We start from the raw sequence: 123,091 nt of genomic DNA, 5'->3' as shown, positions 1-123,091 counted from the left end.
CATTTCCACAGTGAAGAAAAGGTGCTGTCCTTTATGCAGTTTCAAAAATGACTCGACTTGTGGGAAGTGCTGTAGAAAGCTTAATAAGCTGTTTGAATACTGAATGCTGCACATGTAAGACTCTTTGATGAACTGAGTTTGAATAATGCAGCATTTATAATACAGCATTTGTAACATTGTAAATGTCTTGACGTTCATTTCAGATTCATTTGATGCATCCTAGGTAAATAAAAGTCTCAAGTTCTTTAAACAAACAAACCAAAAAATGTCTTAGCATTTCCTAACCTTTTAACGGTAGTGTAGTTGAATGATGGGATGCAGGTAGTTTATGGAGAAGCTGCATTTAAATAGAAATAGAATAGAATAGAATTCGGAATAGAAACCCATTAGTCTCAAAGTCCAATGCAGTCTATTCTTCCTGCTCCTCATACCCCCATTCTCCGTCTGATCTCAGCATTCATCTCTATTTTCTTGATATGCTTCACTGGGAGACAAGCTAGAGTAAGAGGGGTTCAAGGCTGAGGTAGATGGGGAGCAGCAAAGCAGTCTTTATCTAAGGGTGAGGAGGGGTTTAAGCACCATGGAGTACATCACATTATATTTTAAGCTCTGAGTCCTTCTCATGGCATCTCCAAAATCAGCAACTCAAGCGGCTGCAGACTAGGGGCAAGACCTACCCCCAACAGGGCTTTCCTCTTGAGATGATCCTAACTGCTGTTGTCCAGTACATGTTGCAGGTCTGTGTTAGTTCTTGCCACATAGTAAAAAATCATGCCATTACAAGATTGTTTAACACAAAGTGGAGGGGGATGTTGGTAAAAACACAACTGAGACAAAGTAAAACCTTCAACCAATATTGATTTTGCACAAATTCAGATTTCGTTTGAGTGGCACACCATGGTGCAGGTATTTAAGAAATTTTTAACAAAATATTTGTCTTATTTGCAGTTGGGACTGTTGATATCATTACGAGCATCGGTTGTTGCATTTTGCATATGAAGTCACATCAGTTCATTGAATGTATGGTGAGTTTATGCTGAGAAATTGTGTGAATAATTGTGCTACACATCTTGCCTCGGAAACATAGAGGTAGTCATTTTCATGACTGCGTACCTATAGATGTGTTACGGTTAACTTTGTGCTGTACCACTGCGCTCTAATGTGGGAGATGGCAGATAAGAACATGTTGGGCCTGAGTAAAATGCAGCATGCAGGGCTTTTCCTCGAGACAAATGATCAATGAAAACAACGAAAGAAAATTTCACCTGGGTCTAATGACCACAAAAAGCTGCAGAAAATGACCAATTATGAAATTAATGTAACAGAGTCTGAAGAATGTTCATGTGCTAATCACTATTGATAAATCTATCTCACTCTCTCTAAAAGGTTCAATGAAAACGGAAATATCAAGAGAGGACGTGTCTGTAAAAAAGGAAAGGTAAGAAGAGATTTGCATGCCAAATTAGATGCCTGTGGGATAGTGGTGTATTTAACTGTTGTTAGTCTTTTCTGCTGCACAGTCATAGAATGATTATTGGTACCTTCAGGTGAACTGAGAGATAAAATAATAAATCGGTTAAATCCACTCGTTTGTAGAAGGAATATGATGTGGGTGAATAAATGCTTAATGGCTGTACCCTGTATCCATATAAATATAGAATTTACAAATTAACTATTTAATTCATCAATTAACTCTGATTGCTGACCACATGTACAAAGAGGGGAATTCAAAATTTGTCAGAAAAAGATGGTCTTCAAAATTACATCTTGTGCTGTACAAAATGTTTCTTTTTTTTTTCCTTTTTTTTTTTTTTTATTTAAATTTTTTGGCTTGAAGTTTTTCCTTTTCATCTGCGTGTCCAGAGTAGCACCCAATCTCTTGTACATATGCATTGATTCATTATATTTTCTTAAAGCTAGAAATATGTTCCCCATTTTAGATAAAATATGAAAGTCTGAACATAATATCGCTGTTGCAAGCATAATCATGACTATCATCATAATTGTCATCAAAGCATTATTAAATAACAGTAGTAATATGTGTAAGTGGTTACTTTCCCAGAGTTGTTGGTTTATGTAAAGCTGATCTTTTCTTCTTTTTATTGGTTTTAAATTTTCATGGTTTTTAAATAGGTGTATGTTGAATATGTTCTCTTCTTGAAGTGTATTCCAGTCTTTTTCTATATTACAAAGAGCTGAACTATAGCAGCATCCTGACTGAGTTTAGAGACACAGGCCTGAGGACAAGGAGAGAGGGATGGAGGAGAAGATAAAGGAGGGAGGATGCTGTCTCCTCACGGAAACCGCTGGACACCGAATCGAGGGTCCTTCGTATCACGGATCTCAATCTAAAATAGACAATAAAGAGGGAGAAAAAAGAGAAAATTATACAAAGAGCAGTCCATATACTTAATCAGAACTGACTATGATTAAAAAAAATATATATAGTTCACCGACAATGAAAATTTTGTCATCATTAATTTACCCTGATGTCTTTTCAAGACTGTATGACTTCTTTCTTCCATGGAACATAAGACAACGTTTGATAAATATCTCAAAGCAGTTTAGTTACCTACTTTCTTCAAAATGTCTTCTTTTGTGTTGCACAGATGAAAGTCAGTCATACAGGTTTAAAATCATTTGAAGGTGAGTAAATAATGACAGAACTGTCATTTTTGGTGAACTATTTTTTGGTGAATTGTCAGACAAACCTACATACAAAATATAAAAGGATTCATCAAATAACTTTTGAGTGAAATTATGCCTTATCCTTCCATAAGAAAAAAAAATCAAGTTTGTTACATGTATACATAATTAAACAAACATTACTTTGGTAAAGATCACAACCCAACATAACAATTCAACCTCTGGAAATACTACAGCATAAAAGTAATAAGCAGTTATTAGTCAGTACTACACTCAGTAATTAATATGCATTTTTGTTTTTCGCCATATTAATTTATAGTTGTTCAGTTGTCTGGGGACATTGAAGCAAAGGAGGAATCAGGGGACAGATAACAGGAGTAGTATAGCATAGCCTGGATCAGCACAGATTGACAAAGGAAGGGAAAGGTTTCATTCAGACAAATAACACATCCTCCTACCTCCTAACCCACTTTGGTCCCTCTTTATTGTCTGGATTTTGAAGAACGTGAAAACCAACTATCAAACCATAACCAAAGAGACACTAAATTGTTTTGAATAAACAATGCATCTATAGCTACTTAAGAACTATTTAAGAATCATGATTTGTCTCATGAGAAATATTTGACCCTACATACATTTTTGCAAAACAAAAATGTTACTATACTGCAAGTAGACATGAATGCAGGTTCTAGTTGAACTGACCACTAGTGGCCACTAAAAACTATGATTTGTACTTCCATTTAGACAAATGAAGATTAGAGGGAGAGATTTTCGTAAATAGCAGCTTATGGTGTAGTTCATCTCACAAATCTGTCACAGAGCCTCATAACCCTTGGAATGTAATGCATGTGTTGCATGAAAATGAGCAGCCTGAGGAGAAAATATTTTGTTGTAGACTATATTTTAGAACTACATTTTTTTTGTACCTCTACGGGTAGAGCATTAATGAATCTCAGGGAACATGCAAAATAATAGAATGACAGAATGAACCTTGCATTGTAACAAATGTATTGTAAGTGGTTTAAATGCATGGGACATTTCTGTAGCCCTTTAAGGATTAATTTTGGTTTTAAAATTAATTTAGTTTTCAATACTGTAGCACCTTATTTAATGACATGATCATTTTTCTTATTTTACGATAGCCTCATCTATATTGGAGAAAATAAGTATTACAGTAAACATTTCCCTGTTGAAAAACCCAGCAAATTCTGGTTAGGTTTTGAAGCATGGCTGCTGGTTTGAGCTGGTTTAAGTTGGTCATGTGCTGGTCCTAATCTGGTTCTGAGCAGGAGCTAGTTGCTTAGGACCAGCACATGAAGGACCAGCTTAAACCAGCACACGACCAGCTAAGGACCAGCTCAAACCAGCAGCCATGCTTCAAAACATACCCAACCAGCATATGCTGGTTTTTTCAACAGGGTTTAGGAAGAAATTGCAGCTAATTGCAGTTATTTTCCACAGTACAATCTTCAAACAATATTGTTTAAAACAGTATTGCAAAATCATGTGGTGAAAAGCATGTGGTGTGTACAGATGGCATATTTGACCTACGTAATGATATTAATCTCCAATCACTGTTGATCTTAACGGTTTTGGGAAAGCACTAAACTGTTCAGTGAAGGAAGGTATGAAAGAAACAGTTTTCCCTTTCTAATCCTCTAGGAATACCAATTTTCTTGTTCTGTCTCCATTAAATCACTGATCTTGAGCTCTTAGGCTGTCATATTTAGCTTGCAGAACATCTAAATGAGTAAGCCCAGGGCTTTAACCTTAAATGGGGAGAGATTTTTAAAGTATAGAAAAAGTCAAACAAATCTCTGCCTTAAACTCAACAAGATATATTTTCAGATAACGGACAGTGGAATTACTAGGATTCCATCCTGGGGTGAGAATTTGTATATGTTGGATGCAGTAAAATTTGCTTTGGTGTATGTCAGTGCATGTATATGCGTTATTGCTCTATAACAGAATCTGCTGCTGATGAATGTTATGTTTGAATGAGCAATCCACTAGCAGATGGATGGTTAGTTCACAGTCTTTTTTTTTTATTTTTTATTATGCAAGTAAAGAATGTGACAATGTTTACATGTACCAAATACAGAACCCCATAGATCAAACATATAAGAGAAGAAAAAACAAAACACTAAGTAAAGAAGGTGACAATATTTACATGTGCCAAAATGCAGAAACACAGACAAATAAACATATATACTGATGGCCAACATGACAAGTCCGTTCTGATTAACTCCTGTATTTGCATTCATATGTCTGTGAGCATACGTGTGTGTGTGTGTGTGTGTGCGCGCATGTGTCTGTCATTGTGTCTAGGGTTGGGGAAGGAAGCATACAACTGAAATAGCATCATAAAAGATTGATAACAGACATAAGTAGTGTAAAAAATAAATAAATAAATAAAATAAAAATAAATAAAGACTAATAATAATAGTAATAATAAAGACAACAAATGTTATTAACAACAATAATAACCACAATAATATTAATCATAATGATAATAATAATAATGATTTCATCAAAACTGGGAGAGGGTGGAGGACAATGAAGAGGGCAAGTAAAAATAATAATATTAATAATATTAGTTTTGAATTAAATAATTGGGGGGGTTAATCGGCTACCCCAATTAAATAATTGGGGTAGCCGATCCCCTCGTGGCTACGACATATCAGAACTTAACGCCCCAGCCCATGTCACGGGCCAGGGCCCAATGCAACCCCCACCCCTCCATCTCCCCTCTCCCCAAACATCAGCCATCCCCGGCCACTACCTACATGCCAAACATATATATATATATATATATTTTTTTTTAATGTGTAGATGTGTATATGTCTCAGCTAGTTTGTGATGCATTAAAAAAGTGAGACATGTAGTGCAGCCCAGGTCAGGGACCCGGCCCACCCACACGGCCCACTTGCCCTGTATGTAAATTCATTTATTTTAATTTTTTTGTGTATTTATTTATATATATATTATTTTTTTATCATTTTCCCATCGCCTCCGTATATATATACACATGCACAGGTTCGTAACAGGTGTGCATGTATTTCAGCTGATATGTGATGCATTAAAAAAAAGTGAGGCATGCAAGTCAGAACCAACCTGGGCAAGTGGCAGTGGAAGCGATAGCTCAGGGAGACGGCGGGGAGACACAAGCCCCACCTCACAGCCACCCACCCACAGCCACCCACAGACCTGGATGTCATAGTCTACTGGGGACCAGAGGCCAAACAAAAAAGATGATGAAGAAGAAGAAGAGGAGAAAAAATTAAAAAATAAATCTTATCGATGTTATATCGATGTTGTCCTCCACCCCTTCCCAAAACTCAAAGATTAATATTCAAATTAAGTTCAAATAGTAGTTTAGGGGGGGATGTGTTGTTGTGATTGGTCTCAGACAAAGAAGGTCAACAGATTTATGACTGCTGGAGGGTAATGAGAGCTGATCAGAAGGGGTGTAATTCTACTGTATTATGAGATGGACTGGATAGATTTTCCATTGAGATATAATCAATTAGTAGGTTTTTCCAGGATGCAATATGTATGAATTTTCTTGATTTCCAGTTCATGAGGATAGTTTTCTTGGCAATAGCTAGCGCTACCAGGAGTAACTGACTGTTTGTATTGTCTAAATTGATATGTGTTGTCTGATTTTAATATTATTCTGTATATTTTGAAGAGTAGTTTTTTTGAGGACGATATATTAATTAACTCTGAGATTAAAGGTGAACGTTCTAGATTAACACTTTGAATGTTGATTTTTGATTGGATAGATGATTTGATTTGTAGATATTCCAAAAAACTATTACTCCCGATGCCGTATTCCTGGACCAAATATGAAAATGAGGCCAGATTATTTCTATGAAAGATGTGTTGGAGTTGTGTTATGCCCTTTTCTGCCCATGTGTGTAAATTAAGTGTTTTTTTATTAACTGTATAATCTGGATTATTTCAAATGGAGGTGTATTTAGATGGTACAAGAGGAGTGTTTGTGATTTGGTGAAATTTCCACCAGGCTTTCAGAGCTGCTGTCTGACTATAGAATGGTAAATCTGAAATTAGAATATCCTTACAAATTGTTTGCTCAATATCTAGCCATATGTTTTCTGATGAGTTTGGGTGAATCCATTTGTATATCTGTTGAAGCTGATTAGCCAGAGAGTAGTGGTAGAAATGAGGTGCTTCCAATCCTCCTTGTGTTTTTGGTTTCTGTAAAGTAGCTAGTTTAATTCTTGGGGTCTTATTTTTCCAGTAAAATTTGATAATAATTGAGTCTAAATATTTAAACCAGGTGAGGGTGGGTTGTGTTGGGATCATTGAGAATAAATAGTTTAGTTTAGGGAGTATAGTCATTTTGATTACTGATATTCTGCCCATAATGGATAATGGTAAATTCATCCAGCGTTGAAGATCATCATTTATTGTTTTGGGTAATGGGGTGAAATTAAGACTATCCACCTCTGACAGCCTGGGGGAAATATTAATGCCTAAATATGTGATGTGATTGGTGCATAGAGGGATAGGTGATGTCTGGGATGTCACATCCAAGCTATTGTGATTTAATGGAAGATTTACTCCAGTTGACTGAGTATTCAGAAATGTTCGAAAATGAATCAATAAGTTTAATTGTTTCTTGTAATGATGATGAGGGATCTTGTAAATATAGTAATATGTCATCCGCGTAAAGACTGATTTTGTGCTGTATGTTTAATGTTTGAACTCCTTTAATGTAGCTGTTTTGGCGGATGGCTGCTGCTAACGGTTCGATAAAAATTATGAATAATGGGGGAGAGAGTGGGCATTCTTGTCTAGTCCCACGGTGCAGTGTGAAGCTATGTGATGTTAGTCCATTAGTGATGACAGTGGCTGAAAGTGATGTATATAGAATTTTAACTCCTCAAAACCAAACCTTTCTAATGTGGAAAACAGGAATTTCCAGTTGACCCTGTCAAAAGATTTTTCCGCATCCAGAGTGACTATGATGGCTTTTGCTTTCTGAATTGAAAAATAGTACATTAAGTTGAATAGTCTGCGTGTATTGGTGGATGCTAGTCTACCTTTAATGAAACCGGTTTGATCTGGGTGTATTATAGATGGTGTGACCTTTTCTATTCTATGGGATAATACTTTGGCCATGATTTTAATGTCAGCATTGATCAGAGAAATGGGACGGTAGCTTGATGGTAATTTTGGATCTTTATTGGGTTTGAGAAGAAGTGAAATTGTGGCAGTATTCATATTAGCTGGGAGTTTTAATTTTTGTTGTGACTGACTTAACATTCTGATGAAGAGTGGTGATAGAGTGGACCAAAAGTGTTTGTAGAACTCAGCGGGGAATCCATCAGGACCTGGTGCTTTATTATTAGGCATGTGTTGTAGTGCTGTAAGAAGTTCGGGTTGTTGTGTTTCTAGGCTATTTCTTTGGTGTTCATTCAGTTGTGGTAGATTGATACTGTTAAGAAATGTGTTGATGTCATTTTGATTTGGGTCTTTTTCTGATGAGTATAATTTGCAATAGAAATTTAGAAGATTTTGGTTAATTTCTTCCGGTGAGTTGGTAGATTTTCCTTCTTGGTCTGTAATAACTGAAATTGTTGCTTTTTCCTTTTGTTTGATTTGATTTGCCAAGTATTTACCAGATTTATTATTATGATGAAATTCTTCTTGTCTGAGCCTATGAATCAGGAACTGAGTATGTTTATTGATTATTGCATTTAATTTAAATTTATATTCTCTTAATTTATTTTGTGTTTCTTCTGTTGGGTTATTTATATTGATATCTTGAAGTTGTTTAAAGTTCTGCTCCAATTCTGTTTCTTGTTCTTTTTCCTTCTTTTTTTTTTGTAAACGGAGTATGAGATAATTTTTCCCTCGTAGTACTGCTTTTCCTGTTTCCCACAGAAGAGAGGGAGACAATCCAGGGGTGTCATTCATTTCTAGAAAGAATGCCCACTCTCTTTTAAAATAGTTGTCAAAATCTGGGTCTTTCAAGAGAGATATGTTAAAACGCCATCTGGTAGCAAGTTTATGAGGTTCACTTCTATTCCATTTCAATGTTACTGGAGCATGGTCGCTAATGACAATTGGATGAACCTTTGATTCGGAAATGTTTGATATGATAGAATTACTGGTGAGAAAGAAATCAATGCGGGAATATGAGTGATGGACTGGTGAGAAAAACGAGTATTCTTTAGCGTTTGGGTGTTGTAATCGCCAGCCATCGCCAGCCAACTGTTTTATGGTTTCTGCAAATTGCCAAATGCGTTTATTTCTTAAACCAGATCTATCTATTGATGGGTTGAGAACTGTATTAAAATCACCTGCTATTATGACTGGACAATTAAAAAGATTTGAAATAGAGGAAAATAAGTTTTGAAAAAAATATGGGTCGTCTGTGTTTGGGCCGTATAGATTACCAATTGTAACTGGGCTATTATCGATTGAAATATTTATAATAATAAAACATCCCTCGGGGTCTATAACAGTGGTATTATGAATAAATTAGATTTTTTTACTTATTAAAATGCAAACTCCTCTTTGTTTTGAATTATATTGAGCTGAGAATAAATGACTGTACTTTGATGATTTAATTTTATCTTGATCTGCGTCTGATAGATGTGTTTCTTGCAAAAGGCATATGTTCGCTTGTAGTTTATTTAAATGGTTCAAGACTTTGACCTTCTTTGCACGAGAACCAATTCCACGAACATTCCAGGTTAGAAAATTGATAGAAGACATGTTATGGAAAGGAAATGAATATTACTGTATGAATGTATGAGTGCCGTGCATGTATAGGTGTGAGTGTATATATTTATGGACTTATGACTGTACGTACATGTGTGTGCATAACATGTTAATGTTGTTGGCAGACGAACAAAACTGAAGAAACACAAATGACAGTGTGTATGAAGCAAAACAGCAACAACAACAGCAGCAACAACAGCAATACAAGGAACATTAAATACTGACATAGTGTGAAACAATGATAAACAATGCGCGAGACCAAGGAGCAACATGAGAGCTAATTTCATGACTTAAAATGTGGTATAGAGAGAGAGAGAGGAACTGGGGAGCAAGGTAAAGGTGATCTATTTTTAAATTCATGAACAACAGTTACTTATTCGGAATTGAGAGTGAAGAGTTCAGAAGAGCCAGGGGGTAATGTCTTTATCACGGTATAACTGTCCATTTATGTAAAGTTTGTCCACAGAGATAGTTGCCTTTTTTCCTTCATTCATCATTTTTTTCGGATTGGGAAAAGATGTTTTCGACGCTCGAGAATGTCCTTTGGATATTGATCGTTGAGTCCGTAGTTTGTGCCTTTGAGTTGTCTGCCTTGCCTCTGAACCAGTTTTTTTTGTTTATAATGTTCGAATTTTGCGATGATTGGACGTGGGCGATTGCTGTTGTTTTGGGATCTGATCCGATGCACGCGGTGGAAAGTGATATCCTGTACAATTTCAGATGGTAATTTGAGCTGTTTTATCATGAAGTCCTTAACTGATTTTTCGGGGTCATCTGGGGTTTGTTCCGGAATGCCTGTGAAGACTAGGCTGTCCCTCATGCTTCGCGATTGTAAGTCCAGAATGCTCTCTTTCATGGTTTTGTTTTGTGTGACAATGGAGGTGAGTTGAGCGGTAAGAGAGTGAACGGAGTCCTTTAAAAAATTATTTTCTTTGGTGAGAGTGTCTATCTGTTCTTGACTGAATTCTAAGCTGTGCCGTAGTTCTTGAATGTCCTTGTGTATTACTTCTATTAGCGCGATCCTTGCATCCAGTCCAGAAAGTTTGTTTTCAATGGAGAGTAGAATGTCGCTTACCTCTGTGCAGCATGGCGGTTTAGGTGATGTGGATGGTGTTGTACCTGTGCTGGATAGTGAGTCTGGACGGGGTCTTGGACGGAGTTTGGAGTGAGATTGCCTTTACTTTTTTTGTTGTCGTCTGGTTTGTCCTTGTTCATGGTGCTGTAGAGTCTGTTGTAATGCGTGTCGATGTATTCCTCAAGGTAATCCAGGTTGCAAAGCGTTATAGTCCAGTTTTGAAACGGAAGAAAAAAATGCAAAACAAGAGAGAAGAAAAAGAGATAGAGAAAAAATATAAATAAATAAATGAATGAAGTTGTTTAAGGTTGTAGTCTAGCAGCGGGGAGCCACCATCTTAGATCATGCACCTGATCTCGCCCGAGCTCTCGCGCTACGCAGCCATCACCTCTCTACGCACCCAAAAGGTGTCAAGATGTTTTTCATGAAAAATTATAACATACAGATAAAGGCAAAAAAGAATGTCCAAAAGTGGAGAGATGGAGAGCTCTCTAAACCTGGATCTTGATGTCCCACAAAAATAAGCAAGGCCAAACCAAATCCTTGGGCAGGATGACAGCAGGAAAAGGAAAGCCATCAGATATTCTCAGCAGTAAGAACGGGAAAACTGGAAGCAAACATTGAACAGTGCCCGTCTGGTCTGATGGTAGTTCAAACACTTGGTTACTTGGATTATTCTAGGCTTTTGTAGCAATTCACACTGATTGCTCCATCCAGTCCTAATTCCTCCAAAGTCAACTTAACAGCCAACAGTTTCTGATTTCCAATGTATTAGTTTCTCTATCCTGTGGACAGGCAGAGATTCACTTTGCTGTCACTGTACAGTGTTGAAAGAGGACTGCTCGCAATTAACTGAACACCAGTATCTGGGAAAGTAAATTTGTATGGTCACCGAATGCTCTCTAAACAGAGCTATGCCAGACAACTAAGGGGGTGGGGGCACCTGACTGTGGTTCCAGACAAATCTTGATAAGACGCTGGCAAACCAAGTATAGTATGTTGAATTCATTTTAACACTTGGGCAGGATGATAAACCCCAAGAGTGGCACCACAAGGATATATAAGGGCCACTGTTCTACAGAGTTTAGCTCTAACCCCAATTAAACACATCCAAAGCAGCTTCAGACTCACTAGAATCTTCCAGGCAGGATGGATGGAGCAGGATAGGACACGCCTGGATTAGGCCGAGTTGTTTTTTCCCATGACTCTACACTCTGGCAGAGATAAAGAGGCAACCACGAGGCAAAGATGTGCAAGAACTGAAGATGAATGTAATAAAAAGAAATTTCCTTTCAGTGGTTACTGGAAAGGACAGCATTCCCTGGAGTGGTTGCCAAGGACAGGCCCCCAGCACTATTACTAGTAATAAATATTTGATATTCCTCCCTCCCTTATCAGACACACCCAATTCAGGTCTTGCTAATGAGCTGATGAGCAGAAAGCAGTGTTGCTCACAGCAATAGAACCGCAGCTACTGACAAGCATCAGCTTTTACTGGACATGCTGCTAAATAAAGACTCAGCTTACCAGAACACAAACAAAGTCAATTACAGTGTTGGATCTCATCCTTTATTTCCAACAACCGTCCATGCGGACTCCAATATGGTAATCAATTGTAATTAATTACCAATATGGTCCAATATGTTATAGTGCCATATTCAACTCCCCTAGTGAAGGAGAAAAAGTAAATGTGCTTCCCTGCCATAGACTGAACAATAATACTTTTTCATCTCCCTTGAGAATTCAGCAAACAACTGACAGCAAGGGGGTGTGGATTTCTCATACTACCACTCCCCAGCAGTAAGCTGCATAATGATGTTAGTGGTCTTTGCCTTGTTGGATGTAAAGTTAGAGGGTTGGAAAGCTGGAAGATGCAAACACTGGAAGAAGAATCAGGGGCAGCTGTTAGGATAACCAGCATATGTGGGGGGTTCAAGATCTAATGAGAAAGAACACAGGGCTTCAAAGAAGACAGGGCTTATACCAAGGTTACCCTGATCAAGCTTAAGGGGCTGGATTTGGGAAGGCTGAGAAATGTTTTTCCCAAAAGTACACTTGCTGACCCAGATCTAATCACCTTCAGATGATTCCATGCTGGCTAGATTGTAACGGTGTGTTTGAATGTGGAATCACTAGCAGATGGTCAGTTCACAGGCTTTAATGAAATATTATCCAGAAAAAGACAAACAGAAAGTCACTGGCAGATAAACAGAGCTGGCAATGGGCATCTGCTAGGCAGCAATGCAGGCAAACAAACATGAACTCGGCAAAGAAAAAAGTCAAAGAACAGGTGAAGAATTCAGGAACTGACAAAGCACTCAACAGATAACAGAATAGGAATGCCAAGACATGTGGAACAAGACAGATACGGGTGATTCCACAGACGACAAATTGCCTGCAAGGCTGGGAGTCCATGTGGAAAAAGAAATGCAAACTGATACAATAATCCCCCACCCCGACCATTATTATTAGACTACTTAATGCAGTGTTTTTCAGCTCTGGTTCTGGGGATTCACCCTCTGCGCATGCTGTATGTCTTCCTTATTTAACACAGCTGATTCACATCATTGGCTCATTAGGAGAGAGCTCCGTGAAGTGAACTAAACGCGTCAGATAAGAGACATATAAAATGGGCAGTTTGGTAGGACGCCAGGGGCCTCATTTTTAAAATGTTGTGTAGAAACTCTCCTACATTTGATCTTACAATCATTTCCCAAATGTGTGTAGGTGTGATTCAAAGAACAACTGTATGCACAAAAACATTCATATGCCCCTATTTCAGGTATGAAATTTATAAATTGCAAATGATCTTGAAATTGTGTCTAGCTGAATGGTTTCCGCCTTGTAAACACCACCTAATTAATGTGATTAACATGGTGAGCAACAAGAATTGTTTAAATTTCCAAATACCTGCAGTACTCAGACACCGAAAACTGTGTATGTCTGCTTAGACCCTGACATGACAATAAGCACTTTTCCACGTGAAAGACCATTTTTATAAATCTGAATTTTGGCATGTATTTCCTGTACAGACATTCTAAGATCAAATCTGTGTTTACACACATACCCCAGACCTGGATTTGAGAACCACTTCCCTAATGAATGCTATATCCTTTTTCTGTTCTGAAAGTACTGTCAAGTTGTTGTTGTTGTTTTTAGTGAATGACAAACATTTTATGACTACATCAAAGTATCCCACAAACATATATAGTCATTTATTGGACTGGGCCTCTATGGAAGTTCACTGTCTTGCTGTTTTAATAATAGCACTTTCTGATGACTCATGTTGAAGAATCAGCCAATTTGACAAAAATTAGATTACACACATGACTCATAATAAATCATTGTGGGTTTTGGGAGTGGATGCAATTTACTGTAGTCTAAAGATGGATCACACAATACAATGCATATGACATTTTTAACATTTTTTTAACTGGCAATGCGTTAAACCTGCACCCCTTATTATGCACCTTTCTTAAATTTAGTATATTACCAGAGGTCACATGTTTTAAACTAAAAATGTCGCTCAGGATCAGTTTCTAATCAGAACTCTTACATGAGAAGGCAGGTGTAGATACTAGAAATGTTATTATGTCTCTGGGCCATATCATCTCTTTGTAAAAAAAGATACAAGAATGAGTTTACAATAATTCCTTAGGCTGGAAGTATGAGGCTGTGCTTTAATTGGGAAAGGATTGTAGAACTCAGTGGCGTAACTAGGAATGTATAGGAATTAGTGCCCAACTATTTTATGGGATTCCCACCATAAAGGTTGCATTTTAAAAATGAAGCCTGGGGTAAATAATTATTTGATCACAATTATAATGAATTACAATTGATTAATTATTATGCCATTAAACTCTGGCAACTATCCCATGGCTTTCTTTCTTTCTTGCTTACTTTAAATTGTACAATTAGGCTTTTTTAAATATAAAATTACATTTTAGAGGTGGAATTCTTAATGAACCAACGTTCATACTGCACAATCTAGAATCAGAAAGAGTAAAACAGTAAAATCATAAACTTTATTGACCCTTCCCTGTTTCCATATGCATATGCATAATCTAAAATAAAAATTGGAGGTAGCCACCATAGATGGGATACTCAAAGTAAAATACAGATGCTCTGATGCATATGTTACATTACGTTCATAATATTGAGACCAGTGGTGTAATTGGGGCCATATGCTTACTTTTTTCCAGGGCAGTTAGTATACAATGAATTTTAATGATCAAGATTTGCTTATATCTTTGATATACCCATTTGTTTTGCTGCTTCAGAAGTACACAAACAACTGTCATGTTCTAGTATGTTTCTAGAAGTGCAATGGTTTATCAGGGCATGATAATTCACAAAACAACATTGTCCATCTTAGAAATGATTAAATGAATCATTTGTTTTAGTCTGTTATATCGTCCAAATGCTTGCCTTTTGAGCACTGCTTTCCATTCTCTGGGGCATAATTTTCAGAAATTCTTAAGCATTTTACGATGTGGTGAACTGGTTGCAAATTTGTATGAATGTATTGTCATCTCATTTAAATATTTTTGTGCAATCTGCTCCCTGATAGGTTTAGGGGAGAACACCCATGGTGATGTTTTCCCTACAAAAACAAGATCATGCAAATTCACATAAAATTGCACACTCTTACATACTTACGAATTCACTTGAGGTGGGGTTGACCATTGACAGGACAGAAACTGCACGTATTTTATATATATCAAGCATCGCTCTGTATTCTTTTTTTACATTCAATGTAATTAACTACCAAACCTTGCAAATATTTATGTGTGTTCTATAGTAAAACTACAGTGGACAGGGAGTGAGTGACTTGAGTCAAAATGTGTGATTAAGTCAAACTTCAGTGAAATTTGTATGCACCATGCAGCTCTTTCAAGAACAACTGGGTCATTCTTGTTTGGTAGTAATCAATCAATCAAAATGTAAACTATATTTGAAGAAGAGAAACAACTTTTCTGTAAACAGATTTTCTGTAAATGCTCTTGTCACTACTTGAATTTTTTTGTACAGAATTGGATAAAAGCACTCAGAAGAGGAGTGTGTGCAGGGCCAGTAGAGTTCTGTTCAGTGACAAATGCAATGTATTTTCAATTAAAGAGCAAGAGAAATTAAACACTGAATATTATGTGAAGTTTTTTTTCCAATCTTTACACCCCTAGTATTAAATGTTGACTTAAAGAGACTGCATGGTAGTACATCTTTTAGGACTACACCCAGTGGCGGATGCAGAACGTGACAGATGGGTGGGCCTGGATTAAGTCGAGGTGGGCCTGAATCTATGGGTGTTCCGAAATCAAGGCTGGGTTTCCCGATAACGTTGTCTCTTAGCGCGCTACGAAGACTCTTAAGGTATAACTTATAAAGCTATACCATTTCTAGGCGTGTTCCCCGAACAATACATTAGGAAGCTGCTTACGTGCGACTCTACCAGGTGCTGTCCGTGGTGATAGTGCTGAATTGGTTGATATCGATTCGACGGCTCGATTCGAATTATTCTCTCATGCACGGGCTGCTTCACTGTGTTATGCGAGAAAGCGGTGTTCTTTATAAAATAATCACTTCAGAAATAGTTGAAATTGCATGTATTAGGATAGCCTAGCCTACATATTTTAAAATTGTATCATATTGCTGCCACAATAACTATTTCAATTTTTTACGTGCTTTCTTCTCGTTCACATTTTTTGTTTGTTGTGGTGAAGCTGCGATGAAATATTGTTCTTGTAAATACTTTCCAGCATTTCAGTAAAAAAAAAAAAAGTGTAGCCTAAATAAGAAGGTTTCGGGAAACGCTGAAACCTTGAGTCCTCTGACGTTACTAGGTGCTGTAGCCATTAAAGAATACGTATTTAGGTTCATATATATGTTCAATATTATAATATATGTTTTTATTTATTTAATCTATTTTGGTTATGAAATGTGAACACTGAACAGCATTATAAGAGGCGCAATATGACATGGTCAGACATGATTATGACCACTTCATAGGTTTGTTTTGTAGAAAGACTTTCTTTAAAGTGAATTTCGTTTTGTATAAATTGTATCTTAATTTTAGTACATTTTTCATCAACCAATTGCCTGGATTTAATGAATAAGAAGCAAATATACCAGACAATATAATCATGGAGGCGCCCGCGCGGTCACTTGCACTGCACATTAACTGGAGCGCGTCTCATCCTAACTTAACGAAACTCAGTGTATGCCTCACACAGACATGAGGGATACATCAAATGCACAAAGCTTGAAATGTCTTTAAACGAAATAATTCAAAACGAAAAAAAATTAAGGTTATAACATGGTGTTATTCAAAATACGTTTTCCACTTGTCTAGTTCAGGGTGCTTGCAAGAAAAGTTCTCAAAGTGATCATAGCTGAAAGCTGCTCGGGAATACTTTTCTCATTAGAACCATACTGTAACACAATGAAACATTCAAACTGCTTTATAATGGTAAAAAAAATAGTTTATTAGCCTACTTATTTTGTAATTTAAATTTAATCTACTGTCAAAACTGAGCTAAATACATAAGCCTATATAACATAGGCTATGGCTATGGAGCCAGGAACATATCATTCACAAAAAGGCAACATTGTGATAGTGCATAGGGAAGATCAATTAGAGAGCACATAGCTCTAACAAAATAACAAAAAAACAACCACAACATAACACTCTATTCAGTGAACATTTAAAGTAATGACATGTTAACTGAACGAATATTTATCCACAGATTGGTCCTCCAAATAATTATTAATCTCAATAGGAGGTTTTTTTAAAAAATGAGAGAGAGTAACTTGTTTGGCCATACTAAGAAAAATCAAGATACCGTAAACTTCTAGCGAACGTTATAACCATTGGTTGTTCGCGTCATAGATGGTTTGCGCCAGATTACAATAGAGCCTGCTACGTTGATGTTGCATTGACCAATGAAAACACGTCTCCAACACACTTAAATTTGAAAGTTATCAGGCTTGCTTATAATTTTACTGTTTTTAACATAACATGTTATAGATGAAATACACCACATAAAGTAGTATCCATGTTTAACAATACAGAGTAGTATTTTATTTCTGATTGGGCGGGCCAGCTGTCAATGTGGGCGGGCCCAGGCCCGTCCAGGCCCGCCCACAGCTCCGCGCCTGACTACACCACTGATCAGAACCTTTTTTCAGATCATTCTAATATCAGAGTAGGATTGAATGTGAATGTAAAACAACGCGAAAGGGCTTGGTTGTTGTGGGCCCAACTGTGACTACTCTACCTGAACTGGAAATAGTTACGCCACTGCCAAGGAAATTACACACAAAAAGACACAACAAGGGAGTGTTAATCATTAATTCATTAGCATTAGAGCCGACAGGATCAGAAAATATTCCAAGTGTGAAGCTCCTGGGTAATATCAGATTAGAGCTACATGCTATGATTGCATGCATAGTTTTTCAGGGAGTGATAAGAAACAGTGAAGTTAAACTGTACTGAAGTTAAGAGCTTACTCCATCCATTCGAAGAGAAGACCCTACACGTAGAGGTTGCTGTGGAGGAAAACTGCTGTTAATAACATTCTGATAACACTGCAACTGTTCATACACATTTGACTGTATGCACCAATGTACCAACTATGCCTAATATAGAGTTGTTAACTGTACATGGAATAGTTGTTGTTTTTTTGAATGCCTCTTTCTCCAAAGTTATTGTATAGAAAAGTCCAACTTTGATTAGCATGGAAAATATTTGCTCAGGTCTTTTATCAGAGTTCAGTTTAAAATATTTATCAATGATCTTGCACACGATAGGCTCAAAAGGCGCTATATTCATGTAGTACAAATAGCAGACCAGATATTTGCTTCCATGCTCGCCAACATAGCTTTTGACACATGCATTTTTTCATGCAGTCTTTTACCTGCTTTGAATAATAAATGTCTTGTTATGCTTTGTGTTTTTAATGTCTACCCATGAATGACATTTATAAATAAGTATATGTCTGCGAAAATGGGGATTTTATAAGGTAAGCTAATTGCTAACGATGACAACAGAAAATACATATAGTCAGGGAAATACTACAGGAATAATGTTTGTGCCACAACAACTTTACACGACCACACAAGCACAAAAGTCACAGCAGCGGAACGACTTACCCTGGATACTGCCAAATCTGTGAAGACAGAATAGAAGTGATTGTTTAGTAAGGTGTGTGCTGTGTAAAGAGTTTAGATTAGAACACTAGGTTCTGTGTTCTTGATTTTGCTGTCCTGCTCCTCATTCTTGTCATGCTAACTGTGCCATCAACCAACCTGTTCATTCATTATCAAGTGCAGTCCAAAACTGTCACTATCTTTTGTATTGTCCTGATGTTATATTGGTTAATTGTATGCAAGTGCAGGTAGTTTTGTTCTGAGTTTAAAACTCCTGCATTGGCCTTTAGTAAAGCAGTGATACAGATTTTTTATGGAACATTTTACTGAGCCCATCAAAGCAGACCTTCAATGGTTAAATTGAGCCTAGACAATGTAGGACAGAGTTCCACAACATTTGATGCAAAGCTAGTGGAAAATGGAAGTTTGTTTGTCAGTGCATTGCATTTTGTATTTGCTTGCTCCATTTCAGATTAATCCACTGCATATATTCTGGCTCCATATAGCAAGCACACTCCCTCAAAAATGCCTTATTCATTATAAGAATTATCCTCTTATGATCAGTGGTGGACAACCATAGATTACATCAAGCAACACAGCTCTCAGGTGCATAGTCCACATCTCTATCACACATAAATGGACTGCTCTCCATTGTGAAAAGACAAAATAAAAATAAATACACTGCCATTCCTATGTATACTGACAGTTCCAATGGTTTGAAAGCTGTAGGCTAATATTTGTAATATCCAATTGTACATACGGTGTTAATCTCATTTCCACTGGCTATCCTGCGTAATGTTAAGATTTTGTGTCCTTCACCATGGGCATATCTTACTCTGATCATGATGTCAATTGTACAGTATGTTCACAGGTGGATCTCACTTTAATACACCTTATAAGTCTTTCTAACATTAGACCAACAGAATGCATGTGGTGGAACCTGCCAAAGAATGAATTTTAATGAATGAGATTTAATGAACGTTTTATTTTGGGGGGTCAAATAAGATGGTGGAGTACAGTAGAGCTAATTTAAGCCAGAGAGAACACTTGGAAGGTGGGGGAGATTTGGCAACCTCCCACAAGGTTTGTATTGATTTTTCAGAACCTATGCCCCAGATTTCACAGATGCTGTGCACACAAACGCACACATTTTTCTTCTTTCTGTCGTCATCGCTTATGTACCTTCTTTCCAAATTAATTAGCAGAGAGCAAGGTTGATGGAGAACATGTATGTGCCATGACAGCTGTGGAGTGCCAAGCTGCTGGGTAGAAAGCAGCAGATCCTCTTATCTTCCTGGAATCTGACATGTAACCATGACAACTTCCCCAGTTGATTTGGAATGCTATAAAGGAATTGGGGGTGTTTTCTTCAGATTTTTCTCTCTTTTTTTCTTGCCAATTATTGATTGTTGTAAAAGCATTCACAGGATGAGGAAACAAACAGACAAACAGACCCTTCCTGCGCTAATGCCGCTAAAAGTAGTTCATTTCCATTGTAATAATAACACTCTCTTCTGTCCATATGGCAGTAAATGTTTGAGATATGCGGTTGCTACATCCATCTCACCTGTCATTGCTTACTCATGTGTGGATTATAGGGCTACCAATCTTCCGTATGCCGACATACTCCCAGTTGGAAGGACTAAACTTGCATATGTTGCATGAACAAGCAGATGCTTTTCCATTTGAAAGAGTTACACCTGAAATATACCCTGAAGACTTGATTGCAGTGCATCTTGAACTTACACTTGATCTTTTAATGATTGAATAGTTATGATGGCCAAGTGTAAATATCCCCAGTCACTCAAGCTTCCTTACACATCATATCCGTCACCAAAACAGATCTAACAAAATGATGGCATCCCAAAAAAATCCACAGCAACACTGCGATTGTTTTGTCATATCAAACAATACCCAGTTCATTAATTGATTAAAAATCTGTAGGCCACCACTCACCTTTATTTTCAGCCTTGATTTCATCATGCATAAAGTCGTTCTGGCGGTTTCCGAGGACAAAAGCAAGAAAGGACAGGATGAGAGCATCTAGGATGCCGATGATGGCCAGTATGTAAGCCCAGCGCACTGAACAGTTTCCCAGTGTGTATTTTCCTGTCTCCTCTCCACACATATCCCGGATGACCTCTGCATCCCAGCCATCTGGGAAAATCAAACAGCCCAGCACCAGGCACACAGCTGCCAAGAGACAAAGTTGAGAGACTGAGACAAAGGATTGTATCACAAAAAAAAGAAAATTTAAATATTAATTAATTAATTAAAAAGAAACAGTGGTCAGAGTAGATGTGTAAAATACACAAACACTAGTTACATATAAATTAAGACAAATTAATAAATTAACCATATATCTAAACAGTACCATATAGAAAAGTTGGTCACCTTTTATTTTACAGTGCTCCTGTGGCTGTACATCTACACAGCAGTAAGTAATAAGTAACTTAAGAAATACTGTGCTATTATGTTCCATATTTACATTTTTACTGTGTAATTATTTTGTGCAGTTTTTTGTATTTCATACTTAATACTAATTAATAATGGAACACTAAACACAGGCACTGCAAAATATAGTGTTACAAGGTTCTAGCAGAACTGTATCTGCTAGATGAAGAGTGAGAGAAACAAAGAACATAAACAGCAAGTCTATATATATATATATATATATTTTTTTTTTTTAAATATATATATATATATATATATATATAATTTTTTTTTTGCTGAAAAAATATTTATTTATTTCTTTAGTCCCAAAGAGCAGAGCAAAGTGGAAAACCACTGACATGGCATAAGGTCCACTTTAAAACCTCCCTAAATAATTAGGAAGGCATTAAAGTTATACCTGTAAGAAACAATCTAAAAAGAGATGTGCAAAATTTCATCAAGGCTTTTCTCATTTATAAAGGGTGAGGTAAGCTATAGTAACAAATTGGAATATATACAAATTTTAAAACTAAGGTGAGAGATTAGAAAAAAATAAAATAAATAATAATATATATATATATAATAATAATAATAATATATAAATTTTTTTGTTGCATTTATTTATTTCTAATCTCTCACCTTTCCAGTCAAACAAGTGCTACCCTGTGTATCACACAACCAGTGCTTTTTTGGTCATGCTCTCCTTCGTAACATTTTTGCATAAGGGAAAAAAACATGGACATCATTTATATTCATACGTTAACCTTTTTCCAAAGTGAATTCAAAATCAGCATATTTAATATATATGAGCTAACAATATTAACATTTTTAAAAAGAAAAAAGTCTGTAATAGCTTAATTGTAAAAATATATATAATTATATACATATTTAATAAAATACAAACGTTTTACAAATAATATAAAAACATATATCAAAATAAATGACTAAATATATTAATTTAGAGTCTAAAATTCACTTAGAAACAAATTTTTGTAATTGTTAAAAACAAACAAACATAACAAAAAAATAACAAAAGTAAGTTACCAAGGCAGTCACTCATTCCACCTACTTCACCTATTCCAGACATATGACCTTTTCACCCTTCATTTTTTTGTATACATATTTTTAGTTTTAGCACCTGGCACATAAGATTACTGGTCCGCTGGAAGAAGTCCTAGTGCTCTCAGAGAATTTCACCCCTGGAACTAGTTATGGGAAGAGCACTCATGTTGTTTTCCATTTCCATTCAATCATACTCATAATTACAAGACCTCAAAAAAGTCTCTCTATTACATACAACTTCATGAAGTACCATGTGCATCATATTTTTCTTACCCTCCATATCTATCTACCTTTAGTTCTCGTATATTCATTGTATCATTTATGCATATTCAAATTTGGCACAACAACAATGCAGACGATGACCAATTATGCACAGTTATTACTCCTCCTTTTTCCTTATATGGTGATGAGCGTGATGCATTTCCACACAAATGGAAAATTTGTGGGTGTATTGTAAACTGAACAGGCAGAGCAGAGAGGCAGAATTTCTATAAATAATCACTTAAATTGTTGGCCTGTTCTTCACACAAAAGAATTTCACAGCTTCGCAATGCAGAGCACAAAGTACCAGGGATTCATGATAAAACTGAATTTATGGTAGAATTAATTTATCCAAAAAATTTGTTTCATGAGCCCTAGGGTTTTGTGAAATTGATTCAAAGATCACTTAAGAAGAGACAGCAAAGACACTGAACTTCAAGACTGTAAACACAAAATTACAGTGTTCTTACAAAGATTTATTTTTGTAAGCTGTGGGGCTGGTAGTGCTTTTGCACTGGGGCCCATACAATCCTAGTTACACCATTGTTACAAAAGTTGCTTTAATGAGTCTAAATAGACTAGAATTCCCAGGTTGTTCCCAAAATATGGGTTTGTACAGATGCAGAGCAGGAATTCAGGATTATTTTGGTGACTGGGCACTTTGACAACTATTTTTAGAAGATGGCAAAGGTTTTAAGTGGTGTCAGATTCATTTTTGTTAATTAATCTGTACTAGTTTAAAAAGTCATGTATTGAGAATATCTTATTTTCTTAATTTAATGCTAGCTTTTTAGCAAAATGGGCTTTATGTATTATGTTGTAAATTAATTTGTTTTATGCATGTTAAAATTGTAATTTAATGTAACTTATTGTCAATAAATGTTATTTAATAACTACATTAAACTGACAAATTCTATCAGTGGCAGTAATTTTTATGGGATAGATCATGTAGAAATAGATCCTTGAAATGCAGCTTAAGTTTTAGTGTGCCTCTCTATACGATTTTAACTGTGCCCTTCAGGCCACTCCATTAAAATTTTCTTGGAGGTTTGCATGTGTTGTGAGGATTTGCAGCGTTTCTCAATTTGCATGTGTTGTGAGGATTTGCAGCGTTTCTTAATTTGCATGTGTTGTGAGCATTTGCAGCGTTTCTTAATTTGCATATTCTGAGGATTTGCAGCACATGTGCTGTCAAAATGATGAAGATGTTTTCTTGATTTGCTGGTGTTTTTTTCTATTTGCATGTGTTTTCTGAAGTTGCAGCGCGTTGAGCTCTCTCGGCCACCGTAGTAATCCTTGTTTTTTTAGTAATTGCATAGTTAAAATACACCATATTCACTGTGTGTGAAAAAGACTTATGTGTGAATAAGACATTTTTGTCTAAATATTATTCAGCTTTACTGTATGTGAATATAATATATGAGCACTTCAAGTAACTAATAACTCATGGTGTGCATGCCCACTTGAAAACCAGACAGAGCGGTGCCGTTAATTTGTGTCTTGCTCTACAAAAAGCTAATAAAGTGTCAGATTTCATGTCTGGAATATTCCTGTAGTATTATAACCCAAAGCTTACATAATTACCCAGGCACATTCTCATCTCTTTATTTATTAATAATGTGTGTATGTTTAGACCAGGTTTACATACACACAAAAAATATTTTTTTGATGCTGTTCAAAGCAGCCACAGGTATGACAGACAACACTCTACCAACACTCCAAGAAGGAATCACCCCAGTATGCAGGACTTTCCAGTCAACAGTGAGCAAAAAAGGGAGCAATACCCATTGTCTTGCAGATTTTAGTTGTAATTATTTAGCTAGTCTTGAAACGTTAATTATATTAACCTGTTAATTCCTTTCTTTTTTATTATATTTACATTCCTCTGGGTTTTTAGTCTAAAAGTGTGCTTATCGGATAAAAAACTTATGGATTATCATATTTTTACTTCAAATATCTTTCGAGAGCAGTATTTATTTATTTATACCTAAAAATGGGGTGATGTGAGCATTATGGAACGCTAAACTCTCACATTTAACTTTTGTTAACTTCTGTACTCATAATGTTTTATTCATTCACAATGCCGGAATGTGCCACCGCACAGACTCCTAGGGAGTAATAAAACTTATGTGGTTCCAGGAAATGCCTAATATGGACAAAGACATCCAGCTATAGTTGCAGCTGATTAAGATGTAGAAAGAGACATTTTGAATAGTGTTGTACTGTTGTATCTGTGTTCATCAATCCATCTTGGGTATTTTCATAAGGATAATAAATATTTATAATGCAGCGTCAATCAACATATGCTTTATCACTGCATACAATACTATAAAATGATAGAATTTCTGCCTCATTCTGTGATAAGAAGCCACATCAGTTAACAGATGGAAGTTAGCATGATATTAATATTATAATATTACAGCATATTAATACTATATTAAGCTAACATGGAAAGTCAAGAACAGAGGCAGAATTTTAGGATCATCTCAGGCAAGAAATGTGATCACAGAACTTGCTGAGTTCAAGCTACTACTTTACATACAAGGGCAGTAAACTGACAAGACAGAACAGTGGTAAAGAGACCAGTGAACAACTGGTATGGATATTTTGATGGCCGATATAAATCAAATTTAGTTCTGTATGACATTACACTGTTTCATTTTAAGACAGTACAGTACAATTTCTATTTATTTTGCATGATATTTAGCAAACTAATTAGAAATAAATACTTTGAAAAAACTCTATTACAGCAATGACAACATCCATTCTCTAAGAAAAGCTTGTAGTAGAGCAGAACGAAAAAGGACAAATTGCAAATCACCTATGAAAATGCTTAGAAGCGCTCTTGTTGCTTTTCAGAATTCAGTTAAATCTGCTAAATCTAAATATTTTAAAACTTTAATTGCAAAAAGTCATCACAACTCTAAAGCTTTATTTTCTGTTATTAACTCTGTTTTAAATCCTTGTGTAAATGTGATTTCAAATCCCTCAGTGTAATTATGTGAAGGTTTCTCAAAGTTTTTTGTTGATAAGGTCACTACTTTGAGATCTGCAGTCATCGTCTGATGTATCGTCTGTATCTTGTTGTTCTTCAGCCACATGGAGCATTTTTGAAACCCTCTTTTTTCTCCCATGATGTTCTCCCTCCACATATTTTGAAACAATTTTTTGATTTGGTTGGACTCAGACTGATGTCTTTTCTGAATAAATGTTTAAGTTCAGGGACTATTCCTCATAGCATTAAAGAGGCTGCTGTTACTCCTCTTCTCAAGAAACCTTCACTTGATGTTTGTGATTTAAATTATTTGCAACCCAATTCTACTCTTCCTTTTTTTAGGGGTCTTTAATGATATACTGTCAGCGACTGACACTGGCGTCTCTGTGATCCTAGTACTTTTAGACCTAACCTTGGCTTTTTATACAGTTGATCATAAAATGCTCTTATCCTGATTAGAATGTTATGTGGGCATCCAAGGAACTGTCCTTAATTGGTTTAAATCTTATTTAACGAATAGACATTTTTCTGTAGGATTGGGTAACTTTTCTTCATCGCCGTCTCAATTTTCTTGTGGCGTTTCACAGGGTGCAATTCTCACACTGTTCTCTTCTCCCTGCATTTACTGCCTTTGGGCTCCATTTTCAGAAAGCATGGTGTATCATTTCACTGCGGTGCACATGATACCCAAATTTATCCACCCCTGAGACACAATAAACATAGTGCTCTGAAATCTCTTTTTGTTTACCTAGATGAAATGAAAACTTAGTTTTCTTTCTATTTCTTTCTATTCTATTTCGGGGGTGGAAACGGTGGGATGGGGGGGGGACCAGGTCCGTGTGCTGGGGGGCGACCTGGGGCCTGAGGCAGTGCCTGCGGGGTGGAGACCCAGGGCAGAACCAGTGGCCACCACAGCGGTGTGTGTGGAGCTGCCACCTTGGAGCAGGTAATGGCTGGCTCCACCGCTTCGGGGGGCACATCAGCGGACACTGCCGTCTCGAGAGAACTTTGAGTGGACACTGCCTCGGGAGGCTCGTGAGCCTGCACCGCCGCTTCGGGAAAACCTAAAGCGAGCTCCGCGGCCTCGGAGGCAACATCAGCGGACTCCGCCGCTTTGAAAAGGCCTGAAGCGAGCTCCGCTGCCTCGGAGACAACATCAGCGGACTCCGCCGCTTTGAAAAGGCCTGAAGTGAGCTCCGCTGCCTCGGAGGGAACATCAGCGGGCTCCGTTGCTTTGGAAGCCTTGTGAGCGAGCACCGCCGCTTCGGGGTGAGCGGGCATCCCCGTCTCGGGAGCTTTGTGAGCGGATACCGCTGCCTCAGGGGAACTGTGAGCGGACACTGCCACTTCGGGATGATCGTGAGGGGGCACCGCCGCCATGGGAGGATCGTGAGCGAGCCCCGCAGCCTTGGGAGCATTGTGAGCGAACACCGCTGCCTCGGGAGGATCGTGAGCAAGCACCGCAGCCTCGGGAGCGTTGTGAGCGAACACCACTGCCTTGGGAGGATCGTGAGCGGGCACCGCCGCTTCGGAAGCCTTGTGAGTGAGCACCACTGCTTCGGGAGGATCGTGAGTGGGCACCGCCGCTTCGGAAGCCTTGTGAGCAAGCACCGCCACTTCGGGAGGATCATGAGTGGGCTTCCCCGTCTCGGGAGCTTTGTGAGCGGATACCGCTGCCTCAGGGGAACTGTGAGCGGACACTGCCGCTTCGAGAGGATTGTGAGCAGGCACCGCCGCCATGGGAGGATCGTGAGCGAGCACCGCAGCCTTGGGAGCGCTGCGAGCGAACACCACTGCCTCGGGAGGATCGTGAGCGGGCACCGCCGCTTCGGAAGCCTTGTGAGTGAGCACCACTGCTTCGGGAGGATCGTGAGTGGGCACCGCCGCTTCGGAAGCCTTGTGAGCGAGTGACCGCCGAGCTCCTCCAACGAAGTCCCTGGCATACTCCTCAATGCTCCAATCTCCCTGGCGGATGTTGAGCAACCTCCCTGCTGGACCCATGTCTGCTGGGTGAATTCTGTCACGGAAACACTAAGAGGAGCGCCGTGGAAAGACGAAGTCAGGGTCCAAATGCAGGTAAGGCTCTCTTTTAATTCAAAACAAAAAGCCAACACGGTAAAAAACAAAGCAGTAAAGGAATGGGATACGAGATGGCAACACAGTGCATGTATCCCAGACCAGAGCAAACACTACAATAATACCATTACATATACACCAAATAACAATTAATTCACCCAGGCAGAGTGGTGAGAGAGGGGAGACTATATAGTCTGTGGCAATGAGGAACAGCTGAGGGTGTAATAATGAGTGTCAGGTGAATGATATGCGGCAGGTGTGTGCAGTTAGGGGAGTGGAGTCCGGGAGGACGGGAGATGGTGACCTCTAGTGGCGAAATGAAGAACTGCAGCCCGGACTCGTGACACGGGCTATTTTCACACAGGCATGAAGGGAATCATTCAGTTTAATGGCTCATCATCGGAGGTATTTAACATCAAGAGTCACTACTAAGAGTCAAACAGGTCTGCATTCTTGCCCCAACACTGGTGAAACTCCATAATAATAAGATAGAAAGCTCTATAGTTAATGTACCTTGGCTCTATTATAACAAACAGCCTCAGCATGGATACTGTGATCAACAAGAGAACAAATTCATTGTTGACCAAACAACAGGCTGAAAAAGCATGTCTGCAAAAATGGTATACAGACAGTTCGCACCAAGGTAAGAGTTTATATAACCTGTGTTCTAAGTACCTTGATTACCATGATGTATGGCTATAAATCCTGGACCCTATATTCGAGAAAAGGGCTAAAAAGACTAAACATTTTTAAAATGCACCGTTTGCAATGCATTCTTGGCATTAAGTGGACTGTCCGAGTTACAAACAAAGAGGTCATGGACTGTGCTGATATTCCAAGCTTGTTCAAGCTTGTTTGACAGCATTGACCTGGTTGGCTTGGATTTGTCTACCGAATGAAAAATGAGAGAATCCCAGAGAACCTTCTCTATGGACAAATGGTCATTGGAAAGAGAGCCCAAGGAAGTCCTCACCTATGCTTCAAAGATATCTGTAAGTGGGTGTGACGAGTTGGCTGCCTCCCCCTTATTATAATCACCACCACCGTCCCTTATTCGCCGCCCTTCACCAGGCTCCCGATGGGAGTGGGTGTGTGAGAGAGGAGGGGTGCTGAAACAACCAGGGCTGGCGGCGTGTGATGAGGCACACCTGAACCTGTCGTTTGCTCTTCCCGCCACACTGGTGGAGAATGCGGGCAAGGCGGAGCTTAGACTGTGCAGTTGGGAAACACCCGATGACGTCATCCCCTCTCGCTCGCAGAAGTTTGTGGAAACCCGCTCTGGGACAGAGGAACGACGGAGATGGCCTCCCAGCCACCAAAGGGGTAAGTGACGTTTCTTCTATTGTCATTTACCCTGTGGTTGGTTGAGGCTGTTGACTGATACCTGGTTTCTCTGTCCCGGTTCCAGCGGGGTGCGAGAGGGAGAGTTGCACGGAGAGGAATCCCTGCCCCGCCCACTCCAACCACTGGAGCCTGGTTGAGGAAGGTAGCACTCCTGTGTGGGAGGCGGCCTGATGACGGGATGTTGCTTGGGGGGGGGGGGTGACGAGTTGGCTGCCTCCCTCTTATTTTCATCACCACCCCGTCCCTTATTCTCTGCCCTTCACCAGGCTCCCGACGGGAGTGGGTGTGTGAGAGAGGAGGGGCGCTGAAACAGCCAGGGCTGGCGGCATGTGATGAGACGCACCTGAACTGAATAGAGCCTCATCACCGCCCCTGTTTAAATGCCGAGCGTGCCTCTCCTCGAGAGACCGGTCTCTTCCTCGTGCATGCACGCGGGTGTCCTCGTGGGTCCAGGAAGGGAGCATTGAGGAATCAAGTGCCGCCGAATACACAAGCTGCCAGACCCGTGGTCCGGACGAGTACTGCACCCGCAAGACGGCTGACGGGCCAGGATGCCGGGCCGCATAACCCCTGGAAGCGCCGCGGGCCAAAAGAGGATGAAGTCACTAAACGAAGCCACCGCCCCTCGTGCCCCAGACCCGAGAGGGAAGCGTGTGCGGCCGTCGGACTCCGCCCCTTACCTGGACCCTTCCTTTCAGAACACTGCCCTCCTTCACAAACCCCGCAGCATGACGAGGACACCAGATCCCCTGTTTATTTTGGACACTTTAACCACTCTTGGACACTTTATTTTATTATTTGTTTAATAAAATCCTCTCCGAGGCCTGATGCCACACCCACTGTGTCTGTCGTTTGCTCTTCCCGTCACACGGGATAGGCAGGTCCATTGTTAGGGGGTTAAAGGGGACCTATTATGCTCCTTTTTATAAGATGTAAAATAAGTCTCTGATATCCCCGAGTGTGTGTATGTGAAGTTTTAGCTCAAAATACCCAACAGATATTTTTTATAGTTTGTTAAAATTGCCACTTTTAGGGCACAAAATGCTCTGATATTGAGTATGTTACTTTAATGCAAATGAGCTGTTGGTCCCGGAGAAGAGGGTGGAGTTTTAGCAGTGCTAGCCTTTGCAAATAAACATTCCACAATTAAACAAGCCTGTTATCTTTACAGAAAACGTACTCCGTTTCAAAGTCAGTCTTTTGATTGTACTGTGCATAATAAATTCGTGCTTATGAATTACACAGACGGGAGCACAGTGGGATAAAAATAACAACATAGCTGGTCTCATGGTGCATGGCATGCTATCACAAACTTTATAAGTCCCACTCGTGAGCTCAACAAACTCAAGCGATCGACTCACATTGCTTTCATATGCAACTTTTAACCACCACATTCCTATTCACGATCATTCATGAAGACAGCACCAGTGAAAAAAAGCAGAGACAATGGTAGCTTTAGCTACATTAGCCTTACAGAGTTCCAAGAAGCTCTTTCAGAAGGGAAACAATTTCATTTGGAAAACAAACTCTTGACACTTACTTTGTCTGGAGCTGACGTTCGCGCACAAAGTGTTGGTATTGATCCCTAGACGCTTTGGAGACTTTACTGATTTAGTTCTGGGACATTTCCTTAGACAATGAAACTTAACCACAGTGTCCTCAGCGGCTCAGATGAGGAGAGATTATGGAGACTCTTATGTTCATTAGTGCATCCCAAAACACAACACCTGAAAAGCCTCTTTGGCGCTGACATTGTATATGTCACAAATCTGGTCCATGCTCTCCCGGTCAACCACCACTAGAGGTCACCCGTTCACCACATTGACTTCACTCACAACACACTGGACTCCATTTCCCACAATCCATTGCACTGACGACACACACACCTGTTCACTATCTCGCCCACACCTGATCACAATTTCACAATCACCATCACTCATTATTTAAGTCTGGGACTTGCTCTTGCTCACTGCCGAGTATTGTTAGCCTAGTCTGCATACAAAGCGTTTCCTTAGTAGTCTTGTCTGGTTTATCTTGCCGTGTCTGACCCTGCTCGTGTTTTTGGATTATTCTCTCTGCCTTGCCCTGTCTGGATTTGGTACGCCGATCATCGACCCACGGTTGCTCCACGGATTGCTCTGTCTTGCCTCTGCCATACCTGTTTGCTGTCTCTCGACCCTGCCTGTATGACCACGTCTTTTAATAAAGCTTCGCAAATGGATCCGCACGTCTCACGTCTCGTCACTCCCGTAACAGTATATCTCCAGCAGCTACAGCAAGTAATCAGTAATGGCAGAGGCGGACCATAGCTTAGTGTCTATGCGTATAGGGCAGCGTCACAAATGGGCGGGACTTTTTCCCCTCGGTGACGTGAAAAGACGGATAATCTGAAACAGCTCGTTCTGAGAGACTGTTTATAATTTTTTTAGATTATGATAAAATGAGTTGGTGGATTTTTACCATTATAGGCTGTTTGTTTTCACACACTGCTGCCACACAACTGTGTTCTAACACATTATAAAAGTGATAAAAATCACAAAAAAGTGATTTTGCATAATAGGTCCCCTTTAAAGGTGGTGAAGATTATTGCAATAGAGAAAAAACAACATTTATATTTGAATCCCCTCAGAACTTCAAGAGAGGGGAACTCCACTATAGAACATGATTTCATCATAGGGAGACTGCACTGCTGTGTCCAGATATCTCAATTATTCTTTGTTGGTAAACACCATATAAGAATCTAAAAGATTTCTGAAAATGTTCAATTTAACCACAAGAAACTCTATAATTTTCTATATTATTTCCAGATGATCTTAGTTATCCTTCAATATTCCTATAAAAGCACAGCCCTCAGGCAAGAAAGGTTGGCATCTATGTCCATAGCAAGGTTTTGGAAATCACTTCACTGTAGGCCAAAACTGGTGCTGATTTAATGAATTTTAGCTCTAGTTTAGCTTACTTTTAGTTTTACACTTGGAGTCTTGGTGTCTTAGTACACATTTTTTATCTGACACAGACATTTCAGGTCTTAGAGTCTCTACTAATAAGCTGACGAGTTGAATTAGGTGTGTTTGATTAATGAGACATTCTGATATATGCTTTTCTGATATATTTGTAGATATGTCGTGGAAAAGCAGCAAGGCCGCCAAAAAAGGGGGACAACTGAACCTTTAGATGTGGCTCACAGAGGGCCAAACTGTAGTTTTATACCTCTGGCTACAAAAACAAGCTCAAGTTGAATGAACAATCAAGGCGAATAAACAATGGCCTCCTAAGAGCTGATTTCCATCCTGGATTAAACTCTTGTATAGTAGGAACATTAAAGGGGCTAGATTCATGTTGTTGAAACAATTTATTAAAAAAAAAAAAAACCTTTTAAAATAATTTTTAATAAAACTTATCAATAATATTTTCCTTTTCTCTAAAAATAATCTAAATAGTACAATTCTAGCCCATTTCCTGCTCTGATATCTTATCATGAACAACCTTTACTTAAGAGAGAAACAAAAGTGAATACAAACATTTATTTGTCACTTCAGAAAGTTTTTCCCAGAATAGAGAAAGTGACCAACAGTCATCCAGTAGGACACAATTAACAAGCTAGACCCAAAGTTTTGGTAAGTAAATATACATAAACAGATAAACATACAAGTGTAGTCCATGCTGAACTGGTGAAACCAGGTGGGAAGAAGAAACAAACTTTATGCAACTATAATGAGATCATTAAGATGGCAATTGCAACTTTTAATTAAACTCAGGACTCAACTAACTGAATTACTGACAAAGGCACAAAGTAAAAAGGAATGCATTTTCTGGTAGACAGTGAAGAAGGTGTGGGTGAGATTAAACTCATTTTAACCCATTACACGGATGCTGTCTAATTATTATTTATTTGTTATCTTTATTGCTTTTAACTCTACATGACAAAAAGAAGTAGTTATAACGACACAAACTTTCACATTTTCACATATAATCGTATTTGCCTGTTAATTGTTGCATGTGAATGTATACATTTTAATGTATTAAATTTTAGTAAACTCATAGATATGAAATAAAGATTAAAATATTTGTTGGAAGCGGTGGCGACGTACAAGTTGTGCTAATGTGGTGTAGTTCATTTATAAATTTTAGCTTTTACGTCTGCTGATTGTATTTTGGCTTCAAAATTCATCAACATTGTATTCACCTGATGAGCTCTTGATTAACAAAATGTGTAAGAATCATAAAACTTCCTGGAAAAATACAAAAGCCAATGGAAAAATCCTATTGGCTTGCAGTCAAGGAAACCAAGGTAATGCTAACTTCGAGGTTGGTGTACAAAATTATGTAAGATTACTAGATTCGCTTCCCTTGATAAAAATCAGGGCTTTGAGGGTCTATCCATATCAACTTTCCTCGCCCATTTGATGAAGTGGAATGGCTGATTAGGGAAGTTTGTGAGTATACTGTATGTATAAAGTGGAATAAAACAACGCCCTGGGTTGATGTTGAATGAGGGGTTTTATTAGTGAGACATACAAATGTGCAGGGCTTGGGGTACTCAGAATTGGGAAACACTCATTTTGAAGGCATGTTATTACAAATCATTACTAATCTGAGGGAATTTGAGTTCATTTCACTGTTTATTATCTGTAATGTTGCAAAGATACAATTTTTTCAGGCCATACAAGTTATATCATGTAGTATCACAAGTGATAACTTTCTAAAAGCTACAAAAAGGAGGGAGGAGGAGCAGGAGGAGCCAGGTGGGACCCAGACCACAGCCATGAAGGTGGCTTATGGTGGAGCCGATAGAGGGAAGAGCCATGGTGGAGGAAGGGCTGACGCCGGCGGAGCAGGTGGAGAGCCGACAAGCCAGGGTGACGGGGTGGATCCGGAGGGCCAAGGCTGAGCAGATGACTCAGGCGAGGCACAGGCAGGGATCTAGAAGACTGCAGTGGAGCCAGAGCGACAGAGGATCAAGGTGGAGCAAGAGGGAGGGAGGAGCCCAATGGAGCCAGAGGGACGAGTCCCGAGGTGGAGGTAGGGGGATGACCGACCAAGGCGGAGCCAGAGGAAAGAGTGAGCCCGGTGGAGCTGGTGGAGTGACGGACCATGGTGGAGATGAGGGAGCTAGGAGCCATGGTGGAGCCGATGGGTCGATGGGCTGAGGCGAAGTCTGGGACTCAGAGGCTGGAGGCAGAGACAAGGGATCCTCCAGTCACAACGCCTGACAGGAAGCAGCGGAGGCAGACATAAGGAAGAGCTGATGATAGGAGGAGGCGGGAAAGAGAGGCTGGGAAATCATGATTGACAGCAGATTCTGGGATGGTGTGTGCTGCCCACACACACACCAGATCGCGACTACCAACACTGGGAGCGTGGCGGACAGGGTAACGACCTCCGTGGTCGCCACAGGACAGGCAGACAGTTTGGGGCAGACTGGCAGTTCAGGGACAGACGTAACAATAACGGGAGAAGCAATGGTGGTGTGTGCGGCCCTCACACACAAATTGGCAACACCCATTACAGGGAGTGCCACGGACAGGGAAAGACCTCTGTGGTCGTGACGGGACAAACAGACAGTTCAGGACAGACAGACAGTTCATAAACGGCCTCCTTGGCCATCAAAGGACATTCAGAGAGTTCCAAAAAAGTTGGGAGAAGAATTGGCATGTCCACATATACATCCATAATTTCCAATGAGTTCAGCCTTTGCTCACCTTCAGCGGTGGTGCAGTGGGCAGTGTGCAGTGGTCTCCGTGCCCTCACACTCCACTGTGACATCCTCCTCAGCGGACTTCGTTGCTGGCTCTCGCACCTGGTTAGATTATCCATGAGTCTCTGGCTCTGTGGCAATCCTTAGCTCTATCGCTCCAATCAATGATGGCTCGTCAGTCGCGGTGGGCTTTGGCTCTCTGTCTGTGGCGGGCTCTAGCGTGTGCTCTGTGCAGCGGGGTCAAGCATGGCTGGGCTCTGGGTCAGGAGTGGGGCCAGTGAGTTCCTCATCAGCATAGAAGGCAGCCAGTGACGAATTGTTACTCACTAGCACCCACTCCACAAAGATGACGAGGCTCTCTCGAGGACCGTCCCCGGACAACTGAGCTCATGTTTCGGTGTTCAGTCCAACACAGTAGAATGTGTTGAGGCAGTCGTCTGGGTAGTGTGTTAAATTAACGAGGTCCACAAAGTCCATTGTGTGGTCCTCTAGAGAGAAATCCCCCTACTCCATCAGGAGGATGAGGACAGCAGGATCGTCCATGACAAAAATAAAAGAAAAACTTCCAAAAACAAAAAACAAACACGGGGAAATACACCGTTTATACCTTTGGTAGGTCAGGTGTTTCTGGTGTGCGGTGTTTCTGAACACGCACGAAGATGAAGGTTAACAGTCTTTAATTAATCCACATAAAGGTATATAAAACACAAGGGAGGCTGGGGACACACGTATATAACAGACGAGATCCAACCAAGGCTGCGTTTACACTGGCACAAAAAATCCAATCTTTTGCTCACATCTGATACAGATCGGAATTTGTTGCACACGTATAAACACAAAAACCCGTGCGAGATCTGATTTTTCCACTTCCAAATGTGGATTTTAATCGGATACACATCCGATATCTGGACAGCCGACCTACGTCTAAACACTCATATCCGATTCTCCACAGAACTCCCAGTGCGAGGGTGACACGTTTGCTCATAACGATTTTTAATGGCGTTTTAATGCCTGCGTGCATTTTATTGAGATGGAAACTTTATATAGGTAAGAAATTGCACATTCAGGAGCTGGTTTTCAACCCCTGCCCCCGTGAATTTTGAAAATACAACAGCTAAACGCTACATTATATCTCTCAGCAATGAGGTGATAACTTTTTGTAATTAAACTGACAATATTGTTCGCAATGCTTCACATTCACTCGAGATAATTAACACAAAACAGGTGATGAGAATGATTGATAGTTAACTAATGACAGGAAAAATATATGTGCAAAAGGGAAACTAGACAGAAAGCAAACCGTGACAGACATCGCCCCCCTCCCGGAAGGTGCATCCCGCACCGTAACAGTCACATCGGGGAGGGGGGGGCGCCCTGGAGGCTGGGGCAAGGCCAGGACAGGGAGGAGACAAGGGAAGCCTCCAGGGCGGGTCAGGAGACTCGGGAGGCCATGGGCGGATCAGGGATCTTGGAGGGCCATGGCGGATCAGGGAGCTCTGTGGCCTTGGCCTTTGGCCTGGAGAGCACTTGCATTTCTCTGGCGGGCTTGTCACATTCTCAGGTGGCGGAGTAGGGTTGGCCGCGAATGGCGGCAGGCTTGGGTTGGCTGCGAACGGCAGCGGCCTTGAAGTCCCCGCAAACGGCGGGCTTGCCACATTCTTAGGTGGCGGAGTAGGGTTGGCCGCGAACGGCGGAACCATCTTCGCCGCGGGCGGAACCATCATCGCCTCGGACGGCGGTTGGCTGGAGCGAGCTGCGGTCGGCGTTTAGGTTCCGGATCGGGGCAGGACACTCTCCAGACACCGGAGGATCCCTTCCCTCCAGCTGAGTCCAGTGGTGTCTGGGAGGGATGGACGATGCTACACTGAACTCCTTGTTCTGGATCGGGGCAAATTAGCCCACTCCATAATTCGGTTTCGGTCCTGTCTTCTGTTACGGATTGTGCATCAATACAATATTCCATGAACTAACGTTCAGACAGGACAAAGATACAAATCAAACTGAGTGCTTATAAAGGAACAGGAACCAGGAGTAAACGAGATAATTAACACAAAACAGGTGATGAGAATGATTGATAATTAACTAATGACAGGAAAAAACAAATATGGGCAAAAGGGAAACTAGACAGAAACCAAACCGTGACATTATTATTATTATTAGCACATTAAAGCATATTAACTGTAGTTTGACATTACATTTTAATAAATTTAACTAACCTTGACAGTGAATGAGAGGATGCGCTGCAGTTGTCATGGTAACTCTACTCTCTCTCAACTGCCACCAGGAATTCGGAAAATGCAGCTGGACTGTCTAGTACAAACTCATTATAACACATTAAAGTAATTATATACACATGTAAATAGAAACAGACATACATAAATACATAACAAAATATATACAAATAATTTAATATTTTTATGACGCAAACTCTACACAGCAGGGTGGTCACATACAGTCCCCTCCATAAGTATTGGAACAGTAAAGACAAAATTGCTCTGGTGGCTGTGGAGTCAAGACATTTGCAAATATAATTAAAAGATGAATATGAGACAAAACTACAGAATGTCACATTTTATTATTAGCCGTTTCAACACATACATGTGTTACCAAATAAAAAGAACAACACTTTTAGAGCTCATCCCACTCATTGATGTGAGCATAACTATTGGGACAGTTGAACATAAGAAGAATCAGAATCAGAATCAGAAAGAGCTTTATTGCCAAGTGTGTTTGCACACACAAGGAATTTGTCTTGGTGTTATGAGCTTCCAGTACAGAAAGTACAAACATAGTGCAGACAACATATAATTAAGGTGATAAAGAACACTAATGAAGAGAATATACAATAATTAAGGATAACAATAGTAATAAAAATAAAAATATACAGAAAAGAGACATGACCATAGACAGAACTGTGAATGTGCATGTGTCCTATGTACAGATGAAGGTTTGATGAGTTATTTACAGATGTACAGTACCGGGGTGTGTTATGTGTTGTTCAGGTGGGATACGGCCTGGGGGAAAAAACTGTTCTTGTGTCTGGCTGTTCTGGTGCTCAGTGATCTGTAGCGCCGGCCAGAGGGCAACAGTACAAAGAGAGAGTGAGCTGGGTGTGAGGGGTCCAGAGTGACTTTCTTAGCCCTTTTCCTCACTCTGGAGGTGTAAAGTTCTTGGAGGCTGGGCAGAGGGGCACCGATAATCCTCTCAGCAGTCCTAACTGTCCGTTGTAGTCTTCTGATGTCTGTTTTGGTAGCTGAACCAAACCAAACAGTTATAGAAGAACATAGGACAGACTCGATGATTGCAGAGTAGAACTGTTTCAGCAGCTCCTGAGGCAGGTTGAACTTCCTTAGCTGGCGGAGGAAATACAGCCTCTGCTGGGCCTTTTTCGCAATAGAGTCAATGTGATTGTCCCACTTCAGGTCCTGGGAGATGGTGGTGCCCAGGAATCTGAATGACTCTACTGAAGTCACAGTGCTGTTCATGATGGTGAGTGGGGGGAGAGCAGGGGGGTTTCTCCTGAAGTCCACTATCATCTCCACAGTTTTGAGCGTGTTCAGCTCCAGGTTGTTAAGGCTGCACCAGACAGCCAGCTGCTCAACCTCCTGTCTGTAAGCAGACTCGTCACCGTCCTTGATGAGGCCTATGACTGTAGTGTCGTCCGCAAACTTCAGGAGCTTGACAGAGGGGTCCTTTGATGTGCAGTCATTCGTGTAGAGCGAGAAGAGCAGTGGGGAGAGAACGCAACCCTGAGGGGCGCCAGTGCTGATGGTGAGAGTCCTGGATGTGAGTTTGCCCAGCCTCACTAGCTGCTGCCTGTCTGTCAGGAAGCTGGTGATCCACTGACAGATGGAGGAGGGCACAGAGAGCTGTCTCAGTTTGTCTGAGAGAAGGTCAGGTATGATGGTATTGAAGGCCGAGCTGAAGTCCACAAATAAGATCCTTGCATAATTCCCAGGTTTGTCGAGGTGTTGCAGGATGTAATGCAGTCCCATATTGACAGCGTCATCCACAGACCTGTTTGCTCTGTAGGCAAACTGAAGAGGATCCAGCAAGGGTCTAGTGATGTCCTTCAGGTAGGCCAGGACCAGTCTCTCAAGTGACTTCATGACCACAGACGTGAGTGCGACAGGTCTGTAGTCATTAAGTCCAGTGATTTTGGGCTTTTTGGGGACGGGAATGATGGTGGAGCGTTTGAAGCAGCGGGGAACTTCACACAGCTCCAGAGATCTGTTGAAGATTTGTGTAAAGATGGGGGCCAATTGGTCAGCACAGACTTTTAGACAGGCAGGTGAAATACCGTCTGGTCCTGAAGCTTTCCTAGGTTTCTGTTTTCTGAAGACCCGGTTCACATCCTCTACACAGACTTTAAACGCAGGTAGAATGGTGGGGGAGGGAGTAAGGGGGGTTGCAGGGGGGGAAGGTGAATGTGTGAAGTGCAGATCAGAGCGGGTGTTGGGTGTCAGTCTGGCCTTTTCAAATCTGCAGTAGAACACATTGAGATCGTCAGCCAGTTGTTGATTCTCCACAGACTGTGGGGGTGGTGTCTTGTACATGGTGATGTTCCTCAGACCAGTCCATACCGACGCCGGATCGTTGGCTGAAAGTTCTTTTTTCAACTTCTCAGAGTAGTTCTTTTTAGCCACTCTGATCTCCTTTGTTAGTCTGTTCCTGGCCTGGTTATACAAGATTTTATCCCCACTTCTGTAAGCGTCCTCTTTGGCCTGACGAAGTTGTTTGAGTTTCCCAGTAAACCACGGTTTATCATTATTGAATGATAAGAATGTCCTGGTGGGGATGCATATATCCTCACAGAAACTGATATATGATGTTACAGTCTCTGTGAGTTCATCCAGATCGGTGGCAGCGGCTTCAAAAACACTCCAATCAGTGAGGTCAAAACAAGCTTTTAAATCTTGCTCTGCTTCATTAGTCCATCTCTTAACAGTTCTTAATACAGGCTTCGAAGATTTGAGTTTTTGCCTATAGGTCGGTATGAGATGAACCAAACAGTGATCAGAGAGCCCCAGAGCTGCCCGTGGGACAGAGTGATATGCATCTTTAATTATTGTGTAACAATGATCCAATATATTACTGTCTCTGGTGGGACATGTAACGTGCTGTCTGTATTTTGGCAGTTCGCGGGAGAGATTTGCTTTATTAAAATCTCCAAGAATGATTAAAAAAGAGTCCGGGTACCTTTGCTCTGTTTCAGATATTTGTTCAGCCAGCTGCTGCATCGCGGCGCTCACGCACGCGTCCGGAGGCACGTACACATTCACGAGAATGAAGGAGGAAAACTCTCGGGGTGAATAGAACGGCTTACAGTTTATGAAGAAGGCCTCCAAATTAGGAGAACACATCTTCTTCAGAGTTGTTACATCTGAACACCAACCTTCATTTATGTAGAAACATAGTCCACCACCTCTCGTTTTCCCCGTTAGCTCCGTGATGCGGTCTGATCTGAACAGCTGATATCCCGGCAAATGAAGCATGTTATCCGGGATGTTTTCACTCAGCCAGGTTTCAGTGAAGCACAATGCAGCAGAGTTATAGTGGTATCGTATTCAGTGAAGCACAAGGCAGATATAAAAGATTAAAAACTATTATTTAGTTGCAGATCCTTTGCGCACAATCACAGCAGTCAGTCTGTGACCCATAGACAACACCAGACTCTTGGTCTCATTCTTTGAAATACTTCTCCCAGCCTTTAATGCAGCCAATTCCAATTGTTGCTTGTTTTGGGGAGTTTCTGCCCTTACTCTCCTCTTCAGCTGGTGAAATTCATGTTCAATTGGATTTAAATCTGGAGATTGACTTGGGCAATCTAAGACTTTCCATTTCTTTGCCCTTATACATTCCTTGACTGAACTGTCAGGGTGTTTTGGGTCATTGTCCTGATGCAATATGAAGCACTTCCCAATGAATCTGGTGGCATTTTCTTGAATATTGGTAAGCAACAGAGGTGGGTAGTAACGAGTTACATTTACTTCGTTACATTTACTTGAGTACATTTTTTGGGTAACTATTACTTTTAGAGTATATTTTAAAATGGGTACTTTTACTCTTACTCAAGTATATTTTTAGAGAAAAAACGGTACTTTTACTTCGTTACTGTGGGCGACTCTCCTCTCGTTACTGTATCTTAATGCAATACAAGTTAAAAATCATTCGGTTTATTCCAAACGCGCCGTCTACTTTTCTCTGTGCAATGAACGATGCCCATTCGCGAATGATTCATTCTTTTGAGTCGATTCTGTTTAAAGGCTTTATCAAACCAGTTGGCAAACCAGTGAATCGGTTTGCGAATCAGTTTGAATGATTCGTTCAGTTCCCTGCCGCACGCGCTGAGTCTCTGAAGCGGTTCTCACTCAGATAACAGAGAGTTTAAGAACATCAAGAGCGATGAAGACGTGGCTTTGGATCTACAGTCAGTTGAAAGCAAATCTGCAAAGGCTTGTTTGCTAGAGCTATATAAAGATATTTTTTAGATGAACACCGCGTGTGCTGTCTACTGTTCCACAGGTAGGCTATAGGCCACGATACCACTATGACATTACCAGTTTGTTGTACATGTACCTTACATTAAATACAATGTATAATTTATACATTAAATAAGCTGTCACAGAGTATGAAATGAACACCCGCGGAACCCGCGTTAGCTCTGCACAGCGGCGCGCGGCCTGTTCCAGACACAATTAATATTCATATTTTTACAATATTTACGCTTGCAAAAAATAAGCTACATTTGTTTACATTTGTTTACATTTTGCAGAACAGAAGATCCGTCAATATGCATTTGTTTCGTTATGTTCCGAGCAGTCATGTGAGAGGCGTTTTCAGAGGTTTCAGTGTCAGAGGTTATAGGATAATAAATAATTAATTTACTTTAAAATATAATTTAATTCAGTGATGCAAATCAGAATTTTCATCAGCTGTTACTCCAGTTTTCGGAGTCATATGATCCTTCAGAAATCATTATAATATATCGATTTATTACCAGTGTTGGAAACAGTTTTGCTGCTTAATATTTTTTGGAACCTGTGACATTTTATTCAGTATTCTTTGATGAATAGAAAGCTAAAAAGAGCAGCACTGATAATAAATCAACATGATTTCTGAAGGATTATGTGACTCTGAAGACTGGGGTAAAGGCTGATGAAAATTCTGATTTGCATCACTGAAATAAATTACATAAAAAAAAAAAAAAATAAAAAAAAATACAGTGTGTGTGTGTGTGTGTATACACATACACATTACATAAATGTAATCTATATATCTAAATAAAAATAGACTATATTCAGTACCTATATGATCCAAAGTAACTAGTAACTAACTACTTGAGTAGTTTTTTTATCCGATACTTTTTTACTCTTACTCAAGTAACTATTCAGACTATTACTTTTACTTTTACTTGAGTAAATATTTCTAGAAGTACTTTTACTTTTACTTGAGTACAGTTTTTGGGTACTCTACCCACCTCTGGTAAGCAAGATGGTTTTGTACCTTTCCAAATTCATTCTGCTATTGTCATCATATATTAAGTCATCAGTAAAGTTGAGAGGCCTGTTCCAGAGGCAGCCATACATGCCCATGCCATGACAACACCTCCACCATGCTTTACAGATGAGGCTGTATGCTTGGGATCATTTGTAGTTCCCTTTTTTTCTCCACATTTTTGCTTTCCCATCACTTAGATAAAGGTTCATCTTTGTCTCATCGGTCCATAAACACAGTTCCAAAACACTTCTGGCTCACCTTTGTGCTTTTTTGCAAACTAATCTTGCCTTTCTATTTTTGGTGCTGGTCAGAGGTTTGCATCTTGCTGTGTAGCATCTGCAATTCTGTGTCAAAGTCTACTCAGGACAGTAGATTGTCAGAGCATCACGCCAGCTTTCTGGAAGTTGTTGGTGATTTTACAGACACGTCTTTTAGGGTTCATTTTCACAGCTTTTATGATTTGTCTGTCATCAACTACTGTTGTTTTCTCAGCCGATTAGGCAGTTGTTGGTTGCTGGTGTCGCTGGTGGTTTCCAAACTCTTGAATTCTCCATGATTTCTTTTAGCATCCAAATTGCTTGCTTTTCTCTCAAAGTAAGCTCCCTCATCTTCATCCTGGTTTGTGTGTGTCATCATCGATTGCAGGATTCAGAATGCAGAAGTAATGGATATAACTGACACGACACATTCCCTGCTTAAAAATATCTGAAGAATTAATGCAACAGGGCACAGCTGATCACTTAGAAATACCTGTGAGGCAACTTTTCCAATACTTATGCTCACATCAGATAGGGGGATGAACCTCTAAAAGTGCTGATTTTCTTAGCTGGTAAAACATCTATGAGTTGAATCACCCAATAATAAAATGTGACATTCTGTAGTTTTGTCTCATATTCATCTTTTAATCATATTTGTAAATGTCTTGACTCCACAGCCAACAGAGCAATTTTGTCTTTACTGTTCCAATACTTTTGGAGGGCACTGTATATATATATATATATATATATATATATAATAAAAAATCTAAGCTTTAATTGAAATAATTTTCTCTAATACACAATGGTCACAATTATTGGTACCCTTAGAAATTCATATGAATTATGTTTTTTAGCACACCAGGGTGACTAGGAACATGAAATTATCCAACCATGACTTTTCTATTTCACAGGAGTATAAATATGAGGTAATACAAAGGCCAAATTCCCTTAATCATTCGTCACAATGAGAAAAACCAAATAATATATTTTTCTGATGTGCAGCAAAAGATTGTTAAGCTTCACAAATGAAAAAGTGGCTGTAAGAAAATAGCTAAAGCATTGAAAATCCCCATTTCCACCATCAGGGCAATAATTAAGAATTTCCAATCATCAGAAAATAGTACAAATTCTGCCTGGAAGAGGACATGTGTCTATATTGTCTTAATGCAAGGCAAGGAGAAGTGTTTGAGTGGCCAAGGACTCTCCAAGGAACACAGCTGGAGAATTGCTGAAAATAGTTGAGTCTTAGGGTTGGAAAGCCTCAACATTTTTTTAAAACAGCACCTACATCATAAGTTGTTTGGGAGAGTCCGCTCACCGCATGGACTCTTGCACTACACTACTGTTGCACTTCACCATTGGACTACAGTTCCCATCATCCATTGCACTGAAGACATACACAGCTGATTTCACTGATCACACAATCACACACGCTTTATAAGCCTTGGACTTCCTTTCTGTCATCGCCGAGTATTGTTTAGTGTATTTCCTAGCGATAGCTACTCTATGAAGCCCACTCAGTTGTTAGTCTTTGATTATGTGTTTGATACCTGCCCGTTTTTCCTGGATTAACCCTTTGCCTTGCCGTTCGGACTTTGTTTGCCCCTTGTTTGGATTATTGCTGTGTATTATCTCTCTTTGCCTTGCCCCTGTTGGATATTGTTCACCGATCTAAGACCCACGCTTGCCCTAGGACTACTCTTTGTCTTGCCATACCTGTATATATTCCTATTTGCCAATGTTTGACCCATGCTTGTTTCCGACCACTCCTTTTAATAAAGCCTTGCAAATGGATCCAAAATGGCTCTGGCAAATGGCTCAGAATTACCAGACTGTATGTTAATAGACTTTTTCTGTGATGGCCTTAACCAGCCTTTAAAATCAAAAGTGATTCATAAGGGCCCTCGTTCGTCACTGAGTCATTTTCTGGATTATGTTCTGTGGACTGTTGGTTCAGCATTCACTGTGGGTGTCGCAGAGGAACTCACTGCACTCACTAGTGTGATAACAGCCGTTCACAAAATGGCGGCCACAACAACACCCCGTCATGTCATTGCTGCCAGTCATGAGTCCAGTCAAGTCACAGCTGACGTTAAAGAGCCAAGTCAAGTCACAGTTGATCTTCGTGAGTCAAGCCAAGCCACAGTTGATCTTCGTGAGTCAAGCCAGGCCACCAGATCACAGTTGATCGCAGTTCAAGCCAAATCGCAGTTGATCTTCGTGAGTCAAGCCAAGTCACCGTTGATTGTTATGAGCTAAGTCAAGTCACCGTTGAGCGTCATGAATCAAGCCACCTCACAGCTGATCTGCCAGGGTCTCGTCACATCTCAGCTGATCATCACGAGTCAAGTCATGTCCCTGCTGGTCTTCCAGAGTCTCTTCATGTCTCAGCTCATCATCCAGAGTCACACCACGTCACAGCTGGTCATCCAGAGTCACACCACGTCACAGCTGGTCATCCAGAGTCAAGCCCAGTCACGGTTAATCTTCACGAGGCAAGTCACGTCTCCTCCGACCTTCCAGAGTCTCTTCACGTCTCTGCTGACCACCCAGAACCACGTCACGTTATAGCTGATCATCCAGAGTCTTGTGACATCCTGTCCGTCACACCCAGATATTCAAGGTCAGTGCTTCGACTTCCCAGTCTGGTTTCCAGTGTGAGGGATGCACCGCTAGTGTCTGCATGCGCAGCTGGTATCCCCAAAACAACTCACTCTAGCCCTCCTGTTACTGAACTGATTCCCTTGTCTGAAGTGCTTCCCACGATGGGGATCGCTTTTTGGTGTGTTTGGGCTGCATATACCACCACAGAACTCCCAGAGGCAGCGGCGACCACTATGATGTCTCCAGAGGTAGCAGCTGATGCTGCAGAACCTCCGGAGGTAGTGGCACTAGTTGCTGCGTTCCCCGAAGTGATAGTGCCTGCTGCAGTTTCTCCAGAGGTGGCAGCTGATGCTGCAGATCCTCCTGAAGCGGTGGTACTCTCTTCAGTTCCTTGCATGGTGGTGGCACCCAGTAATGCCCTCACAGCCTGTCATGACATGGTCGAAGGCACCATTCCTGAAGTCTCTGCATTATTTGAAATTTCTGATGGTACTACTGTAGAACCTTTAGATGTGGCGACATACGCTGCAGAACCTCCAGAGGTGTCAGTGGTATCCATTTATCAGCTCTCAGCCTGTCCTGTCACAGCCATGGAAACCAATAATGAACCTTCCTTAGCTCCTATCACGGCCTATGAACTGTTGTTCTGCCCTGAACCGGCCGAGTTGGCTGGTTATGAACTCTCATCCTGTTCAGAGCCAGTCATGGAGGCCAACCATGGACTATTGCCCTGTCCTGATCCAGCCAAGGAGGCTGTCTCTGAACTCTTAGCCTTGTCTGTCACACCCAAGGATGTGGGCTGTGAAATTCCTGACTGTTTTGCTGCGCCTATAGGGGCCATTTGTGAATCCTCATCCCTGCCTGTTACGGCCATGGAAGCTGTAAATTAGGTTTCTGTAAGCCTTGTTATCCCCGTCATGAACCCTGGAACAAAAAGACCATTCAATGTCTGCCCCGCTAAGCCTGTCACTGACAAAATAACCACTCAGGAACAATCTGTCTGTTCTGTTTCTTCTAAGCTGTCTGAAATTGAGCCATTGGTCTGTTCCATTTCAAGTAATGTGTCTGAACTTTCTGTCCGTCCAGTTTTAGTCATTCAGTCTATTGTCGTACCATCCATCAATCCATCTTATATTAATAGACCTGAGTATGAATTGTCTGTCTAGCTAGCTTCTGTCGCACAACTGCCTACTCCAGCCTCTGTCAATGCACCTGATTATGAACTCTCTCGTCTGCACGAAGGTAGCTTTTGAGTCTGATGTTGAACTGTCTGTCTGTTTTAAATCTACTCCTGCATCTAATTGTGAACGGCCAATCAGCCTTTGCCAAACTACCCAATGCTGAACAGTTTGTCTATCCGACCACTCTCAATGAAACTTACACGGAACTTTCAACCCTGTCTGTCACAGCTCAAAAACCCACCTTTGCACCCTTAACTCCACCTGTCTTGAGCCAAGAGACTATAAATGCATCCCATGTTTTTCATGTTAACTCTGTCACTGCCATAGAGACTATTCATTAACTGGCTGCTTGTTCTGTTCCCCCACGTGTGTCAGCTGAATCGTCTGCCTTACCAGTCCTAGTCTGTGATCCTGTTTATGAACTGTAATTCTGTCCTGTCTCAGTCAGCGAACCTCTTGATGATTGTTTTGTGTTCCCTGCCATGGTCCCTGAGACTGTGAATGCACTGTCTGTGTTGTCTGTCTCTACTCTCCCCAGATCTCTGTCTATGCCAGGGTCCTCCGCCTTGTCTGCTCTGCCGTGGTGATCTTCTGCTCAGGTCTGGTGGTCATCTGCTCTGCCGTGGTGGTCTACTGCTAGTTGTCGGCTCTGCCTCGGTCCCCGGCCACTCCACTTCCACGTGGACCGCTCCATCGCCCTCCTGGATTGTATAGGAGCGTCTGGAAGCCGCTCCTTGTCACAAATCCTGGCCATGAACTTCCATTCGCTCACCACCAGAGGTCACCTGCTCACCGCATGGACTCTTGCACTACACTACTGTTGCACTTCACCATTGGACTACAGTTCCCATCATCCATTGCACTGACGACACACACAGCTGATTTCATTGATCACACAATCACACACGCTTTATAAGACTTGGACTTCCTCTCTGTCATCGCCGAGTATTGTTTAGCGTGTATCCTAGCGATAGCTGCTCTATGGAGCCCACTCAGTTGTTAGCCTTTCCTTGCTAGTTTTCTCGTGCTTGATACCTGCCCGTGTTTCCTGGATTAACACTTTGCCTTGCCGTTCGGACTTTGTTTCCACCTTGTTTGGAATATTGCTGTGTACCTGGATTATCTCTCTTTGCCTTGCCCCTGTTGGATATTGTTCACCGATCTAAGACCCACGCTTGCCCTAGGACTACTCATTGTCTTGCCATATATATGCCTGTTTGCCAATGTTTGACCCATGCTTGTTTCCGACCACTCCTTTTAATAAAGCCTTGCAAATGGATCCCCATGACTCACGTGTCGTTACAATGGGTTTGGTTCCACACAGGAGTAAAAAAGAAATATACTTATGTATCTGTAATGTTGTGGTCCTATTTTTCTGCTGGAGGTCCTGGACATCTTGTTCAAATACATGGCATCATGGATTCAATTAAATACCAACAGATAAAAAATTAAAAACTAACTGCCCATGCTAGAAATCTTATAATCGACCAAGGTTGGATCTTACAACAGGACAATGATACAAAAACAAGCATCAAATTCAAAACAAAAATGCGTCACTGAGCAAAAAACAAATATTCTGCCATGGCCTTTCCAGTCCCCTGACCAGAACCCAATAGAAAAGGAGTGGGGTGAACTCAAGAGAAGAAGCACCAACATGGAGCTGGGAATCTGGGGTCTGGAGTTATTCTGGATGAAGGAATGGTCTCTGATCTCTTGTCAGGTGTTCTCCAAAATGGTGTATTACATGTGTTAGATAATTAGAGATGTATAATGTGTATTAGAGAAAACAATTATTTCATAATGAGATTTCCCCCCATTTTAAATTATTATTCTCCAATGAAATATTAGATTTTTGTACATTTTTAAAATAAAAGATCAAATGGATAAAAATGCAGATTTATTTTCACAGCCTTTTTTGATCATATTTACCAAGGGTACCAACAGCTCTGACCACGACTGTATTTGCTGCAGCTCATTGTTACCAGGCCACAGTTTTTCTTTATTTGATCACACTCCTTTGCATACTTGTTCTCATGTAAGCTGTTTCCCAAATATTAATATGGCCTGCTTTTTCTGTAGTGATTTGACTGAGTGTGTCCTAAAATATGGAAACCGTTGTAATAGTTAAGCATGTTAATCATGGCTACTGTATCCCAAGTCCAAAAAAAAAAAAAATTCAATTAACCAGCAGAAGACAGGGGGACATGGACCAGCTGCTCAGTATGAATGTGTGAGATGGCAGCCTGAGAGTTCAGTGGAAGAAAATAAAGAAATCTTAAACAAAAAGAGAAATAGCAACTCTTTTAACTGCCAATACTCAATAACTCAATAACTCAATACTCAACACTCAATAACTGCCCTTAATAGTAACGGCAAATCGGTCAAACTGACTCGGTCAGTGAAAGCAACATACTATCTCTAACAGAAATACATAAATTCCTGACAACCATCATTTACTGCTGATTTGAAAAATGACTGGCGATAGCTATTAACTGCTGATTTGAAAAATGACTGGCGATAGCTATTAATGTTTTTATTACTTAAAAACATATGCAGCTATATTCTACCAGCTGCCATTATTCACCACCCAGTTATTCAAGTTATGTTCTGAACACATTAAGGTGGGGTGCTTTTAATTATTTTCTATGCAAAATGACATGCAATCATGACAGCTGGCATCAGACTCAAGTTTTACATGAGATGACCAAAGGTTTCAATCAAAGAAAAATTAGAAAGAAAGAAAGAAATAAGACATATATTTGATTGTTTTCTAGATTGTTTTATCTTTTTATTTGAGCATTTATAAACCATTTCCTTCCTGAAAACACAATATAATCTAAAATTGTAAGAGCTACAAAAACATTTTGTGATGCAGTGATGCTAACCACATTATGTGGTTTTAAGAAAACGAAATATAACTTTGTATTACAACAATCTAAAAATGTACATATATGTCACTGCCTGGCATTCAGTAACATCTGATGTTAATACAAAAAGCATGTTATGAAACAGTTAATAGCAAAGTCCCAATCCAATGTGGATTGTCTCTGTCACAATAATTAGGAGCTAGAAACCATGTTTATGTAACACTGAATTTAAGCAATTAAAAATTTAGAAATTAATTCAACCTTTTTTTCTCTGTCATTATGTGAGAAATTAAGAAAATATAGGGTGGGACATTATTTTGTCCATTTAGAATCGAATGGATCAAAATTCACATTTTTCAAGAATTCTTGAGGATCATCCAGCTGTTACTTAGCCAACATGAGACAAGCTTTAGTGTTTTTCTTGGTGAGCAATGGTTTCCACCATGAATCCCATTTTAAACCTAATGTATTTCTGAAGGAGTCATGTTTACTGACCTTTGCCAAGGCAAGAGAGGCCTGATCTTTGGATGTTGCTCTAGGGTTCTAGAGGGTTCCTGGATAATTCTGCATCAAACAATTGTGTCAGTTTAACCATCAAAGCTACACTACCACACAGTACCAAATCCACAAATAAATATGTGTGCAAACTAAGAAATTGGGGACAAAGATGTTTTCACAGCACTGCAGGCACAATAAACAACAGCTCCCTGCAGGCATGGCATTTAACAGATAACAGATTGTATAGAAGCCATACAAAAGGTTACAGCCTAATGTGGGAACAGGAAAATGATTATGTGCTGTAAGTGTTTAACTTTGTGTGAATGTACATATGGCTGTGTACTACACAGCTGTATTTGTTGTAACAAATAATCTGTCAAAGCCACCATGAAAATTAGCATTCTATTGTGGTATCCAAAAAGAGAGAAAAAATGTGTACGAGGAGAAAAACATAATGGAAAGCAACTCATACCCATTCTTTTCATCATGTAAAAGTAAACAGACACTACAGTAAAAAAAAAACAACAACAACAACATCTGGGTTCACAATAATCCATATAACCACTAAAAAACCTTGTTGTAAACTTCATATGCAGCACTGCTAACGTTGGTAAAATTGTAGTAGCCTATGCTGTAATCATTAAGGCTTTTAGTCACTGAAATTCAAAATCAAATGTCACTCCTGCTAAACCTAAATAATTATTAATTCATTAATATGAATTAAAGATATCAAAATGTGGACTTTCAATATGTGTATTAAATTTCTGATTAACTCTAACTCCAAATAGTACAATTTAATCAATCAAAAGTAAATGATCAAAATCAGTAGGCTAAATCATTTAAATAATTTGTTAATTAATACTTGACTAGCATTAAACATTATGTTAATAATACTTGACTAGCATTAAACATTATGTAACTAAAAAATATTTGACATATTTATGTATGTGCCTTCCAGCAGGATAGGTTCACCCAGTTGTTTTTGCATCCATTCAAGATTTTCTCCATCAGGACATCACAGTTATTTCTTCTTCTTTTACTTTTAAAAATAACACATACTGTAACACCACATAGCAATACCTAGCAACCACCTACATCATGATGAACTGTTTTGCACAGGCAAACACTCCCCCCCCCAGAAAGTTAAATTACCCCATTCCAGGGAATAGTAAACAGTAGGCTAATAGTAGATTAATAGTGTTAATTAATAGGAAAACAGACCACTGCCAAATGAGAATTTATAATGATATGGGAATCAAACATATAAAGAAATTCATTAAGTGCACAGAAAACACAAAAGAGTTTTATTGATTTTGATCCCTACCTGTTTTGTTCCGTATAAAAGAGTGAGAAATGGCCTACCGTACATTGTGTAATATTCCATCACAAAAGGCATTTCAAAAACAAATAAATGTGTAATAACATTTTCCTCTGCGCTAACAAGGCAACATGAAGGCATCAAGATCACTGACAAACAGCTTTACTGAACCCCCTGAAAACACACGCACCCACAATGAGCTCTATTCAAAAAAGCATCAGACATCAGTTCTTACAGCAATCGTTCACATGTGTTTTGTTGGAAAGTGACTAAAGGTAAATTATGGTGTATTCTAGATGTATCTATTTCCCACAAAAACCTTCAGAATAAAAAATAAATAAATAAATAAAAATACTCACCGCAAAGCAGCTGCATCCAAGCGCAGGTTTTGTAGACGGTGGCGGTGTTGCAGAAGAAGAAGAGCGCCATACAGCCGATGCAGCTCAAAATGAGGACCATGGACAGCAGCACGAAGAAAGAGGCCGCCTTAAACGCGCCGGACGGGATGGAACTGAAGTCGGAAAATGTTCCCTGGCAAATCAGCTCCCGGTTCGAGTTACCGTCGCCCACACAGTAATGGAACAACCCGAAGTAACCGGCATGTGGTGTACTCACGCTGTCCCCGATCCAGTAAGGCTGGATGAAGACTACCACGTTGATGGTGGCGAAGCAGATGGTGAAGATGGCCCACAGGACACCGATGGCTCGAGAGTTACGCATATAGTTGTCATGGTAAAGCTTTGAGGCTTCTTGCGAAGGTAGCATTTTTTCTTGCTTGCTCCCAACCGTCTACTCTCCTGTGATTTGTTTCAGCTATTTCCGGCGTCTCTATCTCCCCCTATCTCCCCCACCGGTACCCTCAGAAATGCGCTTCTGCCGCGAGTCCGCTGACTGGAGATAAATGAAGATTTAATCTGATTTGAAGCAGTAAAGAGGTATCCGTCCGTGGTTTGATTTGCCAGTCTTTCTGTCACACCAGAATTGATCATGAATCAATTAAATAATTGATGGGAGGTTTGTTATGATAATGCACTGGGTGAAGAAAAAAAAAAAACCGTTCTGTTCCTTTCCACCTCCGTTCTTAAAGCAGGGGAGACGACTGAAATTACATTGCAAAACAAATGTCTATTACAAAATCGGCAAAACGCATTATTGCTGCTCTGTGAGTCTTTGTATAAATAGTATATCCGGCGCACCTCTCATCGGCTGTAATGCTGTCAAGATCTCAATGATGGATCTTCCGCAGACGAGCGAGAGCAGATGTAACGAAATCTGGAACATCAGCGGGAGGCGTCGCACATTGTCGTAATGATAACCTGTATGTGTCCGTCGACAAAAACATCTGAATTTCATTCAGATGGGCAATCCGTTTCGCAGTTTAGGTATTTGTCTTTCCTTTCCAAGCCACCGCGTCTCCGCTGTCATGTTAGGCTATTTCTTCTTTTGCGCGCACACGCTTTTGGTGATGTTCAGAGCCGCCGGTGAATGCGCGTACACGATTTTGGATATTGCAGAAATTTCAATAAGTACACGCCCCTTTAACATGCATCAATACAAAGTAGTAACTGTAATTGTTTTCATAAGCGTTACAGACCACGTTTATATCTGTATAACTCTTTTGTTATTTTAGCATAACCTACGCTAGAAGACATGAACGTTATCAGCGATCGGTGGCAAAAACCAAAAATATGACTTGTCTTTTTATTCATAATTGCATTCTGTGCTTTCAACATCAAATCTTACCAATGTCTTTATGTTTTATTTCCTTAATGAAATGTAATGTGTTTTATCATTTCTTTGCACAACACATTTTTCAGATAGAATAAATGCCTGTAGATGATTCTAGTTTATTTTTGATCACTTGATCTAACTTTTGAATCAATGCACCCAAGAAATTCTTAAGTCAATAGATTGATATTCTATTCAAGCTTTCTATGATGCTTATATTTTTTTTAAGTCCTTTTTATACTTCTGGACATTTGCCCGTTTTCACTTTTTATCAAAAGAAAAATTATGCTATTAATTCTTTTTTCAAACTCAGACTTATTGGCCTTGGCTCATTTTCTGTAAAGAACATATTGGCTATCAGAACAAATTTTCAATGACCACTCACTGTACACCCCCATACACATTTATATTACATACAGGATGTTCGGGTCCACTGGAACCGGGGCTAATAAAAAAGTGGAAATTTTAGGTCCTGTGTACCTTCACTCTGTCCTCCTGTTGTCTGGGCCTGCTATTAGGATGTGTATGTGTGTTTATGTGTGTGTGCGTGTGAAAGAGAGAGAGAGTCTGTAAGAGTGTGTGTGTAAGTGTGAGTTTTGTGTTTCTGCCCTTTAATTCATCAATGTGATCTAACAAAGGAAAAGGGATGCAAATTTTGACCATATATCCTGTTTATATTGCTTGTAATTGGGATGACGTAAATATCTGTTGAGTATTTTAACATATGATTTTTGATTGTTTTGAATTAAAAACCCAAAAACTGCAACGGGTCCACCAGACCCACGAACACTGGGTGAGTAACAAAAATATGAACACCACACAAGGGTTAATTTGACAGGGCAGCATGAAGAGAGACAGGAAGAAATTTATTTAAAATACAAGTTTATCATTTGAAAATACAAAAATACATTTAAAAATTCTCTAACAAGTTTAGCCATTTAGCAGATGCCTTTTTCTGGAACAATACATGCAACATAATAAACTATTTTGCTAGATTTTTACAAACAACCATATGAAGATGTAAAGAGAAAAGGACAATTGACATTAAGGTAACGCAAGATTTCACATTTAGTATAAGAGAAAGAGAAGTCCTTTCTCCTCCTTAAACGACTAATAAAACAACATATTCTCCTTACACACTACAATCCTTTCAACACAGTTGCAGTCCAGCTGTGTTTAGCAACACAAACTTATCCAAAAACACAGACCTCACTGTATGAAATATTTATTTTTTATTTTATTTATTTATATTTTTAACCATACTTTTATTTTATTTATATTTTACCAAGTTTTATTCAGTATTTTTCAGTATTTATTCAACAGCACTGAGTAATTTTCTCTTTACTGACATTAAGGACATATACTGCAGATATATAAAATTTAAAGTTTACCTGAAAATGAAAATTCTGTTATCATTTATTCATTACCCTCATATTGTTCCACACCCAACTTTTGTTAATCTTCTAAACACAAATGAAGATTTAATACTGTCATCATTTTTATCCATCTATTGAAGGTTTACTCAACCACATTTTGAAGTTCAAACACATTGCAATATTAATCAATGAACTGAGTGGTTTGTTTAACCCACATATTCTGAAGATTCACAATCGGTTTATCTGAACAGATTTAATTTAGACTTTTCATTCACACTATATTAAGACTATTTTCTGTCAAGCAAATACAAATTATGTTCAAAAGTAATTTAAACACTTATTTTACATTGAATTATAATGCTGCCCATCAGATGACATGAGCGATAACATGGGCTTGCCAGGGGATCTCCAACAAGATGCCCTTGAATCTCTTGTACCATCTGCTGGAGATCAGCTTCCTGGTACAACTAAAAATAAAAAATCTAAAACTTGCAAAGAACCAAAATGTATAATCAGGATGAGTCAATTCTATCGAAATTCAGGGCCAGTCTGCAAATTTTGGGCAGTTGAAGTTGAACGATTTCACAGGTAATTGCGTAGTATATAATGGGGCACAGACTCAGATTTTTATTTTTTTGTGTCAGACTATCCAGACATTTGATCTTTTTAACCTATTTCAGAGAACATATTGTTTTAATTTTTTAAATTTCTCTGTGACTTTATTGAGTTCGGAACTACTTGAAAGTCTGGTAGTGTATGATGACCAGTTTTGCTCTGAGTTTAGTGTATGATGCCTAGTGTTTTGAAATCTGTTCAGATTTCAAAAATCATGTAGAGTATTCCAGCCTTAGGGTACATTTACTGGTGTTATGCTTGTGTACAAAATCGATTTAACGTAATTGTACCTCAATAAATATGTGTTAAACCAGGTCTTTCCCACTGCAGTGACAGTTATGCAATCCTACAGATTACTTGTCGTTAAACTGTGCCATTGTGTTTAATGGTAAACTAACATATGTTTGCATCTATTCATGACCTAATAGCACAGAATGTCTTAAGGCCATGTGCATATTTTAGTAGTGACAACTGCATTTACATGTGAGAGTGAATGATTGTTCCTTTTGTACACAACAGGAGTCACTTCTGAGATTGTGTTGATTGTCATAGTGGTAACCATAGCAAGAATTTTGGCATCTTACCGCTGTGAAGAAGAAATATGAATTCCAAAATTAATTTGGTATCTGCTGTTTTTGACCAAAGTTAGAGACCAAAGACTTATGTCCATCTCCTATAACTAAACTACTGTTGACATTTCTGCCTGCATTCTTCACCAATTGTGGCAAGAGAAATGAGCCACGATACCCGGATTATTAAACAAATGAGGCTGAATGAGTGAATAAGGGTGTGGGGCTGACATGGTGACCTCTCCTGGCCTGGAAGTGATGTGTAAATCTAAAAACTGTCTTGGAGAGATTCGGCTGACAATTTAGTTTTGAGAGGTTTTGTTATTTCTTTCTGTGAACAGAAGACAGCACATCTGTGAGTTCTTGGAGACAATGCTCATCTGTTTCTTGGTGAATCTGCTGCTCTTTCACGCTTTATCCATCTACATATTTTCTTATTCTCTTATCTATCTCAAGCGTAGCATTAGTTCTGGTAGGTCACGTTAGTCAAGCTTACATCAGCTGACTCTCAGCTGATCCCCATCTACCTATAGGAATACGACACCATCCACATACAAGCATCCATATATATAGGGTCCACAGTATTATCAGCAGTTTTTGCATTGCTCAATAGTTACTTGGTGAATTCGGCAGGCAAAAACACCATCATCTCTAGGAATCAGGAATTTAGCGAGTGGAATTCATTTCCCCTATGACCTTCGATTCATTCAAGTTCATTAACTTGAAAACGTGAATTCACCGCATTGATCATAAGCTGCCTGATTCGGAAGTGACTTCGGGAGTTAGCATTACTTCATGCATCGCTACATTAGTGAAATGGACTCCATGAGTTATTCGACCGACTCAAGAGCAAGTTCAGATGGGAACTTCATCCCCAAGAAGGATACATCTATTCTGCCATTAAATATCGACCAAATGAAGTTATCTCAGGAGGCAGGAAGTAAGGCTAACATTGGATTCGATGTGTAAAGGTGCCTTTCTTCCTTTAAATGTATCCTCCAAAGCCAGCATTTTCCAGTTCGGATGCAGCCTTCATTTCAGCGTTGATTCAGCTTGCATCAGCTGACTCTCAGCTGATCCCCATCTACCTATAGGAATAAGACACCTATTTAAGCATCCATATATAAGGTCCTCAGTATTATCAGCAGTTTTTGCATTGCTCAGTAGCTAATTACCCTCCTCCATCCCCAACTGTCAGTCAGGATCCAGCTTCTGATTCTCCTTTGAATCAGACTAATTATAAAATGTGTACATAAAATGACTGAACTTTAACGATATCTGCAATACTTTCGTTGGTTCTGTTCTGTTTACCCTAGGGGGTTTTCGCTGCTCTCCCTGCTCTCATCCATGCTAGTCTGCGTGAATGCGCAGGGAGTTCTTGTCCAGAACAGAACCATACCGCCAATCCAAACTGTATGCTAATTGTCAATCATCTTTGACGATAGTGGTCCAGACAGAACCATCTACATCCCTCTACTGGTCTTGCTTTATCCTTCCATCATTCTACCACTCACACTCCATAGGTCCATCACTTTATCCATGAACATTTATTCATAAAAACAAATTAAAAAAATATGATGTACCTTGTCTCCTAAGGTTTATTATTATCCTTCTCCCCACTCCTACATACTCGGGTTAAAACCACCTTTCGAATAAGCCCACCTTGTGGACTAACATAGATTACAGTTTTAGTTTTTGACATTTTTCAGCATCCATTCAGCAATAACCAAACACAACTGGTAAATATAAACATTTGTTCTAGATGTTTCTTTAATTTTGTTATATTCCCTCCAGCCTGTTCTTATGGCTTATGAAACTGAAGTGTGTCATTTCTGTGGTGCCAGTGACACCTAAGAAAATCCCACACATTAAAGGGGTCATTGGATGCAAAATTCAGTCATTGGATTGCATCTTCAGCGGCTTAGATGTCGGGAGTAACTGACGACTGCTATATTCATTACTACATCCAACAACTAAACACTAAACACAAAAATGTCTCCATCCTATAATAATAAAAACACCCAGTGTTTGTTTTTTTTAAATCCCTATTTTAAAATCCCCTTTCTCAAATCAGGCTGTTCTGAGAGCCCTGTCAGAATGGTGTAGTTCTGTACAGGCCCATCCCACGATAGCTGATTGCCAAGGCCATCTTACCTTAGACCCACCCTGAGTGAGCTGAGAGCTGTCCGCCTCCGGTGCAGTGGAAGACAAGATGTCTCCTATTAAGCGATTTAAGTGTTTAGTTGTTGGATGTAGTAATAAATATAGCAGTCGTCAGTTACTCCCGACATCTGAGCCGCTGAAGATGCAGAAGATTAAAGTTACTTTTGCTTTGAAGGGAATGCGCCGATCCCCGATCTACATAAATGCATCTATGTTCGCTCGAATCATTCGTGATCCAGCTTTATCTACAGAAGAAGTGAGTATAAGGGTTTTTATGAATCTTTGCAAATTGCCTTTCCTAATAATGTGCTAGTATGCCAGTTTCGCAGCTGAAGTTTAGTATGCTCCATAGATATATAGACTTAGATGCCTCATTATCGACTGTTTCTATGGGCCGCGCGATACGTAAGCCATCTGCCATTTTTGGAACGGTCTGCGAATCAATAGCTGTGTCCCAATTTGCTATATGAAACATATTTTGCACAAACAAAAACAGCAGACTGGCTGAATGCAAGCTCAAATTCACTGTGACAGTAGGTGGCACTATGGAACAGCAGTGATATGGCATTTCCTTGGTTACCACTGTAAATACTAATTTAATATGCATTATACGGAGGTAAGATAAAAAGAAAATACCATCTGAACTTTTAAGACCGTGAGAGATACCTTCATACTGTGATGGATCCAGCTATTCTGTCAGTGTCAGACCCTACAGCTCCACCTCTTCATTCCAATTCACCTAAGTATTGATTACCTACATCTGTCTCTGATTAACTGACCCACTTATAAACCCACACTCACAGGCACCTAACCATCTGGTCTTGTCTCTTGCTTATGTGCAAGACTTACATGACATACGGTCATGCCATACAGGCTAGCCAATTCCCCTTCCGTATTCCAGGTCTTCATGAATGAGGTTTTCTGGGAGTACCTGCATCATTTAGTGATAATTTACACTGACAACATCCTGATCTACTCCCAGAACAAGGCAGACCATCTCCTCCACATTGCATAGATCCTCCAGAAACTGAAGGAGACTCACCTGTAACTCAAACTGGAAAAATTTTAATTTCACCATTCCTCTATTCAGTTCCTGGGCTACATAATCGATGCCAAGGGTATACAAATGGACCAGAAGAAAGTGGATGCAGTTTGTCAGTGACCCATCTCCACTTCAATTAAGGAACGCCAATGATTTCTTGGCTTCTCTAATTTCTATCGCTGCTTTGTTGCGAACTTTAGCAACTTATCATGTCCTCTCACCTCCCTTCTGTGCCCATGTCTCTGTCCTGATCACCAGCAGCATCAGAACCCTCGTCAGGCCAGATGGGCATTGTTCTTTACCCAGTTTAACTTCACTGTGACTAGTCGCCCAGGAACAAAAAAATCAAAAGGCTGATGCACTTTCCCAAATCCATGTCCCTGACTAATCCAACTGTCTATCAGAGCCCATTCTCCCTCCAGCCGTTATCTTCAGTCCCATCCAATGGACCCTAGATGACCAAAGGCTACCTTCACCAAACCTGCTCCACTGGGAAGTCCTGACTCCTTCACCTGTATTCTTGTGGTCATAGACCTTTTCTCAAAGGCCTATCACCTTATTCTGCTAAAAGGACTGCCCTCTGCCTTGGAAAATGCAGAAGCCCTATTTAATAATTTGTTCCGAAACTACGGACACTGGACCATTCATGATTCAAAAGAAGATCAATCCCTTCACTTACCATCTGAAACTACCCTCACATTTCAGGATTGCTCCAATATGTGTCTCTGCTAAAACCTCACCCGTTTTCTCTTCTCTCTTCTCCCACAGGTCTGACACAGCTGAGGTGTCTTCTCCAATCGAGCTAGACCGGGATCCAATCTATACGGTATGGTCTGTCCTCAACTCACAGCAATGAGGTAGCCCACTCGAATACCTTATTGATTGGGAAGGTTACAGCCCTGAAGAAAGATCTACCACGTGATGATGTTATAGACCCTACCCTACCATGCTAATCATCCAGATCATCCTGCGCCCGGAGGGAGAGGCCATCCTAGTCGTTACCATCAACAGTCTTCTGGAGCTGTCCATGGAGGAGGTGGGGGCAGTGTCATGGATCCAGCCATCCCCTCAGACCCTACAGCTCCACCTGTCCATTCCAATTCACCTGAGTATTGATTTCCTGCACATGTCTTTGATTAATAAGGACCCACTTATAAACTCACACTCACAGGCACCTAACAATCTGGTGTCATCTCTCGCTTATGTGTAAGACTTGCCTGACTCCTTGGATCCTTTTTGCCTATCTTCGTCTTCATCATCGTCTGCTGGTATTCTCCATCCATCCCTATCCTTCCAGAAATACACAATGACTGCTTAACTCAAGATAAGTCATTCTAGTGCATTGCTGATACTCCGTTACCTTACCTTACCTGAGTTTCTCTGGGTGTTTCCCTCAATAAAGTCTGGGGAACTATTGTCCTGTTTCCTGTGTTTCATTGTTGTGACACATATAAACCCCCCCCCACCCCGCTCACAATTTAATATTTAACATTTTCTTCCAATATTTTATGTGTCCCTAACAGTTAGCTTGCTCTGCCTGCACAGTACTTTATCTTCTTTGCATCTGTCTTCAGTGTCTCTGCCCTCTGTTATCTGAAATAAAAAAAGTCCTGTTTCAATTGGTGCATCTCAGCTTAAATTCAAACATTAAACATCTTTTATTTTGGGGGGTTTGCCAGCACTAAATAGGTTTCAGATTGACTTTTAAAGTGGTGTGTGTCATGGGCGGTATGCTTGTTGTAAGCAAACACAGTACCCGCTTCACTCTGACGTGTCACTGGTATAGTTTTGAATGGGGAAAATGCAAAGCTCAATATGGCCAGTCTGTCGAAGGAAGTCCCACCTTCTGAATACAAGGCCAACTGCTAATCGGTAAAGCCATCACATCACTGCAGCTGTCATTAGAAACTTAGAGTAGGTCTAGATGTAATAAAAAACACAATCTAAGAGGTAGCAAATTTATTTTATTGTTATTTTCCGATAGCTGTAACCCTTCTCAAACCCAAAAACAACTGCTTGCATGCCTGATAGGCATTTCAAAGGTAGTCAATACCAGAATACCAGAATCTCTCTTTAATTATAATGAGGTAAAAAAATAAAATAAATAAAATGTACAACAAAAGAGTCACCCCTTTCCATTTAAGTATGTCAAATGCTATATATGTATATATATCTATTCCTTCACTAAAATCTGCCAGTCTGCTGTCAGACTTGTGTTCCTGTCTTGTGTTGTGTTTTGCTCCCCCTATGCTTTCCTTGACCTAGTTTCTCCCTCCATGTCCATATTTGGTTTTCCTGTTCTCGTTTGGTCCCCATTTAGTTCCATTAGTTCCAGCTGTCCGAGTACTTAAGCCCTGTGTTTCCTTGTCTCCAGTATCTGGTGTTATATGTCAACCCTTAGTTCCTATGTTTGTATTCCTGTGATTTGGTTTATTAAAGTCTATGTTAAGCATCTCCTGCATGTCCTTGCTCCTCCCAGAGAGAAAAAGTTTCAGTCTCATTGTCCAGTCCCCTCTGAGGCACGCCTCGTCTCGCCAGCTCACCCCACGCCAGAAACCCCCACATACCACACCAATGGCTCGGACTGTCCACCCTGCCCCAAATACTCCCATATCCTCTGAAGCTCCACCATCATTCTCAGCTCAGAAACACCGGCCGTTCCCCAGTCAAGGCCGCCGGCCTCTCCGTTGTCAAGTCCACCGGCCTCCTCCCTCTCCTCAGCCCAAAAGAAGAGAATGCGGAGGAAGAGACTGTGGGCTCCTGCCCCTGAGTTTGCTCCAGTGTCGGCTCCAGCCCCAGTGAGTCTCTGCCCCTCAGTCAAGCCCAGAGAGGGTTCCTGTCCCCGTGTCCAGCCCAGAGAGAGCTCCAGTCCCCGAATCCAGCCCAGAGACGGCTGCAGTCCAGTCCCCGGATCCATCCCAGACAGGACTCCAGTTCTCGAATCCAGCCCAGAGAAAGCTCCAGTGCCCACGCCTCCAGAGCACCATCCAGTGCCCTCTCCAGAGCCCGTTCCAGCCAGGAAACCTGTAATTCCTCCAAAGAAATGTATTTTTGGGGGGCTATAGGGGTCCGGCCGTAGTGGCTGGGCCGAGGGTCAAGGCCAAGACCACGGAGTCCTGCCATGGTGTCCCGAGCTCCCTGTCCTGCCATGGTGCCCTGAGTCCCTGCTCCGCCATGGCCTCCTGAGTCCCCTGCTCTGCCATGGCTCCCCAGACTGCCCGATCCACCATGGGTCCCAGAACGGGTACCGCCCTGGAGGCCTTCTGTCCTGTATGCTTGCCCCAGAGGCCTCCAGAGCACCAATTAATCTCTTATTTACATTGTGTATACAATTTGTTTGTTATAATGAGAGAATTCGCAAGCATGCAAAGTTTTGAATGGTGAGTGTATTCTGACTAACCTGAATGCAATGGCAAATCAGTTGTTAATGTAACCTCAGTTCCCTGAGATGAGGGAATGAGATGTTACATTGAGAAGCTGATGCAATGGGGAAACATCTTTTCCTAGAAATACTACAGCCTGATTGGAATAATGACATAGCAACACAATGGATAATGCTCAAGTGTGCGAATTAGGGACGGGTACGCAGCCTATATAAGGTAGCACTGAGTGGCATTTCTTAGAATATTTCAACTAAATAAAGCAAGGCTCATGAAAAACCCTGAGCATAAGTAACATGACACTAAATGCAACATACAGTCAGGTCCATAAATATTGGGACATCGACACAATTCTATTTTTTTTGGCTCTATACACCACCACAATGGATTTAAAATGAAACGAACAAGATGTGCTTTAACTGCAGACTGTCAGCTTTAATTTGAGGGTATTTACATCCAAATCAGGTGAACGGTGTAGGAATTACAACAGTTTGCAAATGTGCCTCCCACTTGTTAAGGGAGCAAAAGTAATGGGACAATTGGCTTCTCAGCTGTTCCATGGCTAGGTGTGTGTTATTCCCTCATTATCCCAATTGCAATGAGCAGATAAAAGGTCCAGAGTTCATTTCAAGTGTGCTATTTGCATTTGGAATCTGTTCCTGTCAACTGTCAAGATGAGATCCAAAGAGCTGTCACTATCAGTGAAGCAAGCCATCATTAGGCTGAAAAAACAAAACAAACCCATCAGAGAGATAGCAAAAACATTAGTGAAGTGAAGTGAAGTGAAGTGACATTCAGCTTGGCGTGGCCAAAACAACTGTTTGGAACATTCTTAAAAAGAAGGAACGCACCGATGAGCTCAGCAACACAAAAAGACCCGGAAGACCACGGAAAACAACTGTGGTGGATGACCGAAGAATTATTTCCCTGGTGAAGAAAACACCCTTCACAACAGTTGGCCAGATCAAGAACACTCTCCAGGAGGTAGGTGTATGTGTGTCAAAGTCAACAATCAAGAGAAGACCGCACCAGAGTGAATACAGAGGGTTCACCACAAGATGTAAACCACTGGTGAGCCTCAAAAACAGGAAGGCCAGATTAGAGTTTGCCAAACGACATCTAAAAAAGCCTTCACAGTTCTGGAACAACATCCTATGGACAGATGAGACCAAGATCAACTTGTACCAGAGTGATGGGAAGAGAAAAGTATGGAGAAGGAAAGGAACTGCTCGTGATCCTAAGCATACCACCTCATCAGTGAAGCATGGTGGTGGTAGTGTCATGGCGTGGGCATGTATGGCTGCCAGTGGAACTGGTTCTCTTGTATTTATTGATGATGTGACTGCTGACAAAAGCAGCAGGATGAATTCTGAAGTGTTTCGGGCAATATTATCTGCTCATATTCAGCCAAATGCTTCAGAACTCACTGGACGGCGCTTCACAGTGCAGATGGACAATGACCCAAAGCATACTGCAAAAGCAACCAAAGAGTTTTTGAAGGGAAAGAAGTGGACTGTTATGCAATGGCCAAGTCAATCACCTGACCTGAATCCGATTGAGCATGCATTTTACTTGCTGAAGACAAAACTGAAGGGAAAATGCCCCAAGAACAAGCAGGAACTGAAGACGGTTGCAGTAGAGGCCTGGCAGAGCATCACCAGGGATAAAACCCAGCGTCTGGTGATGTCTATGCGTTCCAGACTTCAGGCTGTAATTGACTGCAAAGGATTTGCAACCAAGTATTAAAAAGTGAAAGTTTGATTTATGATTATTATTCTGTCCCATTACTTTTGGTCCCTTAACAAGTGGGAGGCACATATGCAAACTGTTGTACTTCCTACACCGTTCACCTGATTTGGATGTAAATACCCTCAAATTAAAGCTGACAGTCTGCAGTTATGCAGTCTGCAGTTCATTTCATTTGAAATCCATTGTGGTGGTGTATAGAGCCAAAAATTTTAGAATTGTGTCGATGTCCCAATATTTATGGACCTGACTGTAGCTTTCCCTCTCAGGGAATCGAGGTTACGTTAAAGGTGCAGTAGGAGATCTTGGAAAATGCTAACTTTAGCCTGATAGCACTGAAAGTGAACGCCCCACCCTCCATGCAAATCACCATCCAAAGCCACACCTTCTGAATGCATGAACGCAAAGTTTGCAAACAGATCAGACGACCAGAGACAACATTACTACAATACATTGTATGTCATTTACCGGTGAGAAAACTTTATTGTACAGTTAGTAAAAGTACTACAATACCAGGAAGGAAGGTCAGGTTGTTGATGTTTGCCTGACATTCAACCAGCATAACAAAAAATGTTTCTAAAGACATCACCTATTGCACCTTTAATATCCAGAGATGTTCCCTTGTGATCCAGTCTATCAATGTTCGGCTTGTTGAGAAGCTGATGCTATGGGAAATGTGTCAAATCACGCTGTGTTACTGCAAGGGAAATGGCAAACAATTTGCATAAGCTGCACATAACTCATGATGGTATCTCTCTGCTGTACAGAAGTGCAGATGATCTATTGCAGATGTCTTCAATAGACATTCCACTCGCCCATGCCAGAAATATCACATTCACAATCCAATAGGATAACCTTTGCTTTTATACCAGTAAGACTTTGGTGCGTCCCTTGATGTGTTTTCTTCGGAGTAGAACAAGGGTCCAAGGGTTCAAAGGGTCCTAATTCCTTGAGCTGTACAAGCTCTCAAAGACCTTCCACTTCTGAGCATTGAGGTGCCTAGTAGAGGTGGCTCTTGTTTCAGTAATTGTGTTTAACGTGCGCTGTGGCAGTGTAACAAATGCCGTAGAGATCCACTGAGTGGCCAGACATGCAGATTCCTTATTTCTGAATAGGGATACCAGAATGAGCCCCCCTACTCAACAGGATGCACCGAGAACAGGGGTGCCATCAGCATTTTCAGCATGCCCAGAAACCACGACTCCAACTAACAGCACTGATTCGTCCATCACACTGATTTTGCCCAAGACCTTATGGAAGACTTTCACCGGTAGAAATGCATATTTGCATATTAAGCCAGTGGTGATCCAATGAATCCACTCCCAGAGTGGAACACTCCACTAGGGAAAAAAACAGCGGACAATGTGTATTCTCTGCCAATGCAAAGAGATCCACTTCTGCTGGACCGAATATGCTCCCTATCACATTCATTGTCTGAGGGTGCCCTTTGCCTCGAATTTCCACCCTGCAATTCAGATGGCTGGGAATGTGGGGATCCTCGTAAGCCTCAGCAGTAGCCATGAATTGATACCACCCTGATGATTTATACAGTCAGGTCCATAAATATTGGGACATCGACACAATTCTGACATTTTTGGCTCTATACACCACCACAATGGATTTCAAATGAAGGTCCACCAGAGGTCTATTGCCTCTAGGCATTCACAAATCACTAGAACGTGCATCATACCTGAGAGCCAAGTGTAAGAAGGGACACAAGCTTTCAAACAGATTTGAATGGCTGCATGTAAAGCAAGCCCACCACTGGGGCTGCTGCCATCACTATCTGAAAGCTGTTTAGGGAGAGGGATTTTCCTCTCTTATACACTGCGAGCAAGTCCATGATAGCTTATGAGTGCTCCGGTAACAGGCGTGTTTGCATGGATATAGAGTTGATGCTCACACCCAGAAATGGGATATGCTGAGTGGGCTGGAGCTTGCTTTTTTTTTAAAAATGGCAAGCTCCAAACACTGAAGGTGGTTGATGAGCAAACATTTCTTGCTGCTCAGTGTGCTCTCTGAATGAGCCAAGAGCAGCCAATCATCTAGATAATTCAGAACACACGCTCCACTCGAATATAGAGGGGAGAGAACAGCCTTCATATACTTTCTGAATGTGCGCAGAGCTAGAGAAACACAGAAGAGAAAGACTCTGAACTGATAAGCCACACTGTAGAAAAATCTACTGTGATCTGATTGGTTGACTGAGTCCTGATAAGATCACCTGTGGCCTTTTATTAATCAAGCCTCTGTTTGTTTGAGAAGCTGTCTCTCTACTCACATGGCTCGTGTGGAATTGTTGTGTTGATGACAATGTAAGTTTCAAGTTCAAGTTCAGGTTGAGCTTTATTGTCATTCCGCTACATGTGGGGACATACAGTGGAACGAAATGTCGTGTCTCGCAGGACCACGGTGCTACATAAATACAGACATACAACAATGAAGTAAAAAACACTATAAACCTATACACTACTAACCTGCTGACAGATTTAACTATAAGTATACTATATATATATATATATATATATATATAAGTATTTACCCTATACAAACTAAAAAATAGAAGATAAAAATACAAACTATACGAATGCTTCACAAATACTGTACATGTGCAAAGAGACATTTGAGTCAGCTGCTGGTTGGGGAACAGTGCAGGATGATTTGTAGTGCATGAGCATGTAAACATACATATATTGCTGAGTCTTTTGTGAGATTGTGCACACGCAGCAGTGTGTGTAAGTGTTCATAGTGCACATAGTGTAAAGTGTAAGTGTCCACAGTGTAAAGTGTCCATAGTGCACATAGTGTAAAGTGTCCATAGTGTAAAGTGTCCATAGTGCACATAGAGGAGAGTGTGTTACTACAGGTGGTTTGTACAGGCCCACTCACCTGTGTGTAGCACACTTTGAATTGCACAAAAAAAAAAAAAAAAAAATTTAAAGTTCCATACAGTTTTTCTTTGGTGTGGTAAGGTTTGGGGTGGGGGGTGGTCCATGTTTCAGGAGGTAGGGGTTTGCATGGGGTTTCAGAGGGGGGCGGGGTGGTTTGAGTTCAGGGCTCTCACAGCCTGGGGGAAAAAGCTGTTGAGCAGTCTGGCGGAGCGGGCTCTGATGCTCCGGTACCGTCTTCCTGATGGTAGGAGCTGGAAGAGACTGTGGGAGGGATGGGTGGAGTCCTTCACGATGCTGTTGGTTTTGCTGGAGCATCGTGTAAGGAAGATGTCCAGGATGGAGGGGAGAGGGGCACCGATGATTTTTGCAGCTGTGTTCACTGTCCGCTGGAGGGTCTTGCGGTCAGCAGCACTGCAGTTCCCGTACCAGACAGTGATGCAGCTGGTCAGCACACTCTCAATGGTGCCTCTGTAGAATGTGGTGAGGATGGGTGGAGGGAGACTTGCTCTTTTCAGCTGGCGGAGAAAGTGTAGGCGCTGTTGTGCCTTTTTGGAGAGTGACATGGTGTTGGTGGTCCAGGTGAGATCCTCTGTGATGTGCACCCCCAGTAATTTAGTGCTGCTGACTCTCTCCACAGTCGAGCTGTCGATGGTCAGTGGGGGGTGGTCAACGGAGTTTCTTCTGAAGTCCATCACAACCTCCTTTGTCTTCTCCACATTGAGGGACAGATTGTTTGTGCCACACCATTCAGCCAGCTGTGCCACTTCCTCTCTGTAGTGCGTTTCATCATTGTTGCTGATGAGACCTACCACTGTTGTGTCATCAGCAAACTTGATGATGTGGTTGGAGCTGAACTTGGCAGTGCAGTCATGGGTCAGCAGTGCGAAGAGCAGCGGGCTAAGCACACAGCCTTGTGGGGCACCTGTGCTCAGTGTTGTAGTGCTCGAGGTGTTGTTGCCGACGCGGACTGACTGAGGTCTTCCAGTTAGAAAGTCCAGGATCCAGTTACAAAGGGAATTGTTAAGGCCCAGCAGGTTTAGCTTATTTATGAGCTGTTGTGGGATTATTGTGTTGAATGCCGAGCTGAAGTCAATGAACAGCATTCTAACATAGGAGTCTTTATTTTCTAGGTGGGTAAGAGCCAGGTGGAGGGTGGAGGAAATTGCATCGTCCGTAGAGCGGTTTGAACGGTATGCAAACTGGAGCGGGTCGAGTGTGTTGGGGAGGCTGGTTTTGATGTTATGCATGACTAGCCTCTCAAAGCACTTCATCATGATTGGAGTCAGTGCTATGGGACGGTAGTCATTGAGACAGGACACAGGTGATTTCTTTGGTACCGGTATGATTGTTGTGGAGTTTCTTTTGATTTACTTGATTTGTTCAAGTTGATTTATGTATGATTTGTGTTAATGTTATATTGTTTCTATTTGTTTATGGGTTATCAGAAACCAACAATTACCAGCACTTGGTATCAAAGAAATGTCTACTCCTACATGTTGAGAAATAAACTGGAAACATGAGATTGATGACTGAATGAGTTTTAATGGATTCACCATTCCGGTAGCAATAGCCAAACCAGCCTAAAAATCCTTTCAATTTTGTACATGGTCCTTCGAGCCGGAATAGGCTGCTAGAATGGATACTGAGGATGACTATGTAAGACCTAAACGTTCATCAAGGATTGTAAAGCCTCCAAGATGGCAGCAAGATTATGTGATGGCTCAGTCAAATCTTTCAAGAGGGCAACTGGCACAAGAGCCAGAGGATTTGAGTCAGCAGGTTACATCACAAGGAGTTTCCATTACTGCAACTCAAAATGAGGTGAAGTCTTTATCTGAGGAGATTAAGCAGATGAAGGTAATGTTGTTGGATATGGGACAAATGATGAAGGATATGCAAAGGAAAAGATCTTCATCTTCTACTAGCTCTGAATGCAGTTCGAATGAAGAGTCCTTTGTTCCAACCCAACTGAACCAACAGCATGAGGTAAACCTCGGAAATCCTATGGTGGATGAGTTGAGTGAACGTATACGTCAACATGGAATTAAGCAGGGAAATGTGTCTTCTATGCCACCAAAGTTTAGTGAACCAATTACCATGCCTCAGTCTCAGGATGTGCCGTTTGTCTCTCCAATGCCTATTTTATCCGCACCTATTGCTACAGAGATACCACCACAGCTTTCTAATCCATGTACCCCTATTAGACCGTCCTTTCGTCCCTTAGACAACCTTAGGTTCCAATCTGCTGTGGATCCTGATGTAATGGGTGCAGGTTTGACTCAGCAACGTAATGGTCTACCATGGCTATCTTCAGTCAGTCATCAAATGAATTCAGGCTTGGATTCCAGTGATCAACAAGTAGGAAGGGATCAAAGACCATTTCCTGCTGATCAAATGCAGGGAAATGTGTTTTTTATGCCTGGGAATCCATGGATGCCTCCAAGTTGGCTGCCACCCCCCCTCTATCCAAGTGGAGGACTAAGGCATCCAAACCTGCCTGATTTTCCTTATCCAGTATCGTATCCATCTCTTGGCCAATACACTTCACTTAATTGTGATCCATTTAGAGCTGCAACATTGCATTCAAGAGATCTATTAGTTGGACATCCCTATGCATATCTTGGTAATCCTCATCAAATTTCCTTGCAACATCAAACTGGAACAGTAAGGGAGCAGCAAGCTAATCCTTCCACTGTCTATCTCGAATCCTTTCACCTCCAGAGATATCATTGCTTCAGTACCTCAAGAGCAGCAAAGAGATACGAATCAAATATCTGCACTTCCTCCAACTGGAGTACAACAGATGGTACTTGATCAGTGTTCGTCCATTCCGACAGCAGTGACGGTTCCTCAGACAAAAATGCCTGCTTCACAGCCCTCAAGGTCAGCCTTTATTGAAAGACTTTCATTTCCGTATTTGAAGAGTGATGACCCCTATGAGTTTGATGCCCTTAGAGGAAACTGAGCAATATAAGTATCACATTCTTCTGGATCATTTGAAGTTTGATGCAGCCCGACATTTAGCCTTGGCTTATGCCTATCATTCTCAGCCTTACACTACTGCTTTGAAGGCTCTCCAGAAAAGGTATGGCCAACCCCATCAGTTGGTACTTCGGGAGATTGCTGCTATTAAGAACTTGTCAGCTGTACGATCAGGAGATCCCGATGGGTTTAGTCAATTTGCTGTACGAGTCCAAGCTCTTGTTGGCATGCTTCAGTCCTGGGCTTAGTAAGCTTCCAGCCCAGCAGATCGCTAGTTTTGCAAGATATGCTAAAACCACTCGACCAGATGAGCCCTATGACTTGGTTAGTTTTTCTGTTTGGTTGGAAGAGGAATCAGAATGTCAGAATCTAGCTGTCCAAGTATTTGAACAATCAAAGGGTGTGAAGTCCCAGATAAGAGAAGGGAGGCCTACCAAGTCCCAATTTCAGTCAGCTGCTTTCCTTCATAGGGTAAGTCCAGAAGTAAATGTACCCACTCAGAAAAGGAAAACTGAAATGATTAGATCACAGGAAAGGAATGAGGGCCGTAAAACATCTTGTGCCTACTGTTGTCATACTGATCATCATCTTAGTCAATGTTCTGAGTTCCAGAATTTTGATACAGCAGCAAAACGGAAGTGGATTGCTGATAACAATCGTTGTTGGAGATGTGGTTGGGCCCATAGAGCGTTTAGTTGTGACCTGCAAAGAAAATGTCCAAAATGTCATAATCGTCACCTAGGAATATTGCATGATGTGAATGTACACAAACCTGATTCTGGGATCTATTATTTGAGCAGACCAAGTGGTCTTAACTCTGTTCTTTTGAAAATTGTGAAGGTAGTTCTGAGCCATCAAGGAAAGACTCTGGAGATTTATGCCATATTAGATGACGGTTCAGAAAGAACCATGCTTATGTCTTCTGCGGCAGAATTTTTAGGTCTTCATGGGGCGGCAGAGTCATTGGTTATTCGAACCATCCGGCAAGGCTCAGAGAAAATTGAAGGTGCAAATGTTTCCTTTTCAATTTCGTCAGCTGATCATAAGCAGAGTAAATACCAAATACGAGGAGCTTTTACTGCTCAAATGCTTGATCTACCTGAACAGACTTACCCAGTGCAGATGCTCCAGCGACGCTATCAACATCTAAGAGGCATCCCTCTGGAAGAGTTTCAGAAGGTGAAACCTCTGTTATTAGTGGGAGCTGATTATCCACATCTTCTTTGTTCCAAAGAGCGAATACGTTTCGGTCCTCCTGGAAGTCCAGCTGCTTTACATACTCGCCTGGGGTGGACATTGCAGGGACCGACTTCTTTAGGTGAGAAGACTAATTCAATCACGCAGTGTTTCTTCCAAGCTTCACTATCCATGGATCAGTTGCACCAGGATGTGGAGAAATTATGGAAAGTTGATGTACTTCCTTTCTCTCAAACTCCGAAGCATGCCCTGCATTCTAAGGAAGATAAGGAAGCTCTTGAGTTCTTGGAACAGGAAACAAAGTGTGAAGAAATTAATGGAATTAGAAGATATGTGACTCCTTTACTGCGAGCTAAGAATGCACCAGTACTTAAAGTACCATCCGAGGCAGTAATGCCAGCTTTGCGTCGACTGGAAAGACAGGATCTAGCTAAGGATCCAGATCGTGCGGTTATTTATCAGCAAGAGATTCAGAAACTTGTTGAAGCTGGATGTGTGAAGAAGCTGGAGCCTAATGAGATTGAATTCAGTGATGAAGCTTGGTATATTCCTCACCATCTTGTGGAACATAATGGCAAGCATCGTGTGGTATTTAATTGTTCCTATCAGTATCAAGGTGAGAGTTTGAATGCATATTTGTTACCTGGACCAGTGTTGGGTCCTTCCTTGATTGGAGTCCTACTACGGTTTAGAGATCATCCAGTTGCTATCAGCGGAGACATCAAGTCTATGTTCCATCAAATCCACCTCTTGCCTTCTGATTAATCACTGTTACGTTTCTTATGGCGAAATATGAGAAGAAATGACTCCGCAGATGTTTATGAATGGCAGGTTTTGCCATTTGATGCTACTTGTAGCCCTTGTTGCGCTACGTATGCTCTTCAGAAATGTGTGCAAAACCTTCCTGCTGAATTTCAAGATGTCCAATCTTCTGTTCTGCATTCCTTTTATGTGGATAATTGTTTGCAAAGTTTCCCAACGAGTCAAGAAGCAAAAAAGATGGTCATGGATTTGCGTTCTTTGTTAGCTGAAGGTGGGTTTGAAATTCGGCAATGGGCCAGTAATCAAATCCCAGTGGTGAGCCATTTACCAACTGATGCACGTTCAGTAGACACTGATCTATGGTTGAGCCGTGACTGCACCGATCCATGCGAGAGTACACTTGGATTGAGTTGGTACTGCTTGCAGGATACCTTGAGTTATAAGCATCGTCCAGTGGAGTATGATGTTCTAACGTTACGTGTTTTGTATCGAATACTTGCTCGTCAGTATTTACCAACTGATGCACGTAGAGTAGACACTGATCTATGGTTGAGCCGTGACTGCACCGATCCATGCGAGAGTACACTTGGATTGAGTTGGTACTGCTTGCAGGATACCTTGAGTTATAAGCATCGTCCAGTGGAGTATGATGTTCTAACGTTACGTGTTTTGTATCGAATACTTGCTCGTCAGTATGATCCACTGGGTTTCACCATTCCATTCACGACACGAGCTAAAATTCTTTTGCAACAGTTATGGATGAAGCCTACCAGAGAATGGGATGATCCAGATATTCCAGAAGGAATAAGGGCAGCCTGGTTTGCATGGGAAAGTGAATTACCTGATCTCATTAGAATCCAAGTACCACGGTGGTATGGTCCAAAAAAGAACTGGGAAGATCCAATTAGAAGAGAGCTTCATATATTCTGCGACGCATCTGAGAAGGCGTATGGCTCAGTTGCCTACATGCGACTGATTAGTGGAGATGGTCAGATTTCTGTTTCTCTTGTCATGGCTCGTTCAAGGGTAGCACCAAAGAAGACCATTTCTATTCCTCGTTTAGAACTGTGTGCTGCTCTGACCGGAGCTCAGCTAGCAAACTTGTTGCAACAGGAACTCACTTTGGATATCGAAACGGTGACATTATGGTCCAATTCTACAACTGTGTTGACTTGGATCCAGTCTGAATCCTGCCGGTACAAGATCTTTGTGGCCAATCGCATTACAGAGATTCTTGAATATACTAGACCGGATCAATGGAGATATGTTGACACTGCAAACAATCCAGCAGATGACATCACTAGAGGCAAGAAGCTTTCTGAATTGTCTGTGTAACGGGTACCGTGGCAACGGCACCGTGGTGAACAGATTGACTCCTGTAACACAGGAGAGAAACGAGGAGACAGTGTGTCAGGTTCAAGCTCTCTGCAGTAATTTATTCAAAAGTTTTCTTCAGCAAACCCATCTCTATTATTAAGAGTCATTTTGTTTCACATATTACATATTCAGTGTTCTTTTTAACATTACAATGAATTTCAGTGTCCATGTCAATACAAAATCCATAATAAAATACACCTCTGAGTACCAAATACATGTTCACTTACTCTTTGTGCTTGTATTCTACACTATTTATCAAACTGAAATGTAAAGACAATGGTAATATTCACCAGCTGTGTTTAGGATGCTTAGTAACTTCTATTTCCAGTATTTTATCGGTATCACGTTAATACAGTACTGCAAATCATGCTTAAAACTACTAAAGTGCTCCAGATGTAGCTGCAAACCTCATTTTAAACTGTAACCATTTTTGTCTAAACTCATTGAGAAAAACACATTTTCAACTGATGGTGGGAAACTAACATACAGTGAGCGAACCAATACTCGTTGACATTGCAAGCTCATAAAATACCTTCGTGAGCATTTATGTATATGGAAAAGTGTGTGTGTGTGTTGAGCTGACTTGCTCCCTAACGTAATGTGTGCGTTGCCAGTAGGCCGTTAATCTGCCGGACTTTGCCCTCTCGTTTCAAACTCGTTACAAACAAAATCAGAAACAGAGCCTAATGAAAATTACTTCACTGAAGCAGTTAACCCATATATCAAAGACATTTTAGCATGGCTAAATTCTAGTTCTGAGATGTTTTTGTACATTTACCAACCTGTAACACAGGAGAGAAACGAGGAGACATGGGGTGCTTCTCAATATCCCTCCTCGCTTCCTCACTCCTCCGTCCTCCATCCTATGACCCGGAAACCGATCGAGCTTAGCCATCTTGAAGGACATCTCAATTCTCTAATTGCACCGTGAGGAGGCGAGGAACGAGGAGTGAGGAGCCTTCCAAAGGAGCTATGAGCGAGGATACACAGGTGTATCCTATGCGGAAGTCTTTTTCATCGAAAAACCTGACGCACGTGTAAATTCTCCTCCCCCTTCTCATCTGTTGTAATAATTTTTAATTTATATTTTACCTTTGCAATTTAAATAAACCATACATGTCATATATTTCAACAGGGCATCTTGCTTTATTAATGTTTATTTTGAAAGTCTTAAAAAACAAACTTTAACAACATAAGGGCAGATCCATTTTGCGCAGCTGATGACGCTCTAAAGTGATGCTAAAGGGAGCGAGGATATATCATTTCACTTGATTCAATTCCTCCATCCTCGCGTCTTTTATGTGCATCCTTCCCTCGTATCCTGAAGGGGTGGAGCTAAGATGCGAGGAAAGGACGCAAGGAAAGGAAACGAGGATGCACAAATAAGAATTGAGAAGCACCCAGTGTGTCAGGTTCAAGCTCTCTGCAGTAATGAAAAACCCACAACTCACACAGCTAAACCCGTCACTCGACTTCGCCCCTGCTGGCCCGGAGCAAACATTACACAATTCACTTTTTGAAGATGGAAAATCACATTAAAAATAAAAATCCTTGGAATACTTTTTTTTCAAAAAAGAAATACAACAACTTGTGTTCAAATAAAAAACAATAATTCTGAATATTTTATATAACACAAAGATGACACTTTTGTGGTCGTCACATCTGCTACAAGTTCTTGGTTTCAAGGACCTACCTTTTTACACTTGAACTCTCAGCAATGGCCAGAATTGCCAGCTTCAAGTCTGGATGAGGTTGGTACAGAACTTAGAAAATATTGGTTCTGTGGACTTAATCGGTTACCAATAAACTCCCCAGCTTCTGATATGCTTCAATTTAATACCTGGTCAGAGTTGATTGCAGCGACAGTTAAAACTCTCTCTCTGGTTTCTGGAGACGACACTAAACCTTTCCAAACGCAAGCAGAATTGCATCTCCTGCGTCAAGCCCAGATGGAGGATTTCCCTGAGGAATATAAACTGCTTAAAGATGGTCATGAAGTTCCTCGACAAAGCCGTTTAGTTCACTTGGCACCCGAGTATGATCCAGTGACAGAGCTGATAAGAGTGGGTGGACGACTCCGTCAAAGTGAAGATTTGGATTCTGAAGCTATACATCCAATTGTTTTAGACCCAAAGAATCATATTACCAAACTTTTAGTTGCTGACTTTGATTCAATTTTGTGTCATTCAGGACCACAAAGAGTGTTCGCCCATCTTCGTCGGAAATACTGGGTTTTGAGAGGGCGACAGTTAATAAAGAAAATTCAGAGGTCATGTCTTGAGTGTAGGAAATGGAAAGGTATGCCCTCAGTCCCCAGAATGGCTGATCTACCGGTGTCCAGACTACGATTGTATAAGCCTCCCTTTTGGTCAACGGGTATGGATTGTTTTGGGCCTTTAAGCATCAAAATAGGTCGCCGTCATGAGAAAAGGTGGGGCATTATATTTACATTCCAGACAACACGGTGTATTCATTTGGAGCTACTTTCTGGTATGGACACAGATAGTTTCCTTCTGGCTTTGCGAAGATTTGTAGCTCGCAGAGGTTGGCCCTATGAAATATTGTCTGATCAAGGGACTAATTTTAAGGGAAGAGAAAGAGAACTTCGGACAGCATTTTCTCAGCTTAGTCCCTTTTTTCAGGAGATGCTTGCCCTCCAACAAATTAAATTCTCCTTTAATCCACCATACTCTCCCCATTTTGGAGGTACTTGGGAAAGAGAGAGATGGTCAAGACAGCGTTACAAGTGGTTCTGGGAACACAAGTTGTTTCTGAGGAAGTTCTGTATACTGTGCTTGTTGAAATTGAGGAGTTGTTAAACTCAAAACCTCTTGGCTACGTATCTTCGAATATTTCAGATCTTGATCCCATTACCCCAAATATTTTATTGATGGGGCGACGAGATGCATCTCTCCCGCAAGTGATGTATGCAGATTCAGAGCTACTTACCCGTAGAAAGTGGAGACACAGTCAAGTTCTTGCAGATCGATTCTGGGCCAGTTTCATTAAGGATTATCTTCCGAATCTTCAGATTCGTCAAAAGTGGAAATTTGATGGCAATCCTATTGTGCCTTTGACGAAGGTTATGATTGTGGACCCCCAGCTTCCTCGTGGACGCTGGCTGGTAGGGACCGTTAGCAAGACTTTATCAAGTTCTGATGGGAGAATAAGAGTTGCTGAAATTCTGAGTGATGGGAAGCATTTAATTCGTCCAGTCAGCCGTTTATTTGTTCTTCCTGAATTGATTGATGGTGATAGTACAGTAGTCTGAATTTTCTTGTATGCAAATGTTAACACATTTGGGGCGGCTGTAGAAAATTCTACTGTGATCTGATTGGTTGACTGAGTCCTGATAAGATCACCTGTGGCCTTTTATTAATCAAGCCTCTGTTTGTGTGAGAAGCTGTCTCTACTCACGTGGCCCGTGTGGAATTGTGTTGATGACAATGTAAGTTTCTTTTGATTTACTTGATTTGTTCAAGTTGATTTATGTATGATTTGTTAATGTTATATTGTTTCTATTTGTTTATGGGTTATCCGAAACCAACATTTACCAGCACTTGGTATCAAAGAAATGTCTACTCCTACATGTTGAGAAATAAACTGGAAACATGAGATTGATGACTGAATGAGTTTTAATGGATTCCCCATTCCGGTAGCAATAGCCAAACCAGCCTAAAAATCCTTTCAATTTTGTACACACACCTTTAAATGCAAATCTCAGAAAGCTCTCGTCCCCCACAACAGACAAGCCAGAAGGCTCCAACACTTTTCATGGCTTTGATGTAGGGGCTAGCCGTGATCCAGCAGAGATGCGACATCTTAGAAACCTCTGCATGCTCTTCAGGAAAAAGGGTGATGTCGCCGTACACATGGCATTGTCCTGCTCTTCACCAGGTGCTCTCAAAAGGAAAGTTGATGACAGGCCTTGGAAGAGGGGCGGGAACTAGATTTAGCACATACCCCCAGAGGGAGGATAGGCTCAGTAGGGGTGGTGGGAGAAGGCTGTGTCTTTATTATGTCTGTGATTAATCACACTGCTCTTTTGACACTCTCTAGGATGCAAACACACTGGAACATTTGCCAAATCTGTTTTGCCAATATCCTATTATTAGCAGTTCAACTGGGTGTTCTTGCTTTCGTTTGAGGGTGCTTTTCACCATGTGAGAAAATAGATGTGTGGTGTGAGGCTCATGCTGAATGTGTGAGAGTTTGCAGCCCTGCCATTGAGTAACGTTTACTACTTAAGTTAACCGTGTGAAAGTAGAGCAGGTAATCCAAGCTGGTGCGATTTAGTGGTGGTGGGGAATAATTTACTAAATAAGTTACGGGTGTATAGTTATATTCAAGCCATCGTTAAGTAATTAAGAAATTACTTTCATGGTAATTTTTTTTTTTTTTAAATATGATGAATTTTGATTGTCAAAGGTGAAATTTTAAGGGATAAAATTAGTGACTGCAGGACTTTGTTTTTTGAAATTGCATACTATAACAACCAAGGGTTTAAAGATAAAAATGATAAAAACATACACCTAAATAAATAGTGAAAGAAAACCACAAAACAATTTGTTAATTAAAAAAGAGCTGTATCATCAGCCAAGTGACTTATCAAAGTGCTTCTTCCTTGAAGCTTCAATTCCTTCTAATTTAATAAAATGAAAGAATGCCCGAGTAACAAAACATCTCTTCCAAAAAAATCTAGGTGGTACCATTAATTAATGTTACAGAGATATTTCTGCCTGCATTTATATGGCATTACAAGGATAGGTCCCAAATCTATCTATCTTTCTCTCTTTAGCTAAAAGGGTAAAAAAGGCAAAACAGTTTTTATATATATTATTAAATATACGCCTGCTTCTAATGAACCCAGATTTATTTTGATGAATTGTTGAATACTAATTTAAACTTTGGACAAATACAAGACCAATACGCTCTCAGCCGAAATGGCAGACAGCGCAGTTTGACGTCACCTTTCAGGAAGTATTGATCACATGATCACCTCAGTTTCCTGTTTACTACTGGCCCTGGTGAAAGTTCCTTAGCTATATACAACACGGATAGATTTCATTGCAACATTACAGACTGCTCTATTGAATCCCTTTACACATTGCGACCGTTTTGGCGTTGTAAACAACACTGAATATTTTGTCTTCAGATCGAAATCAATTCGATTGTAAAACTCAAGGATAAAAAGCGCGTGAAGACTCAAGGATAAAAAGTCGTGCGGATTTCCTGCGATTGGTGGCCGGGTGTTGAGATTTTGTGGGATGCGGTATTTTGATGTGAGTGCTGGGAAAGAAAAGACACACCGAGACGGGGCTTTCATTATAAATGAATTACAGAACTCTTTCTTTTTGCTGATTGGAGAAATAATAGCGGCGAGAAGTCTTGAAGTCTTTCACGTGACGTCTAATACCGTCGGTAACGGGCTATTTTGATCACCAGTACTGTGGAGGGGAATCATCCCGCCAGGACCCTGAACTCGGGACGCGCCACCCGCTCCGGCCCCGGCGCCTTAAAGCGGGCGGTGAGGAAGAAGATTGCCCTGAAGGGATGGCCTGGAGGATCCTCTCGGCCCCAGGGAGCTGCGCTGTTTAGTGAAGGGCGGGTTCGGATCGAGCAGAGGGCGGGTGACGGCTTGATGATGGCTAGCCGGAGTGAGGAGATAACCGATCTGATCGATGTGTTCTCAAAGAGTCAGTACAGAGCTAAGGAGGTCACCCCGTTGGTAAGACTGAAAACATCAAACATCAGGTTCCTTTCCATAATTCAAAGCAAGTGATAAATAGGTCAATGGCATATAAAAGGTGATAAAGTAAAAACAAAGTGTAACGTTAGATTAAAACACGTGCCAAATTCATATCAACGTAGTCTTTGTATTCATGTTGGTTTAATGTGATTTTGAAAACAAAAAAAGTTCATACAGTTGTCAAATGAGTAAATAAATAAAATGATGATGATAAATTAATTCGTCAATGAATTTGAAAATGTCATGATTTGATACAAGTAAAAATTAATAACATTTAATGCAATTACTTGATATTGTTACATAAGGTTTTCATAATTAAGCATTTTTCTTAACAGCAACTGGAAGCAGCTCATATGACTTTAAGGAACTTCCAAAGGGAAATTGATTTCATGAGTCACAAGTATTTTCTTTCCATAGTCACAGATTAAGCAGGGAGAGAAAAAAGAAAAGAATACATGTTAGATACTCTTTTTTTTTATTTTTAATTAACTTTTTATGCTAATTTCATTGAGAGGAAAAAAGGATTCGAGATGATGCTGGTGTTCTGATGCATCATCATAGTAGTTAAAACTAACCCACAACCATAAAGACTCGTTTATACTTTTCTGTAACAGTAATTTAGGGATGGGCGATATATCGCATGCGATATGCATGCGCATCTCGTCAGTAAAGCCGGTTCCTTGATTAGCGCTAAATCTCCATCACCTGTTTTCAAATGGAGCGGCATTTAATACACGGAGCCGTAGTTCACTGACAAGCTACGCAATTTGCGTTCATTGTCGAAGGCGATATATCTGCAATAATGAAAGCGATATTGCGTAGCTTGTCAGTGAACTTGTCAGTGAACCAGATGCGATATATCGCCCATCCCTACAGTAATTGTGATTGGTCCACAATTGTGATTGGCCATAACTAAAAGGCCATTCATTGAGGATGCAGAATGGCACAAGCACATCAATGCAGAATTATAAATGCAAACAGCCATATAGAAGTTAAGGTGTAGATCAGACGTAGTCTGATTTTCAGGTTCGAACTTGCATTGTCTGCATGAGCACCATGGCTCAGTTTTGTAGTTAACATTAGGTGTTGTCTCAGACCTACGTGAGTTCTGAGATGATGAAAGTCCTGGGAAATAATGCAGGTTCTGTCAAAATGACCTAACCATTCTCATATTTCACAGGCAGTAGTTGTTAAACTGATTTGTGCACTTAAAGACTCACGCAGAGATAAGAATGTAGCCAAAATCAGTGTGAATGGATCACAATGGTGTTAACAGATAAATTATTGTAAATGGGTGATGAAATGAGTGATATAAGAAAATGCAAATATACAAACAAAAGTACATAAGAGGACTCGGTATCATTTTATTTACCAAAAAAAAGTTAATTACTTCAGTTAGGAGTCATATCTTTTCTGTTTGTTGTTGAAATTAGAGGGTTGAACTTGTTCTTCTGAATTTTTTTCTTTGTGAAAGGGCCTTAAAAAAGATGTATGTATGATTTATGTATTATGTATGCATTTTATGTGTTTTTAGGTAGAGAGAATAGAGAAGCGCTATTTGGAGCTATTTGACCGGGACTACAAGTACAGTATCATCCAAAACACCAATGGGGACGTATGTGGTCACTACCCACGGAAGATTGTGTTTCTGGAATATGAGTCTTCAGACAACAATAAAGAGAGGTAAATGCATTGCTGTCTCTTTTAGGCTACTGAAGTGACACGGTAGTAGTCAGATTGGTTGTTAGTTATGTTGGGAAAAAGTAAATGGGAAGAAGCATTTTATTTATGTTTGCCTCATTTCTCTGAAAAGAGATTCCTGAAAGATACCAACATCATCAATTTGGTTTAATATTCCTGTATTGCTTTACTGCCAATGACATATGCCTTAACAAAAGTCGTATACTTAAGATTTTTTTGATGTAGTAATTTACAATTCATGCTCTATTAAATGTGTTGAGAAACACACCACATATCAACTACATTTTTATAGAAGCCTCCAAGCAGGAGTAACTAATGGAAAAAATGGCAGACTGATTAAATTGCATCAATGAGTTCATGTTTTCATTTAAATGGTATGTGTGCCACCCTGTGCCACTACTTATGAATGACAAGTTTTAATATGCTCTCACAAAATTAAAAATATAAAAATGTTTAATTCCTGTGGTTTGTTGTAATTCTAAAAATCTTTATTTCTAATATATTTTATGAATGCTTTTTTGCTAATATTTATCCATATAAGGTTTTTCAGTTTTTATTTCGTTTTTTTTTTTTTTTTTTATCCCTGTTGCCAGTTATGTAAGGAAACAACCATAATCAGATAAACATGTTGACAGCCTGTCAACACTATTGTTTTTAAATAATGATTTAAATAATGCAATCAGAACAGCTCTGGTCTCGAAGAACCAAAACAACCATTGAATTCTGACAATCCTTTGAACTATCACCCAGATACCATTTGGAATTTGTCAACATTAAATGTGATGAATTTGGGGCTTTCTTGAGAGATAAACAAAAGTTAGGTTAGCGATAAACCAGGATCTTGCATCTGAGATTATACAGTTCCATTATAGTAATTTTTAATCAAATGTTAAAACAAAGACATGGAACTTGGTTACTCAAACACAAGTAGCCTACATACTTTGATTCATCACTCACTACATTGCAATGACCTTTTAATCACTTGTACAGAAGTGTTAATCTACTTTGTTAAATGTAACTACGTTGCAGATGTGGCATTGCTATCAAGGAAATAAGCAGTTAAGAACATTGTGGGAAGACTGCATCAGTATCTGTGAATTAAATCCGAAGACATACCTTTTTGTTATAATGTTGACATTGTACCTGTTTTTATTATGACTACTTCTGTTAAATGGCCATGTGGGCAAAGTTCTTGGCTGATTGTATATTGATATATAGCTCTGTCACCAGTGTATTGTAAAATAATTATTCTTTTTTTTTTTTTTTCTTCATCTTTGTTCAGCTTTGAGAGCACAGTGCAGATCAGTAGGTTGCAGGATCTGGTGAACCGCAGTAAGATGGCTCGCTGTAGAGGGAGATTTGTCTGTCCAGTTATCCTCTACAATGGAAAGGTAACTATCTTGCCATAATCAAATGGGTAATTTCCAGTGCACAGTTGGTCTAGTATGGCATAGTAGATTTTTGGACCACCAGATGATTTCTGTTGCTGTTTTATTTATTTTTTTGTAATAGACTATGTCATAGTTGTAGGACATGCCCCTGTTAGACATTTGGATATACTGCTAGTAGACAAATCATAGTGTCAATAACAGATTAAATGTTTTCTTGTGAAATCTGGCTGTCGGGATCTTTAGTACTGACATGTTGAGTTCTGGAGTCTGGACTATCAGCCTTTAACTTTGAAGGTTGGTATAATTTACTAGGAGCTACTAACACGCTTCTAGACTCCTCTGTAGTTTTACCAGGGGCCTGTGTTTCTGTTTTTGTTCATGTGACCTTAAACTGTTTTTTTTCTCCTTTATTGTAGCATGTGTGTCGATCATCCACACTAGCAGGTTGGGGCGAACTTTATGGACGCACTGGATACAACTATATTTTTTCAGGTACACACTCACAGTTAGCTACTACAAGCTATATCGGCATCAAAATGATGTCAAAAATTGACAAATATTAACTTGACACAGCATGCTGCAAGATGCTGAAAATACCACGAGATGTGGTGCAACTGCCAAAGACATTTCCCCAATAATTGAAAAAATCGACTCCTTACCATTTTGAATTTCCAGAAGGGCAAAAAAACTGTTGATCACTAAACAGTAGTACAGAATACTGTTCACACTCTTCATCTCACCACTGAGATTTGCATTTGTACATGACGCTTAAATCACTTTGTATTGCAAATATGGAAGCTCTCTTGAACATTGTGGTTTAAAGTTGATAAAATAAAAACTGATTATAGTTCTTGGGAGATCAGATATGGTTTTCTCAACAAATAGAGTGAAAATGTTGGTGTATTTGTCTCTTTTGCTTACTGGGAATATTCCCTAACCTGCACCCATATGCCAAAATATAAATGAGGACAATTGCGTATAGCGGAGTATAACAACCCCCCCCCCCCCCCCCCCCCCCCCCAACTCCTGTCATAGAAGTCCTAGCCAAACCCAAATAAAAAAATCATGCAGTAAAGGCACAACTTCAGTCGCTAAACTGAACTGTGAAAATATTACAAAGATAAAGACTCTTATGTATGCACATTAGAACAAGGGTGTCCAATAATGCTTGTGAAGGGCTAGCATCTTGCAAAGTTTAGCTCCAACTTCCCACAACACACCGGTCTGATAGTTTCTAGTAAGCCTAAAGACTTTAAATAGCTGGTTCAGGTGTATTAAATTAGGGTTTCAGCTAAACCCTGCAGGATGGTGGCCCTCCAGGAGCAGGTTTGGACACCCCTGCATTACAATATAGAATTTCAGATTGTATTGTTAATTGGTTAAACTACATCCATTGATCAATACCTTAAAGAGATTATTGTAACATTTCTAACATGGTCTGAACTTTCTAACATGTTCTGAAAGCTACAGTCATTCACTAAGAGATCTTAAACTGTGGGGCAGTGTAGATGTAGCTGTGGACATTACTTTTGGATTGCATTAGGTTTAATCTCAAACTATTGCAGGGGGTTCAGATGACACCTTTGGTGATGCTGAAGAAGTTCTGGAGGATGACTGTGCAGTTCGGTAAGATAAGATGGCAAGGAACACAATCTTACAAGGAGCCAAATGTTTTAATTTATATAGACAGTTATAGACAGATCAGTAGTTTAACAGTGGTTCTGGCATGCTCCTGTGAATTGTGATAGAACTGATTTTGTGTGATTTTGTGAGAATTTGTCTTCTAATGATCTTATTCTGGTCTTTCTTTGTCACTCTACAGGAATAATGATTCACAGTTGTTTGATAAGGTTAGGGGCTCTGACATTAAGCTGTTGAAGTATTTGTCTATACGCTACATCTGTGATCTAATGGTAGAGAATAAGAAGGTCAAGTTTGGCCTCAAGTGAGTGAACTTTGTTACATTCATGTTAGAATGCTTTTGTTAAAAAGTGCATGATGTGCCATTCTCTGCATTTTAGTAAATTATGTCATATATTATGTAGGTCTATTTTAGAATCCAGAGCCATTATCAGGATCCAAGACCAAACAGTCTTTATTTTTATTCTATGTTGTGTGCCTAAAAGGTTAGAAATAAACATACAAAAATAAGCATGCTTGTTTACTCTCATTAGGATGGTAACTAAATTATAGATAATACAGAAAAACAAAAGCACAATCTAATTGTTTAACTTGTAAAATGAAAAATGTTCTACAGGAACACACATTCTTGCCTCTGAACATAGTGCCATGTTATTGTCATTTTATTTTCTTGTATATGTAAGAGACTAAGAGACACTTGTCATAAAATATAACTTCTACCAAAATTTTGATGTGCACCTTTCTCTTTTTGGCTCCGTTTGCTGATGTACATACATGCACGCTTACTCAGGGAAGTCTTTAAAGTTTAAAAACAATGGCCAGCTCTCATATTCTGGACAACTTTGTAGTAGTGAGATGATAATTTCTCTTCCTTTCTTGATGATCTCTTACTCTCTTTACAATTATGTGTTTGTCTTCAGTGTGACTTCCTCAGAAAAGGTGGACAAGGCCCAACGCTATGCTGACTTCACCCTACTCTCTGTGCCTTATCCAGGTATAGATCTTCATGCTGATAACATTTTAAGAACAATTTCTCTTCTGTTCTACTCATTCAATGGCAATAATCATTAAACTGTTGCTGTAATATTAGTTGTTTCATGCGCTTGTTTTCAGGATGTGAATTCTTCAGGGACTATAAAGACAGAGATTACACAGCAGAAGGGCTTGTCTTTAACTGGAATCAGGTCTATACACAAACACAGAAAAAATGACATTATTAGAAGTTCAAAAGAAGCTGTTTCAGTAAGTACAGTTGTTCTTTCGCTGACCATCACTTTTGGTTGTGTGTGTGTATAGGACTTTGTGGATGCTCCTCTGACAATCCCTGCTTGCTTTACAAAAAACCTCAACATCAACTGGAGTGAATATCAGGTACTCAGTCTCTCATACATTTTCTTCACTGTCTTTTAGATAGACAGGAATTGATTGGATTTAAGGAAATGGGACAATCTGGATCTAAACTATTGGCTTCACATTTAAAAAAAATGCGTTGAAGCAGACTACTCTACCTGCAAAATGTCTTTAGATAATTTGAGATTAAATTTGTAGCGTTTTTGTCAAACAGTTAAGAAATTAATGTCAAGGCACAAACCTTACTGATGTATTTTTGGAGTAGCTTTTGGGCATCTTCAATTTAATTGAAAAAATAGAATGAAAAATAATCACATTCATTAGTAGACACAATGAACAGTGTATCTTGATGTTTCTGACAAAGGTTAATAAAAAAAAGCTGGATGCACTGATCCACAGACTTAAATTATGTGTGTGTACATTTATGATTTAGAATTTGCTCATTTTTGTCTTCATCTTTTTCAGTCATGGGACCTGGTGCAGCAGACTCAGAACTATCTGAAACTGCTTCTACACATCATCAACTCTGATGGTAAATTACTGCACTTTCACGCACATCTGCACCAAACTGTTGTCTGTAGTTTTGGATAACTTTTTTGGGGTGTTGTGGCCTGCAGATGAGAACGGTTTACTGGTGCACTGTATATCAGGCTGGGACAGGACACCTCTCTTTGTATCTCTGCTCAGACTTTCTTTGTGGGCGGCAAGTATTAATTCCTCTGTCTCTCATTACATATGTCCACATTTTATACCTTTATTCACTCCACCTTGCTAAATATCCTCATCCCTCCCCACTTTCTTTGTGTTGACTCCATTTTAAATTTTTATAGGACGGTGCCATTCATGCCAGTCTGGAGCCATCTGAGATCCTTTACCTGACTATCGCATATGACTGGTTTCTTTTTGGGTTAGTCTCATTCCCGTTTCATTTACACTAATGTATAGGAATGTACCAATATTAAAAGTTTGACACAACAATAAGAAATATTTTCATGATATGGCAGATATTAAAAATGATTATTTTCTCTAAAAATAAAATGTATGTATATCACACATGGTAACATTTCAAGGTAACATTACGAAGTTACTGAACTTAACTCATTTTAAGCATATACACATTGGTTCTGCTATTATTAAATTACACACAATTAACACTGCAAGGAGTTCTGATGTACCTAAAGCATTCATGAGCATTCTCTTTCATCTCTTGGCACTTATTTGACTGGCACATGAAGCAGTTTTTGAGTTATAAGCGATAAGCACAAAACATATCTGTTGTTAACATTTCTTGAGTCTTTCAGATTTTGTTCTACAACATAAATATACAATGTTTGCTAAAGGTAGTTTGAAGGGCGAAAAAAGAAAAATATTTCTGCAGAAAGTGATGTTTGATCTGCCATTAGATATGCAACAACAACAAAAAAAAGAGTATTCTAATTCTCAATTTTTTTTATTTTGACCTTTTCTATAGTCACATGCTGCCTGATCGGCTCTCTAAGGGGGAGGAGGTGAGACTTCACATATTTAATACCGATGCAAAGAATATGTTAGTTTTTAATGGAGTACAATTAATGTGATTGTTTTAGTGTGCACCTCCCAGACAGATTATTCATGTGTCAGTTATATAAAATCTATTTGATTTTTTTTTTTTTTGATATTCTCTCTCCTAGATTTTCTTTTTCTGCTTCAATTTTCTGAAGCATATTGTTGGTGACACATTTTCAGTCATAAAAAAACAAAGGTAAGCTATCTGACTTAAGATTTTAAATACAATAATCATCTTTGTGTCTCATGAGTATGTATAGAACAGAATAATTTGATAGCTTTTAAGCTGTTTTCTTTTCTGTTCTCCTTTTTTTTTTTTTTTTTTTTTTTTTTTTTTTTTTTTTTCTGTGTGTTTAAATTGCTGGTAGACATTGGCCTGTCCTGTCTTGGTGCAGCCATATGTGTTTTTGCTTTTTTTTTTTTAAATAAATGGTGCAATAATCAATCATTTTAGCACAGGTCAGTTCTCACCTCGATTCTGAAGCGTGTAAGCATAAAGAGTTGGAGAAGGTTAAGAAATATGAAGTAATATGAACTTTTTCTCACAACTTACTAGTTTTATCTAAAATTATGAGAAAAAATAAATGATGACCAGTGTTCCTATTTTGGCCATAATACCCTGCAGACATTTTTAATTTTGCATTAAATTATCTGTATTTTATTTCAGTTTTTTTAACCTTTTAAAAAACGATTAAAGATTTCATAAACTGAAATGTGTAACATTTCAAGTGTTTGTCACAGACTCCATAGCCTTATATTATTGGAATACTGACTTTTGTCAATGTACATCTCACCCCAAACAACTTTACTTTGACAGAAATGTTTCCTGAGACAATCAGTTGTTTTTTACAAACTAGTCCTTGGATTTTTGCCAAAGTTTAAAAAAAAAGACTGTATGAAGATTATTTGGTGTCCATAGATCAATAATTATCAAATGAATTCGGTGTGACTTCTACAGGAACATCAGTTATTATAAGCATGGCCTAATAACCCCAAACATCTAAAACGTACAAAATATCCAGTTTTTACAAAAATTCATGTGAGATTTACACCAGCTTGATGTTGATAAAGGGCTTATTGTTCCTCTCTCGGTCTTTACCTCCAAATCAAATAGCTGTATGGATTTCTGTGATAATTTTTACCATTTTTGATTAGATAAATTCAAATCAAATTCCTCACAGATCAGTTAGATTCGTGTGAAATTTTGTATGCATTATCTAGAGTCAAACACAAAGTTTTGATTCACCAAATAGTTTGAGAAACCAATTCCAATGAATTTATTTTAATTTATTTTTCAAATTTCCTTAAATTCCACAAATAGGTCAGGCTTAGAGATGCGCGGATGGGCTATTATTTCATCCGCAACCGCATCACAAAACTCATCCGTCCGCCATCCATCCGCACCAACGTTTTTGACCAATTTTTAAAACCGCACCCGCACGCCATCTGCTGATTGGGCTCTTTATTTGAATGGCTTATTCTTATTTTTAATTTTTATTATTAAATGAATGTTTCTTTATTGATTATTAGAGAATAGAGAATGACTTTAATGTAGACATGTAGTTAATCCAAACGTGCAAGCCAAATCCAGCATTAATTGACGACGCTTTGAAGTGACGCTAAAGGATACGAAGATGTGTCTTTTCACTTGATTCGATTCCTCGGTCCTAGCGTCTTTTCCTTGCATCCTTCCCTCGCATCCTGGATGGGTGGAGCTAAGACACGAATAAAGGAAGCAAGGAAAGGATACGAGGATGCACAAATAAGAAATGAGAAGCACCCTATAAAGCTCTCAGAATATCAGCAGTGAACTCCGTCTCCGATCAGCGCACAGGGACTAAAATAAATAAATAGCCTAAATTAAACGCACTGTACTGTAATTTTTTTTTTTTTATTGTAGCCTAATAGAAAACGCATTTTGGCACATCATTTCAACATGCTGCTATTTAGCCTACTACTAAATGCCCATTTCACTTTATTTTTTAGCAAATAGATAGAAAGTTCGAATAAAATAAGTAATTTACATTATAGCCTAATAATGTTCACATTTGTAGTTGTCCATAGCAACCCCAAAAACTTACCTGCTTGCCTTGCACATCTAATTAATGGGCACAGTTTTTCGACTTTTTTTATTTATTTATTTTTTATTTGTTGCTGTGGATGTTATTGAGCTTGTAGAAATCGGAAACAACACCAATTCTGCGACACAGATGAACCTTTATTGATATCTCTATCAGACAATGCCTATTTTATATGCCAAAAGAAACAACAGGCAGTAAAAAAATATTAAAATATCTTAATGTAGGCATAGGCTATAGTCGCATGTTTTGACAAACAGTTGAAAAAAATAAAAAACGTCATATCGTAGCTAAGCCTTATAGGCTCAGTCACCCCCACAAACTTAAATTAGAAAAATAAATATGCCATCCCTCTTTGAGCGAACATAAAGTCTGACCAGGCTAAATTGCCTGTATGACAAGTCTATGCCCCAATAACCCATGGACTTAGGACCATCCCCTCAAACTTGAAGCATAATGAAATACTACGCCATCACAGTTGCGACAAAGAAATTCTGGCAAAATATATGAAGGTAAAATGACGTCAATAATATTTGCACGTGACATTGCAAGCGTAAAATAAATTTGCTTGCTAAAAAAGCAAGCGCGGAAAAAATGTAGGTCAGAAGAATACAGATCATATTTATTTCAAATTAATATGAAGTTGCAGTTTTTCAACACATGTTTTACACTTACAAAACATTGATGCAAGTCCTGTTTTCTTGAGCTTATAACTTGATTTACACCTTTACAAAACTTATTTGCGCATGCGAATTTATTTTACGCTTGCAATGTCATGTACACATTCACAAATATTACCCTGCACATGCAAATATTATTGACGTCATTTATATAATACATATATATTTTTAATTTGATTGGTACAACCGCCCGCCACCCGCCCGAATTTAATTAAAATATTATTTTTCGTCACGTCATCCGCCCGATCCGCGGTTTATCCGCGGAGTCCGCGGCTGTAACCGCCAACCGCGCATCTCTAGTCAGGCTGTAAGTTCAACATCTTCATAGGTTCTGTGATGGTTTCAGAGAGAAAAATCTGATATGCTAAATTTCTCAATGACCCAGTTATTTGTAGCCTGTGACTGTATTGATGTCTTTTTTTTTTTTCTTTTTTTTATTGTAACAGAAGAAAAAATTCTCAATTCAAAGATGCTGACTTTACAGTCGATGACCTCTGCCAGTTAAGTAAGTTTTATTTTCTAAAATCTCTTATTTTTCAGAATTGACTTTCATTAAAATGTGATTCAGTGATTATTCTGACTACAGTAGTCAAGCAGTAGATTCTCAAACCTTTATGCTAATGATTATAAGATCTTACAAGTTATACAAAACCAATTGGATGCGATTCATCTGTTTGTGGTTGCCCTGCAGGAAGTTAGAATTTTTAAATCCACTACAAATTTTACTTGCCTTACATTTTTATGGTCTTTCTTTCTTTCTTTCTTTTTAGAGCCCAGAGATCGGGGTAGTGTGACAAGTTTGAGTAGTGATTTCTCTCTCATCACAGAAGATACATCTGCTCCCTCCAGTCTACAAGCAGAAGCTACAGACCTGATTACCACTGCACCACAGGCTTCTAATGGGTAACCTATAAACAAGCACCTATAATTGTACTTTATTAGTATTAATGCACTTGCACCTATGTAAGACAAATGCCTGTTACTGGCAGGATCAGTCAGGTAGCCAGATGGAGATTGTGGTTACGCTCGTGCACACTGGCCAGTCTTAAGATATATGCGTCCTGTCCTCTGCCACAGAAAGAGTGGCCATGTCATTATTTTCAGTTTCTTGTTCACATTTTTATGTGAATAATTTTTTCTGACTTAACAGTTGCTGTTTTAAATGTTGACGTATTTAGTGTTTATCACAGGAGGAAAGGCATGCCATTATCTTCTCATTCTGTGCATTGGAGCCGGCCGATCACTTCAGAGGAGCGAACACCTAATGTAATGACTGAGGCCAGTCCTCTGGGGTCCTTTAAGTCCTCAAGCTCTTCCTCATCCAACCACTCAGATCAAAATGTTACACGGACAGGAAGCACCCCGTTAGCTGTACCAGGAAGGAGGTGAGTACTTTCAAAGTTTATTGATCATGTTTGTGTAGTGTGCATGATACGATATACTTAGGTCGACAAATACACACTTCACTAATAATTTCCAATACAGATGAACCTGAGCTTGCTATTATACCAAAGCCTACATTTTGTTATTGGACCAACCCAGTTGGTCTCTATTCATATTTTTCTTGCTCTATTCATCTTTTTAATATTTTGTCTCTTTCTGAATCTCAGGCCAGTGGTGGAATATGCTCGGTCAGGCTCCTCGCTGTCCACAGATTATGGAAGTTGGCAAATTGTGTCAGGATGTGGGAGCATCCATGATCTTCCCCCAGTGCCCTCAGAGTCTCCTCTTCCATTCAGCTTCCAGGATGAGGGTCCCAGCGGACGAATGTGAGTCTCATACGCACCCCAACCCCACCTGAACTCATTCACTGTATTCTTGTGATTTGACAATAAAACTGAGACTGAATGAGTAATATTGTTTTTACATTAGTCATGATTATCACAATAGGAACAGGCTGCACTCACAGGAATAGGCAGCTTCATCATTGCAACATGTGAAGAATTTTGTTAAATCCAAAAACTAAGACCAAAAAATTCTTGCTCTTTTGGCACATCAGCGCCATGCTGTTATTAGTATTCACACATGTCAGTCATTTTGTAGAAAACTTTATTTATTCCGTAGAAAGAACCAGACATTCCAAAAAAGACCTCACCATTTAATTTGAGTTTCTTTCTTTTACAACTTTTTCTTATAAAATTAGGTTTTTTTTTTTTTTTTTAAATATTAGTTAAAATTTATGATATGGTTAGGTCTAAAGATATGTGAAGTTTTTTTATTCTAATATATATTGTGTTTGAGGAAGGCACAAAAACAATTGCTGATTTAAGTGAAGGGAGAGAATGGCTGATGATATACTAGGCAACTTTTTTAGCAATGTTGCCGTCAACGGACAATCAGGCGAGACACAGGGCCCACAACCAATCTGAAGTATTCAGATTGAAATTTTTTACCCATTCTAAATGGAAAAGTGCCCATGAAACATTGTTAAAGTTGCCCTGTGTATCATCAATGTAAGATGATAAATGCATTTTCTTTGAAAAATGCTTTCTTTGTAGGTGTACATTTGTACCTGAAAGGCAAGTGAGGTTGGAGGCAGTGAGGGAGCTGTTCCTTGCAGCCTACAGCTCTACAGTAGGACTCAAGTCATCGGCTCCAAGCCCTTCCGGTGCCATCTCAGGCCTGCTGGAGCAGTTTGCCCGTGGGGTCGGCCTTCGTGGCACTAATGCCATTATCTGAGCCTTCCATTGTTGTGCCCATAAATTTCACTCAACTTACACACCCTCAGGACTTTTCATGTCTTTTTTTTTTTTTTCTCCTCTGCATCTTGATGTGGCACCATGTCTACCACATCAGGAGCACCTAATTTATTGGTGAAACTGTACAGTGTGTTCTTTCATCCCCTCTTCCATCTCATAGCCTCCAGCAGCTCCTCTCTTCTCACCCTTATTCTCTGCTCTCACTTATTCCAGTGCAATCCTCTAACTGCAGAAAGGAAAAGTGCCAAATCTAAATACAGGGCTACATTAAACTGACTGTTTTTTTCTTTTACTTTTTTGTTCTCTACAGACCAAATAATACAGGACGTCCATTTGTTTTCTAATTTAGATTTTAATTTGAGCTGTTTATCGTCTTTTTTTTGTTGCACATTTGTACTGTAATAGGGAAAAATAGAGAGGGGCAGAAAAGGGAAAACGATCTCAAAAATTCTTAATTATACTTCTTGGGACAAAAAGTTAATTGTAATTGAGGAAAAAGTGATTTATTCACCTATTTTAATGGCTTGTTTTATTTTAGTTGCTGACTGTCTTGTACACTTAAAAGACATTTCTCTTGAAATTCTGCTTTTTAGACCTTCAGGACTTGAACCAAGCCTAAAGACAGTCAGTTGTTTAGTGGTAGTTTTAGAAATGGCAACAGTTTGGGCAGTGGTAATGTAGACAATATCATTGTTCTTTTAATTAACACCTTTTTGAATTGTTTAATGAGTGTGTTATGAATTGAATTCATTTTTGTTGTCCCTTGATTATTTTTAAACTGTATCATTCAAGTACACAAAATTGTAAAGATTTAATCAGAGCAGCACTTCATGTCGTGCACTTACTTTTTAAGTCGTTACTGTTATTAGGCAAAACTTTTTTTTCTTGTGAATGATTTGGAGTAAATGCCTCAAAATAACTGATTTGCCTTGGCAGTAGATATTGATGAATGGCTATAAGGTTGCACTTAAATTCAAGGATTGAAAACACAGAATTTGTAGTATTTTGGACATAAAACCATGGTGGCCTCTTTACCTCAGGGCCTTTTATTGTGCCTTTTGTTCTTATGGAGATACAATTCTGTTTTCATCCACAGCTGTATTATCTTGCTTTTAGATTTAAAACCATGCCTTTATGTATGTTTCTTTTTTTTTTTTTCTCGTTTATGACAGAAACCTTGTGTACTGTAGCAGCTTCTGGTGTTGGGCAAAATTCAGACTTAAATTGTTGAAGACTGTACGAATTCCTTGTCAAATCATGTGATTTTTGGAATGAATTACAGAGTCAAGCACAACAGTCGCAGATCTGTTGCAAGTACGTTTAACAGGTTGTAACATCCTGGTGATTATTTTACAAAAGTGGTTGAAAGATATAATTAAACATCCTTACAATACAACTGCCTATAACTCGTTTGTACAGTAGGTGGCACTGTTACCAAGTTGATAATTGCAGTGTATGGTTACATGCAAAGTTTTGTGTCAGTATCCCAAAGCATGGCTTACATGCTTTCGGACATCTTGCCATGAAATTGTTAATGTGTTATGTGAGAACAGTTAAAACAAAAAGCCTGAATGGTCATGGGTCAATGGTCTGAGCCAAATCTAATGAAGATCTCCTTAATTAGACCCCTTAGGAGGAGTTTGGTATCAGAAAATCTAGTGGGATGAAACTGTTAGTTGTTACTTTGGAGGTTGTCGAATTGGAGGAAGACCCAAACTTTGTGATTCTCATCATGCCTCGCCCTCTACACTTTATCAACTTTTTTGAAAATTGCTATCTCAAAATATAGTTTTTTTTTTTTTTTTTTTTTGTCTGGAGTACTCTCTAATGAATACCATGACATTTCCTGTTGACTGGGCATTTACAGAAAGAAAAAATCCCTAAAAAACAATTTATTTTATTCCGATATAGGGTAGTCAAGTAATTCACCTTGGTTCCCTTGACAAAAAGCCTGTAGGATTTTTTCATTGTCTTTGGCTTGTTGTAGAAAATAAGCTCTGCATCCAACAAAAGTTTGATTCTTACACCCTTTTGTACATCATGTTAATCCTCACATCAATGCAATTGCCAGAAGTAAAAACCTAAAACACCACTGTCACATTACCTAAACATTGGCACCACTCAGTTTATGACAAATATTCTAGTCTTTATTAATGTAAAAGTTGGAAAGTTTTAATTCAAATAGTTTGCAAGAGCATCATAAAGGGTAGGTACATGTGTTTTCCTGTTAGGCGTAATTGTTTAATTTCCACAACAACCTACCACTTGTTAGCAATTGCTTTAAGACAAAGTCTTAAAAAATCGTTAGTGTGGTATTGGTTTATTTTATGCAGTAGAATCAAATCTGAAAACATCTGGTAACCACAAACCCATTCCAAAAAAAAAAAAAACTGACTTCAAGACGATGAAAGTGCAAAAATGCCAATTTCTGGGTGTTAGGGCTCATTCCTGCAACACTCCATAGGGGTTGTGTAGTGGTATCGTATTTATCCCTTTTGATGATAATTTTCAGTGTCTTTATGAGGTCATACACATGATGGTCAACAACACGTATTTCTCCTTCACATGCTGCTGTATTCTAACTCCTGGTCATTGAACACTCCAAAATGAAAGTCTCAAAATTCCCCTTTCTAAACATTATTCCCATCATAATGGATAAATTAATGAAAATGTTTTGTTCAGAAATTACAAAATATTTGAAAATGAAAAAAAAAAAAACCTATTTAATTTTTAATAGAATATGTGGTGTGATCATCCTAAACTGCATTCTTATTTACATGGTCCCTTCAGTGTTCATTGCGCCCAATGCACCAAGCAGGGGTGAACTGTTGAAGTTCACTAAACCTGACAAAGTGCATTTATTTGAACACACTGCTGCATCAACTAGACAAAACTTGAGTTATACACGTTACAGTAGCTGGGGGTATGGTGACAATGTACTTGTGTAAATAATACTTGTTTTATTATAAATTAATGTAATCTTTCATATCCATAAGGCCTAAATTGAGCAATAAATGTCTGTATGCAAATAACATGATCTAGTTATATTGAATGTGTCGTCTTATGTGACCTATAATCATAACGGATGCATTATAACTGTTGCATCACATCTACTTTATAACCATGAACAAACCCCACCAGGAGCTAATTAAAATCAATAAAAACTCTAGTCTCAATATCTTTTCGCTGTTTATTTTAGCCCATTTGAATGCAGTTCTAGACTGATGTGCAATGACTGGTGGGTAAATTGTTGTCTCTACTTCTCGTGATGTACTGAATCCTTGTTACCAACACACAGACATCACTGCCCAGTACCTCAAATTTAACTCACTGTTATGAGCATTGATAGAACCTGACTGGTTTTTAAGATATGAATGAAGTGCAACATTTCCTGAGGTATGGAGACTTTCTCTCATTAACTCAAAAACTATTTCATCTATTAACTGCAAACTATTATGACTCCCTTGGTTTTCTCTACTATGGTTAGGATTAGTTGTAGGAATGAGTATTAGAGATGCCCAGTATAACAACCAACCAGAAGCAGGGGAGCTATGATTTGCTGGGGAATAAAATTTCAAAACACCAGCAGTACTCACCATGCAGTGTGTGTGTGTGCAGTCTCATATACGCAGGTGTTCAAAGGCCTGTGCTTTTACTGCATAGTCGCAATGGCTATACCATTTGAGGGAAAAGCCATTTGTAGTGGTGTCCAAGACCATAGTGAACATTATCAATTTTTGAATTTTGACTAATTGAGAGTTCCCATCATTACATGGGAAACCCCCAGATTATGACATAAAAGGGAACCCAAGATGGAATCAAACATCTAGGCATTCATTAAAAGAGAACAAAAGCAAAGCAGTCCTTGGATCGTTCATTTTCAGCAGTGTTACGGAGAAATTACAATCCAATGAAAATTACTCACTGACTAAACTGCATCGATATGGGAGTAAAGAATACAGCAATTACATAATATATAAAAATAAAAAAATTAATGGAATTCTGTTGTCTATGTAAATTACTAAATTGATTGTCAGAAGTTATTACCCCACCTGCGTGGTGTCATTAACCTAACTTCTAAGTTCAATGTTTGACAAGTTACTAAAAGCTGTGACTAGTTAGTAGATCTCTTCAAACATTGTATTAAGTAGATTAAGCAGGAAGTTGCATTACGAGGAAAATGTACCGCCCTGACTGACTATTTCAACTGTGATGTGAGAAATCAAAGAACGAAAACAATCAAAACAAATTAACACACTTTAAATGTTTATTTTTCCACATACAAAAATTTCATATACAGAAGTCCCTAAAATTATAATGAAGAAGGCTGTCAAAATTATAAAAATGAAAAACCTGGCACCCTGAACGTCACAAGAAAATGAGGAGGTCAGATTTCAAAGGACCCTTGGACTTCAGTAGTGCTGATTCAATGTAGTATAGGTCAGGACATTTCTGGATGGTATTTGTATCATGGTGCCATGTAATATCGCTAAGGGTTACTAAATAGGAAGCAGGGAGGATACTAAAACTGCATTGGAAAAACATTTTTTGGTAGCCGGTGTATTATCAGTCGTAACTGCTCTACAGCGGTATTGTTGTGACCCTGCTTTTAAATGAAGATTAAGCTTATACAACTCCACAGTGGGAAACTGTTGATCATGAATTGACTGGTCCTTGGTAACTATGTAAATATTAGACTATGACCCCACAAACGGCAAATGGTCTGTATGAAGTTCAGCATCATACTAAAACGGTGTATTTTTCTTATATAAAACTTTGATATGCCATGTCAAGTTAATGTTGACAGTGGCATGAACAAAATAGGTGTAGGGCATCGTTACAGATAACCAAGCTGAAACAAAAGCAAAACACTTCCAACAAATGAAAAAATGCTAAATCTCACAAATAGAATTCTAACAAAGTTTTAAAGATCTCATATTTACTTTATACTGAAGGTTTTAAAAAAAATACAGTTCTTGTAGTCACTTGATTGTGCATAAAACCAACAGTGTGAACACTGGATCTTTTAGGATGGTGTTTACATCATCTTATATATACACACCCACACTGTTCACACACTCCACCAAGAAGAGGAAAGGAGGAGCACAGCACTTTGTTGTTAAGAGTTGTTAATATGTGCAGTCTCAATGACAGTCTCTGTAAAAACTAAATTTAAATGAACTACTGATACACATTTAATTCTGCTGGTTACTCAAGATAAGTAAAATTAGTAAATAGTTGTCAGAGGGAGAAAAAACAAAACAAAAACAAATTCCAAATTCGAGAACTGTGTACTGCTGAGATAATCTGAGACTGTGGATTGCAGACAGGTTAGTCCTGTCAGATTAAACATTAAATGTCAGTCAACAAATCTTAAAGTAATAGAGATGGGAGATTTTCATTTTTACAGTACTTTTACAGTAATTTTAGCCTCATATAGCATTAATATTGAATTCCCAATACTGAATGATTTTTTAGAAGAATGTTTGTTGACATTTTTGATTTTGAACAGTACTGATTTGCTTAAAAATCTGACTGCATTTAGAAATAATTCACCAGGAGAGGACCAGTTACTGAACTGCTCCGTTATAATTAATGGCATGGTGATGTGTCTCTTAACTTCAGCGTGTGAGTTACATCACAGAACACTTCTTATCCTCTGATGAGGCATTTCCATCAACTTTTTCCATTTCCAGAATAATCCTCTTGAAAACCTCTACAGCTGTCTGTAAAATTAATGTTCTTTTAAAAAGGAGAACATATACACAAATGTCCATACAGAACAGAAAACAAAAATGTGTGTTGCAGAAATGTGTCTATAACAAGTTTTATAAACAACTGTAAAACAAGCAAAAGTTTCTTATTTGAGAAAAGAGAGAAAAAAAAGAAGAAAAAAAAGTTACCTGATTTTCCTTAGCAGATGACTCCATAAAAGCGGCACCCCAAGAATCAGCAAGCTTCTTGCCCTCTTCTGGTTTAATCACTCTAAATAAAAGAGAGAGAGAGAAAGAGAGAGAAAGAGAAAGAGAAAGAGAAGAGAGAGAGAGAGAGAGAGAGAGAGAGAGAGAGAGAGAGAGAGAGAGAGAGAGAGAGAGAGAGAGAGAGAGAGAGAGAGAGAGAGAGAGAGAGAGAGAGCATGAGAGTGGAAATGCTGTGCCTACCAACTTTCTCATTCCCTTTGCAGCTGCCCTTACTCATATTGTTGCTGCATATATATTACAGACAAAAGCACAAAATGGCAATACATCATGTTAATAATGTTAATCTCATTCATCCTTTACCTAAATGGTCCATCAATGCCTTGCTTTAACACACTTGTTTTGAGAGGGTATCATTCAATGTATGTCCCAAGGAAGCATTTATCATGAGACCAGGTTGGCAGGCATATGATATTAAAGCCAAATTATTGAGATCAGAAATTTGCTAAATCAATTATGATTTTTAGTATATGCAAGCAAGTCTACCACAGAAAACAAAAACTAAATATCAAAATTAATTTTAAAAATCTTCGTCAGGACCATATGATGATTAATTAGACAAACACCCTTTGAACTAGAATAGGTTTGAAGAACCCTTTAAATCTAATTCAAGATGACAAAAGGCCTGGGTGAAAATTGATATCCAACCGGTATGTCCAATGGCAAAAATGTAAAACGCTTTATCATAACACCACCTGTCAGACTGATGCAAGCATGTATGCCCGAGTAGTAGAGGGATTTGTGACAATTCTACCAAGTCCATGTAATGTACTGTTTCTAAGTATTTTTCCCTATAAAAGTAAAATTAAACAAACATGATAAAAATAAAACTCCATCATCATCATAAAAAATATGGTTTAAGTGCTTGGTCCCTAAAACATGCAAAAGGGAAATAAATAGTATATGCTTACCTTTCCATGTGAAGGTCTTTTTTGTTCCCAACTAGAACAGTAGGTACCCTGGGTAAATATGTAATATTTATGACTACATGTTTTATGACCTTGTGTAATATTTTAGACCATATGTTCACAAGTTTAAAACAAACTTACTGTATCTTTCCAACCATATCAAGAAGCTTGTCATGTAGAACCTGCACAACTTCAAAACTGAAAACAGAGCAGATTGTTTACATTTTATTGACTTCTGAAAGACATTCACATCAGTATCTAAGCCCTTACACTCAAGAAAAATAACCCAAATCATAATATGAGGTTAAAAATGTCCTTTTTCTCAGCCAATATTGAGTGTCGCTAGTGTTATAGTATCTGCAATGGTTTTGACAAATATTAAATATTAGTAAAATGTATTCAGGGTTTCCTACATAGTGCTTCACTGGCCAAACTGAAGCCTGTCCAGAAGTAGCTCTGTGGTTCCACTAGGGCTGTGCGATTAATCGATTTGAGCGTGCGCGAATTCTAAATCGCTTTATAACACGATTCTTCCCGCGGCCCTGACCTCCCGCAGTATGCTATCCGATTCAGTCAGAATGCAGAGCACCTAAATGGAGCGCGAGAACAGAACAGACCAGGTATACAGACGTAAAGCCAGGTTCACACATAACTCCGTCTGTGGTGCGTATGTAGTTTCGCATCCTGTGCGAAAGCAAAATGAGTCCGCGCGCTGCTTCTTCACCACATACACATACTGTATACGCACAGCAGATGGAGCATGAACCTAGCGCAACAAATCTATTTAAACACCTGAGCCAGCGCCACAAAGATCTGTATGACCAATGCTTGGCAAAAAATAAAAATAAAAAAAATCCCTGGACACGGGATTGTTCATTTTTATTTTTTGCCTGCTGTTCTTGAGACATTTTGTTACACCTTTACTTAGTGATTAGTTCGCCTTATATCTGTTCTAGAGACATGTTACAGCTTTTTGATAAACTCTAATTGGTTTTCTTTTGGAAATACATGTCAAATTCACACAATGCATTTAGGACTAAAGTAGCCTATGTCTGTGTGTGTCAAAATCGTGATCGAAATTGCAAAACTGATAGAAATCGCGATAGGTTTTTTTTGTCCATATCGCAAAGGCCTAGTTCCCACAGAAAAGGTGATATAGGTGGTGTTTAAATAATTACATAACCAGTCCAAAAACAAATATGATGCGTCACATTGTTTGTGTAAGCAGCATTTCTGCATTATGCTGTTCAGAGATACCGGGAGTCATTCCTGTGCAGTTCTGCCGGTAAACTGCCACTACTCTCATCTGTACTTGCTCAAGAGAAACTGAAACTGAACACGCAGACTCATTCTCTCTCACACAACTGAACAGATTAAGACCTTCAGAGTAATGGAACGGAATGTTATTACATTGCTCAGCGAGACTGCCATAGAGCCAGAGTGGAATCGATTTTCCAGCCCAGAACACCGGAACCATTATGATGGAAAAAGGCTTAACTGAGCCAGTGCAGATTCTATTTAAAATGTTGGCCTATGTATTTATATCTATAGTACGCTATTGTATAGTATATCTACAGCAAGCCAAATCATGTGGCAGTCATTGTGGCTGCGGGATGCACGATTTTTGCATATAATTTTGGCTGATGCCGATACCGCAGGGCTGGGCAATAATCCGATAATGATAATTATTGCGATATAAATTTCCTTGATAAAACGATATGAAGAGTTCGATAAACGTTTATCCGCTCGAATTAAAGTTCAAACCTGCCGCGCGGCGCGAGATGCGATTACTTGGTCACGCAAGCATTAAGCAGCGCTGTGAGATCCAGTGTGAAGCGATGAACACAAATGACTCTGTGATTTAAACTAATGTTAATTTGAAAGCCAAACAGGAGAAACAGAAGTCAGCGACAGTCAGAAGGCTTTTCAATCTACACATTGCCATTATTTACCATGGATTTACTGTAGTAACACTCACTGAACCATATTGTGGCAGAAATGTGGGATATTCATATTGAATTTTATTACAGGAGTAATTTATAGAGTAGCTATGTATTTGTGATTTAAGCTATAGAATGTGTGCATTTATACTGAATTTTCTTAGACTATTTTTTTCTTCTTCATACAAATAGGGTACCTAAAAACCATAGTTATATTTTTAGCATGGTATTGATGTGTTATGTGTGTGGTTTTAACGGTGTTTATCATGATTTAAAATGTAAGATACTATGTGAGACCAATGCTTAATTAAAAAAAAACAAACACTTGGTCAGAATAAATGTAACCATATAAAACTGAGGTTTCTAAAATTTTTACAGATGCTGATTTCGATAATGAACAAAAATTTACCTCTGCATCCAAACTCAAGCTACTATCAAATGTGTATTTCTAAGAGACAAAAAAGCAATATTATTATTAATATTATAAGGCAATCCCAAACCTGTAAATACATTTTTCTATTTAGATATTTATTTTAAGGAAAATTCATGGTCTGGTTTCTACAACTTTCACTTTAGAGGAAAAATCTGGCTTTAAGCTTGAAATAAATAAAGATTTGACATTTATCGTGATAATTATCGATATCGACTGATATGAAAAAAAAGTATCTGGATTATTTTTTGGCCATATCACCCAGCCCCTCATTTAATAGAATTAAATACAAAATAATGAAGGTTTTTTTGACAGTACATTGAAGCTTTGAAAATAACTATAAGTAAACTATATCAATCGCTGCATTTCCCCCCAGAAAGATGCAGTGTTAACCCTAACATTTTATTTTAAGATTTAACATTTGTAGATGGTCTAAAACAAGAGTTGTAAAAATTCCGAAAATATTTTAGAGCTCATGATTTGTTTAAAAAATAAAATCAGGGTTCCCACTCTAAGTCAAATGTCAAATTCCCTGACTTTTGTAGCCAAAGCTCCTAAAAATTTACATTTTCTGGCTTATTTGCCTTAGTTAACCGGTACAGCCTGTTGACGAGCCGAAAGGGAATAAAATGGCGCTGAAAAAATAGCCCAGGGCACAATGCTAAGGATCTTTTCAGAATTATTACTTGCCCTGTTAATATTTTCACTAGCCTTGCCACAAAAAATAAATAAATAAAATTAGCTTTTATCAATTTTGATTTTTCTATTCTAATAAATAAATGACCAATAACATTTTACAATTCTCGATTTCAATGTTAATACTACAGCATTATGTAATTATATATATATAATATAAAGTTCAATATCTATTATAAAGTTCAAACATTATTATTAAGCAACAGCCAGTAAATAAGAACAAATTGCAAGTAATAGCAAAATTAAATATATAGCACAAAGATAGAAATGACATTTTGCTTAATTTTTTATGTTTGTAGGTGTTCAGGTACAGAAATCGAATAATTACTTATAAAATAACATTTGCATATTCTTGCATGTTTATATGTGAATTTCTGGAGGGGACGTCGGATGGGGACGTAATGACCATTCATTAATCGATCTATGCACCATCTAACATGTAAAACTGGAACACGAAAGGATTATTCTAAAAGCAACTCATGTAAACACCATCTTAATATTGTCTTATTCAGAATAAGGTAAATAATTAGATTACTGACGTCACTGTAAACACAGCAGCGCTGCGCGTTTTAACACTCATTTAATGCTACCGTCACCTGCTACCGGAATTATCGTAAATACAAGTTTCCTAATCGGAAATTGGACGTGAACGGCCTCTCAAGTCGTATTTACTACTGGGAAATTCGTAAATAGTTTTGATACCCAAGTTTCCGAGTTGGGAGGGTCATCAACTTTAAACATGGTGGAGGGGACAACCATTGCTGCTTTCAATGCTGTTCTCACAACAACTACATCCCTTTGTCTTGTCGCTAAAGTAGTGTATTTATAGGCTAAATATGAACGATCATTCGAAGAATATTGTATGTTTCATAAGCAGTGAAGTATGTATTTGACCGAAATTCCAGAATTGTCAGCAAACTGCATGCATGTTAATGTTTATATGATTGTCAACCAATGGGACGCTACTTTTTATTATTTCCGACATTAAAAGCACTTGAATACGACAAGCTGGTAATCACGAATTCATAAGTGGGAAATAGGACATTTCCGATAGCACGTGAAGGCACCATAAATGCATTATACAGCGGCAAGATGAAAAGAAAACGCCATGTAAACTTTTCTGAAAATAACCAGTTCCCCTTAGAAACACATTCAAATAAAATTCAATGTTTAGGATTCCTATTCGCGCACTATGAATCTTGTTCTGCCTGATAAGGTGTTTTCTCCTCTTTGCGTCCGTCTTCAGCATCTCTGGCCTCTGTTAATGGCCGTTTACAGACTAATTATAATAATAACGTAATATTTCCACACAAATGGCATTTGGGAAAATGATTGCGGAGCAGTTTGTGTGCACGGAACAAAACTTGCTCTAAAACAAAACAAAAAAAAATGGCCGGTTGAACGGGTGCATGTACTCCACTGTAAACATTAAATATAGATCAATCATTGTTAAAGCTACACAGTTATTTGCCAAGACGGGCATTTTTATACGTTTGTATGCAGAGAGAAACTCAATTCAGGGCTCGAATACTGAATGGAGTTAACGAACAAAAATCTCTGATATTCCATGACTTGGACAAAAAAATATATAAAATTCCCTGACTTTCAATGTCTGGAATAGACCTTTTAAAATATAATATTCCAGAAATTACATGACCCGTGGGTACCCTGTAAAACATATTACACATTAATGAATAAATCAGTATATATAAAATGATTTAATTTACAAGTGTTATGTTTGTGATTTTTTTTCCATTTAAGCTATAACTTCTGACCATTAAATCAAAATATACGCATTATTTTATGACATCAATTACGGCTTTATTTAATCAGAAACACAGTTTAAGTGTTATCTGTGTAAGCTATTTTATTTTTAATTTAATTAGAAGTAGGCCTACAGATTAAATCTCTTTACCGAACGGGCGTTAGGACACGGGGAAGGCTGCCGCTGCACGTGCTATTATGGTTAACACACCGAACATTCTGCACATGCCTTCACAGATTAAGTGGATCAATCTAAATCTAATCATCATTCAGATAAAACTTTGCTTAAAGAATGAGCCACACTGCTGAGGTGATCTAATCACTAGCACACCCTGAGCACATGAGAGTTAACCCAATCATTTTTATCGGCAAGACATATCCACATAATTTCTCACATCTGGCTGATGTCGATATTTACATTTAAAGTCATTATCGGCCGATTCTGATAATATCGTGCATCCCTAGTTGCAACCAAAAAAGAAAATGTTTGATCAGTTCTCATGCTATTGCAAAAGCTTTTATTTTTATTCTAGCAAGATTAATTAAACTAATGCAACAGTTTGATACATACACAGAGCAGTATTAGTAGACATATCTGTTAAGATTTAGAACATTATCACACATTTGAAACAGAAATTCTTAAGCTAATATTTCAGTCATAAATGGCATCAAAGCTGTAAACCAGAGATTATATTGTTTTAAATGATCTGTCTTGTCATTGTGCACATGGGCTAAACTACCTCTACAGTATATCGGTAAATTGGAGTGCAATAAATCGCTAGAGCACAGTCAGTATATCCAGACTGAAGTAACTTTGATTAAAGATGCTATAATCTATTATCTTTCTGTAAGATCTAACTGAAATAACTGTATTGAGATTCCATGCTGATCTCTGCAACAGCATGTTTCTCTGTAATCAGTAAAATGAAAACCAACTTGAATTTGAAACAGCATAAAGATGACAAACAGATGAAGTATTAGAAATCAGTTTTAGTACAAATGCATCACAATTGTCCATACAAGCTTATGGTCAATGGAGTCACTGTTGAGTGTCCATCCAGTCTGGATGGCCACTCAACAATTATTAGGATTGTGTGTGAGATGCAGGCAAAAAAATAAAGCATAACCCAGGTTACAGTGATAATACTGAAGGAAAAAAAAAAGATGCAAAAAAAAAAAAAAAGAACCCCAGCAAGGTAAGTATAGATGAGTCAAAGAATAAAGAACGAAATTAAAAAAAGAGATTACACAAACATGCAAATCCTGACCTTTTCATTGAAGTGACAGAATACACCAGAACGTAACCATGAATATCCATAGAATGAGACTGGGGGAAAATGGAATACTCATCCTAAACAGAAAGGGGAAGGGGGACAACTGGTATGAAAAAATTATGGGGAAAGATTTTTCAGAAAGATTGGGTGGGGGTCTTCTTACCTGTCCAGCAGTGTCAACCAACTGGAGGTTGTAATCCTGGCCATTCATAGACACCATTTTATTAAAAGCTTAAAGGCAAACAGAACAGATATATTCAGTTGGGGGTATCAGAACATTCAAAAGGTAGTTTTGGAGCAACAATATTATAACAAAATTTCCACTATGGTTGTTGAGATATCACACAGCACACAAGCAGGAATTAAAAACTGAATAAGGAACAACAGATTATTAAAATAAAAATATGTTGGCAACACTAATAACACAATTTTAATTACTTCTTGACAAACAACATTATACTTAGCAGATAAGTGGTTCATTAACATTCATATGATTATGACAGTACATGAATCAAACTTTAATGACACTAATTTCTATTTAAACCACTAATGATCTGTTAAACATTATGTAACAATGTTTGTTAATTAATAATTCATGTTATTACATAAGTTTTATATATATGCACACACAAAGGGATAAGGGATAAATGTATAGCATTCAATTGTACACTAAATTTACCAAAACATTAAAATAAAGAAATACATTTATACTAAACTAGAAAGTGAATACTAAACAAAATAAAAACTGTAAATCAATAATAAACTATGTTGTTAAACAAATTGCAGCACACAGGCTCATTTCAAATGCAAAGAGTCAGAGTTTTCCCCAGAGGAATGTCAGAAACAGCCCTGTCCACTCTCATACTTTTATACAATGCAGTTTTATCCTTCTACATTATATAATGGTCTTAAAAACTTAGTAGCATATACTAATTGCTAGTCACTACGTGTAGGCCTATTCGTCCATTATGACATTTTAGAATAATGCAGTCTATGAATGCTAGAAAAACAGTATATCAATAAAATAGCCCAGTACTCACTGTTTTCAATAGTAGGGTCATAGGAATCTACAAATTGTCCTTCTACAAACTGTATCGTGAGGGAGGATTTTCCTGTTGTAAAATAAATCAAAACAATTAGCAAAACAGTGTTTAACAAAAATGTGCCATCTGTTATAAGGGGTTAAATGACATTAAGTACAGTAATAATCATAAATTATTTTATTACAACAGAAAAAATAATAACTAAAGTAACAGAAAGGTATTGAGAAAGCTGCTGACTGATCACTCTTATCTACTTTTGCAACTTCTGCCCAATTTGTAAAGTTTTCTCAGTTGTTTTCATGGGTGTGTTAAACATAACACTAAGTCCTGATATAAAGCATAATGCATAGCAAAAGTACACATTTTGTTAACTTTTATAAAAATGTGTTATGATCCCATTAAGCTGATTTACTGTATGGTATAGAGAATAAGCCACTGTTTAGTTTTTCATGAGAAACTGGGCAGAAGGTTTATTTATTTAATTATATTATTTGAATGATAGAAATAGCTGATAACAACAGAAAAATAGCTTGCTGTCCTCAACTGAAATATGGAATCACTTTGCATTTGCATAAAGACAAAATGTACTAATCTGTAAACCTGCAGACCTATCGGCACAACTTCAGAAAGCAATACGTCAAATATAAAAGAATTTCAAAGGCCCGCCAGGTGTGCAAGATAAAGTTAAACAGAATTTGTGTCAAAATAATAATAATTTATACATTGGCTCGATATAGATTTACACTGTATTGCTGCGACTGAAAATGTAATTTTGAAATTTCGATTAAAATAAAAGTATATATATATATATTTTTTTTTTAAATCAGCCATCATATTAGGCTTATCCTTGATAAAAACGATTACTACACATCAACAGGTGATTAAACTAAACTTATTTATATGCATTGTCTCAAATGTAAAATTCATAGCTGCATTAAAACAGACCGGTAGAGTAACAAACTTTGGAAGAGGCAAAAGGCAGCCTCACTTTGGCCAGAAGGTGCAACAGGACCTGGCTTACTCTTTGTTATGGTGCACGTCAATTTCACAATATCATTAAAATTGTACAGTAAAAATGTCAAATTCGACTCAGTCTGTATTGTTTAAAAATCTTAATGGGGCATTAAAGTTTCCATTAAACTACAGTGTCGTATTTACCGTACCCTTGAAAATGACCGAGAATGAGCCCTTTATGGACACAGCGCCATCGTAGTCATTTAAGGTGGAACAGAAAGCAGCAGGAATTGGCGAATTACTAGCTAAAAAGGCACTGCGACTCGTTATAAATCATTTTTGATACATAGCGAGATGTTGCTAGACTGATGATATCCGAGTTTTGTTTGGAAATTATTAGAAATGATCGCGTGTGATCCTCGTGTGTTGAGATCCGCACGTTGCTAACTCCTGCCAGCACCATGCGCTTCTCCAGTATGTTTCCAAATGCTGGTGCCCCGTTTGAAGTTTCTTTACAGTGTCGAAATAAATTAATAAATTATCTTAAAGTGGCTGGACAGAGAACATCTAAAAATGAGATTTACTATACAACTGTAAGAACTCTGCTAAGTTAGCAACTACATAACATCAAATACTTCCTACTAAAAAAAAGTATATGAAACACTCACCAACAGAACGATACCCTAATACAGCAATCTTTCTGTATTTAGGTTGAGGCATTATTTGTGGATATCCTTTGAACGTCCAAACCAAAGAATTGGAGCTGAAGAAAGAAATAGTTTATCAAACATTAGAGGTCTATCACGTGATAACAACAAACTTTTCCACGCCCTCCAGAAAGATCTTCATCATTGTTTCTGTCGCATAAAGTAAACTTTTCGGTTTGTGTACGCCGTACAGTCAAAAATACTTTTCTTCGGAAGTAAACCTTTAGGTATATTGTGACGTCTTAAAACTACGACGAATGAACTAAAATGCTTATTCACTGTAGTAGCGTGGCTTGTACTTCTAGGTTATATGGCGCTTGGCAACCCAACTGTTGGTGCATTTCCGCCACCTACTGGGGTGGAGTGTTGCTGTACAAGAGCAAAGAACTTGTATTGACTGGTCTGCTTTGACAAGAGCAATATATAATATACTTTATAAGAAAAAGCCAAGTCAAAAAAAAAACTTTACTCATCTAGTTCAGAACGTTCTGTAATGTCCCGTAACTTATAGCAAGAGGTTTTAGTTCTCCTCTGAGCTGGATTTTTCACATACCTTACATTTCATCAGCACCTGCTCTTTTCTTAGTTTCTTAAATTTCACATTTATTACAACTGCCAGAATCATGCTTACCTATTACAAGGCTGTCCAATTCTAGCTGAGATATTATTGTATCATTCAGAACCAACCAACTTCTTTTTAAATGTCATAAAGATTGTCAAACTTTCTGACAGCTACTTTAATTTATCCTTTGACTTCTGACTTGTCTAATGATACATTTATACCAATTTTGGATGTTTGAGAGTCTGCTTAGCTCCAGAATCGACCTCCTCACTCCAGTGTGAGTACTGTCTCATAAAAGACAACTGTAATTCTCAGTTCAACCTTGTATTCATGTATTTGCATTTGCAAACCTTTGAAAAGTTTTAGTTTTCAGCAATAGTAAAGGTTCAGCAAACCTTTACTATTGCTGAATGCCTTGAAGCACCCTCATCCATGGTTTAAAAAAATACAGAAAATATGTTTTGTGTGTGTGTGCGTGCGTGCGTGCGCATGTTTATGTGATTTATGAGGACACAAATTTGTATTATGACATGGATATTACACTGGTATAACAACATAAACGTGTTTTATGAGGACATTTTCTGACTCAGTTTGTACATAAAACCATTATGCCTATGGAGAGTCCTCATAAAACATAAAAACCAACGTGTGTGTTTGTGTATTTGGCTTTCAGTAAATGAGAAAAACAAAACACCTCCACATCCTTTGCCCTTGTAAGATTTATGGGGGAAAGTCGTGGCCTAATGGTTAGGGAGTCGGACTCGTAATCGAAAGGTTGCGGGTTCGAGTCCCCGGCCGGCAGGGATTGTAGGTGGGGGGAGTGAATGTACAGCGCTCTCTCCACCCTCAATACCACGACTGAGGTGCCCTTGAGCAAGGCACTGAACCCCCAACTGCTCCCCGGGCGCTGCAGCATGGCTGCCCACTGCTCCGGGTGTGTGTTCACGGTGTGTGTGTGTGTGTGTGTGTGCATTTGTTCACTACTCACTGGTAAAACGCAGAGCACCAATTTCGAGTATGGGTCACCATACTTGACAATACGTCACGACTTTACTTTTTACTTTACTTTATTTACAGAATCCCAGACACTTTGATCAAACACCTCAGACACATTGATTATCTGAGATACACTCAAGACACTTTGATAAACTGTAAAGCTGATGCCATTTGTTTGGACCAGAGGAGGGCCACAGTCTGAAAAGACAAAGAACTCTTGAGAGAATCAACGTCTCAACACTGTCTAACAAGCCTCACATCCTCATTCAAGATAACACACCCAACTGAGAGAGATAAAAAGTTTCACACCTGATGAATGATTACACTACAGAGATCACCGAAACCACTATTCTTAATCAGAGTTTATAACAATGCAGCTGTTCATGTTTTGATGTCATTTTAAAGGTCTCTGTGTGTCTGGTAAAAGGTCTCATTCTCTTAAACAATAGGACAGACAGCCATCAAGATTAGAAAATACTGGAAACAGACTACTCCCAGTGTCTTTGATGCAAATTAGGTGATAACTCTACTTGATCAATGCAAATTCCAATTGTCAGTCCCTGTCTCCATTTTGGGGGATGTTTATCTTGATCAGAGGAAATCTTGCAAGAAGACCAGGGCGCCTTCTGTAGCCGGAATGAGCCCGTGGTAGGAAGTGTGTTCACACACTTCATACTATGTATTTTTCTAAAGTCAGGTTTGCTCTTAGATTCATCTTTGAGATTTTGATGTCTTGTATTGCTTTGATATGTTTGAATTGGCTATGTAATTGGCACAATACATATTTACTGATAATAAATTTATTTATTCGGACTTACTCTGAGAGTAAATGATCTCAGAGTCAATGATCTCAGAGTTTACTCTGAGATCATTGACTCTAATTAATTGTGCTAAGTCTATAACACTGCAAAACTGTGCTCAGGTTAGTAATGGACTAAAATGTTTTAGAGCTCCGGCTAACACATTGGCATTAGTTATGTGTCAGTCCTTGTCTTGTGTTTCCCCTCCTCCCGTGCCCATATTTGGCCTTCCTGTTCCTGTCCTCGGTTGTCTTCATTAGTTTAATTAGTCCCTAGCCCTGTGTTTGATTAGTCCACACCTGTTCCTTATATCCCTGTGTTTATAAGCCCTGTGTTTCCTAGCCCCTGTGTCCGGTCTTAACGTCAGATGTGTTCGTCTCTCCCCATGCTCCCTGTCTGTCTGCTGGATTCTAATAAAGAACCTTATGGGAACTTCCACGTCTCCGCACCTCCTTGTATCCCGAGAGGGAACGTGACAGAAGACCGGACCCAAACAACTTAAGTAAGCGGCGCTTCTCCTCCCTCGTGTTTGTTTTCCGTGTTTGAAAGTTTTTTGTTTGCTCCTTTTTTCCCGCTCCCTCCACGGCGATGGAGTTTACCGCCCGCCTCGGCGCCCTCGTTTTGCGGGACCTCCCCTTCGTGGAGTACGCGGAGGAATTCTGCAGGCTGGCCAGGAAGGCGGAGCTGCACGACGCCGTCATCCTCCAGCTCTTCCGGCTCGGGGCCTGTCACCACCGCCCCATGGACCTCCCAGACACCACGGGATTAACCTGGAGAGGAGGGATTTGCCTGTGTCTGGGAGACGTCCGGGCCCGAGCCAGTGTCAGCCCGTCCTCGTCAGCGGCTCCCCCGAGGCCGCCGCCGCTCGCGCTTCCCGAGCGCCCCCGCGAACTCGCGCTTCCAGAGCGCCCTCCAGTGCCTGCTCCTCGCAGGTGGATTCCTGCGTCTCCGCTGGTCCCAACCAGCTCAGCTCCTCCCGAGCGCCCCCAAGTGTCCGCGCTTCCCGAGCACCCCCAAGTGTCCACGCTTCCCGAGCGCCCCCAAGTGTCCGCGCTTCCCGAGCGCCCCCAAGTGTCCGCGCTTCCCGAGCGCCCCCAAGTGTCCGCGCTTGCCCTCCAGTGCCGGCTCCACGCACGTGCCCTCCTGAGTTCCCGCTGGTTCCGTCCAGCCCTCCTGAGTTCCCGCTGGTTCCGTCCAGCCCTCCTGAGTTCCCGCTGGTTCCGTCCAGCCCTCCTGAGTTCCCGCTGGTTCCGTCCAGCCCTCCTGAGTTCCCGCTGGTTCCGTCCAGCCCTCCTGAGTTCCCGCTGGTTCCGCCCAGCCCCGCGCTGCAAGAGCGCCCGTCAGAGTCCGCGCTGCAAGAGCGCCCGTCAGAGTCCGCGCTGCAAGAGCGCCCGACAGAGCCCGCTCCTCTGTGGCTCCCAGGGGGGAGCTTCCCCAAGAAAATTTTGGGGGGGGGTAAGAGGGTCACAGCCTGTGTGGCCGGGCCAAGGGCCAAGGCCACAGAACCCCTCGGGCCCGAAAAAAAAAATAGGCCGTGGCTTCCCGAGTCCCCTGACCCGCCTTGGTCTCCGAGTCCCCTGACCCGCCCTGGCCTCCCGAGTTCCCTGACCCGCCCTGGCTTCCCGAGTCTCCTGACCCGCCATGGCCTCCCGAGTCCCCTGACCCGCCATGGCCCCTGGAACGGGCACCGCCCTGGAGGCCTCCAGAGCGCCCACCCCCCCCTCCCCATTGGATGGTGTTAGGCGTGAGGACACGCCTTCCGGAGGGGGGCGTAATGTCAGTCCTTGTCTTGTGTTTCCCCTCCTCCCGTGCCCATATTTGGCCTTCCTGTTCCTGTCCTCGGTTGTCTTCATTAGTTTAATTAGTCCCTAGCCCTGTGTTTGATTAGTCCACACCTGTTCCTTATTTCCCTGTGTTTATAAGCCCTGTGTTTCCTAGCCCCTGTGTCCGGTCTTAACGTCAGATGTGTTCGTCTCTCCCCATGCTCCCTGTCTGTCTGCTGGATTCTAATAAAGAACCTTATGGGAACTTCCACGTCTCCGCACCTCCTTGTATCCCGAGAGGGAACGTGACATTATGTACAATGTTATGTATACATAGACTGTAGAGGCTCTTCTGTTTAGAACAACAGTGGGTTGTTGACCAACCTAAATTCTGGTCAGCCTCAACCTCTGATTATTGTAAAATTATTCTAACTAAGTGTAGATGAGAGATCACGGCATGATTATATAAAGTTACTTAGAAGAAGTTAAGTTGGTCAACTTGGTTCCCTTTTAGTCGCTCACGTTCGACGTAACGTCGATGTGACGACGTAATTGGGATCACTTCAGAGAGCCCTATCAACTTCGAGTATCTACAGAACAAGCCAATGAACGTTAGCGTGCGTGAACGCGTCACGCGCCCCCGCCCCGCCGCGCGGGTATAAACAGGAAGCGGGCGCACGCACACATTGTCTTTCACTTCGGAGCCGAGCTGTTGCTTCGAACTCTACAGGACAGACTGCCTTTGAGTACAAGAAAAAAAAGAGACTCTCTGTGTTGGTGTGACGGCGCGATCAGCGGTGGCCGCGAGCATTGCAGTTCACAACTGCTGTTTTTACAGCACTATTGTTCTGTCTGTGTGTGTCGGTTCGGTGGGCGTTCCTTGTGTGTTCATTCACACCGCGGCTACCCCTGGGTGCCTCAGCACTAAGAGAGTTATTTTTTGTTTTCTATTTCTTGTTTTCTCTAAAAGAGCAACACAAGCGTGACCCTGCGTCTTTTTCAAGATGTCATTCCGCTTGTGCGTTTCTGGATGCAGTCGTTCCCTGGCACCAGCAGATGACCACAGTAGTTGCCTCTCGTGTTTGGGCATTCAACACGCTGAGGCGGCTTTTGTGGATAGTTCGTGTTCCCTTTGCGGGAATATGACTTTCTCAGCGCTTAGATCGAGACTCGCTTACCTCAGGGGAGGTGCAGTCCCCTCGCCTATGCCCCGATCTAGTGTTTATTCTGCCCCGCAGTATAGACCTACTTCGGTGCATGACCAGGGTGATCTGAGGATTACCGTGAGGGCTTCCCTGTCGAGTCAACCTCCGCGGGCCCCTCATGCCTCACAAGCGCTGCTGTCATTGGAGTCCCTTAGCGAACGTCTTGGTCCTTCTCCGGAACGACCAGCCGTTTCCTTTGGGGCTCCTCCTGACGACCAGATGTCGATCGCAGCATCGGAGGGGGAGCTTCAGTCCTCTGGAGATGACGACTCGGCTGCATTACCCCCTTCGGGGCGTGTGGCGTCCGAGACTGATCCAGAATGGGCGGCTATGCTTTCCCGGGCCGCCGAGAAGGTTGGGCTTGTGTGGAACCCTCCACCACGTCCCGAACCTTCTCGGTTGGACGATTGGTTTCTCCGGTACCTTTCTTTCCGGAAGTGCATAAGGAGGACGTGGAAGGCACCGTATAGTGCCCGAAGCCGTCCTAGTGGCTCCTCCCCCCTCGCCACCCTCGACGGCGGGGCAGCTGAGGGGTATGTGGATATTCCCCCAGTGGAGCGGGCCGTTGCGATGCAACTGTGTCCGGCGTCCGCTTCCTCTTGGCGGGGTAATCCACGCCTCCCGTCCAGGGCCTGTAGGTTCTTGTCCGGTCTAACGGCGAGGGCTTACAAGGCCTGTGGACAGGCTGGTTCCCGCCCTCCATGCCATGGCGCTCTTGCAGGTCCACCAGGCCCAGGCGCTCATGGACATGAACGAGGGTGGTTCTGACCCAGAGCTCCTTCGGGAGCTCCGTGTGGCAACCGACCTCGCCCTCCGGGCGACGAAGGAAACCGCACGTTCAGTCGGTCAGGCGATGTCCACCTTGGTGGTCCAGGAGCGCCACCTTTGGCTCAACCTGGCAGATATGAGGGACGCCGATAAATATCAGTTCCTGGGTGCCCCTCTTTCCCAGGTTGGGTTATTCGGCGACGCGGTCGAGAGCTTTGCCCAGCAGTTCTCGGCCGCACAGAAGCAGACGGAGGCCATCCGGCACCTCCTGCCCCGGCGGACCGCTGCTGCTCCCACCCGTCCGCCGGCCGCAGATCCTCCGTCTACTCGTCGCCGAGGTCGGCCTTCTGCGGCGTCCTCCGCTCCCGCTAAGCCCCAGCAGCAGCAACCATCCAGGCCTCAGCGCGGAGCAAGCCGTAGAAAGCCGACCCCGCCGTCCAGGCTGCTGCCAAACCAGGAGGCAAGCGACGGTGCAAACGACCCTGAGACGGGTGGCCCAGGGGTGGATCAAGTTGCTCTTCAGGATATGGCGAAGGCGCCACTCCTTCCCCCGGTGGAGGGCCGGGTGGAGAATCTTCCGTTTCCTTTTCTTTTTGTTCCGCCACTCACCCACGGGTCAGTGGTACCCACATTTTCAAAGAAAGAGCAATTTCTGAAACCTCTGGGCCCCAAGAGGGCGCGCTTGGCAGTCAACGACGCCGCCATGCCTTGTCACTCCCGAGCCCCTCTTTCCTCGCCAGCGGGCAGCAGTGGCTGTGTCCTGGACGCACTGACGCCTCCGCACACTCACTCCGCCCTTCGACGGAGGCAGGTATGTGCTGCATCACACACTTAGACCCCACTTCGGGCCGCTGTGCCGTCCGAGTCGGGTCCCTGCATTCCGCCGCGCTGCCCCACCCCGGGTACGTCTATGGTGCCCTTGGTCCCGCTTGCTCGGTCTCTGGGAGCCTGGTTAACGCTTCCCAGCCCGTCTCGCTGGCTCATCCGTACCATCAGACTCGGCTATGCAATTCAGTTCGCCCGGCACCCCCCTGCTTTCAAGGGCATTCTGTTCACCCGTGTTCTGGCGGACAATGCCCCTGGCGAAGGATGCGATCGAGCCGGTCCCTCCAGCCGATATGAAGACAGGCTTCTACAGCCCGTAGTTCATTGTACCCAAGAAAGGTGGTGGGTTACGGCCAATCTTGGACCTGCGTGTACTGAACCGGTCCCTTCACAGGCTACCGTTCAAGATGCTTACGCAGAAACGCATTTTCAAATGCATCCGTCCCCAAGATTGGTTTGCAGCGATCGACCTGAAGGACGCGTACTTTCATGTCTCGATTCTCCTTCGACACAGACCGTTTCTGCGCTTTGCGTTTGAGGGACGGGCATATCAGTACAAGGTATTACCCTTCGGGCTGGCCCTGTCGCCCCGCGTCTTCACGAAAGTCGCGGAGGCGGCCATTGCTCCCATGTGCGAGCATGGTGTTCGCATCCTCAACTACCTCGACGATTGGCTTATTCTAGCCCAGTCGAGAGAGCAGTTGTGCGAACACAGGGACATGGTGCTCAGTCACCTCAGCCACCTAGGGCTTCGGGTCAACTGGGAAAAGAGCAAACTCACCCCCGGGCAGAGGATCTCTTTTCTCGGTATGGAGTTGGACTCGATCAACATGACAGCACGCCTCACCGAGGCCCGGGTCCAGTCAGTGTTGAACTGCGTGAGCACGCTCAGACGCAGAACAGCGGCACCACTGAAACTTTTTCAGAGGCTCCTGGGGCATATGGCATCTGTAGCCGCGGTTACGCCGCTCGGATTGCTTCATATGAGGCCGCTCCAACACTGGCTCCTCGATCGAGTCCCGAGATGGGCGTGGCAGAGCGGCTCGTGCCGGGTTCAAGTGACTCCGCACTGTCGCCAAACTCTCAGCTTGTGGTTGGACCCTTCGTTCCTGCGGGCAGGTGTTCCCCTGGAACAAGTGTCCAGGCACTCTGTGGTCTCCACGGATGCCTCTGCCACAGGCTGGGGGGCCACGTTCGACGGGCATGCAGCTTCAGGTCTGTGGACGGGACCTCAACTGCATCAACTGCCTCGAGTTGTTAGCAGTACGTCTTGCGCTGAGCCTCTTCAAACAGCTGCAACGAGGCAAGCACGTACTGGTCCGTGGTCAACCGCCAAGGTGGTCTACGCTCCCGCCGCATGTCACAACTCGCCCGCCATCTCCTCCTCTGGAGTCAGAAGCATCTGAGGTCGCTTCGTGCTGTTTTTATTCCGGGCCTGCTCAACCGTGCAGCCGACGAGCTCTCACGGCAGCAGGTGCTACCGGGAGAATGGCGACTCCATCCCCAGGTGGTCCAGCTGATTTTCAGGCGCTTCGGGACCGCACAGGTAGATCTGTTTTGCCGCCCCGGTTCTATTCTCTGACCGAGGGGACCCTCGGCACGGATGCTCTGGCACACAGCTGGCCCCGGGGCCTACGCAAGTATGCGTTTCCCCCAGTGAGCCTTCTTGCACAGGCTTTGTGCAAAGTCAGGGAGGACGAGGAGCAGGTCTTGCTAGTTGCGCCGTATTGGCCCAACCGGACCTGGTTCCCGGAACTAGTGCTCCTCACGACAGCCCCTCCCTGGTCCATTCCTCTGAGAGACGACCTGCTCTCTTAGAGACGGGGCACCCTATGGCACCCGCGCCCAGACCTCTGGAAACTCCATGTCTGGTCCCTGGACGGGACGCGGAGGTTCTAGGTGACCTACCCCCTGCGGTAGTTGATACCATCACTTCCGCTAGAGCCCCCTCTACGAGGCGCCTCTATGCATTGAAGTGGAACCTGTTCGTTGACTGGTGCTCCTCTCAGGAGGAGAACCCCCGATCTTGCTCGATCAGAGCCGTGCTTTCCTTCCTGCAAGATGGGCTGGAGCGAAGGCTGTCTCCCTCCACCCTTAAAGTGTATGTTGCCGCTATTGTCGCACATCACGATGCTGTTGATGGTAAGTCTTTGGGGAAGCACGACCTGATCGTCAGGTTCCTGAGGGGAGCGAGGAGACTGAATCCTCCTCGCCCAATCTCTATACCCTCTTGGGATTTGTCTCTGGTCCTTTCGGCACTTCAGAGACCACCCTTTGAGCCATCAGCTGAGTTAAAAATTCTGTCCTGTAAGACAGTACTCCTGGTTGCACTGGCCTCTATCAAGAGGGTAGGGGACCTGCATGCATTTTTGGTCGACGAATTGTGCCTAGAATTCGGCCCGGATAACTCTCACGTCATCCTGATATCCCGGCCCGGATACGTGCCCAAGGTTCCTACCACTCCCTTCCGGGACCAGGTAGTGAACCTGCAAGCGCTGCCTTCGGAGGAGGCAGACCCAGCCCTGGCTTTTCTCTGTCCCGTTCGCGCTCTGCGTCTGTACGTGGAAAGAACGCAAAGCCTCAGGACCTCAGATCAGCTCTTCGTCTGTTACGGAGGCCAGCAGAAAGGGAAGGCTGTCTCCAAGCAGAGGATGGCCCACTGGATAGTGGATGCCATCGCCTTGGCTTACGAAGTCCAAGGCATGCCCTGCCCGCCTGGGTTGAAAGCCTTCTCCACTAGGGGTGTCGCTTCTTCCTGGGCGCTGGCACACGGCGCCTCGCTGACAGACATCTGCGGGCTGGGCGACACGTTCGCTAGGTTTTATAGCTTACGTGTTGAGCCGGTTTCTTCCTGTGTGCTCGCTTCTTCTAGCCGGTAACACCGAAGCTCCCGCTTAGTGTCGGCTTGCTGCGCCACTCCCTTCCTAGGAACGGATACGTGCGTTTTTTACTCCAGTCGAGTTCCCCACTTGGCGAACCCTGTGAGTTCCTCCGCACCCCCTCGGCAGTCGGACGTTGCGGAGCGTCCGACGCCAGGCCTAGTGCTCGTATGCTTGTGTAACTTGTGCTAGGCTGGGTTCCATATGTGCGTTCCCTGCGGCGATCCCATATGTGTATTCTTCCACGACCAGCTCCCTGCAGTGAGCCCGTGTCTTCCCTTGGCAGAGTCTGCTCTGCCGTCACTGTCCGGTGTGTCTCCCCCTTCGGGTGGAGCCACCCCAGTGACATTCCATATGTTGCACTGCCCCCTCAGCCAGACCATATGTATATTCTCCACGTTACCTCCCTTCGGGCAGGATGTGGCTCCGCAGCGTCCTTTCCCCTGGGAAGGGACGCTTTCCCAGTGTTATTAAGAGTTCACTGTGTGGGGTGTAATGGAACAGCAGTTGAACTCCCTGTACGCAGGTCTTCCGCCCCAGCAGTTGGAGGGCTGAGAGTCTTGCGTAGGGCGCTGGATGTGGCAGCAACCGTGGCGTTTTCCATGGGATCCCAATTACGTCGTCACGTCGACGTTACGTCGAACGTGAGCGACTGAAAGGGAATGTCTCGGTTACTGATGTAACCCTCGTTCCCTGAAGGAGGGAACGGGAGACGTAACGTCCCGTCGCCACTGTTGCTGACCATCGCTGCATGGCCGTCACAATCTCGGCTCCTCAGCGAAAAACAATGTGTGCGTGCACCCGCTTCCTGTTTATACCCGCGCGGCGGGGCGGGGGCGCGTGACGCGTTCACGCACGTCAACGTTCATTGGCTTGTTCTGTAGATACTCAAAGTTGATAGGGCTCTCTGAAGTGATCCCAATTACGTCGTCACGTCGACGTTATGTCTCCCGTTCCCTCCTTCAGGGAACGAGGGTTACATCAGTAACCGAGACGTTCTATAGTAATGGTCATGACAAGTGTTGGGTAAGTTACTTTCAAAAAGTAATTAATTACAGTTACTAATTACTCTGTCTGAAAAGTAACTTAGTTAGTCAGTAACTTAATTATTCAAATTGCTAATTAGGCTACATCTTAAAATCCCTATAAACCTTAATAGAAATTAAACTCTTTATTCTTTCAATTTGAGTCAAACATAAAATAGCTTTTAGCTTTAAAACAACTGTAAACTTTTTTTCTTTTTTTTTTATAAAAAATGTAACTTTCTTTGGTTAACAAATAGAAATACTGTGCAAAATATTTGAATAACAAAAAAGCTTAAAAGTTAAACAATACATTTCAGTTTGGCAAGATGTTCAGGAAAAGCCCAACTAGTAAAATCTATACAGGTTTATGTAAAAATAACACGTTAACTAATGTAGGTAAGAATAAATGACAGACATTATCTTCTCTGCTGAATAAAGCCATTTCAGATCGCGCTGTTCTTATGAGGTAAATAACTCATCGCAGGTCTTCTTTCAAAAATGATGAAAATTAGATGAATCTTGATTTTTATTTACATTTTTTGTATCTAGGTGAGGGCGTTTCCGCGCAGGTGACTTCATATAATGAGCTCAGATACGGGCTGTAAAGAAAGACTGTACCTCAGTTTCATACGGATTACATAATCAGATAACATTCGTTTTCAATTTGAATTCGTTCATTTAAAAGTAGAAAGTTCCAGCTTTCAGATATGTGAAAGACTGTACCTCGCTTTAGTTTCATAGGGATTACATAATCAGAAATATTAGTTTTCGATTTGAATTAGTTCATTTAAAAGTAGAAACTTCAAGCTTTCAGATACGGGAAAGACTGAACCTCGCTTTCATGCGAATTACATAATCAGGAATATTAGTTTTCGATTCGTTTACGGGAAAGACTGATCTCGCTTTACTTTCATATGGATTACATAATCAAAAATATTAGTTTTGGATTTGAATTTGTTAATTTAAAAGTAGACACTTCAAGTTTTTTTGATTCTATTGATTATAGTCTTATATGTATCTGAGTTTTTAAGGTTTCTCTGTGAATCAGGAAAATATGAAAGTGAATGAGCCGGCATACAGAGAGTTACAGCCGCTGCATTCAATTTTATCTTTAGACGGTAAATTTAGATTTCAAATTCAATGTTGATTTTAGAACTGACTAAATTATTTACTGTATGTAACGCAAGTACTTTATAAGTAACTGTAATTAAATTACCTAAAAATTTACAGTAATCCCTTACTTTACTTTTTCAGTGGATAAGTCATTTAATAATAAGTAATTTAGTAATTTAATAATAAGTAACACCCAACACTGGTCATGACCTCTGGTTAGATATAGTCTTACCTTAATTAAGTGTGTATAGATCTATGGGGACTAATAAAAGTATTCTAGAATGACCTAAGTATTGCACGAGTCGTCCAGAATATTAGTCAATCGCCTCTGTCTAATGACCAAGACTGATGAGTTTGTGAACATGAGATCCATACACCGGCCAGTACGAGACTCAAAGTGTTATAGAAATAAAATTAATGAGATTCAATACGATTAAAGAGGGAAATAGAATAATTAAATATCTGAATAAGAATAAGAATAATCATTAGAAATGAACAAACAACCGATTGGCATTTCAGCCTTAAATTTGAGATCGTAAAAAAAGAGTCAGATTAGAATTTAACTTAAATGAAAAATGAAAGAACTTTGCGCATTGAAAAGACCAAACACGCAGGAAACCTTCAGCCACCACTGGACACCTTCCTTGGACCAATCATGTGCACCTTACACCCTGGCTGCCTGCTCTGCTGGCTCCATCCTGGTCTCCAGCTCCACCCTGGCCAGTGGCCACATATACTGCTGGCTCTACCCTGGCTACCCGCACTGCTGGCTCCGTTCTGGGCCTGTACACACAAAACATTTTATCTTACCGCTAAGAGTTCCTCTCAATAGCAGTAAAAGTTTTTAGCTAAGAGTTTTCTCTTAAAACCTATTCACAAAGCTGCTGAGACAAACTTTTACTAAGGAATAGAGGGAAGTCTTAAGCTAAGGGTAAGGGCAGGGTTGACCTTGTTGCTATGGATAATGTCAGCATGCTTACTAACTAGTATGCACACAGTGATTGCCTGAGAGGGGAGGGGTCTCTGTCAGGAATTTATTCATCCAATTATTGTAGAGCGCAATATTATGCTTATTATTATGCAATATTATTTCAAAATAAAAATATTAATTGCCACATTCAAATAAAGATTTTAAAATGCAGGTTAAGTGTCACTAATTAAACAAGTATATTTGTAAGCTAATTGTCAGCCTCGTACATGTATGCTTCTCATAATTAGTGAATATGCATATAAACAGCCTTTTAATTAACAGTGTAGAATAATCTTGGTTGATAGTAAGACAATGCAAACGTGAAAGAAAAAAAAATGGAGGCAAGAACATCTGTTACTTCTTGCCTAACTGATTAATGAAAATAAGGATATAATCAAAGGAAAATTTGGACTTAGGATAACCTCCAAAACCAAAGGAGATACCTTTTTAAAGCTCATTATTGTCAGATTTTTCTAAAAGATTTATATTCTGAGGCAGATTGCCAGCAACAGCCATTTTAGGATATTTGTGGCTTAGTGACTTAGGAGTCCTCTTGTATACTCCTAATGTTTCACAGATTTAGAAGCTAGTTTTAGTGCTAAAACGCTTTGTGAAACACTCTTAGAGCAACAGTTTAGGAGTCCTAAATTTAGGACTGAAACACCCATTATTTTTAAGATTTTCTCCTAAACATGTTTTATAAATACGAGCCCTGGACTCCAGCTCCACCCTAGTCTCGCATAGCCAGACCAGACTGATGGCTGAAGGTCTGGGAACTTTGGCTGCTTTGAAGATTCAAGATTTTTATTTGTCACATACACAATTATACAGAGTATAACCAGCAGTGAAATGTAGGTCAGGTCCACTCCAAGGACAGTGCAATTATAAAGTATACAAATATTAAGAAAAAGAAAAGTAGAAAAAAATTAAATAAAATAAAGATAAAAAATATAAATATAAATGTGCAGGTCAGTATGTTGTTGACTTAGATAATAATAAGAGGAATGTGCAAAATGTTGTACAAGAACACACACGTGTACACACACATTTTTTTTATGACACACATACAAATCACACTCCGACATCCATACCAACACACCCACACAATTATAGCTGCATTATTTATCCAGTTGTACAGGGTATGTAAATAGCAGCAATATGAGGTAGAAAAAATTCTGAAGCTTATTGATATAGTGATATTTACATGGAGTCATGTGATGTTATGACACAGCGTTAGAGTTTAGGAGCCTGATGGCCTGGGGGAAGAAGCTCCTTCTAAGTCTCTCAGTCTTTGCCATCAGGCTACGGAAGCGCTTACCAGATGGAAGCAAAGTGAATAGACGGTTACCAGGATGATTAGAGTCCTTGATGATTTTAACAGCTCTACTTTTGCAGCGTTTGAGGTAGATGTCCTGCAGAGAGGGGAGAGCAGACCCTGAGATGCGCTCAGCTAAGCGCACAACTCTCTGTAGTGCTTTGGAGTCCTGATTGGAGCTGTTTCCATACCACACTGAGATGCACTGAATGACCACCAAAGAGGCCATTTGACTGACAGGTAAAGCAACCAATCACGTTTCATTTTGTTCCATGTCATGTTTAGGGGCGTGGAAATGCCGCCACAATAGAGTGGTGGAACTATGATGTCACTTTGTAGGCAAAAACCCGAAAGCGAGTTAGCATTCGCAGACGTTAAACATCATCACGCCGAGCAGTTTATTAATTTACAGTATTTTCCAGTTGTAGTATAATTTGTAATTCAATTAACTGTAGAATAGCCAATGAATAGTTTTCGCATTTTATATTGTTGTTCGACATTGTGAAATGTGACAAGTCTTCGGAGGGAAGATGCTCCTTTTATGCAGAGACTCTGGGTTCGTACCGTAAGATAAACTCATATTACGATTATTACATGTAAACACCATATTTACCGGCTTAGCATGGTGAAGGTGAAACTTTAATGATGCTTAGTGCTTAAAGACACATTAATATTAAACATTTACGGCCACATGAAGCTGTTCGAAAGCATATAGATTGAGGATTTCCTAGAAGCAAGGATAAAATAACATTTTTCCCAACAAAATGAGAGCTGAAATGTAGTACTTTGTTCATTAAAATAAGTTTAATCTTACCATATACAAAAACTCGCTCACTCTGCTGTTTAATTTAATAGAATTTTATTGAATAGTACGTGGGGATACATTTTTAACCCTTGTGCATCAATAAAAATAAGTTACACATAGGTCCATAGTGGACAAAAATGTCCATGTCAAAAAACGGTCATAAAAATTTGAAACTTGGTAGCAGAGAGTTAAGTTTGGTCTCATTTTAAAGAAGACCCATGGCAGACAATTGTTGAATTAAAAAAAAAAGTTTAAAAATTGAAACAAAAAAAGGTTATACAGGTTTCAGTTTATGAAAATGATTTATGAACAATATTTTATATAAAATATCGATATTTATTTATTTTATGAAACATGTTGAACTCAAAACCTGTTAGAAAAGCCATAAATCTAAACAAGTTGTGTTCGAAATTTGAGGTTGATATCTCAAAATATGAGCTTTCAGTAAGATTTTGCTTGGGCGCAGTACCAAATTTTCACCATTAGATGCCAGCAAAACGCCGCTGGTGCACACAGTGGTTGGATTTGTGATTTACAGTAGAGTTTTTCTCTCTCAAATATTACAAGAACACACACGTGTACACACACATTTTTTTTATGACACACATACAAATCACACTCCGACATCCATACCAACACACCCACACAATTATAGCTGCATTATTTATCCAGTTGGCTCTATAATATGCAGAAGCAGAAAACAGGAATAAAGCGAGTATTTGCTTTATAGCTGGGTTCAAAGCCAGCCCGAACGGGAGTACAGAGTATTGGTACGCTGTGCCCTCGAAGGCAAACCTCAGAAAGCGTCTGTGATGCGGTGCTATCTGAATGTGATCTGAATCTGAATCTGAATGTCTTGCGTACGTCCTTTAAGTCCACGTACGCAAACCAGTCCCCGGGGCGAATTTGCGCCAGGATCTGTTTCAGCGTTATCATCCTGAACGGACGCTTGCAAAGCGCTCTGTTGATGGGCCTGAGATCTAGAATCGGGCG

General features: G+C 40.4%; 3 protein-coding genes across 4 annotated transcripts; 1 reads left to right on the top strand and 2 right to left on the bottom strand.

Annotated features, from left to right (window-relative positions):
* Nucleotides 1-2,294: 2,294 nt before the first annotated feature.
* On the bottom strand, nt 2,295-51,481 carry LOC306845197 (LHFPL tetraspan subfamily member 3 protein-like; the record flags this gene model as incomplete). Its single annotated transcript, XM_079377851.1, has 4 exons — nt 2,295-2,348; nt 17,984-18,035; nt 20,575-20,815; nt 51,076-51,481. 4 exons carry the CDS (start codon nt 51,479-51,481, stop codon nt 2,295-2,297), a joined length of 753 nt encoding a protein of 250 aa, XP_079233977.1.
* A 26,045-nt stretch (nt 51,482-77,526) lies between these two features.
* LOC306844892 (phosphatidylinositol-3,5-bisphosphate 3-phosphatase MTMR14-like) lies at nt 77,527-94,552 on the top strand. 2 transcript variants are annotated; one of them, XM_079377320.1, is made up of 19 exons: nt 77,527-78,272; nt 79,828-79,976; nt 81,277-81,385; nt 81,802-81,877; nt 82,951-83,011; nt 83,208-83,330; nt 83,947-84,020; nt 84,140-84,210; nt 84,323-84,397; nt 84,842-84,908; nt 84,994-85,079; nt 85,207-85,283; nt 85,848-85,884; nt 86,047-86,117; nt 89,126-89,184; nt 89,450-89,582; nt 89,870-90,064; nt 90,290-90,448; nt 91,178-94,552. In XM_079377320.1, the coding sequence occupies exons 1-19, from the start codon at nt 78,186-78,188 to the stop codon at nt 91,356-91,358; spliced, it is 1,890 nt and encodes a 629-aa protein (XP_079233446.1). In that variant the 5' UTR covers nt 77,527-78,185; the 3' UTR covers nt 91,359-94,552. The 2 variants fall into 2 exon arrangements, with proteins under 2 accessions (XP_079233446.1, XP_079233445.1); XM_079377319.1 differs by having other exon boundaries at nt 77,530-78,272; nt 89,858-90,064; nt 91,178-93,754.
* Nucleotides 94,553-95,622: 1,070 nt separating this feature from the next.
* On the bottom strand, nt 95,623-107,406 carry LOC306844891 (GTP-binding protein Rheb-like). The gene is made up of 8 exons (XM_079377318.1): nt 107,034-107,406; nt 105,409-105,480; nt 104,532-104,599; nt 104,363-104,445; nt 98,406-98,462; nt 98,268-98,315; nt 97,282-97,363; nt 95,623-97,104 (listed from the first exon to the last, which is right to left on the bottom strand). Exons 1-8 carry the CDS (start codon nt 107,083-107,085, stop codon nt 97,012-97,014), a joined length of 555 nt encoding a protein of 184 aa, XP_079233444.1. The 5' UTR covers nt 107,086-107,406; the 3' UTR covers nt 95,623-97,011.
* Nucleotides 107,407-123,091: the final 15,685 nt, after the last annotated feature.

The sequence above is a fragment of the Barbus barbus genome (assembly GCF_936440315.1).
Source record: "Barbus barbus genome assembly, chromosome: 25".
In the NCBI taxonomy this organism is placed as follows: domain Eukaryota; kingdom Metazoa; phylum Chordata; class Actinopteri; order Cypriniformes; family Cyprinidae; genus Barbus; species Barbus barbus.
This window is presented reverse-complemented; position numbering and strand designations above follow the sequence as displayed.

What these genes read in the sequence shown, in the direction of transcription:
- LOC306844892 (XM_079377319.1), top strand. Translation starts at nt 78,186, where the DNA reads ATGATGGCTAGCCGGAGTGAGGAGATAACCGATCTGATCGATGTGTTC. An exon ending in TCAACTGGAGTGAATATCAG is followed by an intron (nt 84,398 to 84,841) that starts GTACTCAGTCTC and finishes CATCTTTTTCAG; the next exon opens with TCATGGGACCTGGTGCAGCA. An exon ending in GGCTCTCTAAGGGGGAGGAG is followed by an intron (nt 85,885 to 86,046) that starts GTGAGACTTCAC and finishes TCTCTCTCCTAG; the next exon opens with ATTTTCTTTTTCTGCTTCAA.
- LOC306844891 (XM_079377318.1), bottom strand. Translation starts at nt 107,085, where the DNA reads ATGCCTCAACCTAAATACAGAAAGATTGCTGTATTAGGGTATCGTTCT. An exon ending in TGGTTGACACTGCTGGACAG is followed by an intron (nt 104,446 to 104,531) that starts GTAAGAAGACCC and finishes CTTTCTGTTTAG; the next exon opens with GATGAGTATTCCATTTTCCC. An exon ending in CATCTGCTAAGGAAAATCAG is followed by an intron (nt 97,105 to 97,281) that starts GTAACTTTTTTT and finishes TTAATTTTACAG; the next exon opens with ACAGCTGTAGAGGTTTTCAA.